General features: G+C 51.1%; 1 protein-coding gene across 5 annotated transcripts; it reads right to left on the bottom strand.

Annotated features, from left to right (window-relative positions):
• Positions 1-16562: 16562 nt before the first annotated feature.
• UNC13A (unc-13 homolog A) lies at positions 16563-103250 on the bottom strand. Of its 5 annotated transcripts, XM_055372107.2 has the most exons (43): positions 102895-103107; positions 90737-90766; positions 89377-89476; positions 87102-87219; positions 84296-84419; positions 82861-82934; positions 81416-81470; positions 78167-78202; positions 72832-73039; positions 70658-71170; positions 70049-70157; positions 67886-67932; positions 64772-64850; positions 64176-64247; positions 63695-63914; positions 62529-62756; positions 61233-61374; positions 60937-61106; positions 58110-58225; positions 56523-56686; positions 55628-55778; positions 54959-55027; positions 54555-54644; positions 54202-54336; positions 51405-51538; positions 48403-48488; positions 48077-48203; positions 45922-46018; positions 45412-45555; positions 44459-44542; positions 43087-43164; positions 42733-42821; positions 41850-42002; positions 40052-40175; positions 37048-37086; positions 35904-35933; positions 34114-34170; positions 33629-33709; positions 32910-33057; positions 31613-31669; positions 27016-27108; positions 25199-25358; positions 16563-21594 (listed from the first exon to the last, which is right to left on the bottom strand). In XM_055372107.2, exons 1-43 carry the CDS (start codon positions 102914-102916, stop codon positions 21294-21296), a joined length of 5154 nt encoding a protein of 1717 aa, XP_055228082.1. In that variant the 5' UTR covers positions 102917-103107; the 3' UTR covers positions 16563-21293. The 5 variants fall into 5 exon arrangements, with proteins under 5 accessions (XP_055228082.1, XP_055228084.1, XP_055228083.1 ...); XM_055372109.2 differs by lacking the exon at positions 31613-31669 and having other exon boundaries at positions 44462-44542; positions 102895-103105; XM_055372108.2 differs by lacking the exon at positions 31613-31669 and having other exon boundaries at positions 102895-103104.
• Positions 103251-116196: the final 12946 nt, after the last annotated feature.

Below are 116196 nucleotides of genomic sequence, written 5' to 3' on the forward strand. Positions count from 1 at the left end.
TGGAGGCTGAGGCAGAAGAATCACTTGAACCTGGGAGGCGGAGGTTGTAGTGAGCCGAGATCACGCCACTGCACTCCAGCCTGGGCGACAGAGCAACACTTTGTCTCAAAAAACAAAAAACAAACAACAACAACAAAAAACCCTAACACTGATGGTGTTCAATCAGTGTGGAAAAAATCAGAACTTACACCTAAGCAAATTGACAAAGCAAAAATTAAATCACACCTTTTCAGACACAACATTTTCAAAAACTTTCCAGCCTTCCTTATTTGCATGGTGTAAATATATATGCATTTTTAAAAAAAGGAGGACCATGTTACATAAGCTACTGCAACTTGCCTTTTTATTTTTCATGGAACGCACTTTTATTTTCTAAGCATGGGATCAAACTGTACCTATTTTTTAAAAAACAACTTTTATTTTTAAATTTAACAGCTGTTGTGGACCTCCTTTCCAAAATAGGGTTAACATCTACGAGCTCTTTTTGGATTGTTATGGAAAATATTCCCTGCTGTTTCCTGCAGTGAATAGCATTATACAATACATCTTTCCTACTGGATTTTTTGTTTTTTGTGTTTTTTTGTTTGTTTTGTTTTGCTTTTTGAGACGGAGTCACACTCTGTCACCCAGGCTGGAGACCAGTGATATGATCTTGACTCACTGCAACCTCCGCCTCCTGGGTTCAAGCAATTCTCCTGCCTCAGCCTCCTGAGTAATAGATTACAGGTGCCCACCACCACACCTGGAGAATTTTTGTATTTTTAGTAGAGACGGGGTTTCACCATGTTGGCCAGGCTGGTCTTGAACTCCTGACTACAAGTGATCCACCCGCCTTGGCTCCCAAAGTGCTGGGATTACAGGCGTGAGCCACTGCACCTGGCTTCCTACTGGATTTTAAAATTTCAGTTGGGTAAATTGAGACAGGTGGGATTGCTGGATTAACCCGGATGTGCACTTCAAGTTTCAGTAGAGGCTATCATATTCCTTTTTCTTGTTGAATCCTAACTATTCATCATCTATTGGCCAGAGTGAATTATCCATGTTTGTTAAACAGTCCCTTCTGTGAAACATTTTTTTTTCTTTGAGGCAGAGTCTCACTCTGTCGCCCAGGCTGGAGTGTAGTGGCATGATCTCGGCTCACTGCAACCTCCGCCCCCACCCTGGGTTCAAACAATTTTCCTGCCTCAGCCTCCCTAGTAGCTGGGATTACAGACGCCTGCCACAATGCCCGGCTAGTTTTTGTACTTTTAGTAGAAACAGGGTTTCACCATGTTGGCCAGGCTGGTCTCGAACTCCTGACCTCAGGTGGTCCTCCCGCTTTGGCCTCCCAAAGTGCTGGGATTACAGGCATGAGCCACCACACCCAGCCCCTTCTGTGAAACATTTTTTTCTCATGCTTTGCAGGGAAGTTTCTAAATCTTATTTAACCCAGTGAGGCTCAACCAGGAGTAATTTTGTTCTTCAGGGGACATTTGGCAATGTCCCCTAAACATCCTACAATGCTAACACCATCCTACATTGTACATCCCATGCGGTAGGATGCAGCTAAATATCCTACAATGGCCAGGACGCCCCACCATACAGAATGTTCCAGTCCAGAATGTTCATAGTGCTGAGACTAAGAATTCCTATACCCGGCCAGGTATGGTGGCTCGTGCTTGTAATCCCAGCACTTTGGGAGGTTGAGGTAGGCAGATCACTTGACCCTAGGAGTTTGAGAGCAGCCTGGGCAAAACCCTGTCTCTACGAAAAAATAGAAACACTTAGCCATGTGTGTTGTCACGTGTCTGTGCCCCCCAGCCTCGGGAGGCTGAAATGGGAGGATTGCTGGAGCCTACGAGGTTGACGCTACAGTGAGCAGTGATTTTACCACTGCACTCCAGCCTGGGCTACAGAGCGAGACCCTGTCTCGAAAAAATAAAAATAAAAAAAGAATCCCTGTACCCAATTCCTTTCAGCCTCTTGGGGACATGAGTCTTTAGAAAGATCTTCTCTGTGGTACGAAGTGAAGCTTCCTTTACTATGAAATTTATCTGAATAAAGCATAGATTCGCAGGCTCTGCTCACAGACTAAAGGATTAGAACTTGGAGGTAGCTGGGTGCAGTGGCTCACACCTGTAATCCCAGCAATTTGGGAGGCCGAGGTGGGAGGATCACCTGAGGTCAGGAGTTCGAGACCAGCCTGACCAACATGGCAAAACCCTGTCTCTACTAAAAATACAAAAAAATTAGCTGTGTGTGGTGACGCATGCCTGTAATCCCAGCTACTTAGGAGGCCGAGACGGGAGAATCGCTTGAACTAGGGAGGCAGAGGGTGCAGTGAGCGGAGATCGTGCCATTGCACTCCAGCCTGGGCAACAAAAAGCAAAATTCCATCCAAAAAAAAAAAAAAAAAAAGAACTTGGAGGTGGTGCCTGGGAATTAAATTTTATTTTGAAGGCCCCCATACAGTTATGTAACTCTGGGGTTGCCTTTGACCTCTGCACCTTCAGGAGAACCTCATCCTTCCTTCTGGAACTTTCTAAATACACACACACACAATGTATACTTTTCTTGTCTTTGTAAAAATTTTATTATTACTATTTTCTGAGACAGGGTCTCGTTCTGTTGCCTAGGCTGGAGTCCAGTGGTGCAATCATGGTTCACTGCAGCCTCAAGCTCCCAGGCTTAAGTGATCTTCCCACCTCAGCCTCCTAAGTAGCCAGGACTACAGACATGAGCCACTATGCCCAGCTAATTTTTTATTTTTTGTAGAGATGAAGGTCTTGCTATGTTGCCCATCCTTGTCTCGAGCTCCTGGGCTGCAGCAATCCTCCCCGTTCAGCTTATCAAAATGCTGGAATTACAGGCATGAGCCACTGCACCTGGCACCTTTATTTTATGAATGCTATTTTTAATTGTGAAGTGATTCTTATTCATGGGGACACCCTTCAGTTGGTCTATTGGCTATTAGTTCCCTATTGCTACTCTAACACAGTTCCACAAACTTAGTCGCTTAAAACAACATCAATGTATTCTTGTATGGTTTTGAAGGCCAGAATTCTGAAATCAGTTTCACTGGGCTAATGTCAAATCAAGCTGAGGCTGGGTGCGGTGGCTCATGCCTATAATCCCAGCACTTTGGAAGGCCGAGGTGAGTGGGTCACTTGAGGTCAGCAGTTCGAGACCAGCCTGGCCAATATGGGGAAATCCCATCTCTACTAAAAATACAAAAATTAGCTGGGCATGGTGGCACACACCTGTAGTCCCAGCTACTTGGGAGGCTGAGGCAGGAGAACTGAGGAGAACCCGGGAGGCGGAGGTTGCAGTGAGCTGAGATCGGGGCCATTGCACTCCAGCCTGGGCAACAGAGCAAGACTCTGTCTCAAAAAAAAAAAAAAAAAAAAATCAAGCTGGGTACAGTGGCACACACCTGTAATCCCAGCTACCCTGTAATCCCAGCTACTCGGGAGGCCGAGGCAGGAGAATCGTTTGAGCCCAGGAGTTCAAGATCAGCCTGGGTAACATAGTGAGACTCCCATCTCTAAAAATAAATAAATAAGTAAAAATAAATTCAAGTCAGCAGGGTTGGTTTCTTCTGGAGGATCTAGGGGGGGATCCTTCTCTTTGTCTTTTCTGGCTTCTGAAACCCACTGGCATCTTTTTTGTTTTTTTTAAATTTTTTCGAGACTAAGTCCAGCTCTGTCACCCAGGCTGGAGTGCAGTGGCACGATCTCAGCTCACAGCAACCTCTGCTTCCCAGGTGTAAGTGATTGTCATGCCTCAGCCTCCCCAGTAGCTGGGATTACAGGCGCCCACCACCATGCCCGGCTAATTTTTGTATTTTTGGTAGGGAGGGGGTTTCACCATTTTGGCCAGGCCGGTCTTGAACGCCTGACTTCAGGTGATCTTCCTGCCTTGGCCTCCCAAAGTGCTGGGATTACAGGCATGAACCACCGTGCCCCATCCCCACTGGCATCTTTTTTTTATGCTTTAAACAATTTTTTTTAGAATTCAAAAGCAAACTCTGGATCCTGAGCTTAACTGTAATGGAATAGATTACATTCCATTTATTTTTGTAAATTATTTTATTTTTTCATTGATGACTTAGAGGGACTATCTTCAAACCAGTACAAATATTTCATAGATAATACCTGGCCAATTTCTAACCAATTGAGTAATTTGTTGCATAATAAGCTACCTCAAGTCTTTCAGCAAGAAATACATTAAATTTGAATAGTGAAGACATTACACAATGAATTAGGACACAACTAAAATTTGCTTTAAATATTTCTTTGGTGGAGAGAACACCACACTTCTGCTCAATGAAGAGAAACATTTTCATACTCCAGAGGCATTTTATTTTATTTTATTTTATTTTTTTGAGACGGAGTCTCGCTGTGTCGTCCAGGCTGGAGTGCAGTGGCGTGATCTCGGCTCACTACAACCTCCGCCTCCCGGGTTCAAGCAATGCTTCTGCCTCAGCCTCCCGAGTAGCTGAGACTACAGGCACCTGCCACCATGCCCAGCTCATTTCTGTACTTTTAGTAGAGATGGGGTGTCACCATATTGGTCAGGCTGGTCTCAACCTCCTGACCTTGTGATCTGCCTGCCTCGGCCTCCCAAAGTGCTGGGCTTACAGATGTGAGCCACTCTGCCTGGCCTTTTATTTTTTTGTTAACACCTATTATGTCATGAATTCATAGGGAAGAGGTTCCAGCAGCTAAGGCTCCTTCCCAGTGGTTTTCACACAGTGTGCTTCTCTGGGTGGAGCAGGCTGGCGCTTCAGTTGAACCCAAGCACCTTTCTCTTTGGCTTCTTTCTTTTTCTGATCATTTTCCTTCATGCATTTCAGGAAGCTATCTCAGTCCTTAGAGTGCTTAATATGCTCAATACACACATCAATTCTCTTGGCAAGAATCTTGCCCTTGTTTGTTTAAAACAATGCCAACAGCATGCTGGGGAACACTGTAGATTCTTCCAGTTTTGCCATGTTAACACTTGTGGAGCATTTCTTTTTGAACAGTACCTTCTCTTGATGTCTACAATATCACCTTTCTTATAGATTCACATATACGTGGCCAAAGGAACAACTTCATGTTTTCCAAAAAAGCCTAGAGAACATATATCGGGTGCCTCTCCTCTTTTCCTTTGTGTTTGTCATCTTGGCAAATTACTGGAAGATGGCGGTTCTGGCCAAAAAGCCCCACTGGTATCCTTTGCTTGTGGTCCCTTCTTGTGTCACTCCAAGTCACTCCAATCCCTTCAATGCTATGTATTCACCTAACCTCTTGCCTCCCTCTTCGAAGGACACTTGTGATTACATTTAGAGCCCATTCAGATGATCCAGGATAATCTTGCCATAATCTCAAAATCCTTGACTTAATCATATCTGCAGGGCTGGGCATGGTGGCACGTGCCTGTAGTCCCAGCTGTGACAGAGGCTGTGGTGTGCAGTAGGATTGCTTGAGCCCAGGAGTTTGAGGCTGCAGTGAGCTAGGATTGCACCACTGCACTCCAGCCTGGGCAGCAGGGCAAGATCTTGCCAAAAAAAAAGAAAAATCACATCTGCATCTACAAAGTTCCTTTTGCCATTTAAAGTAACATCCATAGGGCCAGGTGCAGTAGCTCACGCCTGTAATCCCAGCACTTTGGGAGGCTGAGGCAGGTGGAACACCTGAGGTCAGGAGTTCAAGACCAGCCTGGCCAACATGGTAAAACACCATCTCTACTAAAAATATAAAAATTAGCTGGGTATGGTGGCAGGCGCCTATAATCCCAGCTACTTAGGAGGCCGAGGCAGGAGAATCGCTTGCACCCAGGAGGTGGAGGTTGCAGTAAGCTGAGATGGCGCCACTGCACTCCAGCCTGGGCAACAAGAGTGAAACTGCGTCTCAAATAAATAAATAAAGTAACATCCACAGGTTCTGAGCAATAGATGTGGATATCTCTGGAGGGACATTATTTAGCCTATTGCTACAGTATCCTTTGGAGGGACTGACATTGTGTCTTGCTCTATGGATGTGTCAGTCATATGAAACATAGTTATGTATCATAGTACAGTGTATCAGTCATGGATCAAGGTGGGAAAACAGAAATCACCTGAGGTCTTTTAACAGAAAGGGGTTTCATACAGGAAATTGACAATGACTCCATGCTGCCATTGCAGCCTGAAAAACAACCACAGGCAATACATAAATGAATGAGCTTGGCTGTGTGCCAATAAAACTTTATTTGCAAAAACCAGTGTGGAGTCAGATTTGGCCCGGGGGCTGAAGTTTGCCATCTCTGGGTACAAAGGATCAGGACTGAGTCTGGTCCTACAGAGATGACCTTGAAGAAGTGGCTTTCCAAAGCGCCCCGAGGTTGTCACTGAACAGGGGAATGCTAAAACCTCAACTGTTTCCACATCTGGCTGCTGGCAGAGTGAAGGGGAAGGAAAACCAAGACGACTCCAGTCCCTTTTGTTTTCCAGACTCCCAGAGGTGCATCTGGCAGGTGAACTTGGGCAGACACCCTGAGTGTGCCCAGCCACAGGGAGATCTGCCTGTGTAGCTGGGGCTTTGGAATGGGGTGGGACAGGGGCGGATGCTGATGTCAACCTGCCATGGATGGCTTATTAGCGTAGGTTACAATGATGATAGGGACGACAGTGTAACTGTAGGATGCATAATCATCGTCACCATTACATGTAATTGCAGGATTTGGAGCAGAGTAATTATCATGCAATATAATCAATTATATAATGAAATGTAATCTCAGACAGATCATCAACGACATAATTGTATTATGCCCTCCAGGAAATGGAAAATGCCTCTTTTTGAAGTTCCCGGGTGGTTCTGCCGGGATGGCTGGTGGTAGGAGAAGAAGGCAAGAGCCAAATGGGGTTAGGATGAGAGGGACAGTGATTGGGGTGGGGGTGTTTCAGGTGACAGTGGAAGGATAGTGATGGGCGTGAGAATAGTGTGAGAGTTTAGTCTGAGGTTGAGAGAAGTGAGGAGATGCAGGCGAATAAATTGAAGAACAATGAGGTCAGGTTAGGGATTAACAAACTGGATGAGGGCCAAATCTGACATCTGACTTTTTTTTTTTGAGACGGAGTTTCACTCTTGTCGCCTAGGCTGGAGTGCAATGGCGCGATCTTGGCTCACTGCAACCTCTGCCTCCCGCATTCAAGCGATTCTCCTGCCTAGCCTCTGGAGTAGCTGGGATTACAGGTGTGTGCCACCATGCCCGGCTAATTTTTGTATTTTTAGTAAAGATGGGGTTTCACCATGTTGTCCAGGCTGGTCTCGAACTCCTGACCTCAGCTGATCCACCCGCCCCGGCCTTTCAAGGTGCTGGGATTACGGGCGTGAGCCACCACCCCTGGCTCAAATCTGACTTGTTTAAAAAAAAATTTGGCAGGGCTGGGCACGGTAGCTCATGTGTGTAATCCCAGCACTTTGGGACTCACCTGAGGTCAGGAGTTCGAGACCAGCCTGACCAACATGGTGCAACCCTGCCTCTAATAAAAATACAAAAATCAGTCGGGCGTGGTGGCACACACCTGTAATCGCAGGTACTCAGGAGGGTGAGGCAGGATAATCACTTGAACCCAGGAGGCAGAGGTTGTGGTGAGCGGAGATCATGCCACTGTGCTCCAGCCTGGGCGATAGAGCAAGTCTCCCTCTTAAAACAAGCAAACAAATAAAACAAACAAACAAAACCCCAAAAATTATTTGGCTCAACACAGAATCTGGAAAAAAAAAATTTTTAAATTGAGGTGAGAATCAGACAACATAAAATTAACCAGATTAAAATGTCCAATTTGGTGGAATTTAGCACATTTGCAATGTTGCACAACCGTCACCTTTATCAAGTTCCAGAACATTTTCATCCCCTTAAAAGGAGATCTCGCTTCTATCAGCAGTCACTCTCCACTCCCTCTCCCCCAGCCCCTGGCACCACCAATCTGCTTCCTGTCTCTATGTGTTCCCGGAAAGGGGTCCTGATCAAGACTCCAAGAGAGGGTTCTTGGATCTCGTGCAAGAAAGAAGTCAGGGAGGCCGGGCGCAGTGGCTCACGCCTGTAATCCCAGCACTTTGGGAGGCCGAGGTGGGTGGATCACGAGGTCAGGAGATTGAGACCATCCTGGCTAATGCAGTGAAACCCCGTCTCTGCTAAAAATACAAAAAAAATTAGCTGGGTGTAGTGGTGGGCACCTGTAGTCCCAGCTACTCGGGAGGCTGAGGCAGGAGAATGGCGTGAACCCGAGAGGCAGAGCTTGCAGTGAGCCGAGATTGCACCACTGCGCTCCAGCCTGGGCAACAGAGCCAGACTCTGTCTCAAAAAAAAAAAAAAAAAAAAAGAAAGAAGTCAGGGTGAGTCCATAGAGTAAGTGAAAGCAAGTTTATTAGGAAAGTAAAGGAATAAAGAATGGCTACTCCAGGCCAGACACAGTGGCTCACGCCTATAATCCTAGCACTTTGGGAGGCCAAGGCGGGTGGATCACGAGATCAGGAGACTGAGACCATCCTGGCTAACACGGTGAAACCCTGTCTCTACTAAAAATACAGAAAATTAGCTGGGCATGGTGGTGAGCGCCTGTAGTCCCAGCTACTCAGGAGGCTGAGGCAGGAGAATGGCATGAACCCAGTGTCAGGCCTCTGCCCAAGCTAAGCCATCATATCCCATGTGACCTGCATGTACACATCCAGATGGCCGGTTCCTGCCTTAACTGATGACATTCCACCACAAAAGAAGTGAAAATGGCCTGTTCCTGCCTTAACTGATGACACTGTCTTGTGAAATTCCTTCTCCTGGCTCATCCTGGCTCAAAAGCTCCCCTACTGAGCACCTTGTGACCCCCACTCTGCCCGCCAGAGAACAACCCCCCTTTGACTGTAATTTTCCTTTATCTACCCAAATCCTATAAAACGGCCCCACCCTTATCTCCCTTCGAGGACTCTCTTTTCAGACTCAGCCCGCCTGCACCCAGGTGATTAAAAGCTTTATTGCTCACACAAAGCCTGTTTGGTGGTCTCTTCACACAGACACACATGAAATTTGGTGCCGTGACTCAGATCGGGGGACCTTCCTTGGGAGATCAATCCCCTGTCCTCTGTTCTTTGTTCCATAAGAAAGATCCACCTACGACCTCAGGTCCTCAGACCGACCAGCCCAAGAAACATCTCACCAATTTCAAATCCAGTAAGCGGCCTCTTTTTACTGTCTTCTCCAACCTCCCTCACTATCCCTCAACCTCTTTCTCCTTTCAATCTTGGCGCCACACTTCAATCTCTCCCTTCTCTTAATTTCAATTCCTTTCATTTTCTGGTAAAGACAAAGGAGACATGTTTTATCTGTGGACCCAAAACTCCAGCACCAGTCACGGACTGGGAAGGCAGCCTTCCCTTGGTGTTTAATCATTGCAAGAATGCCTCCCTGATTATTCACCCACGTTTCAGAGGTGTCAGGCCACGCAGGGACGCCTGTCTTGGTCCTTCACCCTTAGAGGCAAGTCCTGCTTTTCTGGGGGAGTGGCAAGTACCCCAACCCCTTCTCTCCATGTCTCTACCCCTTCTCTGCTTTTCTTGGGGAGGGGCAAGAACCCCTCAACCCCTTCTCCTTCACCCTTAGCAGCAAGTCCCGCTTTTCTAAGGGGCAAGAATCCCCGATCCCTTATTTCCATGCCCCGACCTCTTATCTCTGCGCCCCATCCCTTATTTCTGTGCCCTGACCTCTTATCTCTGTGCCCCGATCCCTTATTTCCATGCCCTGACCTCTTATCTCTGTGCCCCAACCCCTTATTTCCACACACTGACCCCTTTCCGGCTTTTCTGGAAGGTAAGAACCCCCGAACCCTTTCCCTCTGTGTCTCTACTCTCTCTTTTCTCTGGGCTTGCCTCCTTCACTATAGGCAACCTTCCACCCTCCATTCCTCCATCTCCCTTAGCCTGTGCTCTCAAGAACTTAAAACCTCTTTGACTCACACCTGACCTAAAACCTAAATGCCTTGTTTTCTTCTGCAATGCTGCTTGACCCCAATACAAACTCAACAGTGGTTCCAAATAGCCAGAAAACGGCACTTTCAATTTTTCCATCCTGTAAGATCTAAATAATTCTTGTCGTAAAATAGGCAAACAGTCTGAGGTGCCTGACGTCCAGGCATTCTTTTACACATCGGTCCCTCCCTAGTCTCTGTGCCCAGTGCAACTCGTCCCAAGTCTTCCTTCTTTCCCTCTCTCCTGTCCCCTCAGTACCAACCCCAAGCATCACTGAGTCTTTCTAATCTTCCTTTTCTACAGACCCATCTGACCTCTCCCCTCCTCCCCAGGCTGCTGCTCACCAGGCCGAGCTAGTTCCCAATTCTTCCTCAGCCTCCGCTCCTCCACCCTATAATCTTTTTATCACCTCCCCTCCTCACATCCAGTCCGGTTTACAGTTTCATTCCGTGACTAGCCCTCCCCCACCTGCCCAGCAATTTCCTCTTAAAAAGGTGGCTGAAGCTAAAGGCATAGTCAAAGTTAATGCTCCTTTTTCTTTATCCGACCTCTCCCAAATCAGTTAGCATTTAGACTCTTTCATCAAATATGAAAAACCCAGCCCAGTTCATGGCTCGTTCGGCAGCAACCCTGAGATGCTTTACAGCCCCAGACCCTAAGAGGTCAAAAGGCCGTCTTACTCTCAATATACATTTTATTACCCAATCCACTCCTGACGTTAAATAAAACTCCAAAAATTAAACTCCAGCCCTCAAACCCCACAACAGGACTTAATTAACCTCACCTTCAAGGTGTACAATAATAAAGTAGAGGCAGCCAAGTAGCAATGTATTTCTGAGTTGCAATTCCTTGCCTCCACTGTGAGACAAACCCCAGCCACATCTCCAGCACAAAAGAACTCCAAACGCCTGAACCGCAGCGGCCAGGGATTCCTCCAGAACCTCCTCCACCAGGAGCTTGCTACAAGTGCCGGAAATCTGGCCACTGGGCCAAGGAATGCCCGCAGCCCAGGATTCCTCCTAAGCCGTATCCCATCTGTGTGGGACCCCACTGAAAATCGGACTGTTCAACTCACCTGGCAGCCACTCCCAGAGCCCCTGGAACTCTGGCCCAAGGCTCTCTGACTCCTTCCCAGATCTTCTCGGCTTAGCGGCTGAAGACTGACACTGCCTGATCGCCTCGGAAGCCCCCTAGACCATCACAGACGCCGAGCTTCAGGTAACTCTCACAGTGGAGGGTAAGTCCATCCCCTTCTTAATCAATATGGAGGCTACCCACTCCACATTACCTTCTTTCCAAAGGCCTGTTTCCCTTGCTTCCATAACTGTTGTGGGTATTGATGGCCAAGCTTCTAAACCCCTTAAAACTCCCCGACTCTGGTGCCAACTTAAGACAATACTCTTTTATGCACTCCTTTTTAGTTATCCCCACCTGCCCAGTTCCCTTATTAGGCCGAGACACTTTAACTAAATTATCTGCTTCCCTGACTATTCCTAGGCGACAGCCACACCACATTGCCACCTTTTCCCCCAGTTCAAAGCCTCCTTCACATCCTCCCCTTGTATCTCCCCACCTTAACCCACAAATATAAGACACCTCTACTCCCTCCTTAGTGACCAATCATGCACCCCTTACCATCCCATTAAAACCTAATCACTCTTACCCCGCTCAATGCCAATATCCCATCCCACAGCACACTTTGAAAGGATTAAAGCCTGTTATCATTTGCCTGTTACAGCATGGCCTTTTAAAGCCTATAAACTCTCCTTACCATTCCCTCATTTTACCTGTCCTAAAACCAGACGAGGCTTACAGGTTAGTTCAGGATCTGCGCCTTATCAACCAAATTGTTTTGCCTATCCACCCCATGGTGCCAAACCCATATACTCTCCTATCCTCAATACCTCCCTCTACAACCCATTATTCTGTTCTAGATCTCAAACATGATTTCTTTACTACTCCTTTGCACCCTTCATCTCAGCCTCTCTTCACTTTCTTTTAGACTGACCCTGACACCCATTAGGCTCAGCAAATTACCTGGGCTGTACTGCCGCAAGGCTTCACAGACAGCCCCCATTACTTCAATCAAGCCCAAATTTCATCCTCATCTGTTACCTATCTCGGCATAATTCTCATAAAAACACACGTGCTCTCCCTGCTGATCGTGTCTGATTAATCTCCCAAACCTCAATCCCTTGCAAAACAACAACTCCTTTCCTTCCTAGGCATGGTTAGTGCGGTCAGAATTCTTACACAAGAGCCAGGACTGCACCCTGTAGCCTTTCTGTCCAAACAACTTGACCTTACTGTTTTAGCCTAGCCCTCGTGTCTGCGTGCAGCGGCTGCCGCTGCTTTAATACTTTTAGAGGCGCTAAAAATCACTAAAAATACTTAACTCACTCTCTACATTTCTCATAACTTCCAAAATCTATTTGCTTCCTCATACCTGACGCATATGCTTTCTGCTCCCCGGCTCCTTCAGCTGTACTCACTCTTTGTTAAGTCCCACAGTTAACCATTGTTCCTGGCCCAGACTTCAATCTGGCCTCCCACATTATTCCTGATACCACACCTGACTTCCATGACTGTATCTCTCTGATCCACCTGACATTCACCCCATTTCCCGATATTTCCTTCTTTCCTTTTCCTCACCCTGGTCACACTTGATTTATTGATGGTGGTTCCACCAGGCCTAATCGCCACACACCAGCAAAGGCAGACTATGCTATAGTACAAGCCACTAGTCCGCCTCTTAGAATCTCTCATTTCCTTTCCATTGTGGAAATCTGTCCTCAAGGAAATCACTTCTCAGTGTTCCATCTGCTATTCTACTACTCCTCAGGGATTATTCAGGCCCCCTCCCTTCCCTACACATCAAGCTCGAGGATTTGCCCCACTCAGGACTGGCAAATTAGCTTTACTCAACATGCCCCGAGTCAAATAACTAAAATACCTCTTAGTCTAGGTAGACACTTTCACTGGATAGGTAGAGGCCTTTCCTAAAGGGTCTGAGAAGGCCAGCGCAGTCATTTCTTCCCTTCTGTCAGACATAATTCCTCAGTTTAGCCTTCCCACCTCTATACAGTCTGATAACAGACCAGCCTTTATTAGTCAAATCAGCCAAGCAGTTTTTCAGGCTCTTGGTATTCAGTGAAACCATTATATCCCTTACAGTCCTCCGTCTTCAGGAAAAGTAGAACGGACTAAAGGTCTTTTAAAAACACACCTCACCAAGCTCAGCCACCAACTTAAAAAGGACGGACAATACTTTTACCACTTTCCCTTCTCAGAAGTCAGACCTGTCCTCAGAATGCTACAGGGTACAGCCCATTTGAGCTCCTGTATAGATGCTCCTTTTTCTTCACATGGACGCCCATGAAACCCGGGAGGTGGAGCTTTCAGTGAACCGAAACCGCACCACTGCACTCCAGCCTGGGTGACAGAGCAAGACTCCATCTCAAAAAAAAAAAAAAAAAAAAAAGAATGGCTACTCCGTAGACAGAGCAGCTCCAAGGGCTGCTGGTTGCCCATTGTTATGGTTATTTCTTGATGATACGCTAAACGAAGGGTAGATTATTCATGCCTTGCGTTTTTAGACCAAATAGGGTAACTTCCTGACGTTGCCATGGTATTTGTAAACTGTCATGGTGATGGGGGGAGTGTAGCAGTGAGGATGACCAGAGGTCACTCTTGTCGCCATCTTGGTTTTGGTGGGTTTGGGCCAGCTTCTTTTTTTGTTGTTGTTGTTGAGACGGAGTCTTGCTCTGTCGCCCAGGCTGCAGTGCAGTGGCGCGATCTCGGCTCACTGCAAGCTCTGCCTCCTGGGTTCACGCCATTCTTCTGCCTCAGCCTCCCGAGTAGCTGGGACTACAGGCGCCCACCACCATGCCCGGCTAATTTTTTGTATTTTTAGTAGAGACGGGGTTTCCTTCGTTTTCTTTTTTTTTTTTTTGAGATGGAGTTTCACTCTTCTCACCCAGGCTGGAGTGCAATGGCAGGAATTTGGCTCACTGTAACCTCTGCCTCCCAGGTTCAAATGATTCTCCAGCCTCAGCCTCCTGAGTAGCCGGGATTACAAGCACCTGCCACCATGCCCGGCTAATTTTGTATTTTTAGTACAGACAGGGTTTCACCATGTTGGCCAGGCTGGTCTTGAACTCCTGACCTCAAGTGATGCGTCTGCCTCAGCCTCCCAAAGTGCTAGGATTACAGGCGTGAGCCACCGCGCCCGGCCGCTTCCTTCCTTTTTATGGCTGAATCATATTCATTGTATGAATAGACAACATGTTGTGTTTATCCATTCATTTGTTGGTGGACACTTGAGTTGTTTCCACGTTTTGGCTATTGTGAATAGCGCTATTCTGAACATGTCCAACGGTTTGTTTGAATGTATCCGCTTGATTTTCTAAATAAAGTTTTACTGGCATGCAGTCACGCCCATCATTTGCATGTTGTCATGGTTACAATGGCCGAGTTGGTTGTAACAGAGACAGCATAGTACACACAGCAAATGTATTTACTAGCTCGCCCTTTACCGAAAATTTTGTTGACCCCTGTATTGATCATGACCAAAATGAGTCTGGGAATTGGGTTGGGTTGCAGAAACTTTACATTAGGCCTGGATGACCATTCTCCTCTCCTTCTACCTGTCCAGAACAAAGGGGTCACATTTCCCAGCAAGCAGTCTTGAGCCTCAGTCCCCAAGCCCCATTGGTAACACGATGGGTCCCACACACTGAAAGACAAGATCAAAGACTTGAGACCCTTTTGTAGCGAGGGGCAAATAGATCCACATCAGTCACAGTGCGTAGCCTATGCACTTGGGTACAGAAACAGCTAATGAGCAGGGGCACTTAAGGACCTGCAGGCTGCCTCTGCAGACATCATGCAGACAGCTGCGGTTTGTCCCCTTTTCCCAGCTATATGCTATTCTTTGAGAAGATACCACACTTCCACGTGCAAGTTTCTCAAAGGAGAAAAGTCCCCCAGGAGCGGGATTGCTGCGTGCTGGATAACTCCTGGTGTAAGCCACTTTCTGGCCCCATTTTTAGTCCTGTTGGCTGTTACTTGCAACCAAAAGCACTCACTGAACCCACTCCTGGTGGTGGATCCTGCAGCTCCCGTCCTGTCCGCTCAAATGTAGAAATAACCCCAGACATAAGGAGGGGAATTTGGGAATTTCGGAATTTACCGAGGAAACTGGGCTGAATGAGATTCCATTTCTGCTTCCTCGTGGGATGGAGACTCAACACAGAAATTAAATTCAGCTGTTGGAAAATGGAGTTTCATTCCTCACACATCTGAGTTTATGAAATGAGATTCCCAGCTGCTACTTTTTTTTTTTTTTTGAGATGGAGTCTCGCTCCGTCACCCAGGCTGGAGTGCAGTGGCGTGATCTTGGCTCACTGCAAGCTCCGCCTCCCCGGTTCACACCATTCTCCTGCCTCAGCCTCCCGAGTAGCTGGAACTACAGGTGCCTGCCACCGTGCCCGGCTAATTTTTGGTACTTTTAGTAGAGACGGGGTTTCACCGTGTTAGCCAGGATGGTCTCAATCTCCTGACCTCGTGATCTGCCCGCCTCGGACTCCCAAAGTGCTGGGATTACAGGCGTGAGCCACTGCACCTGGCCCCAGCTGCTACATTTAAAACAGACATGGCCAGGCGCAGTGGCTCACGCCTGTAATCCCAGCACTTTGGAGGGCTGAGGCGAGAGGATCGCCCAAAGTGAGGAGTTCGAGACCACTCTGGGCAACATGGCGACATCCTATCACTACAAAAAATACACAAATTAGCCAGGTGTGGTGGTGCACACTACTCAGGAGGCTGAGGTGGGAGGATCACCTGAGCCTGGGAGGTTGAGGATGCAGTGAGTTGAGATTGTGACACTGAACTCCATCCTGGGTGACAGAGCAAGACCCTGTCTCAAAAACAAACAAGAAGATCCCAAAAAACCCAACAAAACCAAACAAGCATGGGGGTGGGGGTCGAATTAAGGGCATGTATTCCTAGTGTTTGTATCTTAACTTCCTTGAGTTAAGGGCAACAGATGGCCGGGTGCGGTGGCTCACGCCTGTAATCCCAGCACTTTGGGAGGCCGAGGGAGTGGATCACCTGAGGTCAGGGGTTCGCGACCAGCCTGGCCAACATGGTGAAATCCTATCTCTACTAGAAATACAAAAATTAGCCAGGCAAGGTGGCAGGCGCCTGTAATCCCAGCTACTCAGGAGGCTAAGGCAGGAGAATCGCTTGAATCTGGGAGGTGGAGATTGCAGTGAGCTGAGATTGCACCACTGCATTCCAGCCTGGGCAACAGAGAGTTCATCTCTAAAAAAAAAAAGCAATGGTTGCAAATGTTCTGAGTTCAAGTCCCAGCTCCATCTCTTCCTGGCTATGTGATCTGAGCAAGATCTTGTCTCTCTGTACTTCAGTTTCCTTCTCTGTAAAATGGGGATGACTCCAGTTGCGGATGAGCAGTGTTCATGGGCAAGCAGTGTGTTCTACTGAGTCTGCGCCTACATAGTAGGTGCTAATCGTACGTGAGGTTTTTGTTTTTGTTTTTTTGCTGATAAAGGAATGCAAGGAGGAGGCAACCACGTGTCCAAGGCTGTGTGTGGTTTTTCTTTTTTTAATGTCTGCTGTTAATAAAATATTTTTACAGAGACCAAAAAGTCAGAATAGTGCAAAACATCTCAACACCATGCATTCATGACCACTTCTCGTTTGTGTTAAACATTTGTTCCAAGTCACATATTTACAGAGAAATGAAGGTGTCTGTGCAGACACTGGACCGACGGGGTAGAATCAAAACAAAACAAAAAACAAACAACGTTTTGATTTCACATCTGCAATCACATGCTAAGGGAAGTTGTGTGGAGGGGAAGCCTCCCTGGACTGCTTGGCCGGTTTGTGGGGGTCTGAGGGAGCACGAGACAGGGGTGGACAGGGGTCAAGTCCCCCTGGCTGTGTGGTTGGGGATGATCAGGGGACCCTCCGCCTGTGACCTGTGTCTCCAGAGAGCCACTATGGCTGGACGGGGGTAAGGGGTGGGGTGTTACTTGACACAGTCAACTTGATTTTTCTCTGAAACAATAAAAGGCAAAGAGAAAAGCAACACGTGTCAGCAAAGACAACTTTGGTCCTCAACGATTCTTAGGAAAGGATTCTGGGGAGCAGACGGGGTTGTGATCCGGGACTAAGGCCCTCCCCCAACTTCCCCAGGGTGGCAGAGTTCCGGGAGGCCCCAGGTTGTCCCCATCTGCAAAATTGACAGCACATGGGGTAGGGGTAGGGGACAGAAAGGCTCTGAGATCCCAGCCGAGAGAGGTCCCAAGGATTTCTAGTTGGGTGTTTAGTTTTTTGCATCTCTGATGGGGGCATGGTGAGGTCTCAGGCTCTGGGGCCTGAGAGAGGAATTGGGGGTGTGGACAGGCACCTCCTCATTTTATGCAAATCATTCGAGGACAGACTGATAAGAGTGAACAGATCCTTCTTTCTTCGGGACACCCTCTTTACTTCCCCTGACACCCCCTGCCTTGGTCTCTGCATTTATCTTTCTCTGTATATTCCACCTCTATGTCTCTCTCCATCTCTGTCTCTCTCCGTCCTCATCGGGGCGTGATCTCACCCTCTGTCTCTGTGTTTTCTACTCTATTCCTCTTGGTCAGGGGACTTTGACTCTGAGGCATCCCTCAATGTCACCCCTTTAACCCTTGCCCTGCCACAGGCCAACCCTCTTGTGCTGTTTCACCGATTCATGGAAATGTGGGGCCAGCTCCTTGCATAAAGCGAGGTCCAGGGTTCAGAACCCTGGAGGTGTCATCCAAGGCTGGGCTCTGTGTCCACTTGCTGGGTGGCGTTGGGGAAAGCCCTGCTCCTCTCTGGGCTTTGTTCTGCCAACACAGGAACTTCCTGATTTCAAAAGGCTTTCAGCACCCTGGACTCCTTGTCTTTTCTCTGTCCGTGTCTCAGCCATGTCCACTCTCTGTCCCATGTGTCAGGCTCAGACACCTCCTATGTGCCCAGGTCCGTGTGGAAGGGGAAGGTTGGTACGGACAGACATGGACAGACATGCATGCGGATGTGTATTCTCACACTGACCCTGCCCCAATACATAATTCCACTAGGCGTAGACTCCCTGTCACCCACTTGTGCCCAGACTGTGCTAGGTAAAGTTGGGGGTCCTGAGAGGCCTCAGACCCCAGTCTGGGAGAAACAGAGCTGGACAGAGAAACCCCCAGTCCCATGGCATCAGGCTGGACTGGTGGAGAGACGGTGGCTGGGAAAGTCCTGAGGGGAAGGAAGGAGGGTTTTTTCCAAGAGGGGTTTCCGTGATGGGTTTTGAAGGACGAATATGAGTTCTCTGGGGGAAAGAAAAGAGGGTGGAAATTGCAAAAACAGTTCTAGCCTGGGAGTCAGGAAAACTCATTCAACAAATATTCCCTGAAGAAGCTTGTTTCCTTCACATGCCTGGGCCATTGTTGGGGAACCCTAAACACACACACACACACGGAGGTCTTGACCAGAAAGACTCCTAAGGAATCTTTTGGGAAATATCTTGGCTCTCTCAGGCAGCTCGACTTCCCCATTTCTTTCCAGCCATCCAAAAATCTTACAGATCACCCTCACCCCAGGTCACAGATCACTTCCCCTTTGGGCTCTACGGGTTACAACCCTGAATCATCCATCCACCCGACCCCCACCCTCAGCCATGTCATGGTCCGAAATTCACATCTGCTCCTCAGTCCATATAACAGTCACATAAGCTTATCCCTGGCTACAACTTCCCAACCCTGTATGAGAATTTGCATTTTAACCTTTGGTTCAGAACCTCCAGTTACCTGCACCTGTCTGAACTTAAGGGACATGCAACATCTTCAAGCAAATTAGAAAGTGGCGCCACTTCTTCCAGACACTTGGACCATTCACGTGTCGGGAAACCAACGTCACAAACATACAACACTCAACATCTAGGATTTGCATGTGGCCTTCTTAGCAATGCCAAACCCTTGGGCACTGTGCAACTGGGACAACTGTACTCAGCAGCCCTGGAGCTCATCTAAGGGCAGGATTTTTTTTTGGGGGGGGGGTAGAGGGGAGGGAATGGAGTATTGTTCTGTTGCCCAGGCTGGAGTGCAGTTGTGTGATCACGACTCACTAAAACCTCTGCCTCCAGGGTTCAAGCGATTCTCCCGCCTCAGTCTCCTGAGCAGCTGGGACTACAGGCGCGCACCACCACACCCAGCTAATTTTTGTATTTTTAGCAGAGATGGGGTTTCGCCATGTTGGCCAGGCTGGTCTCAAACTCCTGACCTTAAGTGATCTGCCAGCCTCGGTCTCCCAAAATGCTGGGATTATAGTCATGTCCCCACAGCTATAGGTGTCTTTTCAACACAGCCTTCAGAATCTTTCCAAGAATCCATTTCAGTGTCCCCAAAGCACCTCCACCTCTCCTCACTGGTTTTAGTCTTCACAAAACAGCTTTTGCAGGCTGGAATCCAGTCTCTCCCCAACTTAAAACAGCTCCTGGAGCTCCCCAGCTGTCTTAGAATAAAAGTAAAACTCCTCAGGACTGCGTACGAGGCCCTGCCTGGTCTGATGCTTCTGCAGATCTCCCCAACCCCAAGGCTCCTCACGATCCCCCTTGCTGGCTCAGCTCCAGCCGTGCCACCCTTCTCGTTGTTTCAACAGTTCTTCTCTCCTGGCCTTCGCACGTGCTGTTCCCCAGGCCTGGAGCTCTTTTCTCTCTAGTAAGTTGTTCCCTCTCATTCTTCACCTCGGAAAGCCTCCCCGTCTGATGTTCTATCCTCCAGAAACCCAGCTACTCATCTCACCCCGTTTTCATTTCTCCCTAGCACAGCAAAATCTTGACCTTCCCAATCCAGCAGAAAAAGGCGTGCCATACACACATGTGGAAAAGCAGATCCCAGAGCAAATACAGTCCACGCTGAACTTTCCCCTAAGGTCCTATGTGCACGAGGTAACTCCAGCCAGGTCACTGTAACTTTGCTCATTGAAGAAAGAGCTTCCAGCTGGCAAGAGGGCCATCTGAGGTATCCTGTGGCTTGGGTGTTTGAATCAATGAATAGGATCTTGGAGACTAAGCTCTCACTGTGTCACTGTGTTTGTGTTTCTCTCTCTCTCATTCTCTCTTTCTCTCATTCTCTTTCTCCCCCCTAGAGTTTCTGGTCTCCTTCTGTTCTTTCCTATTTGGAAAATTCTGGAAAAGGAAGAAGGGATGGAGAAACCTGGGAACAGGGGATCCCAAATTCTCTTTAGTGGTGGGAGGCCCTCATGGCATTCCCCCATGGAGATCCCAGGAGAAAGGGCTGAGGGCAGAGGTCCTGCTTGGCAGCCGGAGAAGGAAAGGCGAAGTAGGGGTCTTGGCCTGGAATTCCCACCCCTTGGAGGAGGCCCCCGAGGGGGAATTAGCAGCAATAGGGAGCTGTGTCAGGTCATCCCGATCTCAGCCCACCCTTCCATGGGGCACACAGGCCTAAGGCAGGGGCACAGAGGGTATGGCACCTGGAACCTTGGCCAAGTCTCAAGCAACTCTTTAAGCCTCAGTTTTGCCATCTGTCAAATGGGTGTGTTGAACTCTATGATACGAGGACTGGGTTTGTTGGGGGAGAGGGAGAGGCAAACTCCCAAAGGGAAGTAGGGGCAGCGTGGGGAACCAGAGCCGTCCCCTCGGCCCCCAGGGTTTGGGCGCCCAAGGGCGCATGTGCTTTTGAAATCCCATCCTCCCCCCTCCCCCCATTTATTTTTTGCACAAACATCTAAAGGGACTCCGGTATTCCGGGGCCCTCCAACCAGCATCCTGGTCCCTCCAGTCCCCAGGCCACCTAGAGGGGCGCTCCAGAGAGCCCTACCCCTTGCCCAGGGCCCCCCCTCGAGGGAGCTGAGATTTCCATACTTGGCAATTGGTCTGGGGTCCCAGGGGTCTGGGTCCCATCTTATGGCTTTTCCAGGGGACATGAGGTGGTGCCTCCCGGTACCAGAGCCCCGGGATGTGGCCTCCTCCATAGGGATGAGGTTTCCCCCACCCCAGCTCAAAATGCCCCCTAGGTGCTGGGGGCGTGGCCTCAAGTTGGGGATGTGGCTTCTTCCTTCGTCGCGCCCTTGGGCTTGGCCTCCCGAGAGGGCGGGGCATCCTCCATTCCTAATCCCCAAAGGGGAAGGCTGAGTCAAGGGCGTAGGCGCAGCCCACCCTCGGCGTGGAGCCCCCCTCGAGCCCCGCCCTCGGGGAGGTCCTACCAAGGCCCAAGCCCCGTCCCTCCCCGCCCAGCGCCCTCCGCGCAGGCCCAGTGCCGCTCGGCCGACCGCCCCGCGCTAAGGCGCAGGCGCGGCACCGCCCTCCTCGGCGGAGCGCGTGTCCGACTTCAGCTTCACGAACTCCTTGGCCACCTCGTCGTTGCTGCGCTGCGAGAGGATTCGCAGCACCGTGAGGCCCGTGTCGTCCATGTGGATGCGGCGGCCGAGCGGCAGCCAGCAGGCGGCGCTCCCGCGCTGGACCAGCTCACGCAGCTGCAGCACGGCCAGCCCCACTGTGCGGTCCTCGCGCGCGAAGCAATAGTCCTTGACGCACACCTGCAGCTCATAGCACTCGGGACCCGCGTCGGCGCTCAGCGTGCTGCGTGCGGAGGGGCGGAACGTGAGACAGGCCACACCTACTGTGATGCCCCGCCCACGGCCCCGCCCCCACCGGGGTACCCACACCTGTCACCTCCCACGCTACGCTAGCCCCGCCCCTGCCCCGTTACTTGACCTACAACCCTGTGCTTGGCCGCGCCCACAACAGCTGACCCCGAGCTGAGCCACGCCCACGCCTGTTCGTCCCATTTTTCCACCCACCGAAAAATGACCACATAGTTTCACATCCAGCTCCCGCCCCTCAGACACCGCCCCGCAAGGCCATGCTCCCACCCTGAGATACCCGCGCCTGTGCCCTCTGCCGGCTGAACTGGTGCCCGCACGGCCCTGCCCCTAATGTCCCACCCAGAAGCTCTTTAACCAGGCTCTCCTCTAGACCCACGACGTGGCCCTTTCCCCAGCCCCCCACACCCCCAGCCCACCCCTCTTACTTCCAAGATGCCCTCCAGACATGAGCCTGCCCTGGTGCCTCACCATGGGTGACACCGCCTCCCGCATGCCCCTCACCTGTGCTCCTGCCCCTAAGCAGTCCCAGTGACCCGCCCTGACGCCAGCTGGATAAGAGCCCCTCTTACAGGGCCACGCCCAGCTGCTCCCTCTTGTCCACCTCCCAGGTTGTACCTCTATCCCTGAAGTACTCCGGCCCACCCTGGCTGACATCTGACCTCCCACTAGACCATGCTTCTCCTCCTGAGTATCCCCTGAAGGGGCCAATCGCCCCAAAACCTTCTGACCAAGAGCCCTGTGCTGACACGACATGGAACTGGCTTCAATCTTGTCCCATAAGAGCTCCCAGGCCCCCTAGATAATACCAGCTAACCAGCTCTGATTTACCCTTACCCCTGTGCATTTTTATTTATTTTTATTTATTTTTATTTTTTGAGTGGGCATCTCCCTCTGTCACCCAGGCTGGAATGCAGTGGCACAATCGCGGCTCACTGCAACCTCTGCCTCCTGGGTTCAAATGATTCTTCTGCCTCAGCCTCCCTAGTAGCTGGGATTACAGGCATGCACCACCACACCTGGCTGATTTTTTGTATTTTTAGTAGAGATTGGGGGGGGGGGGGAGGGTCTCACCATGTTGGCCAGGCTGGTCTCGAACTCCTAACCTCAGGTGATCCACTGCCTTGGCCTCCCAAAGTGTTGGGATTACAAGCGTCAGCCACCGCGCCTGGCCCATAGTTTTTTGTATTTTTAAAGACAGGGTCTCGCTATGTCAGTCACCCAGGCTGGAGTGCAGTGTCACAATCATAGCTCATTGCAGCCTTAAACTCCTGAGCTCAAGCGATCTTCCTGCCCCAGCCTCCCAGGTAGCTGGGACTACTTTCTTCTGCACTTCTGTCCCCTAAGAACATCCAACAACATTGCCCTGCCCCAGTGCTCTGTGAGGCTGACACTCGACCCAAGGATCTACCCTGGATGACCCCAACTCTACCCCTGCTAACCACCACCATCCATCTACCCCCGTGAACAGACTTTTTTTTTTTTTTTTTTTTTTGAGACAGAGTCTTGCTCTGTCGCCCAGGCTGCAGTGCCGTGGTACAATCATGGCTCACTGCAACCTGTGCCTCCTGGGTTCAAGCGATTCTCGTACCCCTCACCCTCTGGAGTAGCTGGGATTACAAGCGCCTGCCACCACACCCGGCTAATTTCTGTATTTTTTATTTTTTTGAGTCTCACTCTGTAGCCCAGGCTGGACTGCAGTAGCGCCATCTTGGGTCATTGCAGCCTCTGCCTCCTGGGTTCAAGCAATTCTCCTGTCTCAGCCTCCCTCGTAGCTGGGATTACAGGCGCCCACCACAACACCCAGCTAATATTTTTTATATATACTATATTATATACAATATATAATATATGAAATATATAATATATTATATATACTTTATATAATATATACTATATATAATTTTATTTATAATATATAATATATACTATATATAATTTTATATATAATATAAATATTATATATTATATGTATATAAAAATATATAAAAATATATTTATATATGATATATATATTATATATTATATATTATGTAATATATAATTATATAATTTAATATAAATACATATTTTATATATAATTATATAATATAATATAAATACATATTTTATATATAATTATATAATATAAATACATATTTTATATATAATTATATAATATATATTTCTTTTAGACGGAGTCTTGCTCTGTTGCCCAGGCTGGAGTGCAGTGGCACGATCTCGGCTCACTGCAAGCTCTGCCTCCCGGGTTCACGCCATTCTCCTGCCTCAGCCTCCCGAGTAGCTGGGACTACAGGCGCCTGCCACCACGCCTGGCTAGGTTTTGTATTTTTAGTAGAGACAGGGTTTCACCGTGTTAGCCAGGATGGTCTCCATCTCCTGACCTCGTGATCTGCCCGCCTTGGCCTCCCAAAGTGCTGGGATTACAGGTGTGAGCCACCGCACCCGGCCATATTTTATATTTTTAATAGAGATGAAGTTTCACCATGTTGGCCAGGCTGGTCTCGAACTCCTGGCCTCAAGTTATCTGCCCACCTTGGCCTCCCAAAGTGTTGAGCTTACAGGCGTGAGCCACCATACTCAGCCAGAGCACTTTTTTTTTTTTTTTTTTTTTTGAGGTGGAGTTTCGCTTTTGTTGCCCAGGCTGGAATGCAATGGCTTGATCTTGGCTCACTGCACCCTCCGCCTCCCGGACTCAAGTGATTCTTCTGCCTTAGCATCCAGAGTAGCTGGGATCACAGGTGTGCGCCACCACACCCGGCTAATTTTTTTTTTTTTTTTTTTTTTTTTGTATTTTTAGTAGAGACGGGGTTTCACCATGTTGGCCAGGCTGGTCTTGAACTCCTGACCTCAGGTGATCTGTCTGCCTCGGCGTCCCAGAGTGCTGGGATGACAAGTGTGAGCCAGCACACCCGGCCAGAGCAGACTTTTTTATGCTGTCCACATCATCAGCATCCTCTAGACCCTATCCTGATACCCGCAGCCTAGGCCCACTCCCAACTCCAAGAACCTCCATCCAATGTGACCCCACCTCCACCCCACGTGACACCCACCCCCAAGCCTGGGATCCATCTACACTCCACTCTTGTCCCCAGAGCCGACTCCTCCAGATGGGCTGCCCCAACGGTCCTGACAAGGCTCAGTGTCGACTCCAGTAGTCCCCACCCCCATGCGACCTCAGTCCTGTCCCCAGGTCCCTCAGCCCCCCACTCATAAGCGTCATCACTGCCACCCTCATTCCTTCACCAGACAGTCTCCAGCCCCAGCAATGGCCCTGCCCACCATGCACTTCCTGCCCAGACTTTCCCTCCCCTCTGCAAGTCTTCATCATGAAGTTACCCCACTCTACTCATTGCCTCCCCTTGGATCTGCCAGCCCCCAAAGGTGACCTCCATCCTCGTGTCCCCTCCCTGATGTCAGCACTACTAAGGGGTCTCCCTTTCCAGCACCCCCACCTAGAATGTGGCCCCTCCCATTCCCGGGCCCAGATTCCAGATCCCTCCTGCCTAGCTAGCTTTGGGGTTCACCTGGCGGATGCCCCCTCCCTTGCCCCCATGCTCTTCAAAGCATCCCAAACTCACAACTGGAAGCTCTCATTGTACTTGGGAGCCCAGCTATTGTTCTTGGATTTGGTCGCAAACTTGCGTTTCTTGTCGCTGAGCTGGGGCCCAATGATGTTGACCTCGATGAACGGCCGGAAGATGCCAGAAGTCTGCCACTTGAGGTCATTGGCAGCCACGACTGTTGGGGGAAGTAGAGGGTAAGACAGGTCAGGTTCTCCCAGTTGGAAAAAGTAGATGTTTGTGGCTCTCAAAACCTGCCCAAGGCTGGGCGCAGTGGCTCACGCTTGTAATCCCACCACTTCGGGAGGCCAAGGCGGGTGGATCACTTGAGTCCAGGAGTTTGAGACCAGCCTGGGCAACATGGTGAAACCCTGTCTCTACGAAAAATACAAAAATCAGCTGGGCGTGGTGGCACGTGCCTATAGTCCCACATACTTGTGGGGCTAAAGCAGGAGGATTGCTTGAGCCTGGGAGGCGGCAGTTGCAGTGAGCTGAGATTGTGCCACTGCACTCCAGCCTGTGTGACAAAGCAAGATCCTGTCTAAAAAAATAAAAAATAAAAACACCCCCCCTCGCCTGCCGCCAAAAACCCTGTCTGAAATAAAGACTACATTTCCCAGCATTCCCATGAAGCTAAGTGTGGTCATATGATATGTTTTGGCCAATGAGGGGAGAGAAAAAAATCACGTGTACTACTTCTCCACTGTGGCTTAAAAGGCAGGGAGTGAACCCTAAACTTTCTCCTTCCTCTAGCCGCAGTCTGCAATGCTTGTGGGGGCTGAGCTCTTTGTGACCCTATAGTGGAGGAAAAACACATTTGGGTCCAGGTATGGTGGCTCACGTCTGGAATCCCAGCACTTTGGGAGGCCCAGGTGGGAGGACTGCTTGAGGCCAGGAGTTTGAGACCAGCCTGGATACCATAGTGAGACCCCATCTCTACAAAAATATAATTTAAAAAGTGGCCAGGTGTGATGCTGCATGCCTGCAATCCCAGCGACTCCGGAAGCTGAGGCAGGAGGATCGCTAGAGCCCGGGAGTTTGAGGCTGCAGTGTGCTGTGATTGCACCACAGCGCTCCAACCTGGGCAACAGAGTGAGACTCTGGCCTCTAAAACAAACAAACAACAACAACACATTAGGGATGAAAATGCAACAAAAGATGGCAGCAGCACAGATCACCAACACTGCGAAGCCTCCATATCAGCTCGAGGCTGGTTGCTACTTAAACTGTTACCCCAGAGAAAAACCAATTCTATCATTTTTGTTTGTTTGTTTACATGGAGTCTCACTCTGTCACCCAGGCTGGAGTGCAGTGGCGCAATCTCAGCTCACTGCAAACTCCACCTCCCGGGTTCAAGCGATCCTCCCACCTCAGCCTCCTGAGTAGCTGGGATTACAAGCACACGCCACCACACCCAGCTACTTTTTGAATTTTTAGTAGAAACAGGGTTTCACCATGTTGGCCAGGCTGGTCTTGAACTCCTGGCCTGATCTGCCAGCTTCGGCCTCCCAAAGTGCTGGGATTACAGGCATGAGCCACCGTGCCTGGCCTAATTCTGTCTTATTTAAGCCATGTCAAAAACAGCCCAATCTGTGTTCTAGTCAACAAAAGCCAAGAAAAGGAAAGCAGGGCTGAGAGATGGAGAAAGTGGGATTCAGTCTTATAAAACTGTTTACACTGCTGGATCCAGCCATGCCTGAAGGTGGCGACCTTTGGACGTTTCCGTTTCATGGACCATTAAACAACAACAACAAAAAAAGGGTGTTGCTTAAGCCAGTTTGAGTTTGGTTTCTGTTTTAGAACCTAGCAAGTCCCTCCCACCTCAGACCACTCACCTTTCACTGTGACCTTGTGTTCCCCAGTTCCTGGATGAGTGAACAGCTCAACATGGACAGAGACTTCACCCACAGGGTCTTCTACACCCAAGCCTGGGCAGAGCAGGGGAGGATGGTCAGCGTGAGCTCTGTTCTTTCCCACCCACCAGGAGGGACCTTGACGGCCTCCCACCCACCTGTGCTGGCGGCACCAGGTCATCAGCCCTGATAGGGAGGCACTGATGGGGGGCCAGGATGGGAGGTGCTCTTGGGAAGCCAAGAATCTTGGGTTCTGGCCTTTTACTGCCTTGCTGTGTGATCTTGGGTAGATTGCTTAACCTCTCTGAGCCTAATGCAATTCTTTTCTTTTTTCTTATTCCATTGACTGCCATGTTGTCAAAATTCAGTCTTCATGTTACATTACGTCTTGGCAGCGTCTGGCACCCTGGCCTCCTGTGGCTGTTTGTCCTCTTGGCTGCAACAACGTCACCAACTCAATTCTCATCCTACATAGTTGTCACTCCTTCCAACCCCCTTTTGTCATTTTCTCCTCCGTGGGTCCTCAAACTGACCTTGCACCTCAATATTTGACACTCTTCTTTGTCTTCACTTCCTCCCTAGGTGCCCATAAACTGGAAAATCCTGCCAGCTCTACCTTCAAAATACATCCAGAAGCAGAGCCATGTCTTTTACCTGTATCCTACACCTGCCCCCAGCATCCCATGCCTGGACTATTGCAGTAGCCTCCTTGCTGGTCTTCCTTCCACTCTTTCATCTACTCTCAGTATACCAGCCAGAAAAATCCTATTAAGTCAGATCATGTCGGCAGGGCGCGGTGGCTCACAGCTGTAATCCCAGCATTTTGGGAGGGTGAGGCAAACTCACTTGAGCTCAGGAGTTTGAGACTAGCCTGGACAACATGGCAAAACCCCATCTCTACAATAAATACAAAAATTAGTGGCCATGGTGGGGCGTGCTTGTAGCCCCAGCTACTCTGGTGGCTGAGGTGGGAGGAACACTTGAGCTTAGAAGGGTCCAGGCTGCAGTGAGACGAGATCGCACCACTGCACTTCAACCTGGGTGACAGAGCAAGACCCTGTCTCAGAAAATTAAAAAAAAATAAATAAAATTTAAAAGTCAGATCATGTCCCTCCTCTGCTCAAAACTCTTCCATGGGTCGGGCAGTGGTGGCTCATGCCTGTAACCCCAGTACTTTGGGAGGCTCATGCTTGTAATCCCAGCATTTTGGGAGGCTGAGGTGGGCAGATAACTTGAGGTCAAGAGTTCGAGCCCATCCTGGCCAACATGGCGAAACCCTGTCTCTACTAAAAATACAAAAATTAGCCGGGTGTGGTAGTGCACACCTGTAATCCCAGCTACTTGGGAAGCTGAGACAGGAGAATCACTTGAACCTGGGAGGCAGAGGTTGCAGTGAGCCGAGACTGCACCACTGCACTCCAGCCTGGGTGACAGAGAGAGACCCTGTCTCAAAAAAAAAAAAAAAAAAGAGAGAAAAGAAAATTAGCCAGGTGTGGTGATGCATGCACCTGTAGTCCCAGCTATCTGGGAGGCTGAGGCAGGGGGATTGCTTAATCCCAGCTGGTTGAGGCTGCAGTGAGCTATGATCCCGCCACTGCACTTCAGTCTGGGTGACAGAGCAAGACTGTCTCAAAAAACAAAACAAAGCAAAACCAAACTCTTCCATGGCTCCCACCTCACTCTGAAATAATCAAAGTGGTTTTTGTGACCTGCAACACCCCTTCCAATAGTGGCCCTTTCCAATAGGTTACTATTACCTCTCCCCACTCACCCCATTCTTGCCCTTGTTAACTCTGACCCAGCCCCACAGGTCACTTCATTGCATCACCTGGCCCAGAATCCTCATCCCTCCTGATGCGACAGCTCATAGGGGCATCTTTTATTTTCCTTACCCCTATTTCCCTTCTAGTGCACAATCTTAAGTTTCTTTTCTTTTTTTTTTTTCTTTTTTTGCTCTGTCGCCCAGGCTGGAGTGCAATGGCGAAATCTCGGCTCACTGCAACCTCCGCCTCCCAGGTTCAAGCGATTCTCCTGCCTCAGCCTCCTGAGTAGCTGGGACTACAGGCGCACGCCACCACACCCAGCTAATTTTTGTAGTTTTGAGACGGGGTTTCACCATGTTGGCCAGGATGGTCTTGATCTCTTGACCTGGTGATCTGCTACAGTCATGAGCCACCGCACCTGGCCTTCTTTTTTGTTTTTGAGATAGAGTCTTGCTGTGTCACCAGGCTGGAGTGTAATGGCACAATCTCGGCTCACTGCCTCCCAGGTTAAAGCGATTCTCCTGCCTCAGCCTCCTGAGTAGCTGGGATTACAGGCATCCACCAACACGCCTGGCTAATTTTTGTTATTTTTAGTAGAGATGGGGTTTCACCATGTTGGTCAGGCTGGTCTCAAACTCCTGACTTCAAGTGATCTGCCCAACTTGGCCTCCCAAAGTGCTGGGATTACAGGCATGCACCACCGTGCCAGGCCTCAACCCCTAATTTTTCCATTATGGAGTCAAAAATTTCCCTTGTCTGCTTGAATCATGGGGTGGTGTGCTTCTGTTTGGGGCCACCACACGTGTCCTCCATGGTGCCAATGGGGATCATTGATGGGGCAGCTTAAAAGAATCTCTCCCGGTCCCGCCTTCTGTGACTCGAAAGGGCATCCTGTAGGGCCTGTGGACCTGTGACCGCCAGCACCTCCACCAGCCCCTCCCCACCCCCCACCAGGCAGCTCCCCACTCCTGGACCACCCCATGCACGGGGAGAAGAAGGGGAAAGTCAGAGGTGAGGGTGGGAGGTTGGGTCAGTCAAACGCTGATTGGGTTACCTCACGCTGGACAGGAAGTGACTGAGGGTTGGGGAGCACAGGGGCCTGGAGACCCCCATCACCCCAGTACTGGGGTATGTGGCCCCAGTCTTTGCTGCACGCCCCAGGCCGTCTTCCTTGTTGCCTCAGGCTCCCATTCCACCCCTGCCTCCCGCCACCAGTCACATGCTCAGCCGCCCCGCCCTCCCCCAGGCCGATGCTTCATAGCAAGCTCAATCCGGGCCAGACTGGGGTGCCGGGGGTGCCAGGGGGAATTGGACAGTGGTGGGTCAGGTGAGGGGTCAGACCAAGGCCAAAGCTAGTAAGAAGGGGGGAGGGAGGCAGTGCTGGGTGCCCCCATCCCGTGCTTTGCTGGCTCCGCGGGGAAAGGTCTTTCCTGGGCCTCTCAGTGCTTCTTCTAACCCCACTCCCCACTCCCCAAGTCCCGGGACCCCTGCAGGGGAAGGTTCCTCAGACAAGTGGTTGAATCTCCTTTGGCTCTCAGTATCTCATCTGTGGAATGATGTACCCCTCGTGGGGCAGTTAAAGAAATCTGTTTCAGTTTCCCCAAGAAGGCTAGGCACAGAGGCTCATGCCTGTAATCCCAGCACTTTGGGAGGCCAAGGTGGGAGGATCATTTGAGGCCAGGAGTTCGAGACCAGCCTGGGCAACATAGCCCAGGAGGTGGCGGCTGCAGTGAGCTGAGATTTCGCCATTGCACTCCAGCCTGGGTGACAGCGTCTGCCTCAAATTAAAAACAAAATAGCCAGGCGCTGGGATTACACCTGTCATCCTAGCACTTTGGAAGGCCGAGGCCAAGATGGGTGGACCACTTGAGGCCAAGAGTTCAAGACCAGCCTGGCCAACATGGCAAAACCCTGTCTCTACTAAAAATACAAAAATTAGCCAGGCGTGGTGGTGCGGGCCTGTAATCCCAGCTACTCAGGAGGCTGAGGCACAAGAATCGCTTGAAACCAGGAGGTGGACGGAGGTTGCAGTAAGCTGAGATTTCCCCACTGCATTCCAGCCTGGGCGACAGAGTGAGACTCTGTCTCAAACAACAACAACAAAACCAAACACAGATTCTTCAAGAAATGCCTGGCACAAGGTCCTGCTCAGCCTTAGAGCCCGATAAGTGTTCACTGAGATCAGCCTGGGCAACAAAGTGAGGCCCCCTCTCTACAAAAAAAATTAAAAATTAGCTAGCCATGTGACGTGTGCCTGTAGTCCCAGCTCCTCGGGAGGCTGGGGCAGGAGGATCACTTGAGCACAGGAGGGAGGCTGCAGTGAGCAGTGATTGCACCACTGCATTCCAGCCTAGGTGACAGAAGGAGACCTTGTCTCTAAATAATAATAATATCAATAACAATAATCCTATGAAGTAAGGTCCTTGACTGTCCCCATTTTACAGATGAGAAAACTGAGGCTCAGGGAGACAGATTCTTGCCCAAGGTGCCTACCCGTGGAGTGGCTGGGCTGGAATCAGAGCCCAGCTCTTAACCTGACAGGTGCCTGTCCCGGGGTCCCAGGATCTGGCTTAAAAAATATGTCATATCAGGAGAAATGGATTCTGGGATTCCCACTGGAATCGCTTCTTCCCCATGTAGAACCAGCAAATCGTCCTTCCCCCTCACCCGCCTGGGCCCTCCAAGCCGCTCAGGCCTGGGCGGCGGCCCTGCAGGCCCTTGAGGCAGAAGGACGATCCTTTTACTAGCCGGGGCCAGGAGGGGCGCAGGCACCGGGCACCAGGCGCGGGCGGCGGGCGGGCGGCGGAGGCACGTACCCTTCTCAGGATAAATGTCTTCACTAAGGGTAAACCTAGTACCTTTTCCACCATGGACTAATTGGGGGGGGTGGTGGAAGGGGGAGAGAGGTGGGAAGCATGGGGAGCGGGGAGAGACGAGCCAGTGAGAGGTGAGGATGGAGGAGTGTGTGTGGAGGGGGCAGGGGAGGCGCGGAGAGGGGACAGCGAGTGAGAGGGAGGAAAAACAAGAGAGAGAGAAACGTCAGCTGCAGACAGACGGAGAGACAGACAGACAGCCTCCTGCTCCAGGGACACCAGGGACACTAAAAGCAGCCAGGACTGGAAGGGAAGCTGAGCTTAGAGACCCAGCGCCCACGGAGGGCCCTGGGCTGGCTGGATCGGGGGAGAAGGGGGCCGTTGGAGGCCACAGGGCTTTGCTCCCCTCGCCCCAGGCTGGGTGTCGATGGCGATTCTCCCTCCCCCTCCTGAGGTCAAGCCGCCAAACTTCTTCCCCTTGTCGGGACCAATTTTGAAAAGGGGGGGTCCCCAGGGAATCCTGCCCTCCATCCAGCCCCAGCTGCCGTGTGTGTGCGCTCAGAGAGGGACAGGAGACCGAAGCAAAAGACAGAGAGAAAGAGAGAGTTTGAGAAATGGGAACTCCCTCTCCGTCCACCCTCCCCCACCAAGTCGAGGTCCCTCCCGCCCTCGGAGCTGTCAATCATTCCTTAGCCCCATGACATCACAGAGGTCCCTCCTCAGGGGAGTTCAACCACTCTCTGGGACCATGACGTCAAAGTTCCCACCCATGGACCTGCCAATCATTCCTTGACCCCTTGACATCAGAGGTCCTGCCCATCCTGAGCTGTCAATCACTCCTGAAGTCTCCCAGAGCTGTCAACCATTCCCTGGACCCATGACTGTCCAGGTCCCTCAGGAGCTGACAATCATTCATTGGCCCTGGGACACCACTGATTTTCCCAGGAGATGACAATCACCTTGTGGCCCTACAACGTCACAGGTTCCACACCTAAGAGTCATCAATCCTACCCTGGTCCTTGATGTCAACGACATTCCATCCCAGAGCTGTTAATCATTGTCTGGCCCCAGGACATCACAGATTTTCCCGGGGGTTGACGATCACCTCCCGGCCTGTGACGTCAGAGGCCCCGCCCCCATGAACCTTTGATCACTCATTGGTCCATGGACTTGGTGCAGAGATGTCAATTCCGCCCCATCCATGACGTCACAGGGGAGTGAGCCAATGGCAGCCGCTCAGGCTTGGGGCGGGGCTGTCTCCGCGGAGCGGGGAAGGGTGATCCGGTCTGGGCACCCTTACCCTGGGCCGATTGCGTCTGTACAAAGGTCTTGATTAGCAGGTCGGTGGCCTGCGTGTAGAGCGACAGGGCATAGCGCAAGGATTGCAGGTCTGGGCTCTTCTCCAGGAAGGTCTTCTTGAGGCCCACGCCACCCGCGTGGAAATATTGCTGGGGAGGACAGGGTGGGGAGAGGTGAGGATGGTGGGAACCTCTACCCACTCATAGGGCTGGGTAGCCCTGCTGTCCCCACTCCCAATTCTTCCCGCTACTACTTTCTCACCTCTTCCTTTGCTTTGCCTAGTGAACTCCTATGCATTCCTCAGAACCCACCTCTCACATGCCCTCTTCCAGGAAGCCCTGGCTTCTCCCACCTTGGGCTCGCCCAGCCCCCATCCTTCCCTCTACCCTTCTACACCTCAAGAAATGCCTGGCACGAGGTCCTCTACATTCTTCCCTCTACACCTTCTCACTCTTTGGGATCCCCCAGCCCACATCCTTCCCTCTACCCCAAGCCTAATCCTACAAGGCTGAGAATGTCTGTATCCAGCAGTCTTCCCCGACCTGGGGCTCCTTAAGGCTCCAGCATTAGCCAGCCCAGCTCTGGCACAGACAGGGGAACGAAGGAGTGTTCATAAACTGAACGAATTAATGTGGGTCTGAGGCGAGCCTAAGTCCATGACCACAGCAGCCACACCCTCTACATCCCCCACCCGGGATGGGGAGGGGTAGGGCCTCTCACCTTGATGGTGTCCAGGGCCAACTCAACAACCGCGCACTGCTTTGGGGTCAAGCTCTTGGCTTCTTCTCGTACCATGTGATCCTGGATGGATGGGGAGAGGGGCCATGTGGGTGGAGTGGGCTCCGCCTTTGGAATCTGTGTCTATGGGTCTCATCCCTGTTAAACTTGGAGGAGCTGGGCTGAGGGTCTATGTTTTCATCATCCCAGCACCCAATATGTGACTGGTACACAGCAGGTGCTCAAAAAATATTGGCTGAATAAATGACTTGCCCTCTTGATCAAGCTGTACCTGAAGCTGAACCATTCACATCTTTCCGACACACTGGGGAGCAAATATCTTGTGCTTCAGTGAGTAGAGTTTCTGTCCTTTGAGCCTGTAATGCATGTCATCATCCTGGGACCCCTCCCCCAGGATGGTGGCAACCTGGAAGCCACATGAGTTTGGGGGGCAGTCCCTCACCCCATAATCTATCCCCACTCCTCACCTTGAGTTTGGACAGCTGACCCAGCTCCTTGGCTGCATTGAAGATCATCTGGGTTCCCTGCGGGTAACAACAGACAGCTGGGTGAGGGCAGGGGCGCTACAGCTGACACTCCAGCCCCAGAGACCATCTTGGTTCTTGCCCAAAGGCTGTGGGCAGGGCAATAATTGTGTCCCAGGGACAGAGGTCTGGAATTCCCCAGGAAGAACTGAGGAGGATGTGGTGACCTTGTCCCTGAAAATCCCGGTCCTGTGAGGATAGTCCCCACCCTCTCAGCCCCACCCAGGCTTGTGTAACAGGAGAAACAGACAGGGACCAGACTGTGAGGGGCAGTGGGTTGGGGGAGCCTCAGACGGTGGTGTTTGTGGGTGTGGGCAGGGCTTTCCAGGGAAAGGGAGCTTTGGGAACACAATAGGCCAGGCTGGGGTTTCAGAAAATGGCTCTGGTCAAACACCTCCTCCTCCTCAAGGGAGCATCCCCTCTGCAGGGAAATTTCCCCTGTAATCTGGGAGGAATTTCAGTCTGATTTTTCTTTCTTTTTTTTTTTTTTTTTTGAGACAGAATCTCCCTCTGTTGCCCAGGCTGGAGTGCAGTGGCATGATCATAGCTCACTGCAGCCTCAAACTCCTGGGCTCAAGCAATCCTCCCGCCTCCCCAGTAGCTGGGACTACACGTGTGAGCCACCATATCCAGCTAGTTTTTGAAATTTTTTTCATAGAGATGGGGTCTTGCTGTGTTGTCCAGGCTGGTCTTGAATTCCTGGGCTCAATCGATCCTCCTACCTCAGCCTCCCAAAGTGCTGGGATTACAGGCGTGAGCCATGTTGCCAGCCAGTCTGACCTTTTAAAGGAAAAATCCTCCCTCTATACAAACACCTCCATATCCATCCTCCACCCCACCCCCAAACAGACACTAGCAAGATGGTGATGTGGTGATGGCTCTGACAAGCCAGATGGGCCTGGGTTCAAATTGCAGTCCTGCTGTGTGGCCCTGGGCAAGTCACTTAACCTCTCTGAGCCTCAGTTTTCCCATCTAGATGAGGAAAATTATATCCACTTTGTGGCTTAGTCTGGACTAAACAAGTCTTTGCTCAGTGTTCGCTAATTATCACTTGGTCTCAAAGTCACGGGCAATGCTAAGGGAGACGGGGTCCCAGCCTGGAAGGCATGTGTCTAGCCTCCTCTGTCACTGCTGGATGGCCCCAGGCTTGTCCCTGAACGCTCTGAGCCTCAATTCCTACCGTGGCTAACAGGGATACCCATGGTAACTTGGGGGACAGGGTGGGGCTGAGTATTGAGGTAACAAGTCTTGTATTACTGGGTCCTGGGGTGGTTTGGGGGTCCTGGGTGAGGCTAGGTGGGGAGGGGGCCCATTTACAGTGGAGATATTTGGAATTATGTTCATAGTCTACCAGCTGGCCACCTGGTCATTCCCACTGGTATTATTATTATCATCTTGGCTGTTACTATTCTTATTTCTTGTCTGTGATCCTGAGGTTCTTACAAGGCACAGTTACTCAGGGGTCCAGCGGACTGGGCCTCAGTTTCCCCTGCTGCACCCACCTGTAGTCTGGCAGGGCTCAGGGGCCTTCCTGGGTACCCTCTGCCCTACCCACCAACCCCCCACCCACCACCCCCCACGAGCAAGCCAGACAGACAAAGGAAGAAGAGACCAACAGACAGGTTCACAGTACGCCCTCGGACGGCACGAACCACAGAGGTGGAAGGGGGCACAGGGGTAGGGTGGGGGGGAGTGGGATGGGAGCCAGACAGACAGTGAGAGGCCGGTCTTACGTCTGAGTGGCTTGGCAATTTCACCCTGCCCTGTGGAGAGAATCAGGTGGAGGTCAGAGTTCTGGTGACTGCTGGGAGGATACTCAGTGGGACTTCCCTGCCCCCTCAAAGCACAGTCTCACTTCCCAGCCCAGGAGCTCCTCCCCAGGTCCTGGGTCTAATGGTGGGCCCCCTCCCCAGCTAGCACCTCCTCTTGTCCCCTAGCAGGGGTTTAGAGGTCAGACTCCTTGACTGCCAGCACACTCTCGGGGTGCCCAGGAGGCTGGAAGCAGCCTCATCCCACAGTCAGCCTGCCCCAGGATGGGGCACCTGGGGAGGTGGGGAGATGAGACAGGGCTAGGAATCTCTCTCCTCCTCCATTCCCTAAGGGGCTGCCCCTATATCCCAGCACCCGAGTCTACAAAAAACATACTAACATGTACTGTAAGTTCACTCAGTGCTGAAGAACCCATACACTAAACTACATACGTGCACCCCTAAACACTCGCAGGCATATACACAATTATATCACACACAAAAACCCACACACACTTGACCCCACACGGATTCACATCCACATATAGGGTGCCTGGGACACTGAATGTGTCCCGCAAAGGGCTGGCAGAGAGAGTACGGAACCCCTGTGACCCACATTCACAAAGCTAAGACTCCATTTGTAGGTAGGCACAAATGTACAACAATATCTTCTGCACAAGTGCACAGCAAGACAGCTGCTGGCGTGTTGCTGTAGCTCCCATCTCCTTAACAAGAAACACCCATTAGCACAGCAACAAATAGAAATCTACATAAAAAACAACACGTCTCAATCCAGGGTGGTGATCTAGTGTGTAGGCTCCTCAAGAAGCCACAGAATTTCAGCTGAGCCCAGGGCTCGGATGAGCCCTGTGGGTATTGCTGTGGGAGGATGGGAGCTGTTTGTGCACACACATTAGTTCACATGTGGACACACACACTGCACGTTCTGTCCCTGGAGAATCACTTCATCTCTGACTTCTGGTTTTGCAGGACTTGGTTAGGACAGCTATCTCCTACCCACGACCCCCAGCTGCCCTTCCTGCCCAGGTGCACAGACAGACGCACACACATGCACACGCATGCCCAGACACTGGAGCTCAGGGCCTCAGTGAGACAAGGCCCTCATTACCTTTTCTAATCCCTTGCCATGTTTTCTCAAGAGGTTCCCCTGCAGAGATAATGTCACAGGGTGATCAACCTGGCAAGTCGTGCAGGGTGGGAACCTGGGATGCTCACAGGAATATTCATGGGGATGGGGGAATCCACACTGCACAGGGTACTGGTGACTGGGTTGCATGGGGATAGTGTGTTTGTGTGTGTGTCTGTGTGTGTGCGCACACGTGCGTGCGCTTTAATGACTCACTCTTAAATGGTGTGAGAGGCAGAGACAGGAAAGAGAGAGAGAAAGATACAGATACAGAGCTAAAGAAAGTCAGAAAGAAGGGAAAAAAGCCACTGCCAAAATATAATCCATTTACATTTACTGTACACATGAGACTCTTGATTCTTGGGTTAACAGGAAAGCAAATGGGCTGCATATTCAGACAGATCTGAATTTGAATCCTGATTCTGGCATATATTTACTATATGACCTTGAACAAGTGACTCCTCTCTGAGCCTCAGCTTTCCTCATCTGCAAAATGGGGATAATAATATCCACCTCACTCAATGGGTTATCATGAAGGTGAGCTGAAACAGGAGCTATGAGAAGGCCTGGCATATGGGGAGTCATTAAATGCGAATTCCTTTATTCCCCCTGCCTACAAATGCATTGCCTGTGGCTGGGTATGCTGCCACCAAGTGGTTATAGCCAAAGACCCAGGCTGCAGCTACCAGGAAGTAAGAAGAGCACTTGTAAACTTTTAACAAAGTGAAATCTTGTAACAGCCTTGTCTTGCCCACAAAGGGAAAATCTGAAGTTGTTTTGTCTCTGCTCTTATACATGTCTGCATATCACCACCACCACCACCACCACCACCATTAGCTCTGCCTCTGGGCCGGTCACTGAGAGTGCAGTGGCGCGATCTCGGCTCACTGCAACCTCTGCTTCCTGGGTTCAGGCAATACTGAGATGAGTATTTTAATGCATCATGCCATTTGGTTCTTAGAACTACCCTCAGGGAGGTGATGCAATGAGCCCCATTTTCCAGACAAGGAAACAGAGGCTGGGAGGTCAAGTGACTTCCCAAGGTCACAGAGAGAGACAGTGGCTGGGCTAGGATTTGACCCCAAGTCTACCTGACATCAAAGCCATGACAAAAGTCTCCCACTTGGGCACCTGGGTGTATGTCTGGGATTGGTGTGTCGGTGTGGATGGCGGGAGTTGGGTAGACAGGGTGGTGGGGTACCGAGGAATGGTCTGGAGCATGGAATTTCAGAGGAATCAGAAGTAGAGACCCTCATGGTGAGGACCTGCATTCTGGGAAGCTGCTGACAGTTCAGAGCCCAAAGAGGAGGTCAGAGGAATCCTGGGGTTGATCCTCTTTCTAACTTCAGGGCGTCTGGTGACATCTGGGCATGGGAGCAAGGTTGGATTCTACCCTTAGACGGCAGGTCCGCTGCGAAGGAGGAGCTGGGCTTGGGGTTTGGGAGTGGGTAGTGGGGCTCCTCCAGACTTCAATGGGATAGGGAGGGTGGGCGTGGTCTCCCTCCCTCCCAGCCCCGCCCCCTCCCCATGCCCCGCCCCAGACAGACACAGGCACATCTAGGCGGGAGGGAGGATGGTGGGTGAGGAGGGGGCGCTGGGTGGGTGGGGAGAGGGGTGCAGTGACGCGGTGGGCCGAGTCCAGACACAGAGAGGACGGACAGACAGACGGACAGACGGGCCTCTACTTACGATCATCTGTCATCCGTGATGGGGGCGGGGCGGTGGGGGAGGGGGGAATAAGGTACCATGAGTCTCCCGGGAAGGCCAGGGAGGGGGCAGAGATGGCAGCACGGAGGGGCAAGACCCCTGCCCCAGCCCAGCCCAGAGGAGGTGGAAGGATGGGAAGTCCGAGCCTCCCCCACCATCGTCACCCATCTATGGCCCCCACGCACCCTCCCCAAGCCTCCGTGGTCCACCAGGGAAAGACCTCCCCACTCCCTGATGTGCCCACAGCCCACATGCCATTGCTGTCCTCAGGTTCTTGATGCCTCCCGGAGGGACCCGCGCCCAGCTACATCCCTCTACAGATGTTTGGGTCCCCTTGGTCCCTAGAGATTATGGCCTCTGGTCTATCGGTCCTGGTCTCTGGATGGCCAATGACCTCTGCTTGACCTCTCTGACCTTGGATGCCCTCCATGACCTCTGGGTGACTTCCAGGAGCCCATTGGTCTATTGATCTCTGATCTTTGAAGTCCATGGTGTCTCGCCTCTTTGGCTTTTGAATGAGCCCCAAAGCCCTTAGAAAAACCCATTGATGTCTATGCCTTCTTTTTTTTTTTTTTTTTTTTTTTTGAGACAGGGTCTCGTTCTGTTGCCCAGGCTGGAGTGTGCAGTGGCGCCATCTGAGCTCACTGCAGCCTCTACCTCTTAGGTTCAAACAGTTTTTGTGCCTCAGTTTCCCAAGAAGCCAGGATCACAGGCATGTGCCACCACACCCAGCTAATTTTTGTATTTTTAGTAGAGACAAGATTTCACCATGTTGCCCATGCTGGTCTCGAACTCCTGACCTCAAGCAATCTGCCCGCCTCGAGCCTCCCAAAGTGCTGGGATTGCAGGCGTGAGCCACGGTGCCTGGCCAATGTCTATGCCTTCCGTGGCTCAAGGATAACCTTGATCCCGAAACTGACCTGTTTTCTAGATGACCTCTGACCTTTGAAAGCTATTTTGACCTACATGTGACCTCTATGGCTTTAGTGGTCTCTTGACTCTACCTGATGTCTTTGACCCCAGAGAAAATACAATGGACTCTGAATGACCTCTTTAACTCTTCGATGATCTTTAACCCCCGTGTGACCTCTCTGACCTCTGAATGGCCCCCCACTGACCTCTGGTGGCTTCCATGACCCTTGAATGGCCCTTGAGCCTGGATGACCTCTCTGAGACCGGATGCCTTTGTTCTCACCCCCCAGCCTCTAGGCACCAAGTTTTCTGGGCTCTCGCCAGGGAGGTGGCCTAAATGTCCCCTCGGGCGCCCTGCAGGTCTCACCGTCTGGTCAGTGAGGGGCGGCAGGACGATGGTTTTCTCCATGGTGTTCATAACCAGCTTCCACAGCTCCTTCAGCACTCGCTTCAGCACAGTCTTCTCACAGATTTTGGCAAAGAGGGTCAGGCTGGGGACGAGGGGCAGGTCTGAGAGAGGGCCCAGCTCGCCCCAACCCACAGCCACCTTCCATTAACAGGTGGGCAAGGCATTCCACAGATAGGAAAGAGGGCCCACAGCCTGTACAGGGACCCCTGGGTGGTTTAATGGGGCTATGATATCTGATGCACGAAGAGAAGAGTGAGTGGTGGTTGGACTAGTCAGCAGGGACCAGACGGGAAGGGGCCCCAATGTCTGGGAGGAAGTCTTGGGCCTTATCAGGATGGGGGTAGTGGGGAGCCATGGAGTGTTCAAGAGGGAGACACGGCCAGACTTTCATGTTTGAAAGAACAGTGTGGGGGATGAACCGAAACAGGAAGGATGGAGATCAGGGACTATGAGGGAGAAGGCCATGCCCAAGAGGAACAGGAGGGGAATGGTCAGAGGAGGGCAGACTTGAAAGGGAAAACAGCAAAGAGATTGTGGTTGGATGGATAGGGGTTGAAGGAGACAGGCAGTCCACCAAGATCCATCCACCAACTGATCCAGTCACCCACCAATCCATCCCTCCCCCAGTGGTCCTTAATTCTCTATTTCTTTTTCTATCCATCCATCCGTCCATCTGTTCATCCATCCATCCTTCCATGCATCCTTCTACCCATCCATCCACTTATCCATTTATTTATCCATCCACCCGTCCATTCATCCATCTGTCCATCCATCTATGCATCAAAACATTTATTCATCCATCCAAATATTTCTCACCTATTCATCCATCCATCCACCCACTCATCCACCCACCCCCCATCTGTCCATCCATTTATGCATCAAAACATTTACTTATCCATCCAAATATTTATCCACCTATATCTATCCAGCATCCATCCATCTACCCACCCACCCATCCAACCATCCATTTATTCATCCATCCACCCATCTGTCCATCCATTTATGCATCAAAACATTTATTCAATGATCTAAATATCTATTGACCTATCCATCCATCCATCCAGCCAGCCAGCCAGCCAGCCAGCCAGCCATCTATGCATCAATCCATCTATACATCAAAACATTTATTCATTTATCCAAATATTTATCCACCTATCTATCCATCCATCTACCCACCCATCCATTTATTCATCCATCCACCCATCTGTCCATCCATTTATGCATCAAAACATTTATTCATCCATCCAAATATTTATCTGCATATCCAACCATTTATCCATCCATCCATCCATCCATCCATCCATCCATCCATCCATCGTCCATCCAACCATCCATCAAGCCAGCCTGCCAGACATCCATCCATCTAAGCATCAATCCATCTATGCATCAAAACATTTATTAATCCATCCAAATACTTACCCAACTATCCACCCATCCATCTTTTTAAAACATCTATCCTCCATCTATCCTTCTAAACATTTATCTTTTAATCCATGCGTCCACCCACCTACCCATCCCTCATGTCACCTATTCATCCACCATTCATTCATCCACACAAATATTTACTCACCAATCCTTCCAATTATTTACCCACCCAACTTTCCATCCCCTTCATGCCACCATCTACTCAGCCATCCAACTATCCAGTGACCACCCAGCAAACATTCCCTGCACACCCTCTCCAGCCAGTCCCTGGGTCTCTATGGCCCTGCCCCAGCCCCTCCCTGGCCAGCCCAGTCCACCTGGCCCGGCTCACTTGCTGTCCAGCAGGTCCATGATGGGCTGCAACACATTGTCAGCGTCCTGGGCCACGCTGCTGCAGGCACTGGCTGGCACATTGCCTGTGCCCTTAACCTGGCTAAGGATGTCACCCATCTGTTTGACACACTCTTCAATGTGTGGCTGGAAGCTGGGGACACAGAAGGGAAGGGCTCAGACCACAGGAAGGGCTGGATGAGGACACAGATGCTGATCTGTGGTCCTTGAGGTCATATCATTTGCATCACAGCACATAACTGAGCAAGAATGGAGAACAGGCCAGATGCGGTGGCTCACGCCTTTAATCCAAACACTTTGGGAGGCCAAGGCGGGCGGATCACGAGGTCAAGAGATCGAGACCACCCTGGCCAACATGGTGAAACCCTGTCTCTACTAAAAATACAAAAATTAGCTGGGTGTGGTGGCATGCACCTATAGTCCCAGCTACTTGAACCCAGGAAGTGGAGGGTGCAGTGAGCCGAGATCGCGCCACTGCACTCCAGCCTGGTGACAGAACGAGACTTCGTCTCAAAAAAAAAAAAAAAAAAAAAGAGTGGAAAATAGTAACAGCAGAACCAGGCAAAGGGATAAGACATTTGCCCGCATTGTTCATTTCATTCTCAAAATCCTACCCAGGTACTATTATTGTCATCACCCCAACTTTACAGAGGAATAAAAAAAAAATAAGGCTCAGAGAAGTTAAGTGACTCACCCAAGGCCACACAGCTAGTAAGCAGTAAAGCCAAGATTTGAACTCAGCCTTGTCTAACTCTGAGCCTGCAATCTTCACCTCTACATCTGCTGAGCCTCCAGATGCCCCAGGCTTAGAGGGCTGAAGGCTGTTCCCTCCCCACTGCCCCCAGCCCTGGAGATGCTCCCACCTGGTAGCAAACACCCGGCTGAGCTCGTCCAAGACGTTATTGAGTTTCACCTGAAGCTCCTTCAGGATGTCACTGGCTTCAGCATCCAGCTAAGGAGGGAGAAGGGACACCAGGCCAGGTTCAGTAAGTATCCACATGTACTGGGCATTTTCTCATCTGACCCAGGGAAAGGGATCCCAAGGGGCTGCAGGGGAAACTGAGGCACAGACAGTTATGCTGCAAGCCTGGGTTTAAGAGCATGGTTGAGCTGGAATTCATCCCCAGGCCTGGTGGCATATGAGCTCGGGGGCCTGCAGGGACACAGTGGTGGGGGTGCCCCATCCCTTCTCCAGCCCTGCCTCGGCCCTGCCTCACCTCCTTTCCTCCCATGGCTTCGAACATCTTCTCCAGCTGAACTCGTAGCTGTTGAGTGTTATTCATGAGGATGCAGGGCTGCGGGTGGGAACAGAGAGGGGAGTCAAGCCTCAGGACCTCTCCCCAGAGCCTCCCCTACCCACCGCCAGGGACCTCGGGATGGTTTCAGGGTCTGGGTTTGGAGGAAGCTGGGGTCCCACGGGGTCACCTGCAAATGGAAGGGAGCTTTTGTGCTCAGGTTCCTGGGCGTGTTGTTGGGGCAGGCATCTCTGGGGATTGGTGGGGGCAAGGAGGACTCAAGTAATCCCACAACCCCAGGCCTGGTGGGTCCATGAGAGGGGCTGGGAACTCTGGGAGTAGCAGTTTCCTGCAAGAGCCCAAAGCTTTGCAGCTCACACCCTGAAGGCTTCATTTGCAACAGCCAGACAGTGACACACTGAAGGCGTGTGCCCTCACCCCGAGATATACACATGAGACCCCCCCCACAGATACACACATTCAGACATGCACAGCCAGACACAGCCATAGACACACACTCACACCATGCACATTCAACACCGCCATACCAAACCTGGTGAGACACACCCACCCAGATGTGCACAAACACACACACACACACTCACACTATATGCAGTTAACTCGGCCAGACAAAACATGGTCACACACACCCAGACATGCACAGCTGGACACACACACAAGCATACACACACTCACACTATAACCAGTCAACACAGCTAGATAAAATATGAGACACATACCTAGATGTGTTGTATAGTTGAACACACATACTCACACATAGATACACTCACACTATACCCAGTTAACACAGATGAAACATGGCTAGACACCCACACTCAGATATGTACAGACACACACAGACAGATACACACACTCATGTTATACCCAGTTAACACAGCCAGACGAAACACAATCACACAGATACACACACTCACGTTATACCCAGTTAACACAGCCAGACGAAACACAATCACACACGCACACTCAGACGTGCACAGTTGGACTCACACACACATTCATGCCATACCCTGTTAACAAAGCCAGATAAAACATGATCAGACACGCACACTCAGATGTGCACAGACTCACACACACACGCAGAGTATACCAGTCAACACAGACAATACACAATCAGACACATGCACTTACTTCCCATACACTCAGACACACACAACTAGATACACTCTGATCACACACATTCAAACAAGCACCTCTAAACACACAGACAATCCAGTCAGATCACACACAGGTGGACATACATAGCCCCAGGTGTCAGGGCCCTGGGGAGAAGGGAGTCCTGGGGATGCTGAATGGGGCTGAGGAGGGAGATAGGTCAGGGGCCCCCTCAGGTCACCACTTTCTCCTTCTCCTTGGAGCAGTAGGAGGCAAAGTCCTTGGAGATGATGTCTGCATACTGGAGGAGCACATTACTGATGGTCTGGGGAAGACACAGAGTGTGGGTGAGAGGAGAGGTTGGGACCAAGGCAGGCGCCAGTCGTCCCATCAAGGCCACTAGTGAGATCAGTGATGAACCCAAACCCTGTTAGGACCTAAGATGGGCCCTTAGGCTAGGCAAATTCTCCACTCAAGATGACCATCAAGACCTAGAGGAGATACCGCTCGATGAAGATGATCATTTTATGTAGACCCAGCTCTTTTTCAGAGCAACCAAGCATCATATTAACCCAGCCTCAACCACAAGATGACCTGATCTCAAATCAAAAGCCAATTCCCACTTGTAATTCCCAAGGTCAACACAGCCTAATGCCAATGAATCAAATCTCAACCCCAATGATCCCAACCCTCAAACTCACCCCAAGACTCACTCAAATTGTGCATCAATCTCAGCACTCACTCCAATCTCAATTCCAAATCAAGACCCAACACAGCCTCAAACTCCAACCAAACAGCATTGCCAACTCGCACTAATGACCTCAATTCCAACCCTGATCTCAACCCACACCTCAACTCCAACCTTACCCTACACCTCAACTCCAACCCCAATCTCAACTCCAATCTCAATTTAAACCCTACCCCCAACTCCAACCTCCATTCAAACCTCAACTCCAACCTCATCTCAACCTCAACCCAAACTTCAACTCCAACCTCAACCCAAACTCCAACTTCAATCCCAACCTCAACCCAAACTTCAACTCCAACCTCAACCCAAACTCCAACTTCAATCCCAACCTCAATGACATCACCAACTCCAACCTCAACCTCAACCTTAGCCCATCTCCAACTCGGACTTCAATTCCCTAACCCTGACCCTGTCCCCTAGCCCCAACCCTACCCACTCTCCCACACCTTGGCAAAGCGCCTCATGTAGTGCCCCACGATCTGAGGGTCGGGACACTCGAGTTTCTTGATGATTTCAAAGCTCTGGTTGAGTTGGGAGAAGACGTCCACCACAGAGCAGGAGAATAGGGCATGCTCCGAGGTCTGCTGGAACTGCAGGGGGAAGGAGGCCAAGAGGAAGGAGGAGATCAGCACCAGAGAATCCCTAGAGCCCAACTCTCCCACTCTCCATGGGGAGAGCCAGAGACCAATTTCCCCAGGGTAACAGGGACAGAGGGCGAGGTAGACTTAGAGTCAACTCTAGAGGTGGACGCAGAAGCCATGGGGTGCCTGGAGGTGTCTGGCTTGATGGAACTCACATTTCGTAGTTGATGAATGAACAAAAGATTTTAAAAACCATGAGCAAGACAAAGATAGCGGACACCTACCAGAGACTGGCCTCATCTCAAGGGCAAATTTCCACCTAAATTGAACCCCAATGGGAAGATTAGGAACTTGGTTGTGGGTTGGCCTTCTTACCCCATCCTTCTTGTCTCGCTCCAGGGCACCGTGCAGGAAATCCCGGGACACCTCCTCATTCTCATCCAGCCACTGGATGACGAAGGGTTCAAACCATCTGGAATGAAGAGCCGGGCTGGGGCTCTGCCACCTCTTGTCCTCCTCAACCTCTGCGCTGCCTGGTTCTGACCCACTAACGAGTGGAGCTATGGCTGCTCCTACTCTGCCTGGAGCTCTCCCTGCAGCCTTGAGTGGCTGCTCCTCTGCTCACCTCCTGCACTGAACCTCAGTTACTTTGCTCATGAAATAGATTGAGTGGCCCCTTTTACAACAGGGCCCAGGCCTGTGGGAATCCTAGTTCAGATAAGCTGCCCATGGCAAGTGGGTTTATTCTCTGAGTCCTCTCTGAGTCCTCCATCCATCCTTCCCTCCCTCCCTTCTTCCTTCCTTCCTTCCTTCTTCAGATAAACTGCCCATGGCAAGTGGGTTTATTCTCTGAGCTCGTTTCCTCCCTCCCTCCCTCCCTCCCTCCTTTCCTTCCTTCCTTCCTCCCTCCTTCCTTCCCTCCCTCCCTCCTTTCCTTCCTTCCTTCCTCCCTCCTTCCTTCCCTCCCTCCCTCCCTCCCTTCCTTCCTTCCTTCCTGGGTCTTGTTCTGTTGCCCAGGCTAAAGTGCAGTGGTGCGATCATAGCTCACTGCAGCCTTGACCTCCTGGGTTCAAGCAATCCTCCCACCTCAGCTTCCCAAATAGCTGGCACTACAGGCACATGCCACCATGCCCGGCTAATTTCTTTTTTGTCTTCTTTGTAGAGATAGGATTTCCCTATGTTGCCCAGGCAGGCCTTGAACTCCTGGCCTCAAGTGATCCTCCCACCTTGGCCTCCCAAAATGTTGGGATTACAGGAATGAGCCTCCGCATCCAGCCAGAGCTTTCATTTCTTGTACAACGGAAGACTATCCATCCTCCTGTGCTGCTGGGAGCAGAGAACGACGCCACAATTCTCAGGAGCCGGTGGCACCACACTATCCTCCCAACACAGCCCAGGAGTCAGATGTCCCGAGTTCAAATCTCGGGTCTGTCATGTACTGGGAGTCACCGTGGGCAAGGAATGTGGCATTTATTCACTCATTCATCTTATTCTTATATTTATTTATTTTTTGAAATGGAGTCTCACTCTGTTGCCCAGGCTGGAGTGCAGTGACACGATTTCCGCTTACTGCAACCTCTGCCTCCTGAGTTCAAGCGATCCTCCTGCTTCGGCCTCCCGAGTAGCTGGGACTACAGGTGTGTGCCATCACACCCGGATAATTTTTTTCTTTGTTTTTGAGACGGAGTCTCACTTTGTTGCCCCAGCTGGAATCCAGTGGTGCAATCTCGGCTCACTGCAACCTCCGCCTCCCGGGTTCAAGCAATTCTCATGCCTCAGCCTCCCAAGTAGCTGGGATTACAGGCACCTGCCACCATACCTGGCTAATTTTTGTATTTTTAGTAGAGACAGGGTCTCACCATGTTGGCCAGGCTGGTCTCAAACTCCTGACCTCTGGTGATCCACCCACCTTGGCCTCCCAAAGTGCTGAGATTACAGGCATGAGCCACTGCGCCCGGCCAATTTTTGTATTTTTGTAGAGCTGGGGTTTCGCCCTATGGGCTATGCTGGTCTCGAACTCCTGACCTCAGGTGATCTGCCCACTTCGGCCTCCCAAAGTCCTGGGATTACAGGCACAAGCCACTGTGCCTGATCCATTCATTAATTTCAGAGATGGGATCTGACTATCTTGTCCAGGCTGGTCTCGAACTCCTGGGCTCAAGCAAGTCCTGCCTCAGTCTCCCAGATTGCCGGGGCTACAGGCATGTGCCACCATGCCTGGCCATTTGGCATCTTTAACTCTCCAATTTCTCCTCTGCAAAATAGGAATTAAAATGATCCCACCTTAACTCATAGAATTGTCAAAAGGATAAAATGAGAAAGTCACATGGTTCCTGTTGCTGTTGACTGTGAATTTTCTGGGCTGTAGGAGTCAACTGCTCAATGGCTGAGAGTGGAGAACACTGGATTCAAGCCCCACCCATGTCCCTGATGCCCAGGTAACCCTAAGTAGGTCAGTCTTCCTCTCTGGCTTTCCTTCTAGCTGTCAGTGTCTAGCTGGCTTGGGTTGGGCCTGGGGCAGGGGACTTACGCAGGGTACTCAGGCACGCGGTCCTTGAAGGCGGGAAGTTCCGTCACATACTCATTGTAGAGCCATTTCACCTTGAAGTGGAGGTTCATGTAGTCGGCACTCTTGCATAGACGATGCTTGTCGTGCTCTGGCCAGGGACAAAGAGGATGGCACAGCTGGAAGGGTCTGCCACCCTCTGTCTCGGCAGAGAGGCTGCCTACTCTGGCCATCACTGATTTCCAGCTCAGGCATGAGGGTGTTACAGGGCGCTCACAGCCTTGGAGGGGACACAGAGGTACAGCCACCTGGTGTGGCCAGGCTGGGGAACACTGGGGTGGGAAACTCACCCTCCATGGCGTACTTCATGTCTTGGGCAAACAGATTCCACATCACTTCGGCGCTGATTTTACCCACATTCAGCTCCTGGGGAAACCTGGCAAAGTCATGGAAGTATAAAACTTTGGCAGGCAGAAGGCAGATGGGATGGGCTGCTTTGTCCTTCCCTGCCCCACAGAGGAGTGTAGGGTAGGGTAGAGGGATTTGGGTTCAGGTTCCCTCATAGCCACTGCTGACTGACTCCGCACTAAGGCTTTGCTTCCTTTTGAGGCTCCACCCACTCATCCATTTGTCCCTCCATTCATTCATTCACCCACTCATGCAACTATCCACCCATCCATTCAACAACTCATTTATCTATTCCTCCATCCATTCATCCATCCTTCCACCCATTCATTCACCCACTCATGCAACTGTCCACCCATCCATTCAACAACTCATTTATCTATTCCTCCATCCATTCATCCATCCTTCCACCCATTCATTCACCCACTCATGCAACTGTCCACCCATCCATGTACCCATCTATCTATTCATCCATCCACCCATTATCCACCCATCCAACCATCCCTTCATCAATTCATTCACCCACTCACGCAACTATCTATCCCTCCACCTACCCATCTATCTATTCATCCATCCACCCATCCATCCATCCCTCTATCCATTCATTCACCTACTTACGCAACTATCCACCCATTCATTCACCTATCCATCTATCTATTTATCCATCCATCCCTCCATCCACTCATTCACTCATTCATCCAACTACTCATCCATCCACTCAACCACCCATCTATCTGTTCATCCATCTATCCCTCTACCCATTCATCCAACTATCCATCCATCCACCTACCTATCTATCTATTCATCTATCCACCCATCCATCCATCCATCCCTCTTTCCATTCATTCACCTAATTATGCAACTATCCACCCATCCGTTCACCTATCCATCTATTCATCCATCCATCCATCCCTCCATCCATTCATTCGCTCATTCATCCAACTATTCATTCATCCACTCAACCACTCATCTACCTGTTCATCCATCTATTCCTCCACCCATTCATCCAACTGTCCATCCAGCCACCTACCCATCTATCTGTTCATCCATCCATCCGTCCATCCTTCCATCATCCACCTATTTATCTGTCCTTCCATCCATTCATTCACCCACTCATACAACTATCCACCCATCCATTAAATGACCCATCTATCTATTCATCCATCCACCTATCCATCCATCCCTCTATCCATTTATTTACTCACTTATGCAGCTATCCACCCATCCATTTACCCATCCATCTGTCCACCCATCCATCCATTCCTTTTTTTTTTTTATTTAGAGATGGAGTCTCACTCTGTCACCCAGGCTGGAGTGCAGTGGTGCGATTTCAGCTCACTGCAACCTCCACCACCCGGGCTCAAATGATTCTCGTGTCTCAGCCTCCCAAGTAGCTGGGATTACAGGTGCAAGCCACTATGCCCGGCTAATTTTTTATATTTTTAGTAGAGATGGGGTTTTGCCATGTTGGCCAGGCTGGTCTCAAACTCCTGACCTCGGGTGATCCTCCCGCCTCGGCCTCCCAAAGTGCTGGGATTACAAGCGTGAGCTGCCACACCTGGCCCATCCGTTCCTTTATCCACACAGTCATCCTTCTACCAATCTATCTGTCCATCTGTTATTTACTTATTTATTTAGAGACGGAGTCTCGCTCTGTCACCCCAGGCTGGAGTGCAGTGGCGCAATCTCAACTCACTGCAACCTCTGCCTCCTGGGTTCAAGCAATTTTCCTGCCTCAGTCTCCCACTAGCTGGGATTACAGATGTGTACCACCACGCCCGGTTAATTTTTGTTTTTGTTTTTTGTTTTTTTTGAGACGGAGTCTCACTCTGTTGCCCAGGCTGGAGTGCAGTGGCCAATCTCGGCTCACTGCAAGCTCCACCTCCCGGGTTCACACCATTCTCCTGCCTCAGCCTCCCGAGTAGCTGGGACTACAGGCGCCCACCACCACTCCCGGCTAATTTTTGTATTTTTAGTAGAGACAAGGTTTCACCATGTTAGCCAGGATGGTCTCCATCTGACCTCGTGATCCGCCTGCCTTGGCCTCCCAAAGTGCTGGGATTACAGGGGTGAGCCACCGCGCGTGGCCAATTTTTGTATTTTTAGTAAAGACAGGGTTTCACCATGTTGGCCAGGCTGGTCTCAAACTCCTCACCTCAAATGATCCACCCACCTTGGCATCCCAAAGTGCTGGGATTACAGGCGTGAGCCACCATGCCTGACCCCATCTGGTTATTAATCCATCCATTCATCCACCCACCCTTCAATCCATCCAAATCCCTGATCTTAATTCCCTAACCAGGATATGTTAACGCCCCAAAGCTAGAGTCCTCTCTAGCACTCATCTGGCAGAGAAATAGAACACAGTAGCTCATTCAGCTAACACAGATGAAAATTCTACAGACATATAAATCCACAAATGAAAACTGTGCCCATATTCATACACAACACACAATATTGTATATTGTACAGTATTGTACATTGAATTGCATTCAACGATGTTACACGTATACAAATTAAACCCAAAACCCACTGACCACAACAATATACAAAATTACTTACATCCATACATATAAGATATAATGCAATTTAAATGTATGATATGTATTAGGGTAGCACATAGTAATACTTGAGCAACACTATTATTAATTAACCTACATACACATAAAAAATTATACACATATGTACACACAGTTATGCATGCAAATGAATACATACAAAATACATGTCTGATTATACCAGTGATTGTGAACATACACACAATTTTATGTTTATGTTTGCAAATTGTACCCATATTTGAATTTTGCCCAGGTATAATCAGACCCACAATTACCCCCAGGTGCACATTTGTGTAATTAGACAAAATCATCTTGACACACAAGACACAAAGTTGTATACATACACACGATGACACCCAGATAATTAACTACACAGATACACAACTCACTGGTTGAGGCAGGGAGTGTAGGAATTCTTGTCTTCCTCAATGATGGACACTATGAGGGTAATCAGCTTGGACCAGAAGTCGAGGTTCTTGATGCTGGGCCCCTGTTCCTCTGGAGGAACTTCCCCCTTCTTGGCCTGAAATGGACAGTGGAGACCTCGGTTATAGGGGGTCCAGAGGTTGGTGCCTCGGTCAGTTTATTACTGAAGAACAAGAGGTTTTAGAGGAATGCATCCCATCATCATGTGTATGGTTCAGGTAAGAAATCTATATAGAGAGGAATTGAACTCATAAACTGGCCCAAACAGAGCTCATGTCAATGCAGCTTGATAAAGCTTAAGATTTTTAGACTCCACTCTAAAACTGAATGGAAATAAATGAAACCAAATTTAGTTGAACAAACCCAGCTCCACTAAACCAAATGGAAATGAAATGAATGCAAATTAAGCCCATTTAGCTTAACGGAAGTAAGTTCTTCCTCAGAGTTAAATCAATGGAACTGAACTTGGGCCAATTACACTGAATGGAGTGCAATTCAACCTAACTGGATTGAATTAAACTCAAATGAATTCCATTGGATTGAACCTAATCAACTTGTCCAAGATCAACATCAACCCAAATCAAAATAATGGAAATAAATCGACTCGAACTCAACTCTACCCAAGTCAACCCAATCCGATTCTACCTATCTAAACCCAACTGAAAATACGCAGGGCAATTCAACCCACCTTTGTTAATCGATGGAAATGAATATAATCAGCTGAAATTAGCCCAATTCAACCCAATTCAACTGAGATCAATTGCATCTAATCCAACAACCCAGTTCATCCTAACTCAAGACAATTTAACCCAGTTGAGAACAACTGGACTTGAATGTAAATGAACTAAATGGAAATGAATGAATTTGTACTCAGTAAAACTCAATGCAATCAACCAACTTGTTCTTCTCTCTATTTTTTTTTTTGTCTTTCAAGAGACAGAGTCTCATTCTGTCACCCAGGCTGGAGTGCAGTGGTGCAATCATGGCTCACCATAGACTCGAACTCCTGGGCTCAAGTGATTCTCCCACCTCAGCCTCCAAAGTAGCCAGGACTACAGGTGCGCCACCACACCTGGCTAATTTTTGTATATTTTGCAAAGATAGGGTCTCGCTATGTTGCCCAAACTGGTCTTGAGCTCCTGGCCTCAAGGGATCCTCCTGCCTCAGCCTCCTAAAGTGCTGACATTACAGGTGTGAGCCACTGAGCCCAGCCTGGCTCACTAATTTGTCAAGAACAATTTTTTTTTTTTTTTTGAGATGGAGTCTTGCTCTGTCACCCAGGCTGGAGTGCAGTGATGCGATCTCGGCTCACTGCAAGCTCTGCCTCCCAGGTTCACACCATTCTCCTGCCTCAGCCTCCCAAGTAGCTGGGACTACAGGCGCCCGCCACCGCGCCCAGCTAATTTTTTTGTATTTTTAGTAGAGACGGGGTTTCACTGTGTTAGCCAGGATGGTCTCGATCTCCTGACCTCATGATCTGCCCACCTCGGCCTCTCAAAGTGCTGGGATTACAGGCGTGAGCTGCCACCGTGCCCAGCCGTCAAGAACAATTTTAACTTAAGTCAACCAAATAGAAATAAATATAACTAAACTGATTATGGTTGAACTAAACAATCTAATTTAATCCAGTTCACCTCAACTCAATTCAAATGAGAGTGAGACTGATTCCAACTCTAGTCAACTGAATGTAAAGGAACAGAATGAAATCAAATTGAACTGAACACAGCTTATGTGTTATATCCTATCAGACCCTGGGTAGGGGCTGCCTCCAGCTCCCACAGCCTCCTGAGATCCCACTATCTCAATACTAACCATCCCTGTTTGTAAATTTCCAGTTTGTACATCTTTCCCTCATAATAGGCTATAAGCTCCTTACAGGTGGTGGCTCATGCCTATAATCCCAGCACTTTCGGAGGCTGAGGCAGGAGGATCGCTTGAGCCGAGGAGATCAGCCTGGGCAACATAGTGAGATGCCATCTCTACAAAAATACAAAAACTAGCCTGCCATGGTGGTGCGTGCCTATAGTCCCAGCTACTTGGGAGGCTGAGGTGGGAGGATCACTTGAGCCTGGGAGGTCAAGGCTGCAGTGAGCCATGATTGCATCACTGCACTCCAGCCTGGGCAACAGAGCAAGACCCCATCTCAAAATAAATAAATAAATTCAATTCAACTCAACATTTACTGAACAGTGACTGTATGCCAGACATAAATTTTTATGCCAGGCTGGGAGTGGTGGCTTACGCCTATAATCTCAGTACTTTGGGAGGCCGAAGCAGGTGGATCACCTGAGGTCAAGGAGTTCGAGACCAGCCTGGCCAACATGGTGAAACCCCGTTTTTACTAAAAATACAAAAATTTAACTAGGTGTGGTGGTGGGCACCTGTAATCCCAGCTACTTGGGAGTCTGAGGTAGGAGAATCATTTAAACCTGGGAGGCAGAGGTTGCAGTGAGCTGAGATCACACCACTGCACTCCAGCCTGGGTAGCAAGAGTGAAACTTCATCTCAAAAAAAAAAAAAAATTTTTTATGCCAAACTCAACTACGCAACCAAATGTACTGAATGCCGACTATATTTTATCTAAACTTACAGCTCATGAACTCTTCTCCCTAACCCTGAGATGTGGGCTAATGACCCCATTTTATAGAAGAAGATACTGAGGTTCAGAAGAGTTAAATCCCTCGGGAAGGGGCAGTGCTGGGACTTAAGCCTGTGTCTAGTTGGCATCACTGTTCCCTTCTGACCCATCTGGAGTCTCACCGGGTCTGTCTGGTACTCCCGGCTGTAGAGTTCATGGCAGTTGTTGAAGATGTACTCGTAGGTAGAATTAAGGCAGGCTTTCACACAGTCCTTTACCACCTGGCTGGCTCGGGGTGGGCTCTGGAGTTCTTGTACCTGAAGGGAGGGAGAGAGGCATAGGCGGCCACAGCTGTGACAGGAGGTCCCCAGGAAGTGACTGCGAGTCATTTTGGGTTTAAGGAAATGAAGTGGTATGAAGGGAAAAGGTTACTGAGAAAGGCTGCCACTCTCCAGGAGGAATGTCCCTTGTCCTGGGAGCTGGGGATCCTAGAGAACCCTCCTTGGAGAGCAAAGGCAACTGGATCCTTTCCTACCTTCATCCGAAAGAAGGTGATGCTGGTGAGAAGGTCCACAGTGGATTTGAGGTCCTGGAGTCTCTCCGGGCTGCTGGCTGGGAAGTTATTCTGTTGGGAGCAGGAAGAGAAGTAGGGTTATGGAAGAAGGCTCGGGGAGGATGGGAGACTGCTTTTCAGGGGGATACAAAGGCTCCCCGGTTTCAGGCTGGGGGTTGATTAGAGCACCTCGAAGCAACTGGGGATCTGCTTGGATGCACCAAGCACATTACGGCAGGTAGTGCCCATGCAGGTGCACACATGCTGGAGGAACACATCGTACATGTGAAGATGGGTTCTCCCATGCACACACCTGCTGGCAGCTTTCCCCTCCAGGCACACACATGTGCGTGGGGTGAGCAAATTCTCATGCACACACTTCCTACCCGGTACATGGAGAGGTCAATCCGCAGGGAGTTATGCAGCTGGTCCAGGAGTTTCACGAAGCGCTCTTTCTGAGGAGGAAGGGGAGGAGGGAGGATGGATGGAGGCAGGACATGGCCGTCATACTGGCTGAGCGCCTACTGTACAGTAAGTATACCTCATCCACCACCCTCATAATGTCCATTTCCATTCTATGGCATTTTTTTTTGTTTTGAGACAGAGTCTTGCTCTGTTGCCCAGGCTGGAGTGTAGTGGTGCAGTCTCAGCTCACTGCAACCTCCGACTCCCAGGCTCAAGCAATTCTCCTGTCTCAGCCTCCCAAGTGGCTGGGACTACAGGCACAGGCCAACACACCCGGCTAATTTTCTTTTGGATTTTTGGAAGAGACGGGTTTTCACTGTGTTGGCCAGGCTGGTCTCGAACTCCTGGCCTCAAGTGATTCTCCAGCCTCGGCCTCCCAATGTGCTGGGATTACAGGCATGAGCCACTGCGCCCGGCCTCCATTCTATAGCATTCTACAGAGGAATAAATGGAGGCTCAGAGACGGGAAGTGACTGGTGGAAAGTCACACAGCAATCAGGTCTAGACTGGGGACCCAGAAGTCACATCAGATCTGACCGGCATAAAGTTGGGCTCTCCCTCATTCTCCAATCCCAGTCCCCAGGACTGACCCCAAAGTTGGAGGCGGCGAAGCGGTCGGAGGCAGACACGTTGGTGGAGGCGGTGGTGTGTGCGTAGTAGGCATTGATGTTGGCGAGCAGGGTGCTCATGACGGCAGGCACCCCTGGGCACATATACTTGGAGGAGAGGCAGGCAAAGTGGCTGGAGAGAGGGAGCAGGAGGCACTAGGCCAGGGGTCCAGCCAGGATGGACCAAGATCCCCCCTGGAATGCCTCCAAGATAGCATCTGTGAGTGGGTCTCTGTCACCACCTAAACCATCCCCTGCCTGATTCTGTCCTTTGGGTCTCTGCATCTCCTCTCCCCTCCATCTTTATATCCATTTGAGTTGCTCTAATTCTGCTTCTTTTTTTCTTTCTTTCTTTTTTTTTTTTTTTTTTGAGATGGAGTCTCACTCTGTCACCCAGGCTGGAGTTTAGTGGTGCAATCTCGGCTCACTGCAACCTCTGCCCCCCAGGTTCAAGCAATTCTCCCACTCTAACTTCCCGAGTAGCTGGGATTACAGGCCCACGCCACCACACCTGGATAACTTTTGTATTTTTAGTAGAGACGGGGTTTCACCATGTTGGCCAGGCTGGTCTTGAACTCCTGGACCTGGAGTGATCCGCCCACCTCAGCTGGGCGGATCCCAGCTAAAGTGCTGGGATTACAGGCTTGAGCCACCATGCCCAGCCTCTATCTCTGCTTCTAAGTCTTCCCTCTCTTCCATGTCACTCCAGGTGTCAATCACAGCACTCTCCTGATCTCCAGGGGAATTACGGAACCCACCACCACCACGCCCACTTCCTCTCCGGGTCTTCCCCCTGAGAATCCCTCCCACCCCAGACCTGCCAGTGCCCAGTTGGTGACCTCCCTCTTGTTTCCTGCACCCCAGCCTGCAGTCTCACGTCATGGCTTGGTAGATGGACTCGACGCCGTAGCGCATGGCAAACTCGTCCACAATCTCCTGGGCTGTCTCATCGTAGTAAACCTTCCAGGCATCGTCACCCTTGGCATCTGGGATCTTCACGACCCCATTGTTCTGCACGTCGGTCACGAAGTGGAACAGGTTCTGCCACCATGGGAGAGAAAGTGTCATGGAGAGTGCAAGGGGTCGCTGGGGGTCAGAGGTCCCAGGGTCTGGGGCAGCTTACATCATCCATCTGCCTGTTTATTCATTAATTCATTCATCTACTCTCTTATCCATCCACACACCCACCCATCTAACTACCCCAAATTTCACCCATCCACTCTTCCAACCTTTCAGTAATTCAACCACACATCCATCCATCCATCCATCCATCCATCCATCCATCCATCCCATACATTGATCCGCAACTTAATCCACCTACCCAATCATTCATTCTTTCATACAACCAACCATCTATCCACCCATCAATTTATCCAACCATCCATCTATTTTTCATCTGTCCACCAGCCACTCACAACCATCCATCTAAATATTCAGAAATTATGAACCCACTTATCAATACTTGCAATAGTTCAACCACACATCCTTCCATTCATCCACCCACCCATACATCCATTTGTCCCTCTGCCTATCCATCCATCCATCCATCCATCCATCCATCCATCCATCCATCCATCTACCTATCTGCCTATCCATCCATCCATCCATCCATCCATCCATCTACCTATCTGCCTATCCATCCATCCATCCATCCATCCATCCATCCATCCATACATCTACCTATCTACCCATCTGACTATCAACAAATTCACCTATCTACTCAATCTTCCTTCTAATAACTCAACCGCACTTCCATCCATCCCATCCAATACAACTTAATCTGCTCATCCAACATTTCATCTATCCACCCAGTCAATCATCTATCCAGCAATCTATCTATCCACTCATCAAGTTATCCATCCATCATTCATCTATACTCATCCATCATCTAACAATTACCCCCAAATTCACCCATCCATACATCTATACTTTCAATAGTTCAATCATATATCCATCCATCTGTCCATCCATCCATCATCCATCTAGCCACGAATCTACCCACCAACTCATCCATCTATCCATCCATGTACTCACCCATCTCTCCATCCATCCTTTTATCTACTCATCACTCATTCATCTGTTCAATCATTCATTCATTCACCAGCATTCATTCAACAAACTAGTTCCTGGGGATAAGAGTTCTTTCCAGGAAACCCAGGCAGCTGGAAGAGACATACCCAGACACAAACGGCCCAATCCTGAGTGTTAGGGCTGGAATAGAAGGAAGAACCTGATGATGAGTAGTGAGAGTCAACCTGGAGGCCAAGGTGGGCTTCCCAGAGGAGGTGACCCTGAATCTGGACTTTGATGGATAGGGAGGAGTTTTCCAGGTAAAGGGAATGGCATGGCGGGCAGTCTCAGAGGGCCAGGAGAGTGTGGATGGTGTGGTCAGAAAGAGGAAGAGCTGGGCAGGCAGGAATGGTGAGTGGAAGTGGCATGGGAGGGGCCGAGCAATGACCCTCACCTCATGCAGACAGGTGTACTGGACATGGTACGGGGCCACCTTCTCCTCGCCTTTGATCTCCACACTGATGTGGAGCCGGATGGCACCCGACACGGCAGATTTGTCAGTTCGCTTGTCTGCAGGGCAGAAAAAGATGACAGTGTCAGAACTTCCCACTATAGCAGTGGGCAATTTTTTTTTTTTTTAAGAGGGAGTCTTGCTCTTGTCACCCAGGCTGGAGTGCAGTGGCACGATCTCGGCTCACTGCAACCTCCACCTCCTGGGTTCAAGCGATTCTCCTGTCTCAGCCTCCCATCTAGCTGGAATTACAGGTGCCTGCCACCGTGCCCAGCTAATTTTTATACTTTTAGTAGAGATGGGGTTTCACCATGTTGGCCAGGCTGGTCTCGAACTCCTTACCTCAGGTGATCCACCTGCCTTAGCCTCCCAAAGTGCTAGAATTACAGGCGTGAGTCACCGCGCCCAGCCAGCCATGGGCAAATTTATTTTATTTTATTTTATTTTGAGATCTGTGGTCCAGGTTAGAGTGCAGTGGCGCAATCTTGGCTCACTGCAATCTCCACCTCCTGAGTTCAAGCAATTGTCTTGCCTCAGCCTCCCGAGTAGCTGGGACTACAGGCATGTGCCATCACACCCACCTAATTTTGTATTTTTAGAGGAGACGGGGTTTCACCATGTTGGCTAGGCTGGTCTCAAACTCCTGACCTCAGGTGATCTGCCCGCCTCGGCCTCCCAAGGCAATTTTTAATAGATACACGATTCTGTAGTCCTCCCAGACTTCCGGAAACTAAGGCTTTGGTGTCTGTCTTCTGATTGGCTCCCTAGGCTTGAGTCTCCCTGCTTAGGCTAGAATTCCTTAAGCCCTGTCTCTTCCTTCAAACAAGGATCCCAGACCTTGCTTCTTCACTCAGATTAAGTTCCTGGCTATGTGCCTCCCTCCTTAGACTAGCAGCCCTAGGCCCCACTTCTTTCCCAGTCTGAGCTCCCAGGCCCTGCCTCCCCCATCAGATCATGCTCCCCGGAGACTACACATCTTAGACACTGTTCCTGGGTCTGTGCCTCTCTCCTCAGACTAGGACCCCCTGGTCTTGACTCCCACCTCCCCCATCAGAATGGGATATCTAGATGTCCTCCAATCTAAGAGGTTTCCGGGCTCTGCTCACCTCTCTCAGGCTGGGTCCTTTCTACCCCCTCAGATTAGGCTCATACACCCTGCTTCCTCCATTAGATTGGACTCCCCAGAGTCTACTCAACTTCCTTACACAGGGTTCTTTGATCTGTAGCAGCCATCTCAGATTAGGATTCCCAAACAATACCTCCCTCTTTAGACTGGATTCTTTTCTTGTGGTGGGGGGTCGGGGGGACACAGAGCCTCACTCTATCGCCCAGGCTGGAGTGCAGTGGCATGATCATAGCTCACTGCAGCTTCAACCTCCCAGGTACAAATGATGCTTCCACCTCAGCCTCCCAAGTGGCTGGGACTACGGCACGCATCACCACACCCAGCTATTTTTTTTTTTTTTTTTTTAATGGAGACAAAGGCCTTGTTATGTTGCCCAGGCTGGTCTCGAACTCCTGGGCTCAAGTGACCCTCCCAGCTCAGCCACCCAACCAATATGTTGGGATAACAGGTGGGAGCCACCATGCCCAGCCTGGATTCCATTTTTTTTTTCTTTTTCTTTTCTTTTTTTTTTTGAGACGGAGTCTTCCTTTGTTGCCCAGGCTGGAGTGCAGTGGCTTGATCTCGCCATGTTGGACAATCTGGTCTCAAACTCCTGACCTCAAGTGATCTGCCTGCCTCAGCCGTCCCAAACTGTTGGGATTATAGGCGTGAGACACTGCACCCGGCCATATTTGTTTTTTGAGAAAGGGTCTCACTCTGTTCCCTGGGCTGGAGTGCAGCAGTGTGATCATAGCTCACTGCAGCCTTTACCTCTCAGGCTCAGGTGATCCTCCCACCTTAGCCTCCAGAGTAGGTGGGACCACAGGTGAGTGTCACCCCACCTAGCTAATTTTTGTATCTTTTATAGAGATGGGGTTTCACTATGTTGCCCAGGCTGGTCTTGAACTCCTGGACTCAAGTGATTGGCCTGCCTCAGCCTCCCATAGTGATAGGATTACAGGTGTGAGCCACTGCCCGGCGCCCCCAGCCTGGATTCTTTTTTTTTTTTTTTTTTTTGAGTGGGAGTTTTGCTCTTGTTGCCTAGGCTGGAGTGCAGTGGCGCAGTCTCAGCTCACTGCAACCTCCGCTTCCTGGGTTCAAGCGATTCTCCTGCCTCAGCCTCCCAAGTAGCTGGGACTACAGGCACCCACCACCACACCTGGCTAATTTTTGTATTTTTAGTGGAGACGGGGTTTCACCATGTTAGCCAGGCTGGTCTCGAACTCCTGACCTCATGTGATCTGCCTGCCTCAGCTTCCCAAAGTGCTGAGATTACAGGCGTGAGCCACCATACCTGGCCCCAGCCTGGATTCTTAAAGCTCAATCTTCTTTCTTAGATTTAGTTCCTAGGTCTCTGTCTCTCCCCTCAGACTAGGATTCCCAGTTCTTGCTTCTTGCCTCCCCCATTAGACTAGAACATGGAGATTCTGTCCCCACCCTCCCTCCTAAGCTGAACTAAGAGGTTCCTGGGCTCTGCTCACCCTCCTGGCCTGGGTGCTTCCTGATCCCATCAAACTGGGCTCCTAGACCCTGCCTCCCCCATCAGATTATGCTCCTCCACCAAACTCCTCCTGAGAACACATCTCTCTGCTCTTCATGGGCTCCATGCTCTGGCTGGATCCCTGGGACCCGTCCCCACCCGCTTTAGAACCCAGCTTCTCTCACCCAGGTTGTACCACACGTCCATCTCGCCGCTGAGCGTCCGCACCTCAATGATCGTCTGCCCCAGGAAATCGTCAGATTCCCTCTTGAACCTCTGTTTCACGCGGGATTTGATGTCGTCATCCTCGTCCCAGACGCGCACCTTGATGCGGTCGGAGGAATTGTGACATTCACTGTGGCGGGAGGAGGAGGCAGAGGCAGGGGTCAGGCAGCCAGTGTGAGTCCTGTCCTTGGAGCCCTCTTTTGGCTGCCCCAGCAGGGTGCCCCACATGGGGCCAGGGACCCAGCCAGGCACTTACAAGTGGAAATTCTCCTCCCACACCGGGTTGAGGTTCCCATAGATGGTTTTTGTCCGTTTCTTGGTCTTCCCGACCTGGACGGTGACATAGGGGTCACTGGATCCTGTCTTGTCCTTTGCCTGCAAGCCCTGGGCGCAGACCACTGGAAGACACAGAGGGCATACACAGGTGTGCACTCAAGAAGCGAGGCATGCTGGGGACAGTCACTGCCACACGCTGCAGGCTGATAATTGGGACACCTGCAGCATGGCTGGAGAGCAATGGCAGGGCACGCTGGGCTTGCCAGAGAGGTTTTTTGTGTGTTTGTTTGTTTGTTTGTTTGTTTTTGAGACAGAGTTTTGCTCGTCACCCAGGCTGGAGTGCAACCTCCGCCTCCCGGGTTCAAGCAATTCTCCTGCCTCAGCCTCGCAAGTAGCTGGGATTACCCGCACGTGCCACCCCATCCGGCCAATCGTTTGGCATTTTTAGTAGAGATGGGGTTTCACCATGTTGGCCAGGTCGGTCTCGAATTCCTGACCTCAGGTGATCCGCCTGCCTCAGCCTCAGCCTCCCAAAGTGCTGGGAAGGAGTCCCCAAACCATGAAGGATGGGAAGGTGCCCCAGCTGCCTTGCGCATGGGTAGAACCTCTCTCAGGTGTGAACTCCCTGAGGTCAGACACTTACAAGAACCCATTGCCCCCCGAGATCTCCTGCTCGTTGGTGCCCCCTGCAGGGTTCCTTCCCTCCCTGACTTACCACCCCAGCTCCGTCCTGGGGTCACTTCCTGAATAACCCACATAACCTGAAATTCTCATCCCCAGGTCTGTTTATGGGGAAACCCACGAGGCTGGGTGTGGAGAAATGCCAGTATCCTCGCCCCTAAGTGGGGCCACACTGAGCTGCATGCTCGACGTTGTCCCCAGTGGCCCCAGGATGGGCTGAGCCCCTTGCCCACAGCATTGTCTGCTCAACGGCATCTCCTTCAGGACTCCTTCCATCCCTGTCTCAAGTCCTTGCCCCTCAGCAGGACTTTCTGGGGTCACTTTCCAGATAAACCATGCACCCTCAATTCCTCTTCTTGAAGTCTCATTCTGGAGGGCACCATCCAAGACGCACCCAGATACAGTGCCATGAACAGGCGTTTGGAGGCACGCATGTCCCCCCATATGCGTGCACACACGGAGATGAGATGGAATGCACCCGACCGAAGAGTGAGTGCGCGCTGCAAAGGAGAGGGACCAGGCCATGGGACAGGGCATGAGACAGGTCTCAGAGGGTGGAGAAGGAGGGGCCCTATGGCGGCCCACGCCCCCTCACCGGTGATGCTAATCTTGGCGGACCACTTGGACGTGCCGTCCAGCACGCTCTGCTTGACCGCCTTCATCTGCTGCGTGTGCGCCGTCTTGGTCACCGCGAAGATCTCCTGGATGAGCTCGAAGATCTCGGGCTTGTTGCGCTCCCGGATCTTCATGCGGTCCTTGAGCACCATGATGATGTTCTGTGTCCGGTCCTCCGCCCCGTGCTTGGAGCTCTTCTCCGCAGCCCCTGAGGACGCCCGAGGCCGGCGCTGACCCCAGCGCGTCCTGCATAGTGGCCCCTCACCAAGGCGAGAGCGCCGCCCCTACTCATCAACCGGGGGGACTCAGGTGTCACCCCCTGAAGCCGGTTTCCTACCTGCTTTCTGTACCCTCCACCCAGACCCTTCACCCTTCCACCTCCTCTCGGAGCCATGCTCCTCTGAGTCGCCATGTCCCTGCGTCCTGCCCTTCTCTGCCCCGCACCCCTTGGAGTCCCCACAGGTTTTTGGAGCCCCACCCCTCTAAGGCCTCTTCCCTAAGCCCCACCCCTCTGAGTCCCCGCCCCCCTCTGCGTCCCACCCCTCTGAATCTCCGCCCCCTCTCTGAGTCCCACCCCTCTGAGTCCCGCTGCCTCTCTGAGCACCACTCCTCTGAATCCCCTCCCCGTCTCTGATCTCCACCTCTGCGAGTCCCCTCCACATTCCTGAGCCCCGTCCTTCTCTCAGACCCCTCCCTTTCTCTTGGTCCCACCTCCTCTGAGTCCCCTCGCCCTTTCAATCCCCCCCCCACAGTCCTCTCGCAGTCTGAACCCCTTCCCTCTCTGAGCCCCTCTTCCTCTCAGAGCTGCCCCTAGCTAACCCATTTTATCCAGGGGAGCTGCCTCTTCTCACTAAGCCTGTCCTTTGCACAACCTAGCTAGTCCCTGAGCCCTGCCCCACCCCTCTCTGACACCCTCACAGCTTCTTTCCCCATCCCTCGACCCCCTAGCCCTTCCACCAGGGAGTCCTGCGCCTTTAACCCCACCCCTCCCTTTCAGCGAGTCCCTCCCCTGCCTCACGACGCCCCGCCCCTTGCCCCGCCCCATGGTGCCCCACCCATCTCCTTGCCCTTCAGCCTTTCCCCGCCATGCAAGCCCCGGGGCTCCCCACGCCAACCCGTGGCCCTGCGCTCAGGCCCTGCGCTCACGCTGCAGGCAGTCGGCGTTGAGCAGGTCCTGGCACTTCTCGTGGCACTTGACACCGCACTCGGTGCAGCGCATGCCCTGCCTCGCGATGCCCCACAGCAGCCCCTCGCACTCGTAGCAGTAGGTGGGCGTGGTGGCCGTCCACACTTCGAAGTTGTGTGGCGTCGTGCACGAGATGGGGTAGATTAAGGCTTGCAGGGTCTTCTTGTAAACGTGGTTTTTCTGCAGGGAGGGATGGGGTGCGGTTTGGGGGGGCCTAACCTGGCGCTGTCCCTGTCCTGCCCCATTCCGCCCCATCACTGAGCGCGGTAAAGTCCCAGGCCCTCCCCTGCCTCCACGCTGTCGGAATCCGCGCTGCCTTCTGCCAGTCTGTGTCACACACACACCCTTCCTCTTCCCGGGGACCCACAGAGGCTTGGACAATTCCAGAAGCTCCTAGCCCAGTCCATCCCTGACCCGGGGAAAAAGAGGTGCCCCACGCACCAGCTCCTCGTTGTTCAACGTGCTGGAGGCCAAGGCCGAGGTGATGCCCGCTTTCCTGGACTGGACCAGGGACTGGGGAGGTCACAGAAGAGGGAGTCGGGGGGTTGACATCCATGAGATCACCACCAGGAGAGTTCACAGCCACGGATGGGGCCAGCAGCCACATTTTGGAGCCACAACCGCAAGTTGGAAACAGGTCACCGACAGCATCCGGGCCAGACCCAACAAAGAATTAGGAGGTGACAGAGGCTTTGAGTTAGAAGGGACCCTGGAAAGTGAGCAGCCCCGCACCCCTGACTCACAGTATCCAACGCAGTGGGACATGGCAAGGTTCCCCCATAATCCATGAATTGGGGGCCTGTTAGAAGATCCCAGTGGGGGAGTTTGGGGAGAAGATCCCAAGAGGCCCATGTCGCCATCACTCACCATGGCCTGAAGTGTCCACGCAGCACATGGGGGTAGAAATCAGACTACATTAGTCTCAGAGAATGCCTAGCCGGCCCCCAACCCCAGGTTGACCACGGGCAGTTCCACAGGTTGTGCACTGCTTATAGCAGGCCTGATCTGCTCAGGGAGTAAAGGGCGAGGGTGCTTACCAAGTCGCTCACGAGTGGGATAGGTTTCCTCTTGCGGATGTCTGGCATGCTGTCGATGATGATGAGACCGCCCCCTGGGCTGAAAGACACAGAGGGACACTGAGGGCCCAGATGTCCCTATTCCTCACATAGAGCCCTGGGGAGAACATTCAACCTCCCCCAGGTGTTAAGGGGTTGAATTGCGTCCCTCAAAAAAAAGATACGCTGATGCCCTAACCCCCACTACCTCAGAAGGTGACCTTATTTGGAAACGGGGTTGTCACAGATGTAATTAGTTAAGATAAGGTCATACTGGAGTAGGGTAGACACTTAATCTAATATGACCGGTGTCCTTAGAAGAAGAGACACATGGGGAGAAGGTGGCTCTGTGACAGCAGAGGCAGAGAGTGACGTATCTACAAACCAATACTCGGGGGCCAAGGAATTCAAGCAAACTAGAAGCTAGAAGAGGCAGGGGAGGAATTCTCTTCTACAGATTTCAGAGGGAGCGTGGCTCTACCAATGCCTTGATTTCAGACTTCTGGCCTCCACAACTGTGAGAGAATACATTGCTGTGGTTTTTAAGCCACCCGTGTGTGGTACTTTGTGATAGCAGTCCTAAGAAATGGAGACACCAGGCCTCAACCTCCTCATCTGAAAAATGGGGAGATGATGTAATTGCCCACCTTGAATGAAAACATGAATTAAGGCAAATCTAAATAATATACTAAAATATAAATGAGGCCAGGAGTGGTGGCTTATGCCTGTAATAATCCCAACACTTTGGGAGGCCGAGGCGGGCAGATCACCTGAGGTTAGGAGTTCGAGACCAGCCTGACCAACATGGTGAAACCCCGTCTCTACTAAAAATACAAAAATTAGCCAGGCATGGTGGTGCATGCCTGTAGTCCCAGCTACTCAGGAGGTTGAAGCAGGATAATTGCTTGAACCAGGAGGCAGAGGTTGCAGTGAGTCGAGATCACGCCACTGCAATCCAGCCTGGGTGACACAGCGAGACTCTGTATCAAAAATAAAATAAAATAAAATATAAATGAAACCTTTCTTGGCTCACTGCAACCTCTGCCTCCCAGGTTTAAGCAATTCTCCTGCCTCAGCTCCCCAAGTAGCTGGGATTACAGGTGCCCACCACAACGCCTGGCTAATTTTTGTATTTTTAGTAGAAACAAGCTTTTACCATGTTGGCCAGGCTGGTCTCAAACTCCTGACCTCAGGCGATCCACCCACCTTGGCCTCCCAAAGTGCTGAGATTACAGGCGTGAGCCACCATGCCCAGCCATCTTTCAAAACAAGATCTCACTCTGTCACCCAGGCTGGAGTGCAGTGGCACAATCACGGCTCACTGTAGCCTCCACCTCCTGGGCTACAGCAGTCCTCCCACCTCAGCCTCCTGAGTAGCTGGGACCATAGGTGTACGCTGCCACACCCAGCTAATTTTTTTTTTTTTTGAGATGGAGTCTCGCTCTGTCGCCCAGGCTGGAATGCAATGGTATGATCTTGGCTCACTGCAACCTCTGCCTCCTGGGTTCAAGCAATTCTCCTATCTCAGCCTCCCAAGTAGCTGGGATTACAGGTGCCCACCATGACACCTGGCTAATTTTCTGTATTTTTCGTAGATACGGGGTTTCACCATGTTGGCCAGGCTGGTCTCAAACTCCTGACTTCAGGTGATCAACCGCCTCGGCCTCCCAAAGTGCTGGGATTACAGGCATGAGCCACTGTACCCGGCCCACACATAGCTAATTAAAAAAAATTTTTTTTGTAGAGATGGGGGTCTCGCTATGTCGCCCAGGCTGGTCTTGAACTCCTAGCCTCAAGTAATGCTCCTGCCTCAGCCTCCCAAATAGCTGGGATTACAAGTATGCACCACCACACCTGGCTAATTTTTGTATTTTTTAGTAGAGACGGGATTTTGCCATGTTGGCCAGGCTGGTCTTGAACTCCTGACGTCAGGCGATCCACCTGCTTCAGCCTCCCAAAGTGTTGGGATTACAGGCGTGAGCCACCACGCCTGGCCCCGAAAAGGTTTTCACTGGCCAGTGAGATAGGTGCCTGCAGCCAATGACTCCAGACAAGCCCTGCAGGGCTATTCAACCTACAAAGCTTTCTGCAGGAGCCAACTGAGGCTTAGAGACTCCTAAACCACATCCTTTCTCGGCAGCCTCCCCTTGTCTGACAGGTTTCTCCCGAGAGCACATCCTTCATAAATCACGTGCACAGGAATCCCCATTTCAGGCCCCGCATCCAAGGCTCTCTAGCTAGGGCACCTGCTCATTTATTTAGGAGTCCCAGCTGCTGTCTCCCTGCCTGTTTGCCAAGGACGTACAAGGAAGGTCACCATCGTGCTGCTATTTTAAAACCTGAGCATATTTTTAAAATATCTTGTGCATCCTCTAACCTGAAAATCCATAACATAAGAGGTTAGACATGACCACATGCTCCACTGAAGTCTAAACAACTATCTTTAATTAAAGAGCCCACAACTGTAGCAATAATCAAAGAAATTTAAAAATAGAATCAACGCAAACATTTTGCTCCAGGATTGCAAATAGTGTACATTTCCCAATAATGTCTAGTTCCTAATAGTGTCTGCTTTATCTTACATGTATTTATTTATTTGTTTGTTTATTTTTGAGACAGTGTCCCGCTCTGTCTCCCAGGCTGGAGTGCAGTGGTGCAATCTCAGCTCACTACAACCTCTGCCTCTCGGGTTCAAGTAATTATCTTGCCTCAGCATCCCAAGTAGCTGGGATTACAGGCGCCTGCCACCATGCCCAGCTAATTTTTGTATTTTTAGTAGAGACAGGGTTTCACCATGTTGGCCAGGCTGGTTTCGAACTCCTGACCTCCTCAAATGATCCTCCCGCCTCGGCCTCCCAAAGTGCTAGGATTCCAGGCATGAGCCACCGCACCCCGCCCTATCGTCAAAGATTACTGTCTCTTGTGTCTGCGTATGGTTGTGTGCCTTATGAAAGTGACGTATTTTGCCCAAGCTCAATCTGTCCCCTGTCTAAATGGAACCCCTCCTCCTCCTCTCTGGGCTGAGGCTCAGGCGCAAACCAGCCTTGGGCTTGGGGTTCAAATCTTCCTCCCACCGCTCACAGTTTCATTACTTACCCGCCTTTGAACCATAGGGATTTAGACATCTCTCCTTCTCCCCGGGCCTGCAGGACAGACAGACAGATATGGTCAGTGTGGCTGTCCCTCCCCTCCCCAGAGCAGGCTCCACACCCACTTCCGACTCCCCTCTGGGCTGGGAGTCAGATGGCCTGGGTCCTAGTCCTGGCTGAGTGATTTTAGGAAGCTCCGTGGCTATCTCTGGGCCTTAGTTTGTCCATCTGTAAGATGGGCTGGGGGAGAAAGAAGCTCTTCTCTTTCAACCACCTCAGTGGACCTCAGTCTCTTCACTGATTATTCCCTAAAACCCCTATAGTCTCACTTGTTCATCTGCTCTCTTGCCTCGGGCTCTTTCCAGGAGTTGTGACTTCAGCTCGTACCTCTTCCCACCTTCTGCAGCCAACCAGCCTCTATTTATCATTCAGGTCTCAGCATAGACGCGGGGTCCACAGCCCCTACCTTCCCTCCATCTTGTAACTAAAGGGTTAACATGGGGGGAGGGGTGGTCCTATGAGGAACACAGGCAGCACTCTTCTGTTCTGAAATATTGAGGGGGTGTTTGGTTTTTTTAAAGACAGGGTCTTGCTATATTGCCCAGACTGGTCTTGAACTCCTGGCCTCATGTGATCTTCCTGCTTCAGCCTCCTGAGTAGCTGGGACTACACACACAAGCCACCACACTCAGCTCCTGAAATAAATATATATATATATTTTGTTTGTTTGTTTGTTTGTTTGAGACAGAGTTTCCCTTTTGTTGCCCAGGCTGGAGTGCAGTGGCGCAATCTCAGCTCACTGCAACCTCCACCTCCTGGGTTCAAGCGATTCTCCTGCCTCAGCCTTCCTAGTAGCTGGGATTACAGGTGCCCACCACCACACCCAATTAATTTTTTGTATTTTTAGTAGAGGTGGGGTTTCACTATGTTGGCCAGGCTGGTCTCGAACTCCTGACCTCGTGATCCACCCGCCTCGGCCTCCCAAAGTGCTGGGATTACAGGCTTGAGCAACCACACCCGGCCATCACTTCTCCTTAAGTGTCATCTCCTCCAGGGAGTTTTCCTGATTGCCTTGGATTAGTTTTATGCTTTTCCTATGAAACCCAGAGAGCCTTCCATGTGTCTTTTTCTTGTCATATTACTAGTTCCATAGTTTGTTTTTCTTGTATATCACATAGTTCCAATAGTAGCTGCTATTTTTTCAATTTAATTTCTTGACCTAGTGGAAGTTACCCAACAGCCTTTTCACTGTGTCCTCTTCCGCCTGTCTCATTTGGAACCATATGTATGTACTGCTGAGTCAAAAAATAGATTTCTATTTTAAAACTGTTAAGAAATTTCATTTGGTAATTTTGTGGCTCTGATATTTGATGGTCTAAACCTTTGGGAGTCTGTTTAGAATCTCCTCCTGCCAATCCCACTGCAGTTTGGAGGGTAACCCTGAAGAGCAACACAGCTGTCCCCAGCCCAGGGTGAGCTGAATGAAGGAATAGATGAATGGCCTCAACCCTGCTGCCCATCCAAACAGTCACCTTGACCCCGATGCTGATTCCTTCCCTTGATTCCTACTCCCCTAGTGATCCGGCCCCAGAGCTTTCCCTAACCCTGACAATGACCTCCAATTTGGCCCTAAGCACTGACCCCTTTGCCTAACACCAATTCTAACCCTGACCTCTGATCTTTGATGGCTGAACTAACCCTTACCTTGATCCCTAACCATGACTTCAGCCCAATTTCAGCCCTAGTTTTCTCTCCTCCCTCTTGACCTAGAAACCCCAGGCTGACATTGGGAAGGAGGCTGGGCTGGGGATGTGTGGGGCCAGACTTGGTGCATGGTTTGGGAGTTAGCATAGCTAGGCTGGTGTGGACGGGCCATGGGGATATCCTGGGCTGTGTGTGTATGTGGCTAAGGAAGGGTCAGAGTGGGTGGGGCATCGGTGACATTGGGTGAGGCCAGGCTGAATGAGGGTGGGGCCAGGGAAGGGCTCGAGTGACTGGGGCATGGGCACAGTGTGGGCACTGCACTGGGCATGCCCAGGCTAGGCTTGGGTACGGGTGGGGTGTTGGGCGTGGCCAATATAGGTGTGGGTGTGGCCAAACCATGTGTGGGCGTGCCATTGGGCGTGGCCTGGCTAAGTGTGGCAGGGGCATGGCTGGGCGTGTCACTCACCTCCTGCAGCTGCATCCGCACCTTGTTGAAGGCACGCAGCCAGTTGGCCTTGGCCCTGGACATGGAGTCCTGCCCCTCCTGGCCTTCCTCATCCTCTCTCGGCCTGAAACTGAGGCAGGGAAGGCTATGAGGCTCTGGGCTGGCTCTCTGTGACCCCTGAACTTCCCTTGACCCTCCAGCTGTGCAAGTGATGCATAGCTCCCCATGGTATCTCTGACCCCTCAGAGACATTAGGACCCACGTGTGTCCCCTGGCCCACCTCGGTGCCCCTCACCCCTTCCCACACACCCAATGCTTCTCTGACACTTCACTGTTCTCCAGCTTCCTTTTCACCAGCCCAGCCCCTCTGGCCCCCCATTTGCCCAGGATCTTGACCTCTCCGACCCCAGCAACCACTAAGATCACAAACTCTAAGTCTCCTTCATGGCCCCCTGAACCCTCTTTGACCTCCCTACTCTGCCCTGTCACCTCTGATCCCTTTAAGAAACCCAAGAGCCTGTGACAACTTCAGCCCCAGCAACTTCCCAGGTCCACGCTGACCCCATCATAGCCCTGCTGACCCTGTGACCTTGTGGCAGCCCCTCTGGCCCCTTGGCCCCGTCCTGTTACCTCTCCTCGTCCTTGGGTGGCTCAGCCTCAGGGATCTGCTCAGCTGCAGGCACCTCGTCGGGCGTGGCTGGCTTGGGGGCCACCTTGGCCATGTCAGGGGCCTCGGTGGGTGCCACTGGGGCCTTGTCCTCCTTCCCTGGGGCAGCTGGCGGGAGGCTGATGCGTTTGAAGTCTTTGGGCTCAGCCACAGCTACGTCTTCACGCTGGGCATAGCTGCCCAAATCGTCAGGCACCTCCTCCTCCTCCTCCAGCTCCTCCTCATCTTCAGGCAGCTCCTCCTCCTCCAGGAAGTCCTCCAGGTCCTCCTCCAGCTCCTCCTCGTCCTGGTCCCAGCGAGGCGAGTCTTTGTGGTAGCTGACCGAGCTGTGGCAGGAGTGGTAGGAGTCCCGGTCCCGCTCATCCTCCATGTCGGAGCCCTGCAGGCTGTGCTCGTCAGGGTCGAAGTCCTCACTCAGCTGAGAGCTTCCCTGGCTCAGCTCCCCGGAAGAGGCATAGCGGCTGCTACCCGTGGGGCTGTGGGGATGGAACAGGGTTCAGGGACTGGGGTACCGAGTCACTGCCCACCTGAGCCCCAGTCACACAGGCATTGTCTCATCACCGACTGAGCACCTACTATGTGCCAGGTCCTGCTCTAGGGGCTGGAAAACACAGCCATGATCAGAAAAGACAAAAATCCCCGCTTTTGGCCAGGTGCGGTGGCTCACGCCTGTAATCCCAGCACTTTGGGAGGCTGAGGTGGGCAGATCACCTGAGGTCAGGAGTTCAAGACCAGCCTGGCCAACATGGTGAAACCCTGTCTCTACCAAAAATACAAAAATTAGCTGGGCGTGGTGGCGTATGCATGTAATCCCAGCTACTCGGGAGGCTGAGGTAGAAGAATCACTTGAACCCGGGAGGTGGAGGTTGCAGTGAGCTGGGATCATGCCATTGCACTCCAGCCTGGGCAACAAGAGCGAAATTCCGTCTCAAAAAAAAAAAAAAAAAAAAAAAAATTCCCGCTTTTGTGGCATTTGCGGTCTGTGGGGGACAGGCAATTGACTGTGCTGGGAACTCAGGGTCAGCGCCATCACCACAGCCCCGCAGCAGGTCTCCTGGCCTCCACCTCGAAAAAGTATGGGAAATGCATCCACTTCCTCGTACCCTGGGCCCCAACCCAGGCCAGCCTCTGCTGTCTCTACCAGATGCTGTCTCCACAGTTCCTGCTTCCCTTGGAAGCCACAGGGAATTGTAAATCCAATCACCTCCCTCCCCTGCTCTAAATCCTACCATGGCTCCCTAGTGCCTTGGAATAAAATCTGTGCTAGCCCTGTGTGGCCCATACGCTCCAAACTCCCCCTGCATACCTCCCTCCACTTCTCCCCGCCTCCTCCATTCCGGCCACACTGGCCACCTCGTTGTCTCTCCAACACCATAAACCTGTGCACTTGCCGTGGTCTCTTCGTTGTCTGCTTTATCTAGCAAACTCCTACCCACCCTCTGGTACCCACTGAAACATCACTTACTTGTGCAAATGCCCCCCACTGTCTGGCCAGGTCAGGCCCTCTGTTATATGCTGCTTATGTGAACCCAGGATCGTGCTCAATGTCAACAGCAATATCTGTCTCTGTCTAAATACAGGCAGGGGGACATAGGGGCCACCACTCAGCCCTCTTCTAACCATTCACTTAGTCATTCAACGAACCTTATCATTTCCCGATTAGATACCTCCTCCAATCTTAGCGCCTGAGACCCTCTTCCCTGGCCAGCCTCGGGGATGCTATAGGAATAAAAAGGGGTTCAAGACTAGCCCGGGCAATGGAGCAAGACCCCCATCTCCACAAAAAATAAAAATAAATTAGCTTGGTGTGGCGGCCTGTGCCTGTAGTCCCAGCTACTGGGGAGGCTGAGGCAGGAGAATCGCTTGAGTCTGGGTGGTGGAGGTTGCAGTGAGCCGAAATGGTGCCACTGCACTCCAGCCTGGGTGACAGAGCAAGACTCTGTCTAAAAAAAAGAAAAGAAAAAAAAACAAAGAAAAAAATGGCTAATTCCCACAAGAAAATGTGAATTCTGCCCTCCTGGATGGGTGAATTCTGCCCTTCTGGAACTCCACCTCCAGCTCTGTCCAGCCCCCTACCCCTCTCCACTCCAGGAGACACAGCAGGACCCACATGCATGCTGCACTCCGCAGCACCTACCTGAGGGCTTGTGGCTCAGAGAACTCCTCGTAACTGTGCATGGAGTCACTGTAGGACTCCCGGGAGCCCAGGGGTGGTGGGCGAACAGAATATTGGTGGACTGAGGCGTTGGGTTGTGACGTAGTATAATAGGGCGGCGGGATGCTGTTGCTCGTTTCACTGCGGTAGTCACTGTCACGATCATCCACTGCACTGTCGGGGTCATCGTCTGGAAGAGAGAGGCGGTATGGGAAGAGGGTGAGGGAGAGAGTGCACATGATGGGAGCCAATACAATTTCCCAGACTTATGGTGCTGCTACCGAAGAAGAGAATTTTTTACTAGTATGGATAAAGAACTGTGGGTCATGTTAATAGAGATATAGGCTTCAGAACAAGGGAGGTGAAAACCCTGTTTTGCTTTATGTGGGTCAAATTGGACCTAAAGTCTAGGGGCTGGGGTAGGACCTACAATGTGAAGAAAACAGGGACAGAGTAGAGGGCATCCTTCAGCTCAAATGTGAAGAACAACTTTGCTGAAGGTCAGGATCTCTGAAAATAAGATGGGATTTTTTTCCACTGAGCAGTTAGTTTCCCATAACAGGAGTCACACAGACAGTCAGGGGGAAGTTGGAAGGAGATCAGGAGTTCAAAGTGGACGGAACGCTCTTTAACCCTTAGAGATTTCCTGATATCTGAGGGTGACGACCCCAGACCTGAACTTAACAAATATGCAAGAACCAAGAAGATGCTGAGACATGGTTCTGTCTTTTTCAAAAAGGATTAGATTCTTAGCTTGGCAAAGCCACCACACACTCGGAATCTATTGCTAAAATGGAATGTGGTAGAGTTGCCAAACTTCATGTTTAACAAGAACTAAAAGATATTTTGGTTTAGTTTGGTTTCCTTAGAAAAAAGAACAGTTTGTTTTCTAAATCCTAAAAAAAAAAATTCCAATTCTAAAAGCAACATGTCTGGGTGGTGGCATAATTGGGGATTGTACATTTTCTTCTTTATTCTTTTCTGTACCTTCTGAAAAAAAAGATTTCAATAACGCAATCTTTTTAATTTTTTAACTAAAAAGAATGATAAAGTTATCTTTATTTTAAAAGTAAAGCAAAGGCTGGGCACAGTGGCTCACACCTGTAATCCCAGCACTTTGGGAGGCCGAGGCGGGCAGATTACTTGAGGCCAGGAGTTCAAGACCAGCCTGGGCAACATACCAAGACCCTGTCTCTACTAAAAATACAAAAATTAGCCAGGTGTGGTGGCATGTGCCTGTAATCCCAGCTCCTTGGGAGGCTGAGGCAGGAGAATCTCTTGAACCCAGGAGGTGGAGATTGCTGTGAGCCAAGATCACACCTCTGCACTCCAGGGGCTGGGTGACACAAGACCCTGTCTCCAAAAAATAAAATAAAATAAAAGTAAAGTAAAACCTACTCCATGGGCCAGGCAAAGTGGCTCATGCCTGTAATCCCAGCACTTTGGGAGGCCAAGGCAGGAGGATCACTTGAGCCCAGGAGTTCAAGATCAGCCTGGGCAACATAGTAAGGCCCCATCTCTTTAAAAAATTTAAAAATTAGCTGGGCGTGGTGGTGGGCGCCTGTACTCCCAGCTATTTGGGAGGGTATGGCAGGAGCATTGCTGGAGCCCAGGAGGTCAAGGTAGCAGTGAGCTATGATTACGCCTCTGCACTGCAGTCTGGGTGTCAGAATGAGACCCTGTATCCAGAAAAAAAGAAAAAGTAGTCCATGAAGAAAACATGAGAAGTACGGGTAAGGGGAAGAGGATGTAAAAAAATGAAAAAACCCCCAGACCCCAAAATCTCAGAGCAATGAGTGAAACCTTCAGACTTTTGCTGTATTCATCCATTCATTCAGACAGGGTCTCTCTCACTTGGGCTGGAGTGCAGTGGCGCGATCAAAACTCACTGAAACCTCGACCTCCTGGGCTCAAGAGATCCTCGCATCTCAGCCTCCACGGTAGCTGGGACCACAGGCACACACCACCACGCCCAGCTAATTTTATTTATTTATTATTTTGTAGAGATGGGATCTCCCTATATTGCCCAGGCTGATCTTGAACTCCTGGGCTCAAGCGATCCTCCCGCCTCAGCTTCCCAAAGTGCTGGGATTAGCCGTGAGCCACCTCGGCCGGCCAGCATTCTTTCTACCCAATTGTCCTTGACCGGGCTGAGATGTTTCCAGCCAAATTGCATGAGGCTGTGCACATGTTTACCCAGTTTTTTTTTTTTCCTGACAAATTATCTGCTTATGAAGGGTAAATTACTTTGAGTTGGATTCTTTTTGCTTTTGCCCAGGCTCTGCTTTCTACTAAGTAGCTCTTGACTAAATTGCCTGCTTCTGGCTATTTTCAACCACTTTTGTTTTAACCGAACTGTCTGTTTTCGGCTCAATTGTCTTTCCTTTTTGACCCAATTATCTATCAGCTTTAGCTGCATTGGTGTTTTGTTTTGTTTGTTTTTTGGTTTTTGGGTTGTTTTTTTTTTTTTGAGACAGAGTCTTGCTCTGTCACCCAGGCTGGAGTGCAATGGTACGATCTCGGCTCACTGCAGCCTCCACCTCCCAGGTTCAAATGATTCTCCTGCCTCAGCCTCCCGAGTAGCTGGGATTAAAGGCATGCACCACCATGCCTGGATAATTTTTGTATTTTTAGTAGAGATGGGGTTTCGTCACGTTGGCCAGGCTGGTCTCGAACTCCTGACCTCAAGTGATCTGCCTACCTCGGCCTCCCAAAGTGCTGGGATTATGGTGTGAGCTGCCATGCCTGGTCTATCTTTGCTTGTGACCGTACTGTTCGTTTGTGGCAAGTTGGTTGTTATCGAGCTTGCCCTGTCTGCCAAGCATTCATTTTGGCAAAATTGATTTTATTTATTTATTTTAATCTATTTATTTTTTAGAGACAGGGTCTCACACTGTTGCCTAGGCTGAAGTCTAGTAGCACAATCATGGCTCACTGCAGTCCCAACCTCCTAGGCTCAAGCAATCCTCCCGCCTCAGCCTCCCAAAGTGTTGGAATTACAGGTGTGAGCCAGTGTGGCTGGCCTAAGTTGATTTTTAACCAACTTGTTTTTGATAAATTGTGGTGGACCAAAGTGTTTGTCAACAGTTTCACTGGTCCTGGAGTTAGGTTTGTCCACCAGGATATGAGGAAGGAGTGAAGGACTCCCCAGTTGAAGGAGAGAGAAGGAGGCAGATTTATCCTCAAAATAGAGGACTGGCCAGGCATGGTAGCTCACACCTATAATCCCAGCACTTTGGGAGGCCAAGGCGGGAGGATTGCTTGAGGTCAGGAGTTCAAGACCAGCCTGGCCAACATGGTGAAACCCCATCTCTACTAAAAATACAAAAATTAACCAGGCATAGTGGCGTGCACCTGTAATCCCAACTACTTGGGAGGCTGAGGCAAGAGAATCGCTTGAACCCGGGAGGTGGAGGTTGCAGTGAGCAGTGATCGCACCACTGTACTCCAGTCTGGGTGACAGAGCAAGACTCCATCTCAAAAAAAAAAAAGAAAAAAGAAAGAAGGAAAGAAAGAAAAGAGGACTGGATTTCTCTAGAAGAGGCGGGGTATGGGAGAAAGGGAGCAACTCTTTAGGGCATGGATCTGGTCTGTGGCCTGTTAGGAGCTGGGGGGCACAGCAGGAGGTGGGCAGCGGTTGGGTGAGTGAGTGAAGTTTCATCTGTATTTACAGTTGCTCCCCATTACTCACATTACCGCCTGAGTTCCACCTCCTGTCAGATCAGCGGCGGCATTAGATTCTCATAGAAGGCCGGGCGCAGTGGCTCAAACTTGTAATCCCAGCCCTTTGGGAGGCCAAGGCAGGTGGATCACCTGAAGTCAGGAGTTCACAACCAGCCTGGCCAACATGGTGAAACCCCGTCTCTACTAAAAATACAAAAAATTAGCTGGGCATGGTGGCACGCACCTGTAATCCCAGCTACTTGGGGGAGGCTGAGGTACGAGAATCACTTGAACCCGGAGGCAGAGGTTGCAGTGAGGCGAGATTGCGCCACTGCACTCCATCCAGCCTGGGCAACAGAGCAAGACTCTGTTTCAAAAAAAAAAGATTCTCACGGGAGCGTGAACCCTACTGTGAACTGTGCATATGCGGGATCTAGGTTGTGCGCTCCTTATGAGAATCTAATGCCTGATGATCTGTCACTGTCCCCCATCACCCTAAGATGGGACTGTCTAGTTGCAGGAAAACAAGTTCAGGGCTCCCACTGCTTCTATATGATGATGAGTTGTATCATTATTTCATTACATACTATAATGTAATAATAATAAAAATAAAGTGCACAACAAATGCAGTGAACTTGAATCATCCAGAAACCATCCCCCAACCCCAGTCCATAAAAAAATTGTCTTCCATGAAACTGGTCCCTCGTGTCAAAAAGGTTGGGAACCGCTGTTAGGTAGAAAAACGGACATTTAATTAGGGCCAGGTGCCGTGGCTCATGCCTGTAATCCCAGCACTTTGGGAGGCCAAGGCAGGTGGATCACGAGGTCAGGAGATCGAGACCCTCCTGGCTAACATGGTGAAACCCCGTCTCTACTAAAAATACAAAAAATTAGCCGGGCATGTTGGCGGACGCCTTTAGTCCCAGCTACTCGGGAGGCTGAGGCAGGAGAATGGCGTGAACCCTGGAGGCAGAGCTTGCAGTGAGCTGAGATCGTGCCACTGCCCTCCAGCCTGGGCGATAGAGTGAGACTGCATCTCAAAAAAAAAAAAAAAAAAAAGGAAAAGGAAAATGGACATTTAATTTAGGGAGGGGGTGGCTTGCCTTATTCCCTGGGAGAGCAAATGAAGGTGGAAGGTGAGGTGTGAGTGTGGGTGGACCTGGGGGGTGCTGAGGTCCCTGTATGCATCTCCCTGAGGTCCCTGGCCCACCGTTCTGTTAGAGACCCCGCCCACCCACTACCCTCTGAGTGACACTGGACGCATTTCCAAGTGGAGAAGGAAGATAGGAAGACCAAAAGGCAGGGGCTACAGGAGAGGAGGTGAGGTTATACGGCGGAGTGCGGTGCGGGGGTCACAGTGCCCAGCTGGAGACAAGCAGGTTGTTGGTCTAGATGTCCACTCCTCCAGGCTAAACCCCCCCACCCCACCCCAATGACGGTGCCCACTCCCCAGCAGATGGCAGGCCTCCCAAGACAGGCACTAATGAACAGGGTACAGGAAAGCTTGAAAGGGGTCTTGCCGAGCCCTCTGGCCCCCACGTGCTCGTCACAGGCTCCTTGCTTCCCTGTGTGGTAGTGGGGAGGGGCCTTGGGATCACCAAGGTGCCCACCTTCCCATGTAACTCCCAGAACATCAATCAGGCTGAGTACTTACTGTGCTGCTCACCCCAGCCAAAATAATTCCAGTTGCCTACAAAGAGAAGGGGCAGAAATAATAAAAGGGAGCAGACAGAGGGGTGGGTGTAGGAAGGGGGCTCCCCTGCTGTCCTCACTCTCCCCAACTGCTCCCCCCACCCCAAGAGTCCCTCTTGTCCTGAGTACCTTCCCTGAGTATCACTTTCATTGTTGACACTTGCTGTGTCTCTGCTCTCCACCTTGGGAGGAAGGTGGGATATCCCTGTTTGTTTATTTTTTTCTTTTCTTTAATTTTTTTTTTGAAACACGGTCTCACTCTGTCATCCAGCCTGGAGTAGAGTGGTGCAATCACGGCTTACTGCAGCCTCCAATTTCCAAGCTCAAGTGATCCTCCCACCTCAGCCTCCCGAGTAACTGAGATTACAGGCACACACCACCATGTTCAGCTAATGTTTTGGTTCTTGGTGGTTTTTCTTTTTGTTTTTTTGTGTGGAGATGGATCTTGCTATGTTGGTCAGGCTGGTTTCAAACACGTGGTCTCAAGTGAGGCCGAGTAGCTGGGATTTACAGGCATGAGCCACTGTGCCTGGCTCAGTTTTCAATGAGAGGAAAGGCTCAGTCAGGAAGTAACAAAGTGGGTATTTGGGCCCAGGGTTTTCTGACTATGATGTCTAGGGTTAGCAGTCTCCCAGTCTCCACCCTTTTCCTCTCCCAGCTCTTGGATAAGGAAACCACACTAAATTGGAAACCCTAAGGTTTGAAACACCCCTATTGGGTGGATTTTATCATTCTACTCATTTTACGGGTGAAACTATGGGGCTCAGAGAGATGGAGTGAGCAGCCCAAAGTCACAGAGCCTCTGCGCATCAGGGCCAGGGCGAGAACCACCTTTGCCTATCACATGCAGTACCTGGCACTTCAGAAAAATGTCCTGGACCAGAATCCTGGCTCCTCTGACCATTGGCTGCTTTCTCTGGGAAACAGGGTGACAAAATACTCCAAGGGAGGACTTGTGGGTAAATACTGAGTGGTGGTCTCCACTTCCCAAAATGAACCTGCCCCTGGCTCTAGTCCATCTGCCCAGGGGCTCTCTGCCATTGCCTTCCTGCCTCCACTCTGCCTGGTCCCGCTCCCATTGCAACCTCTCAATGACCCCATTCACCAAGCAGGGGTTTGTAATTCCTTCCAGGCAGTGATGACCCCTCCCTGGCCAGGGAAGCCAAGGAACTTTCTCAATATCACTCCCCAAGTTAGTGTGGAAACAGGGTACCCCAGCTGGAGTATCCCAAGCCCTCCTCAACCCCGGCTCCATTACCACCCTCCTGGACACATGGTGAGGGAGACACAGATACAGGGAAAGCTGTGAGAGGGGAGAAAAGGAAGATGGAAAAGCAAATGGAAAAGGTGCCAGGCACGGTGGCTCACACCTGTAATCCCAGCACTTTGGGAAGCTGAGGTGGGCAGATCACATGAGGTAAAAAATTTGAGACCAGCCTGGCCAACGTGGCAAAACCCCATCTCTACTAAAAATACAAAAATTAGCTGGGCGTGGTGGCATATGCCTGTAATCCCCACTGCTCAAGAGGCTGAGGCACAAGAATCGCTCAAATCCGGGAGGCAGAGGCTGCAGTGAGCCAAGATAGTACTATTGCAGTCCAGTCTGGGTGACAGAACGAGACTCTATCTCCAAAAAAAAAAAAAAAAAAAAAAAGAGAGAAGAAGAAAAGAAAGTAAATGGGAAAGGAGAAGGAGGCTAAAGAGTGCAGTGGGGTTTTGGTGTCAGCAGGTGGGAGCTCTGCCCTGAGGCTATATTTGCTACTTCCCCTCCACCACAGAGCAATGGGAAGTCATTTTAAGGAGGGAGACAGCTCCTCCATCCATGAAAAGACCTGGTCTGGATGCATCTGAGTGTCCACAGGGCCCAGGAAGATAAAAAATCTTGACAACTGCAGTCTTGATGGAAATAGGGAGAGGAAAGTGATCATCATCATCATTAACAGACAAGGTGCAGTGGAAAGGGAAGCAAAGTTGGAGTCCCTCAGACCTGGGTTCAAATCCTGGCTCTGCCAGTTGCCAGGTGTGTGGCCTTGGGTAAATCACATCTCCTCTTGGGCCTCAGTTTCTCCATCTAAGAAAACGGGTTAGTGAAACAGCCTTCGTCTGTTGTACGTGCGCCCGTTGTACATGTGCTGGCAGGATCTTCTGCCTGTGTCTGTCTGCACCATCTGACGTGGGCTGCTCGGGGTTTGTGCTGGCCCCGTGAATAGTTTGTGGAATGAGTTATACGCCCTCATCCAGGATCTGATGAATGGAAGTGAAGCATCTACGAAGTGTTTTTCATGTCTCTAGATGTCCCGGATCCTTCCAACAGCCCTCAGAGTGAGGGGGCTGTCAGATGCGCTATTTCAAAGAGAGGGCCCCTAAATATCGAAGAGGGACACTGGCCTGCCCATGACCACATAGCAAGGTGGGAATCAAGCCCAAGTCTCAGAACTCTCCTTTCTTCCTTCCTTTCTTCCTTCGTGTCTTTCATCAAGCCCAAGTCTCAGAACTCTTCTCTTTCCTTTCCTTCCTTCCCTTCCTTTCTTTCCTCTTTCTTTCTTTCTTTCCTTTCCTCTCCTCTCCTCTCCTTCCTTCCTTCCTTCCTTTCTTTCTTTCTTTCCTTTCCTCTCCTTCCTTCCTTTCTTTCTTTCTTTCTTTCTTTCTTTCTTTCTTTCCTCTCCTCTCCTTCCTTCCTTTCTTTCTTTTTCTTTCTTTCTTTCTTTCCTCTCCTCTCCTCTCCTTCCTTCCTTCCTTTCTTTCTCTCTCTCTCTTTCTTTCTTTCTCTTTCTTTCCTTCCTTCTTTTTTTGAGTCAGAGTCTCGCTCTGTCACCCAGGCTGGAGTACAGTGGCATGATCTTGGCCCACTGCAGACTCTGCCTTCTGGGTTCAAGCAATTCTCCTGCCTCAGCCTCCTGAGTAGCTGGGATTACAGGCACCCACCACCATGCCTGTTCAATTTTTTTGTATTTGTAGTAGAGATGGGGTTTTGCTCTGTTGGCCAGGCTGGTCTCGAACTCCTGACCTCGGCTTCCCAAAGTGCTGGGATTACAGGGGTGAGCCGCCATGCCCAGCCTCAGAACACTGATTTCTAATACACTGTAAGTGGACACTGCACTCTCAGGACTTGTATCTCCGGACTGGAGGAGCCTTTAGACAGGACAGTCATGGGGTAGGGGAGGGATGAGGATTTCAGCTGATGCCCAAGGAAGAATCAAGAGGTACTTACAGCACTGGTTGCTGGGGACAGGCAGAGGCTTGTCTTGCTCATCTTGGAATGAATACTGAAGGGGTGGAGGAAGGAGAAAGGGCTTCTCTCAGAGGGGCCAAAGGCCAGGGGACCAGGATAGTCCTCTGTTCTGTCCCATCCCGACTTCCCTCTACCTCCCAAATTCTCTCCCTCTCTATGAGAAGGATACAGGGAGTAAGAGAGAAAAGGAGAGAAAGACACACACACACACACGAGAGAGAGAGAGAGAGAAAGACAGAGACAGTGACAGAAAAAGTAAGAAACAGAGATAGAAAAAAGACTAGGGGCCAGGTACAGTGACTCATACCTGTAATCCCAGCACTTTGGGAGGCCGAGGCGGGCAGATCACGAGGTCAAGAGATCGAGACCATCCTAGCTAAACGGTGAAACCCCGTCTCTACTAAAAATACAAAAATTAGCCAGGTATGGTGGCGCATGCCTGTAGTCCCAGCTACCCGGGAGGCCGAGGCAGGAGAATCACTTGAACCCGGGAGGTGGAGGTTGCAGTGAGCCAAGATCTTGCCACTGCACTCCAGCCTGGTGACACAGCGAGACTCCGTCTCAAAAAAGAAAAAAAAAAAAAAAAAGATGGGAACAGTAGACATTGGGGACTCCAGAAGGGAGGAAGGAGGGAGCAGGACAAGGGTGAAAAAACTACCCATTAGGTACTGTGCTTACAATTTGAGTAATGCCATGGAATTCCAGACCTTAGCATCATGCAATATATTCATGTAACAAACCTGCACATGTATCCGCCAAATGAAAAATAAAATTTTTTATTTTATTATTATTATCAATATTATTATTTTGAGACAGAGCCTTGCTCTGTTGCCCAGGCTGGAGTGCAGCAGCGTGATGTCGGCTCACTGCAACCTCTGCCTCCCAGATTCAAGTGATTCTCCCACCTCAGCCTCCCAAGGAGCTGGAATGACAGGTGCCCGCCACCATGCCTAGCTAATTTTTTGTATTTTTAGTAGAGATGGGGTTTCACCATGTTGGCCAGGCTGGTCTCGAACTCCTGGCCTCAAATAATCTGCCCGCCACAGCCTCCCAAATTGCTGGGATTACAGGTGTGAGCCACTAAGGCTGGCTAATTTTTTTTTTTTTTAGTAGAGACAGGGTTTCACTGTGTTGACCAGGCTGGTCTTGAACTCCTGACCTCAGGTGATCTGCCCACCTTCGCCTCTCAAAGTGCTGGGATTCCAGGTGTGAGCTGCTGCGCCTGGCCTCTGTGTGTTTCTTGACCCCATCATTGTCCAGAGACTGGACCACATGGGTCATGGATGCAGTCAGGTTACAAAGAGTTAGAAACAGAGATGCAGGGAAAGACAAGCTCAGAGAGAAACAGCATATGTAAGTGAAAATCATGGGGAGACAGAGACAGAAACAAGGAAGAAACAGGCCCCTCCCACCCCCACACTCACTTCATCCTGGTCCCGCATAGCATTGAGCTGCTCCAGCTTCTTGGCCCAGTAGCGAGCCTCCTCTTCAGGAATGTCTGCAAGCAGAGCCCTGTCTGTGAGCCTGGAAGACCCTCCCTGCCCCTCAGCCTCCATCCTCCAGGCCTACTGAGCTCCAGCCGGGCCCTGGCTTCTGGGGTCTTTGGCAAAGCCTCAGAAGTAGGGGTGGGCTGGTCTGCGGTCTCAGGAGGGTGGATGGAGATGAAGGGGAGGTACCGTGGTGCCTCTGACGCCCCTCTTCCCAGAGCTGAATGGAGAATAGTTGGAGGATGAGAGGAGATGGTTCCTAGCCTTTACGAGGATGGGGAAGCCATTGTTTTTATTTAATTTTTTAATTTTTAAATTGTTTTTTGAGACGGAGTCTCACTCTGTTGCCCAGGCTGGAGTGAAGTGGTATGATCTCAGTTCACTGCAACCTCCACCTCCTGGGTTCAAGCGATTCTCCTGCCTCAGCCTCCCGAGTAGCTGGGATTACAGGTGTGCACCACCATGCCCAGTTAATTTTTTTGTATTTTGAGTAGAGACAGGGTTTCTCCATGTTGGCCAAGCTGGTCTCAAACTCCTGACATCAGGTGATCCATCTGCCTCGGCCTCTCAAAGTGCTGGGATTATAGGCATGAGCCACCACGCCCAGCCCTTTGTTTTTATTTTTATTTTTTTAGAGACAGGGTCTCGCTCTGTCACCCAGGCTGGAGTGCAGTGGCACAATCACAACTCACTGAAGCCTCAAACTCCTGGGCTTGAGCCATCCTCTTGCCTCAGCCTCCCAAATAGCTGGGACTACAGAAACCCAGCACCATGCCTGGTGAATTTTTAACTTTTTCATAGAGATGGGATCTCACTAGATGGCCCAGGCTGGTCTCAAACTCCTGGCTTCAAATGATCCTCCCCCCTTGGCCTCCCAAAGTGCTGGGATTACAGACATGAGAGCTATGCCTGGCCAGCCATGGGTTCTTAGAAGAATGAGGTGGAGAGACTCAAGGTGCTTCCAGGAAAGGAAGAGGGGACTATCTGTTCTCAGCCTCTGTCTACATGTCTCTCTCTGTCTCTCTTTGTCTCTCTGTCTCTGTCTGTCTCTCCTCCTATCCCCAGCTCACTGTTGCAGTCTCAGGCATCACCAAGGAACAGCCAGGATAGCTCAACCCTGAACGCCCTCGGTCGTGAAGCACTTGCAGCTCACTGGGAAGCTACAGGGCCCAGGTCATGGCCCGCACCCAGCAGGTTCACATCCCTGTTCTCTGCAACCCAAGAAACTCTCTCTCCTCCGGGGCGAAGGACCCTCATTCTCAGCCTGAAGGGTCAGCTAGACCTACCCAGGCCTGTTCACTCTCCTGGAATAGCTGAGTGAGTCCACAAGTGGGGCTGGGGCTGGGTGAAGGTCCCGGGCCCCTGTACTCACCTAAGGGTAGCTCAAAGCGCGTGTCCAGGAGGATGCGGTGGAAGGTGGGGTCCTTGGTGCCACAGATCTCACTGTCCGCCATGATGACCTGGGAGTCCAGCGTCAGCCACTCTCCAGGGCCCTCCTGGGGGTTGGGGGAGGAGGTGTGTGGGTCAGGAATCTGCTGGTCACTAGTCCCCAGGGCCCCTACTCTGGCATGAGACATCCCCCTCACCCCTACCCCAAAACAAAAGTCACGTCTCCTCTCTATCTTTCCTTCCGTCCTTCCTTCCTTCCCTCCTTCCTTCCTTCCCTCCCTCCCTCCCTGCTTCCTTCCTTCCTTTCTTTCTTTCCCTTCCTCCCTTCCTTCCTTTATTCCTTTCTTTTCCTTCCTTCCTTTCTCTCTCTTTTTTCTTTTCCTTTTTTTTTTTTTTTTTTTTTTTTTTGAGACGGAGTCTCGCTCTGTCGCCCAGGCTGGAGTGCAGTGGTGCGATCTCGGCTCACTGCAAGCTCTGCCTCCCGGGTTCACGCCATTCTCCTGCCTCAGCTTCCCGAGTAGCTGGGACTACAGGCACCCGCCACCACGCCTGGCTGATTTTTTGTATTTTTAGTAGAGACGGGGTTTCACCGTGTTAGCCAGGATGGTCTCGATCTCCTGACCTCATAATCCACCCATCTCGGCCTCCCAAAGTGCTGGGATTACAGGCATGAGCCACCATGCCCGGCCTGATTTAATTTTTTTGAGACAGGGTCTCACTCTATCACCCAGGCTGGAGTGCAGTGGCGTGATCTCAGCTCACTGCAACCTCTGCTTCCCAGGCTCAAGTGATTCTCCTAACTCAGCCTCCTGAGCTGCTGGGATTACAGGTACGTGCCAGCACGCCTGGCTAATTTTTTGTATTTTTGAGTAGAGACGGGGTTTCACCATGTTGCCCAGGCTGTTCTGCTAAGCTTAGGCAATCCACCTGCCTCAGCCTCCCAAAGTGCTGGGATTACAGGTGTGAGCCACCATGCCCGGCCAAGGCTTCCTTTTAGACTCACTTACCTAGATTGTTGCAACCATTTCGTCCCTCTGCATTCATTCATTCAAAAACACACACTCACTGGCCAGGTGCGGTGACTCACACCTGTAATCCCAGCACTTTGCGAGGCCAAGGTGGGCGGATCACTTGAGGTCAGGAGTTCAAGACCAGCCTGGCCAACATGGCGAAACCCCATCTCTACTAAAAATGCAAAAATTAGTTGGGTGTGGTGGCAGGTGCCTGTAATCCCAGCTACTCAGGAGGTTGAGGCAGGAGAATCGCTTAAGCCAGGGAGGCAGAGGTTGCAGTGAGCCAAGATTGTGCCATTGCACTCCAGCCTGGGTGACAGAGTGAGACTCCATCTCACAGTAAAATAAAATAAAATAAAATAAAATAACAAAAACGAACAAACAAAAAACAGTCCCCAGTCCCTCCTCTATGCCTGGTTCATACTGGGTGATGCCAGGGTCCCCAAGAGGCCCAGCCATCATCACCCTGGCTCCTGAGAGCCCATAGCCCTGGGAAACAGGGCTGGACACAGGCACCCCCAGCCCCATGAGGTCATAGCCCAGAGGGAGGAAGGAGGGCTAAAGGATCCAGAGAGAAGTCAGAGAGGGCTTCCTGGAGGTGGGCACATGGGAATTTAGAAGGTGATGGAAAGGAGGACACTTGAAGCTCAGGAAACACACTATGCAAAGGTTCAGAGGGTGGAATCTGGGAGGGGTAGAGGTTAGAGTGTGGGGGGAGATGAGGCTAGTGGGCAGGTGCCATCTGAAGGGCCTCCCAAGGCAGATGGACAGGGGAGGACAGATCAGAGCTCCACCTAATAAGGCCTTCCTGGGGTCAGCATGGAGAGGTTGAGACTTGAGGTTAGGAGGCCAGGGATTGGGCTGTGGGGACCGATGAATAGACATGACCACGGCCTGGCGTGGTGGCTCGCACCTATAATACCAGCACTTTGGGAGGCTGAGGTGGGCGGATTGCTTGAACCCAGGAGTTCGAAACCAGCCTGGGCAACATGGCAAACCCTGTCTCTATTAAAAATACAAAAAAAAATAAGGGGGGCCTGGTGGCATGCACCTGCAGTCCCAGCTACTCAGGAGGCTGAGGTGGGAGGATCACTTGAGCCTGGGAAGTTGAGGCTGCAGTGGGCCATGATCATGCCAATGCACTCCAGCCTGGGCAACAGAGTGAGACCCTGTCTCAAAAATAAATAATTAAATAAAAAATAGACATCACTACTACCTGCTGACAATGATGCACGGGCTGAGGGGCCAGGGTCGTTACCTAGCACCTTCTTATGAGCTGGTGTAAGCTTCCTGCTGCTGCCCATCTGGGACACAAAATGCTAATTGCCTATATTATCCCTTTTCTCCTTCCAAGGTAATACATTTTTAGCTGTGCCTAGGGTAGCACAGCCCAGGACTACATTTTCCAGCCTAGGACTACACTTCCCAGAATCCCTTGCAGCAAGGTGTTGGCCACATGTCTAAGTTCTGGCCAATGAGATGTGCATGAACCACCCCCCTCCCCCACCACCAGCACCTTTCCGTGGTTGGAATGAAGATGCAATGGTGAGCCTAAAGCAGCCATTTGGGGCCACAAGGTGGAAGCCGCATGGAGAGGCAGAGCAGGATGGAAGGTGTATGGGCCCTAGTGACTTTGGAAGGTTCGTGGCAATCCCAAGTGTCTACATTGATGTTGTCAGGGGATAGGAGATAAATGCCCATCTTGTTTAGTCCACTGGTCTCTGGGCTTCTGCAAGGCACTCCTCCTTCCTCACCCTCAGGCCACCCGCCACTCACCTCATTGGACTGGCGGATGGTCCTCAGTGGGATCCACACAGTGCCCACCATTGTGTCCCAGATGAGACCCTTATTCCACACCTCCACCGTCAGTCCCAAATCCAGACGGTTAATCTCACTGCAGAAAAAGGAGAGGGGGCGTCGAGGGAGCAGGAGGGAGGAAACGGGGGCCCAGAGAGTTTAGTTGATTCGCCTGAGAACACACAGCATACTGCAATTCAAACCTAGGCCTGGGAGTGTCCTAGGTGGTAGGGTAACATGGTGGTTCTCATTTTATAGAGGGGAAACTGAGGCCAGTGGGGTAAGTTAAGAGCTCAGGGTATCACAAAAGAACCAGGATTCAAAGCCGGGAAGGATGGCGTGGGGACAGATATTACACATCGCCTGCACCTTCATCTTTCTGAGCCCTTCCTTGGGCCCTCCAACCCTGCCATGCTGGGTAAGTGAGGAAGAGGCTCAAATACCCTCCATAGCTCCCTTTACCTACAGGATAAGGACATTCGGGTCACCTCTGTCCTTCCCAGTGTCATCTCCATCTAATGATGTGAGGACACGATCCCACCTCAAAGCACTTTCCCTGCAGGCCTCGCCCTAGACATATGTGAATTCGGGGGAGCAGGAAACTTGGTGAAATGTGAGATTCACTGAATTTACAGTTTACCAAAGATTTATCTTAAGGAATATATTTTTAAAATATGGCCAACCACGGTGGCTCACGCCTGTAATCCCAGCACTTTGGGAGGCCGAGACGGGAGGATCACCTGAGGTTGGGAATTTAAGACCAGCCTGACCAACATGGAGAAACCCCATCTCCACTAAAAATACAAAATTAGCCGGGCGTGGTGGTGCATGTCTGTAATCCCAGCTACTCGGGAGGCTGAGGCAGGAGAATTGCTTGAACCCAGGAGGCTGAGGTTGCGGTGAGCCGAGATCACGCCATTGCACTCCAGCCTGGGCAACAAAAGCAAAACTCAGTCTCAAAAAAAAAAAAAAAGTATATATATATCTGATATATATATCTGTTGGCTGGGAGTGGTGGCTCCCGGCTCATGCCTATAATCCCAGCACTTTGGGAGGCCGAGGCGGGTGGATCACCTGAGGTTAAAAGTTCAAGACCAGCCTGGCCAACATGGTGAAACCCGGTCTTTATTAAATACACAAAAATTAGCCAGGCATGGTGGCACGCACATGTAGTCCCAGCTACTTGGGAGGCTAAGGCAGGAGAAAAGCTTGAACCCAGGAGGCAGAGGTTGCAGTGAGCCGAGATTGCACCACTACACTCCAGCCTGGGCCACAGAGTGAGGCTCTTTCTCAAAACAAACAAAAAAAAGAAAGGAAAAAAAATCCATTGGCCAGGCACGGTGGCTCACATCTATAATCCCAGCACCTTGGGAGGCTGAGGTGGGTGGATCACCTGAGTCCAGGAGTTTGAGACTAGCCTGGCCACCATAGTGAAACACCGTCTCTACTTAAAACACAAAAATTAGCCGGGTGTGGTGGCACATGCTTGTAATCCCAGCTAGTTGGGAGGCTGAGGCAGGAGGATCACTTGAACCTGCGAGGTGGAGGTTGAAGTGAGCCGAGATTACGCCACTGTACTCCAGCCTGGGCAACAGAGTGAGGCTCTGCCTCAAAACAAGCAAACAAACAAACAAAATTGGTGGCAAGGCCTGGGAAGGCATGATGCCCTGAAATTGTAGCTTGGAGGTAGTGGTCAGGGAGGGCTTCACTGAGGAGGTGACACAAGCTGAGACCTGAAGAAGAGCCAGCTGGGGACAGGAGAGCAAGTGCAAGGGCCCTGGGGCAAGAACAAGCTGGGAAGTGTTGGAGAAAGGGGCCGAGGTGGGTGTGGCTGGGGCAGGTGAGGGAGATAGAGCGAGAACCTGGTGGGAACCACGGGGAAGGCTGTGGGTTTTACGGTGAGGTCGATGAGCCATGGACAAGTTTGGAACATGGGAGCGACAGGATGTGATTTTCAGTTTTAAAAATATCCCCCTGGCTGCCTGGAGGAGAACAGATTGTAGGAGGTGGATGGCACAGGAGGCCAGGGCGGAGGCTGGCGGGCAGCAGGGACTTGGCTGGTGGCCGCGGAGACCAAGGGAAGTGATTGGATTGGGGATGTGTTTTGGAGGTGAAGGTGATAAGGTGGACAGGGGAAGAGGGAGGACAGAGGGGAGTCACCCGGGATTCCCCAGTGTCCAGCTCTGCCCTGAGGGGCCAGCGAGGTGCTGGGCTATGCCAGGGAGTGAGGTCATGCCAGACGCTGCAGACTCACAACATGAAATCCTGCTCCCAGCTGGGCTGGCTGCCCCGCACCGCGATGGTCGTGCTCTTGACATTCTGCACTTTCAGGGTCACGTACGTGTTGAATTTCTCTGTGGCAGTGAGAGTAGGGGTCAGCGCTGGGGCTCAGGGACTCTCCGATGCCCCTTCCCAAGCTCTAGACCATCTGCTGTGATCCCCTCAGGAATTTCTGGGCCACTCACCCCCTAACCCACAACCCCACCCTCAGGGCACGAGGGAGGGGCCTCAGTGTGGGGAGACGTGGAATTTTGGGATACTTCATCCAGCTGCTTCGAAATGACCATGCCATTGGTTTTCAGCTAAACAGACTGAGGTCCCAGAAAAGGGGAACAAAATTGACTGTAAGAAACCCCCTTTGCAGGCTGGGTGCAGTGGCTGGCGCCTATAATGCCAGCACTTTGGGAGGTCAAGGTGGGAGGATTGCTTGAGCCCAGCAGTTCAAGACCAGCCTGGGCAACTTGGCAAAATCCTATCTCTACTAAAAAATACAAAAAAATAATTAGCTGGGTGCAGTGGTGCATGCCTGTGGTCCCGGCTACTTGGAAGGCTGAGGTGGGAGGATTGCTTGAGCCTGGGAGGTTGAGGCTGTAGTAAGACATGATTGCACCACGGCACTCCAGCCTCAAAAAATAAAAAATTTAAATAAAAATTAAAAAAAAAAAAAAGGCAGGGCACGGTAGCTCACGCCTGTAATCCTAGCACTTTGGGAGGCCGAGGCGGGCGGATCATTTAAGGTCAGAAGTTTGAGACCAGCCTGGCCAACATGGCGAAACCCCATCTCTACTAAAAATAAAAAAATTAGCCGGGCGTGGTAGAGGGCGCCTGTAATCCCAACTACTTGGGAGGCTGAGGCAGGAGAATCGCTTGAACCCAGAGGCAGAGGTTGCAGTGAGCCGAGATCACGCCACTGCACTCCAGCCTGGGCAACAGAAGGAGACTCTGTCTCAAAAAAAAAAAAAAAAAAAAGAAGAAGAAGAAAAGAAAGAAACTCCTTTCACCTGTCTGAGCCTCATTTTTCCCACCTGTAGCCCCATCTAAGAGTCCCCATTCTACCTCTTAGGACCCTGGGAAGAGCCACTGGCTCAGGGCAAGCCCCACCCCTTACAGACTCTCCAAGGGTGGCTGGGGAGACCCGGGGACCCCCATACAAACTGCAGGGACCCCAGGCCAACGGCTGCCCCTCCCCCTATTTAATCTTCTGACCCCTCTCCTGATGCTCAGAAGACATAAAGCCCAACTCTAAGTCTGGGCTGGGACCCCCTCCCAGTCTCTCCAAGAGACAGACAGACAGACAGACAACACGGGACAGGACAGCAAGAGAAGCCACTTACCTTGGGCACCATCAAACTTGGCTTTTTTGACTGTGGAGAGAGACAGAGATAGGGAAGGGAGATGGGGAGAGATGTGGGGAGGAGGAGGCAGAGATACAGAGAGATTCAGAGACACACCAAGATGGAGACATAAGGAGAGAGACACAGAGGAGAGACAGGCAAAGATAAAAAGCAAAAGAGACAGATGTTAAAAAAGATAAAGATAGAAGCAATGTCAGAGACAGAGACAAGGGGAGGAGGAGAGGTAGGAAAGAGGAGGCAGGGATGAGAGGGAGAGACAGAAGCCATCAGACAGATGAGCACAGGCAACCCTAGAATGGAAAGAAATTTGGACCCTGAGAGCATTCCCTGCCCCTCCCTCTCCCTCCATCCCCTGTCCCCATCAAACTCCCCAAGCTCCCAACTAGCTGTGCCTTTACCCACAATTGAACAAGATTAGAAAGAAAGAGCTGGGCAGATGGTGGGAGAGGCCTCCTACAGGAAGCCCTCCAGGATTGCCCCAGAAGAAGAGGGGAAGTTGAGGAGGTGGAGAAGAAGAAGGCGAGGATAAAGACAATCTCTGATGACTCCACCAGCCCCGACAGGTCAGCAAGACCTCTCCCTTGATTGTCCAGCTCAGTCTGCAATGTCAAATGCTCCCAGGGTTTGGGGAAGCCTCGAAGGCTGGGTGAGGTGGGACAAAGCAACCCAGAGAGCTGGCTCTCAAAATGCATGTGGAGGGCGAGGCACGGTGGCTCACACCTATAACCGCAGCACTTTAGGTGGCTGAAGCAGGTGGATCACCTGAGGTCAGGAGTTCGAGACCAGCCTGGCCAACATGGTGAATCCTTGTCTCTACTAAAAACACAAAAATTTGCCAGGTGTGGTGGCAGGCACCTATAGTCTCAGCTACTTGGGAGGCTGAGGTAGGAGAATCACTTGAACCCAGGAGGCAGAGGTTGCAGTGAGCCAAGATCATGCCACTGCACTCCAGCCTGGGCAGCAGAGTGAGATTCTTGTCTCAACAACAACCAAAAGTAATGTACAAGGAGACACTTGGGTCCTGGCTGGAGGGTTGACAGAGATTGTCCAGCCCCACTTGCTTGTGGGAGGTGTAACCTGAATATATGTCAGGCACCCCACTGAGGTCCAGTCTTCTCACATTTCACATAATCTCACAGCCCCAAGAAATTCAAAGCCATGTCGCCCCCTCCTGGCTCTTCTCAACAGGTATTCAGTTTCCATTGCCAACACCTCTCACACCTTGCTTTTGTCCCCCACATCTTTTTCCTCCATTAATTCTCTACTCCCACCCCCAATCTTCTCCCACACCGAGCTCTTCCCTCCTTTTCCTTTCTTTCTTTCTTTTCTTTTCTTTTTTTTTTTTTTAGGGACGGAGTCTTGCTCTATTGCCCAGGCTGGAGTGCAGTGGTGCCATCTCAGCTCACTGCAACTTCTACCTCCCAGGTTCAAGCAATTCTTCTGCCTCAGCTTCCTAAGTAGCTGGGACTACAGGCGTGCACCACCATGCCCAGCTAATTTTTGTATTTTTTAGTAGAGACAGGGTTTCACTATATGTCGGCCAGGCTGGTCTCAAACTCCTGATCTCAGGTGATCCGTCCACCTTGGCCTCCCAAGGTGCTGGGATGACAGGCGTGAGCTGCCGCACCGGCCCCTTTTCTTTCCTCCCTCTTTTCTTCTCCCCTTTTCCTTTTCAAATTAGTGTCTTTGTTTGTGTAGGCAATGCATGCACATGTTGTAAAATCCAAAACAACCAAAAGATGAGGCACTGAGAATAAAGCTCTTTCCATCCCAGCCCTTCATCTCCCTCCCAAATGCAATCAACGTTGGCAGTTCCTTGTTCCACTGGAGATGGTCCATGCGTCGGCAACCATACCCACGTTCGTTTTGCTTGATTTCCAAGACAAATGGTAGCATTCGACACCCACTGTTCTAATCCTTCATGTTTTTTCAGTATGTCTTGAAGAGCGTGTACTAGCGAGTTGAAGGATAAATTCCTAGAAACAGAATTGTGTTTCTATGGGCAGATGTCACAGCCTCCCATCCCGGGTTTGTGTCTCTGTCTTCATCGCTTGAATTTCTGTCTCACAAAAGGCACCGGAGTGGAGCCAGTGAAGAAAATTCCCGTGAAGAGCGGGGGAAGTGCGGTGGCCCTAAACACATGTCAGTAAAGACTGTCTGTTCCTGGCCAGGCGCGGTGGCTCATGCCTGTAATCCCAGCACTTTGGGAGGCCGAGGCAGGTGGATCACGATGTCAGGAGTTCGAGACCAGCCTGAACAACATGGGGAAACCTCGTCTCTCCTAAAATAACAAAAATTAGCCGGGTGTGGTGGCACGCACCTGTAATCCCAGCTACTCGGGAGGCTGAGGCAGGAGAATCCCTTTAACCTGGAAGGCAGAGGTTGCAGTGAGCTGAGATTGTGCCACTGCACTGCAGCCCTTGGGTGGGCCTTGAGAGAGGTGAGTGCTGGTTTGAGCCAGGTTCAAATTCCAGAGCTGTGTGACCCTGGGCAAGTGAACCCCTCTCTCTGGACCTTCATCTCTGCTTCCATCTCTGTCTTTTTTTTTTCTAGGTCTGGTTTTTTCTCTCACATCCTCAGCTCCACCCAGCCCCCAGGGAGTGCACCCACCCAGCACCTCACCTCTGGGGCTGAAAGAGGCTCAGGAACACTCAGGAATGTGCCCAGCAGGAGCTTTGGGCCTGGCTCCTGGAGGAGGTCCAGGCTGCAGGCGTGGGGACTCTCTGTGAAGGGGGTGGGCAGGGGAAGGGGCAAGAGGTAGAATTTGACGGGATCGGGGGTGGAGGGGATGCTGACAGAGGCTGAGAAAAGCACCCACAGCTGGAGGGACTCATACAGGGAGAGGAAGGGAGAGGAGAGAGGAAGAAATGATGGGCATGAAAGCAAGAGAGGAGAGTCTGGACAGATGGAGAGAAATAGAGAGACACAAGGAGACAGCGAGAGTACCAGGCATAGAGGCACATGCCTGTAATCCCAGCTACTAGGAAGGCTAAGGCAGGAGGATCCCTTGAGCCCAGGAGTTCAAGACCAGCCTGGGCAATGTAGTAAGATCCCATGTCTAAAAATAATAATTTAAAAGGGAGAGAGGCCGGGCGTGGTAGCCCACATCTGTAATCCCAGCACTTTGAGGCCGAGGCAGGTGGATCACATGAGGTCAGGAGTTCGAGACCAGCCTGGGCAACATGGTAAAACCCCATCTCTATTAAAAATACAAAAATTAGCCAGGCATGATGGTGCACACCTGTAGTCCCAGCTACTCGGGAGGCTGAGGCAGGAGAATCGCTTGAACCCAGGAGGCGGAGGTTGCAGTGAGCCAAGATCGCGCCATTGCACTCCAGCCTGGGCGACAGAGCAAGACTCTGTCTCAAAAAATATATAATAATAATAATAATAATAATAATAAAAGAGAGAGGGGGAAAGATTTCCACTAGGGAGGGCAGGCAGGTGGAGGAGACACTGGGGAGAGGCAGTTGGGGGAGAAAAGTAGGGATGCATATGAGGGTGGGAAAGTGACAGGCTCTGGGGGTGATACAAGGGGCTCACTGGGGTCTAGCCTGGGCTGGGCTCACTTGAAGCTCCTCCAACTGTACCCCGTTTTATAAATCATGGATTTAGGCTCAGCAGGGAGCCCAGTAGCTCGTTGATCTGTTCTCTCTCTCTCTCTTTCCCAATCCCTGTCTCTCATCTCCCTCCTCCCTGTTCTATTTCTCTCCACTCTGGTAGTCTTCTTTTGGTCTCTGTTCTCTCCTTCTCTCTCTCACTGTCTCTGCCCTTCTTGTGCCCCTCCCTTGGTCAGTCCGGCTCCTCTTCCCTAAGCCTCAGCTCCTTCCCGCAGCCTCTCTTGGCTAGAGGGGAATGGTCTCCGTTGGGGTCCTCAGGCAGGGGCGGACCGGCTGGAGGGCTGTACCCTCTGATAGCTGAAGCCAGGCTCCTGCCCTTAGCCCCCTGCCGAGGTCCAGGTAGAGGAGATCCACGATTTTTCATCACTGGGGCTCCCAGTGGGAGAGGGGTCTCAGAGGGAAAAGGGGACAGGAAAGGGGGCCGAGAGTGGCGAGGGGGTTCTCAGGAGGGAAGGGGGTTCGCGGTGAGGGAGGGGATTCGGGAAGGGGAATGGGCGCAGAGGGGAGGGTGGTCTCGGGGGAGAGGCTTGGAGGAGGAAGGGGGCTCAGAGAAGGAACCCAGTCTCTCTCCCTGTCTTCCCCGGTCAGTAAATGGTCCCTGAGTCACCGTCTTTGTCATCACATCCCGCCACCTCCCCGCCTGCGCCGGGTTGCTGTATCAGGGTCAGCGGGGCGGAAGCGCCACCCTTCCCCAGCGGGCTTCGGGTCACACGCATGAGGCTATTTATAGCGTGGGCGCGCGGAGGGCGTGGGAGGCGCGCCGGCGGGCAGGGGGGCGGGGATGAGGGGGGTGCCCACTGCTGTCCCCAGCGACGAGCGGGTGAAGACACCGCGTCATGCGGCCTCAAAGGTCTTTGGGGCCCCCCAGCAGCGCTGACTGATGAATGTAGTGGCCGTACCCGGGGAGGCTGAGGCAGGAGTTCAGGCTGCGGGACACCCCTGCAGCCTGGCTTCGCGCCTCCGTTTCTGCATCTGGAAAATGGGGAGACGGAGTGGCTGATCTCCCTCCCCTCTTCTTTCTCCTCCTCTTCTTCCCTCCTCTTCCTCCCTCACCCCTTCTGCAGAATGATTATAGTGTCATTTATACTATTATTATTATTACTGATATCTTTACTGTTTTTATTATTTGGTTGTGTTCTAAAGGTGTCCCTGGCCTGGATTCTAGGATTTGAATACCCTGGATTCTTTTCTTTTTCTTTCTTTTCTCTTCTTCTTCTTCTTTTTTTTTTTTTTTTTTTTTTTTTTTTTTTTTTTGACAGGGTCTCTCTCTGTTGCCCAGGCTCCAGGCTGGAGGGCAGTGGTGTGATCATGGTTCACTGCAGCCTCGACCTCCCAGGTTCAAGCGATCCTCCCCACTCAGCCTCTCGAGTAGCTGAGACTGCAGGTGCGCATCACCATGCTTGACTATTCTTTTTTTTTTTTTTTTGTAGAGATGGGGTCTTGCTATGTTGCTGTGGCTGGCTTCAAGGCTCAAGCGATCCCCTCGGCCTCCCAAAGTGTTGGAATTACAGGCATGAGCCACATGGCTGACTGACCCTGGATTCTAATTAGGGGGGACTGCAGTCTTGGGGCACTCGCTCCCTGACCTGCCACGTGGGATGGGGTGGGGAGACAGGAGGTGGAGATCTAGCCGTCTAGGGCTTCTGAAAGCCCACCCGCCCCAGGATTAGCTTGGGGGAAGGGAGGAAGCATAGAGAATCCGGAAATAGATTATAGGAGATTTGATCGTTTTGTGTGTGATGTTGGTGGAGGGCATTTCAGAGGGAGATAGATGGGCTTTAGGATAAAAGACCTCAGCTCTGCTGGTTTCGCATCTGGGAGACACTAAATGAGGACCCTTATCCTCCGTTGACACAAATAGACCAGAGCCAGACTGAGCCTTCAGTGTAAAAAAACACCAAGAACCTGGAGTTCCAGAGAGCTTCGGGAATAAGGGATTTCTGTGTGTGTTGTTTACCATGAACCACTTAGAAGTAGGCCTAGCCTATAGTAGGTGCTCATTAAATAGTAATTCACGGAAGGAATGACGTCACCTCCTCCATTAATCCTGGAGGTTGAGCTAAGAGCTGTCTCCCAGCGGCGCGGGCAGGCGCTGTCCACGGTGCTGAATGCTCGGTCCCACCCGTGTACCCTCAACGAACTCGGCTCCCTCCTGCGAGTGGCCCTGGGGGACTCCTCTTGGAGCGCTCCTCGGGCCCCAGAATGCAGTGGACTCTCAGAAATGTCCTGCACTCAGAACCGCCTTCCAGAAAGCTTTTAGTGTCCATTAATAAAAACATCATCATTGATTTTTTTTTTTTTTTTTTTTTTACGGAGTCCCACTCTGTAGCCCAAGCTGGAGTGCAGTGGCGCAACCTCGGCTCACTGCAACCTCTACCTTCGGGGCTTAAGCGATTCTCGTGCCTCAGCCCCCTGAGTAGCTGGGACTACAGGCGCGCGCCACCATACCCAGCTAATTTTTTTGTATTTTAGTAAAGACAGGGTTTCACCATGTTGCCCAGGGTGGTCTTGAACTCCTGAGCTCAGGAGATCTGCCCGCCTAGGCCTCCCAAAGTGCTGGGATTACAGGCGTGAGCCACCGCGGCCGGCCCATCATTGATTTTTCATGTCTTTTGCTCACGATTATTGGGCCTTCCCGTAGGCCAGGAGTCATGCCAAGGGCTCTGCAAGCCTCATTAGAGAGTTCTGGCAAACGTAGATGGTGAATGCTACTCCTGTGCCCATTCCACAGATGAGCACACCAAGGAATGCAGAGGATGTGGGACTTGCCAGGAAGTGGTGGACTTAGGAATTCACACTCAGGCCTGCTGGACCCAGGATGCCCTTATTGGCACCTTGCAGAAGAGGTCCATTGTATGTGGAAGAAAAGTGAGGCCAGGTTAGGGAAAGGGTTAGGCTGCAGCCCTGAAGATGCAACTCTGGAGGGCATACCATGAGGACGGTAGGAGCTAAGACCTAGATGCAGCTCCTAGCTGGAGGGTATCAGGGACTGAGTAGCCAGGAACGGAGGGATGTGTGAAGGCTTCTTAGGCAAGCAGCAGGGGAATAGCCCCGATGAATGGAGAGATTGTGACATGTCTGTTTACTAGATGCATGAAAGAAGAAAGCAATCCTGGCTGGGCACGGTGGCTCATGCCTGTAATCCCAGCACTTTGGGAGGCCAAAGCAGGTAGATCACTTGGCGGTCAGGAGTTCAAGGCCAGCCTGGCTAGCATGGTGAAACCCCATCTCCACTAAAAATACAAAAAATTAGCTGGACATGATGGTGTGCATCTGTAATCTCATCTACTCAGGAGGCTGAGGCAGGAGAATTGCTTGAACCCGGGAGGAGGAGGTTACAGTGAACTGAAATTGTGCCACTGCACTCCAGCTTGGGCAACAGAGCCAGACTCTGTCTCAAATAAATATATAAATAGAAAGAAGAAGGCAATCCCAGGGCAGATCGTCACTCCACAGAAGGGACTTGGCTGTCTCCGAGGTCCTGGGGTCTGAGAGAAGGCTCAAACTTCTCCTGCCAACCCCAGTAGGCTCTGGAGTCAGTCAGCTCCATCTCTGGCTCTGTTACACCAGGCAAGTTGTTAAAGCTCCCTGAGTCTCAGTTTTCCTCATCTGTACAATGGGGCTACTGTAAGAGTTGAAGAGGGCATGGGCATAAAAATCCTTAACATCATGCCTATGAAATGCTGGGCTGGGAACAGTGGCTCGAGCCTGTAATCTCAGCACATTGGGAGGCCGAGGCAAGAGGATCACTTGAAGTCAGGAGTTCGAGACCAGCCTGGCCACTAGGGATGTATTTGTATTTTTAGTAGAGATGAGAAACCCCATCTCTACTAAAAATACAAAAACTAGCTAGGTGTGGTAGCACGTGCCTGTAATCCCAGCTACTCGGGAGGCTGAGGCAGGAGAATCGCTTGAACTTGGAAGGTGGAGGTTTCAGTGAACCGATATCACACCACTACACTCCAGTCTGAGTGACAGAGTGAGACCGTGTCTCAAAAAAACAAAACAAACAAACAAAAAAGCTGGATAAATGGGGTTTGTTGTTGATATTATTGTAAGTTGTGAAGCAAACCCACCCTCACCTAAATTCACTGATTTGTTCATGTCATTTATTCATAAAATGTTTATAGAGCCTTTAAAACATCAGTTGGGCGTGGTGGCTCACACCTGTAATCCTAGCACTTTGGGAGGCTGAGGAGGGTGAATCACTTGAGCCCAGGAGTTCAAGACCAATCTGGGCAGCAGGGCAAAACCCTGCTTCTGCAAAAAATTAAAAAAAAAAAAGTCAGCTGGGTGTGGTGGTGCATGCCTATAGTCCCAGCTACTTGGGAGGCTGAGGCAGGAGGATCACTTGAGCCCTGGAGGTCAAGGCTGCAGCAAGCTGAGATCATGCCACTGCACTGCAGCCTGAGTAACAGGCTTTGAGTGAGACTCTGTCTCAAAACAAAACAAAACATCAAGTGGCCTGTGCAAAATGCTGTGAGGCACATAGGAAGATCTGGAACTGACCCTTCACACCACCATGCTTTTGCTCATGCTATTCCCTCCACCCAGAGCACCATCTCCCTCCTGCTCATCTCCCCCTCATCACATCTTCTGAGACTCAAGTAAATGGTGGTGCTGGAATCCGGGTAGGCTTCCCAGAGGAACAGAGCCCTGGATACCCCACTCCTCAGCTCCCTTAGCCCTCCCTCATCTCTTTCATTCTAACCCCATGGGAGGTGCAGGAGTGGTGGCTAGGAATAGGGCTGGGTCCCCAGAGCCAGGGACAGTGCCTGGTATACAGTAGGTGCTCAATTAATGCTTGTTGCGTAAATAAAATGAGTGACTTCATGAAGGAACCAGGTGGCATTTACCATTCACAGCCTCAGGATCCTGCCAAGACCTAGTGAGTGGATTAAGATGTTGGGAAGCAGCGGGGCACCACATGAATAAATAAATGAAGGGGGCAGAGATAAGGCCCATACACCATACAGGGTGGTCTGCTATGTGTTGGTGCTGGGTGTATACAAGAGCTTGCATTTGCCTGTACTTGCTTAGGTATTTGCAGCAGTAGTTGGCTCATCTTACCAGGGCAGGCAGGTGCCTGCCTCTACATGGATATGAGTGTGCATGTGTGCAGAGTATGTGCACCATTTAAGTGCAGGTGGGAGTCTGCACATGTGTGTCTAGGAGTGGGGTGTCACTACATCAGAGACACACTGGTGTGTGTGAGCTTGTGGGTGATATGTTAGGTGGAAAACACACATATTGATGTTTGCATGTGTACATGGATGCAGTTCTGTGGCAGCTGTATTTGTTTATCTGCATACATGTATGCACTTGTGTGCAATGAAATACTCAAATGTGCATTTACTTGTATGCATCATCATCCACTTGTTGAAAGGGGCTGCTTTGAATGTCCAGGCAAGTGTTGTCATGTGCATACACACATGGCTTTGACATGTGCTTATATGAATATATGTGTGCTTCATGGGGTTGGGGACCTTAACAGATATGTATGGGTACATGTCTGAGTGTTAGGACATGAGTGAATCTTTTTTTTTTGAGACAGAGTCTCACTCTGTTGCCCAGGCTGGAGTACAGTGGCAGGATCTCAGCTCACTGCAACCTCCACCTCTCCTATTCAAGTGATTCTCCTTCCTCAGCCTCCCGAGTAGCTGAGACTACAGGTGCGTGCCACCACACCTGGCTAATTTTTTGTATTTTTTAGCAGTGACAGAGTTTCACCATGTTGGCCAGGCTGGTCTTGAACTCCTGACCTCAAGTGATCTGCCCACCTTGGCCTCCCAAAGTCAAAGTGATGAGATTACAGGCCTGAGCCACCGCGCTCGGCTGGACATGGGTGGATCTTTAAGTGACATGTATATTGTGAACATTCATCAGACACGTGGATACATCTATATGCGTGCTGGCAGACACACACACTCACACGTGTGCTGCTGGGACTATATCTGTAGCGGCAGACTGTGTCCTATATACACGTGTATGCTTGTGTTCACACAGGCATTTGAGTACACACGTGTGCCTATGGAATGTGCCTTCCCAGGCACATGGTCTGCGTAGAGCCTTCATGCATCCTAAGCATTTGTGTCCACACAGGAACAAGTCTGGGTATGAATGTGTGTAGGGATTGGCAAACGCCTGTGGGTCCCTGGTGGAGGGGGGTGGGGGCAGGTATTTCCTCAGCTGAGCTCAGGCAACACGGCAACCCATCTCAGCCTAGCTTCACTCCTGCCAAGCCCACCCCAACATCTCTCGTGCTCAGCCATCCCAGCCCCTCCCCTCTCTGGGCACCATCCCACCTCTCCCTGGGAGACTGGCCTCACCCAGCACTTTTCCCTCTCCCCACCCCTCCCTGCCTCCTACTCCTCCTCACTCCAACCTCACACCTCCTTGTACACCTGAGGGCCTTACCTCCCACCCCTGTCAACCTCTTCCCCAGACTTGCCCCTCCCAGCGATTCCTCTCCACTCAGCCGGGCCCCTCCCTATAAAGTCCACAGAATCCAGCACAGTCCTCCCCCAACGTCTCTGTTTCTGGAAGCCTCATCCCTCTTGCCTCCTGCTGCCCCCCCTTAATGCCACCCCCGCAGCCGAGCCTCCTGTTTGCGTCAGAGTTAAGGGTGAGATCCCCGCCGCACCCCCCCCCGCCCCACTCCACTAGGCAAACCTTCCAGAGAAGCCCAACTTGGAGGATGTGAGGCGGGGTGGGGCGGGATGCTGGGGGGAGAAGAGAGAGGATAGAGGAGTCAGCCAAGAACACCCACGTCGGAACCTCCTCCAGTGCCACCTTTAAGAGCCCGGCTACTTAGAGCAGGGGGAGAGGTCAGTAGGAGGTCTGGACATTCAAATTCTCCTCCCATTCCGTCCTCAGGCCTAGGCGGTGGGGGTCGCCTGGGGGTCTCCTTCACTTCCCTACTCCCCTAACTCCATAGGCCTGGAGGCTAGGGGATGGAGGAGTTGACCTTTGACTCTAGGGACCCTTCTTCCACCACCCCCAGCCCCGTCCAGCAGAAACGAGCTTAGAGAAAGTAGGCCCCTGTCCCTTTAAGAACACCCGCGTCCACGCCGGCCCAGCCCGGCCTGATTTGCACTCGGAAGCTGCCGCGGCGGGGAGCGGGCGGGCGGGGCAGGGTTTGTGAATGAAGCGGCCGAGGGGGAGGGGAGGGAGGAGGAGGGGCGGCGGGGGCGGTTCCCGGCTCCCCGGCCTGCCCACCCTGTGTCCAGGCAGCAGGAGTTCAGCACACGCACGCTTCCTGTCGCCCGAGGTCTCCCGAAGCCTGCCGTCTCAGGCTTGGCAGACACACCCCTTCCCCCACCCCAGCCTTCTTGAAATGGGTGGGAGTGACGGGGGGACCCCAGTCCTTAAGAACCAGGGGTTCAGAGCTCTGTAGGCGTGGAACGGCGGTCCACCTCCACCCCTGCCGCCCAAGGTCTCCCAGAGTTTGATTTCGCAAACGGGAGTGCTCAGAACGCCTGGGTTCGGTTGGGCTGGCTTCCCCACGACCCCAGAGCCATAAAGGTGTGGGGTGGGGGGTCATGCCCCTCCTACGTCTCCCTCCCTCCTCCAACCCCAACGCAGAGCGTGGGCCTGGGCGTGGGCCTCTGTGCAGATGGCGTTCTGGCCCCAAAATAGCTCCCTCCCCCACCTCACGTCTCCCTCCCTCCCTTTCTCCAGTGCAAAGTGGGTGAGGTGAGGATGGGCCAGGAGGGGGACCAGGAGACATTGCTCTTCCAAGAAGTAGGCTCCCTGCCGAGAAGGCCCTGAAACGTGTTTGGGAGAACCGGAGGGGGCAGGGAGCGGGAAGACCTTCTGGACATTCCTCCAACCCCCTCACTCGGGAGGCCAAAGAGTTAACTGGAAAAGCGCCCCCAGACCTCCAGTCACAGCCCTCTCTGGACGCTGGGAGGGGTCTCCTGTCTCCACACTCCCCCCACTCCAGTCCTCTTTACACCCAGGGCTGGGAGAGTCCTAGAACTCGTGGATGCCCTGATGGCCAAGCCCCTCTACCTATATCTTACATCCCCACGGCTTGGAGAACCCTCCCACCGCACTCTCCTTCGAATTTCCAGCCGGGTCCGCGTCCATGAGGACCCGTAACCCAGCCCACACCACCAGACCCCTTCCAAGTACCCCTGCAGGCTTCAATCAAACTACCCAGCCCAGACTCTTCCTCACTGACCCTCTAAAAACCCGGTCTACACAGACGCCCCAGTCTAGATCGTTTCTGGGTAGAACCCCGGATACCCGTCCACGTCCACACGGGCCTCCGCGTTCAGCCACGTCCACACGACCCCTCCAGCAGCGGCCACCAGGACCCCCGAGAGCCCTGCCGCGTCTACACGGATCACCCCCTCCGGGGCCCAGCTGCGTCGACAAGGGCTACCCCTCTCAAAAGTCCAACCGCCTGGACTCGGGTCACCCCCCAGGAACCCCCTGGGAGCCGCATCCACGCGGACCCCGACCCCAGCCCGCGTCCACACGGGTCCCCCGACCCCCAGCCTCGCCTCCTACCTCCAACGCAAAGCAGAGACATGTCTCCGGGCTCGCAGGCGGGCCGGAGGCGGCCGGGCCGGCTCTGTCGGGTCGGGCTCAGCGGCCGCTGGGCTGGGGCATCTCCCGGCTGCAGCCCGCGCTTGGCTCACGCCGGGGCCCGGCCGCCACCGGCCATCTTGGTTCAGTACCGGGGGCGCGGACAGCGCCTGACGTGGCGCTGATGCGGGGCGGGCAGGCGGAGCCCAGGGACGCCTGATGGGGCGGGGGCGCTGCGGGCTGGGGGGGCGTTAAAGGGCCTGGCTCCGGGAAGGGGCGCCCCGCCCCACACCTCCTCGTTGCAGGGGGACAAGGGGCGACGGCGGCCCCCAAGCAGGTTTCTTCCTGTGCAGACCCTCACCTGCACTGAAATGGTGCACGTGCCCCCGCCACCCATGCATGGACATTCCTGCCCTGGTAACCTGGGCAAACGCCTCCCTGCAATACTCAAGCAAGTACAGGCAAATGCAAGCTCTTGTGTGTACGCCCGGCACCAGCACCGGGCAGATGGTCCTGTTTCCTGAGTATCTCTCTTCCTCTGTCTCTACGTCTCTGTCTCTCTAACTCTACTGCCTGGTCTCTTTCTCTCCCTGGGTCTCTGTTCCTCTGACTCTGTCCACTGCTCTCTCAGTCATGTGTCTCTTAGCCTCTCTCTGTAAAGTCTTTTTGCAGCTCTACTGCATCCTGTCTAGGTCTCTCTCTATTTCTCTAAGCCATCCAGCCCATGGGTCCTTGCCCACCCTCTGAACTCCTTTTCATCCATCAATGTCTTGTCTGAATATCCTCTCCTCCAGGAAGGCTTCACTGACTGCCCCAAGCTGAGCCTTTGTTTCTCCTCTCTGGACTCCCCCAGCCTCTATCCCTTCCTCTGATTGGGCCCTGACCCGAACGAAACTCTGCCACTCCTCCCCACTTTTCTTTTTTTTAGATGGAGTCTCCCTCTGCAGCCCAGGCTGGAATGCAGTGACGCAATCTTGGCTCACTGCAACCTCTGCCTCCTGGGATCAAGAGATTCTCCTGTCTCAGCCTCCCCGAGTAGCTGGGGCTACAGGCGCATGCCACCATGCCCAGCTTTTTCTTTTTTTTTTTTTTTTTTTTGTATTTTTAGTAGAGACGAGGTTTCACCATGTTGGCCAGCCTGGTCTTGAACACTTGACCTCAGGGGATCCGCCCATCTCGGCCTCCCAAAGTGCTGGGATTCAGACCTGAGCCACTGTGCCTGGCCCCCTCCCCACATATCAAACTGGGCAGCTCCATGTGGGCCCCTTGCCCTGCAACCTGCTCGCTGTATCACTGGCACCTAAACTAGCATGAAAGGCTGAGCCCCACAGGGTCTCCTGCCCCCAGCCCACATGAAAGAGCTTCATAAATGCAGAATATGCATGGAGTTGAGTGAGGCCATTGTTCAAAACCCAACTCTGTCTCTCATCGCAAGCATGGCCTTGGGCAGGTCTTGTGACCTCCTCGTGCCTCAGTTTCCACACCTATAGAATGAATATGATAACAAGTCCTGCCTCACAAGGTTGCTGGAGGTATTACATGAGTTAACATGTGAAACCAGTAGTAATTTTTTTTTTTTTGGAGGTGGAGTCTCAATCTGTGGCCCAGGCTGGAGTGCAGTGGCACCATCTCAGCTCACTGCAACCTCAACCTCCAAGTGATCCTCCTGCCTCAGCCTCCTGAGTAGCTGGGATTACAGGCGCTCGCCACCACATCTGGCTAATTTTTTTGTATTTTTTGTAGAGATGGGGTTTCACCATGTTGGCCAGGCTGGTCTCAAACTCCTGACCTCAAGTGATCCACCCACCGTGGCCTCCCAAAATGCTGGGATTACACGAATGAGCCACCGCGCCTGGCCCCAGTTGTAATCTTAATGCCTAATAGTAACCATGTTTGTATCTGTCACTGCTTTAAATTTTTAAAAAAATCAGCACAGCTAATTTTTGTATTTTTTGTAGAGACAGAGTTTCACCATGTCGCACAGGGTGTCTCAAACTCCTGGGCTCAAGTGATCCTCCCGTCTCAGCCTCCCAAAATGTTGGGATTACAGGCTCATGAGCCACCATGCCTGGTCTTAAATTTTTATTAAACATCAGTGAGTAGATGTTTTATTAAGCATTGATAATCAATAAAACATTGATGTTTTATTAAACATCAATGAGTAGATAAACTATAAGGAGCAGGCTTAGATAAAAAAAATTACCATCAGCCGGGCTCGGTGGCTCACACCTATAATACCAGCACTTTGGGAGGCTGAGGTGGAGTGATCACGAGGTCAGGAGATCGAGACCATCCTGGCTAACACAGTAAAACCCATCTCTACTAAAAATACAAAAAATTAGCCGGGCGTGGTGGCGGGCGCCTGTATTCCCAGCTGCTCAGGAGGCTGAGGCAGGAGAATGGTGTGAACCCGGGAGGCGGAGCTTGCAGTGAGCTGAGATCGCGCCACTGTACTCCAGCCTGGGTGACAGAGTGAGACTCCGTCTCAAAAAAAAAAAAAAAAAAAACCATCATAATAAAAGACACCCATGTGCCTCTCCCCAGTCTCATAATCCTTCCCTGCAGATGGAAGAACTATCACAAATTTTGTTTTTCATTTTCTTCCTTTTCCTTATAGTTTACCACATGCTCCTCAGCAAACAATACATGGTTACCTCTTGAATGTTTCTATTTTTTTGAGACAAGGTCTCATTGTGTCACCCAGGCTGTAGTACAGTGGTGTGAGCTCCTGAGCTCAGACAATCATCCTGTCTCAGCCTCCCAAGTACCTGGAACAACAGGCATGCACCACCATGCCTGGCTAATTAGAGATGAGGGTCTCACTATGTTGCCCAGGCTTGTCTTGAACTCTGGAGTTCAAACAATCTGCCTGCCTTGGACTCCCAAAGTGCTGAAATTACAGGCATGAGCCACCTCATTTGACCTTGTTCACATTCTTTACTAATCTGTTTGTTTGTTTGTTTTTTGAAACAGAGCTGCACTCTGTCACCCAGGCTGCTGTGCGGTGGCACAATCTCCGCTCACTGCAACCTCTGCCTCCCAGGTTCAAGCGATTCTCCTACCTCAGCCTCCCGAGTAGCTGGGATTACAGGCGCCCATCACCTTGCCTGGCTTTTTTTTTTTTTTTTTTTTTGAGACAGAGTTTCGCTCTTGTTGCCCAAGCTGGAGTGCAATGGCACAATCTCAGCTCACCACAACCTCCGCCTCCCAGGTTCAAGCAATTCTTCTGCCTCAGCCTCCTGAGTAGCTGGGATTACAGGCATGTGCCACCATGCCCAGCTAATTTTTTTGTAATTTTTAGTAGAGACGGGGTTTCTCCATGTTGGTCAGGCTGGTCTCGAACTCCTGACCTCAGGTGATCTGCCCATCTCGGCCTCCCAAAATGCTGGGATTACAGGCATGAGCCACCATGCCTGGCCATGGAGGTTGCAGTGATAATTTTTGTATTTTTAGTAGAGACAGGGTTTCACCATGTTGGCCAGGCTGGTCTCAAACTCCTGACCTCAGGTGATCCATCCACCTCAGCCTCCGAAAGTGCTGGGATTACAGATGTGAGCCACAGCACCTGGACTGCTAATCTGTTTTGTTTGCTCAATGTGATTCTGCTGATATTCATCCATATGGCTGCACGTGGCTGTAAGGCTTGCATTTTTCACTGCTGCACAGTATTCATTTGTATGAATCTTCTATTGGCTATTCATCTGTTCTCCAGATCATGGACTTTTGGGTTGTTTCAAGCTCAGGTTTATTACAAAAAAAAGTTTTTATGACCATCCTCAGACTTCAGACTTGTGTGCTGGCACACACGAGTAAGGATGACTGTGTCAGAAAATACATATATGTGGCCAGACACGGTGGTTCATGCCTGTAATCCCAGCATTTTGGGAGGCTGAGATGGGCAGATCATGAGGTCAAGAGATCGAGACCATCCTGGCCAACATGGTGAAACCCTGTCTCTACTAAAAACACACACAAAAATAGCCAGGCATTATGGTGCACCCCTGTAGTCCCAGCTACTCAGGAGGCTGAGGCAGGAGAATTGCTTGAATCCAGGAGGCGGAAGTTGCAGTGAGCCGATATCACGCCACTGCACTCTAGCCTGGAAACAGAGCAAGACTCTGTCTCAAAAAAAAAAAAAAAAAAAAAAAGGAAGGAAAGAAAGAAAAGAAAATACATATATGCTCAGCTTCACCTGATAACATCATGTTTTTTATTGGGACTCTGGCGATTTACATCATACCAACACAGTATAATCATCGGTTCCTCTATGTTTTGTTTTTGTTTTGTTATTGGTTTTTGTTTTTTCTTGGGGTAGTCTCACTCTGAGGCCCAGGCTGGAGTGCAATGGTGCAATCACAGCTCACTGCAGTCTCCACCTCCTGGGCTCAAGCGATCCTCCTGTCTCAACTTCCCGAGGAGCTAGGACTACAAGCCTGTGCTACCATGCCTGGCTCATTTTATTTTTTTTAGATGGGGTCTCCCTATGTTGCCCAAGCTGTTCTCAAACTCCTGAGCTCCAGCGATCCTCCTGCCTCGGCCTGCCAAAGTGCTGGAATTCCAGGCATGAGGTACCGTGCCTGGCTGTAAGTTCTTGCCAACACTTTGAATTGTCCAAGTTTTTTCACTGGGCCAATGTGGAGGAAGGGAAGGAGTGCCTCATTTGGGTTTTGGTTTGCTTTCTGATTGCTCTTGACGTTGAACTTTTTATGTGATTACTGGTTTCTTTTTATGGTGAAATGCCTGTTCAAGTCTTTTATCCATTTCTTTCTCTTTTTTTTTTTTTTTTTTTTTGAGACTGAATCTCTATCATCTAGGCTTGAGTGCTTCTACTAATGTTGACATCTTATATATTGTTACAGGGTACATTTTGAGATGGCGTCTTGCTCTGTCGCCCAGGCTGGAGTGCAGTGTGGAGATCTCAGCTCACTGTAACCTCTGTCTCGCAGGTTCAAGGGATTGTCCTGCCTCAGCCTCCCGAGTAGCTGGGATTACAGGTACACTCTCTATCATGCCCGGCTAATTTTTGTATTTTTTGTAGAGACAGGGTTTCACCATGTTGGCCAAGCTGGTCTCCAACTCCTGACCTCAAGTGATCTACCCACCTCGGCCTCCTAAAGTGCTGGGATTACAGGTGTGAGCCACTGCACTCGGCCTTTTGTCCATTTCTTAAAATTTCACTGTCTTTTTCTATTGATTTATAGTTCCTATGCATATTAGGAACAAATCCTTTGTTAGTTTCATTTGTTGTAAAAATCTCCAATTTTGTAGCTTGTCTTCACTGTATTTACTGTGTCATTTTCTGAACAGAAGCTCTTACTTTTTCTTTTCTTTTTTTTTTTTGTTTGTTTGTTTTAGGCAGGGTCTCACTCTGTCACCCAGGCTGGATGCAGTGGCGTGATCACAGCTCACTGCAGCCTCCACCTCCTGGGCTCAAGCCATCCTCCCACCTCAACCTCCCTGGTAGCTGGGATTACAGTCACATGCCACCACACCCAGCTAATTTTTTTTTAAAATCTTTTGTAGAGATGGAGTTTCGCCATGTTGCCCAGGCTGATCTGGGACTACAGGGCTCAAGCAATCCTCCTGCCTCAGCCTCCCAAAGTGCTGGGATTATAGGCATGAGCCACTTCACTCGACCTAAACTTTTTATTTGGGAAACAAAAATTTTAGACATACAGAACAGTTGCTGAGGTATAGAGTTGCATTTTACAGACCATCCTATATACGCTTCACCCAGCTTCTACTAATGTTGACATCTTATATGTGGTTACAGGGTACATTTTGAGATGGAATCTTGCTCTGTTACCCAGGCTGGAGTGCAGTGGCATGATCTTGGCTCACTGTAACTTCTGCCTTCCAGGTTCAAGGGATTGTCCTGCCTCAGCCTCCTGAGTAGCTGGGATTACAGGTATGCTCTCTACGATGCCCGGCTAATTTTTGTATTTTTAGTAGAGACAGCATTTCACCATGTTGGCCAGGCTGGCCTCGAACTCCCGACCTCAGGTGATCTGCCTGCCTTGGCCTCCCAAAGTGCTGGGATTACAGGTGTGAGCCACCACATCCAGCCTATTTATATATTTTTAATGCATTTAGTGGTGGGGGTCTTGCTATGTTGCCCAGGCTGGTCTCAAACTCCTAGTCTCAAGCGATCCTCCCACCACAGCCTCTAGCAAAATTTACCATTTCGAACTGGATAATTCAGTGGCATTTCCCACATTGACTGTGTTGCTATGTTGTTGTGCACTCATCACCTCTGTCCAGTTCCAGAACATTTTCATTACCCTGAAAGAAAACCCCATCCCGATTAGCAATCACTCCCTTTCCCCCACGCCCTGCCCCAGGCTACCATTAACCTGCTTCCCATCTCTGTGGATTTAAGTTATTCAACTTGCTCAGTCTTTGGCAGTGTAGGACACCATGTCTAACTCATAGCATACTTGCTTGTTTAAGAAATCCTTTCCCAGCTGGATGCATTGGCTTACACCTATAATCCCAGCACTTTGGGAGGCCAAGGCGGGAGGATCACTTGAACCCAGAAGTTCGAGACCAGCCCAGGCGACATAGGGAGACCCCGACTCTACAAAACATACAAAAATTCGCCAGGAGAGGTGGTGCACACCTGTAGTCCCAGCTACCTGAGAGGCTGAGGTGGGAGGATCACTGGAGCCTGGGAGGTCGAGACTGCAGTCTGCAATGAGCTGTGATTGTGCCACTGCACTCAAGCCTGGGTGATAGAGTGAGACCCCGTTAAAAAAAAAAAAGAAAAAAAAGGAAAGAAAGAAAGAAAAAGAGGCCGGGCGCGGTGGCTCACGCCTGTAATCCCAGCACTTTGGGAGGCCGAGGCGGGTGGCTCACGAGGTCAGGAGATCAAGACAATCCTGGCTAACACGGTGAAACCCGTCTCTACTAAAAATGCAAAAAATTAGCCGGGCGTGGTGGCGGGCGCCTGTAGTCCAAGCTACTTGGGAGGCTGAGGCAGGAGAATGGCATGAACACGGGAGGCAGAGCTTGCAGTGAGTGGAGATCATGCTACTGCACTCCAGCCTGGGTGACAGAGCGAGACTCCATCTCAAATTAAAAAAAAAAAAGAGAGAGAGAGAAAGAAAGAGAAAAAGAAAAGAATAGAAAAGAAGGAAGGGAAGGAGGGAGGGAGGAAGGAAGGAAGGGAAAGAAAGAGAGAGAGGGAGAGAGGGAAAGAGGGAGAGAGGGAAAGAGAGAGAGAGGGAAAGAGAGAAAGAAAGAGAGACAGAGAGACAGAAAGAGAAAAAAGAGAAAGAAAGAAAAGAAAGAGAGAGAGAAAGGAAAGGAAAGGAAAGAAACAAAGAAAAAGGAGGAAGGGAGGGAAGGGAGGGAGGGAGGAAGGAAGGAAGGAAGGGGAAAGAAAGGAAAGAAATCATTTTCTGCCCCAGCGTCATAAAGATCTTCCTATACGTATTCTACATTTTTTGAGTCTTGTCATTTGCAGTCATGTCTTGACTTCTCTTGGAACTGATTTCTGAGTGTGGAGTAAGATAAAGTCCAATCACATATTTTGTCCATGGGGATGATCTATTGTCCCAATACCCTGTAATGAAACTCACAAAGCAAGTTTTCATACATGTGTGGATTTAACAGCAAGCATAGAGCAACCAGAAGTCAAGCAGTGCTGCTGGATGTCTGCCCACCTGGAAGTCTGGTCTAGGATCTCTCTTCTGTCCCAGAGGCTGATCTATTCCTGGTAGAAGCTTTGTGCTAATCGTTTACATCTGCCAACACCAGTCACTCATCTTGCTCTGCTTCACAAGCATCTGACTTATTCTTTGCTTTCTTCTCAGCTTTTTGGGTTGCGTGGAGAAACTCAGTTGGGACTTAGATTGGAATTGCATTGAATCTATAAACCAAATCAGGAGAATGAGCATCTTTTGTGATTGAATTTTTCAAAGTGAACATACAATGAATAATTCCATTTATCTATCTTTCAGCAAAGCTTATAACTTTGGGATTTTTTTCTAGATGCTTTGAGTATTTGGTGCTGTGGATAAGTGGCCTATTTATTTATTTGGGGGACAGGGTGGGACTCTGTCACCCTTTCTGGAGTGCAGTGGTGCAATCATAGCTCATTATAGCCCCAACCTCCCTGGCTCAAGTGATCCTCTTGCCTCAGCCACCCCAGTAGCTGGGACTACAGGTGTGTGTCACCATTCTTGACTAATTTTTTATTTTTTGTAGATATGGGGTCTCCCTATGTTGCCCAGGCTGGTCTTGAACCCCTGGGCTCAAGCGATCCTCTTGCCTCATCTCCCAAAGTGCTGGGATTACAGTCGTAAGCCACTGTGACCAGCATCTATCAAGCTTTCTCAACTTTTTGTAAACCCAATAATTAGATGTGCACATTCTTTGGGGGTTTATTGCATATGAGGATGTTATCTGCAAATAAAGACACTCTTTTTTTTTTCTTTTTCCTTTTTTTTTTTTTTTTTGAGGCAGGGTCTCGCTCTGTCACCCAGGCTGGAGTACAGTGGTGCGATCTTGACTCACTGCAACCTCTGCCTCCTGGGTTCAAGCAATTCTTGTGTCTCAGCCTCCCACATAGCTGAGATTACCCTCCCCAGGCTCAGGTGATCCTCCCACCTTAGCCTCCTGAGTAGCCAGGACTACAGGTACACACCACCATGCCCAGCTAATTTTTTTTTTTTTGAGATGGAGTCTCACTCTGTCCCCCAGGCTGGAGTGCAATGGCGCAATCTCGGCTTATTGCAACCTCCACCTCTCTGGTTCAAGCAATTCCCCTGCCTCAGCCTCCCGAGTAGCTGGGATTAGAGAAGGGACAAGAGTGAGTCCAGGTCAGGCAAGCCACCACGCCTGGCTATTTTTTGTATTTTTAGTACAGATGGGGTTTCGTCACATTGGCCAGGCTGGTCTCGAACTCTGGCCTCAAGGTCTCGAACGCCTTGGCCTCCCAAAGTGTTGAGATTACAGGCATGAGCCACCGTGCCAGGCCTAAAGACACTCTTAATTCCTCCTTTCCACTCCTCAGAACTTTCATTTCTTGTTTTCTTTAGTAAAATGCCCAGCACCATGTTAACAGGCATTCCTGCCTTGTTCCAATTCTGAAAGAGAACGTTTCAACGTTCATCATCGATCATTTGGATCTAATTAATTTTTAAGCCCTGGTGCCTCATTTCATTCCCACCAACAGCATAGCTCAGCTGATTCGAAAGGTATTGATTTGAGCTGTCTCCTCCCTCCAATTAATTATGCCATGCTGCTTCCGTCTTCTCTTGCCCTCTCTTCTCTGTGGCCCCCTCTTTTTTTTTTAGACACAGTTTTGCTCTTGTCATCCAGGCTGGAGTGCAGTGGCATCATCTCAGCCTGCAACCTCTGCCTCCCAGGTTCAAGCGATTTTCCTGCCTTAGCCTCCCAAGTAGCTGGGATTACAGGCATGAGCCACCATACCTGGCTAATTTTGTATTTTTAGTAGAGATGGGGTTTCACCATCTTGGCCAGGCTGGTCTCGAACTCCTGACCTTACGTGATCCACCTGCCTCGGCCTCCCAAAGTGCTGAGATTACAGGCGTGAGCCTCCACACCCGGCCGGCCCCCTCTTTTATTTATTTATTTATTTACTTATTTTTGAGACAGTCTTTGTCACCCAGACTGAAGTGCAGTGACAAGATCTCGGCTCACTGCAACCTCCATGCAGCCCCCTCTTAACTTCATTCCCCTCCAGGTACATCTGCATTTGGAGCCTTTGCAAACCCTATCTGACTCTCTGTGTCTTTCCATCTCTCTTCTCTTGGCTTCCAATTTCATGCTTTCTCTCCACCACCCTAGGAAACCCACAAAGAAAAATAATTGAAAGAGAAGTGATGGGAGATAATGTACAGGCTGGTGAAAAGTACAACCCCCCCACCTGCAGAGCGAGGCTCCCACTGCCAGCAAATGCAGACACATCATTCCCGCCTTGCTGAGCTCCAGGGCTTCCCCAGGGACCCTGCTCTTATCAAAACCTGCCCACCCCCGGTGCCAAAAGCAGCGATGAAAACATCTGGGCTTTAGATGAGAAGAGTTTCAGTGCACAGCATCTGTCCAGCTCAGCTTTTGAATGGAGAATGAATGGTAAGAGCTTTTTTTTTTTCTTTTTGTGAGATGGTGTCTCACTCTGTCGCCCAGGCTGGAGTGCAGCGGCACAATCACGGCTCACTGCAGCCTCGACCTCCCCAGGCTCAGGTGATCCTCCCACCTTAGCCTCCTGAGTAGCCAGGACTGCAGGTACACACCACCATGCCCAGCTAAGTTTTTTTTTTTTGAAATGGAGTCTCTCTCTGTCGCCCAGGCTGGAATGCAATGGCGCAATCTTGGCTCATTGCAACCTCCACTTCTCTGGTTCAAGCAATTCCCCTGCCTCAGCCTCCCGAGTAGCTGGGATTACAGGTGCACGCCACCACACCCAGCTAATTTTTTTGCATTTTTAGTAGAGAAGGGGTTTCACCATGTTGGCCAGGCTGGTCTCAAAGTCCTGACCTCAGGCAATCTGCCCCCTTCGGCCTCCCAAAGTGCTGGGATTACAGGCATGAGCCACCACGCCCGGCCCCAGCTAATTTTTTGTACTTTTGTAGAGATGAGGTTTCACCGGGTTTCCCAGTCTGCTCTTGAACTCCTGGGCTCCAGCAATCCTCCCACCTTGGCCTCCCAAAGTGCTGGGATTACAGGCATAAGGTACCCGCACCTGGCTGGGCAGAGCTTTTTCTAGCAGCCCCAATCCAAGGCAAACTTGCTTGGTCTTCAGATAAATTCCCAGTCCTTACGGGGTGCATTTGATGTTCCTGGCACTGCGCAAAGCTCCATGGAGTAGATAGATACTGATGAGACGTCAATTTGTTCAGCCAGCGTTTGCTGGTGCCATCTGGATGCTGGGAACTAAGTTTGTCACCAGGTTCTGCCAGGCGACATTGTCCCTAGCATGGGAAGTGGGAATGAATAAGCAGGCAGAGGAAGTCAAGGATGATTATGAGGCGATGAGAAGGGTCTGGTGATAGAGAGGGATGGAAGGGGTGGGGGAATCTGCTTCCTGGAGGAGGCAACACGAGAGCCAAGATGTAAAAGAGGTGGAGCCAGGCAGGGAGAGAGATGAGGGACAGGCATTCACAGGACAGGTGCAAAGGCCCTGAGGTGAGGCTGTGCCTGGTGTGTTGGAGAAGCCGAGAAGGTTTGTGTGAATGAGTGAGGGGGAGAGAGGAAAAGAGAGAAAGGGGACCGGACATAGTGACTCACCCCTGTAATCCCAGCACTTTGGGAGGCCAAGGCGGGCAGATAACATGAGGTCAGGAGTTCGAGAGCAGCCTGCCCAACATGGTGAAACCTCGTCTCCACTAAAAAATTACAAAAATTAGACAGGGGTGGTGGTGCACGCCTGTAGTCCCAGGTACTCCAGAAGCTGAGGCAGGAGAATCACTTGAGCCTGGGAGGCAGAAGTTGCAGTGAACAGAGATTGTGCCACTGCACTCCAGCCTGGGCAAAACAGCGAGACTCTTTCAAAAAAAGAAAAAAAGAAGAAGAAGAAGAAGAAGAGAGAGAAAGGGAACTGCGGGGGAAGGTCGTTCAGGGCCTCAGGGCGGGGGATGGAGAAGGCTCTGGAATTTACTCTGAGATGGACAGACAGAGAGATGGAGAGAGAGTGACTGAGAAGGAAGAAGAGATGGGGGTTCAGCTCTGCAAGACAAGGCTGAGACTCCAGCCCAAGCCTAAGTGGCCACTGAGGTCTTGTTCTAACCCGTGTCTCCCCACCCCTAGACCTCTCTCTGATGCCCCCAACTGCACTGGCAGGGAGTGACCACCTTGAACGGAAAACGGAATCAGAACACTGTGGGCACTCCATAAACATGAGTGAGTCAGTATGTGGTGGAGGGAGTGAGGGAGGGTTGTAGTCGGGGGCGGGGAGGGGGCAGGTCAGCAGGGATACAGACTATGCCAGGCCTCCTGATCACAGGAAAGAGTGTGGGCTATACTATGAGGGTAATAGGGAGCCACGGGAGGGCTTTGAGCAGAGGAAGGGCGTGATCTGCTTTATGATTTTTTTTTTTTTGAGATGGAGTCTCGCTCTGTCGCCCAGGCTGGAGTGCAGTGGCGCGATCTCGGCTCACTGCAAGCTCTGCCTCCCGGGTTCACGCCATTCTCCTGCCTTAGCCTCCCGAGTAGCTGGGACTATAGGTGCCCACCACCATGCCCAGCTAAATTTTTTTGTATTTTTAGTAGAGACGGGGTTTCATATGTTAGCCAGGATGGTCTCGATCTCCTGACCTCGTGATCCGCCCATCTTGGCCTCTCAAAGTGCTGGGATTACAGGCATGAGCCACCGCTCCCGGCCTGCTTTATGATTTTAAGAATCCATCTGGGGCTCCCTAGGGGAGCAGGGATGGCTGGGGGCAGGAGTGTAAGTGGCAGGGAGCCAGGGCAGCATCCACACAGGATACAGCAGGCCCCTTAGGAGCTCAGGGAGGCTCAGTTTCATTCTGGAGCCTGAGACTGCAGGACCTGCTGATGCACTGGACATGCAGGGTAAGGAAAGAGAAGGGACAAGAATGAGTCCAGGTCAGGCGCAGTGGCTTATGTCTGTAATCCCAGCACTTTGGGAGGCCGAGGCGGGAGGATTCCTTGAGGGAGACCAGGAGTTTGAGATCAGCCTGGGCAACAGAGTGAGACCCCATCTCTACAAAAATTTTTAAATGAGCTGGGCATGGTGGTGTGTGCTTGTAGTCCCAGCTACTCAGGAGGCTGCAGTGGGAGGACTGCCTGAGCCAAGGAGATGGAGGCTGCAGTGAGCTATGACTGCACTACTGCACTCCAGCCTGGGTCTAGGTGACAGAGTGAGACTCTGTCTCTTTTTTAGTTTGTTTGTTTTGTTTTGTTTGTTTGAGACAGAGTCTCCCTCTGTTGCCCAGGCTGGAGTGCAGTGGCACAATCTCGGCTCACTGCAACCTCCGCCTCCTGGGTTCAAGCGATTCTTGTGCATCAGCCTCCTGAGTAGCTGGGATTACAGGCACCCGCCACCACACCCCACTAGTTTTTTGTATTTTTAGTAGAGACAGGGTTTCACCATGTTGGCCAGGCTGGTTTTGAACTCCTGACCTCAAGTGATCTGCCTGCTTCAGCCTCCCAAGGTGCTAAGATTACAGGCATGAGCTACCACGCTCGGCTGACCCTGTCTCTTAAAAAAATAAAATAAAGAGGGCCAGGCGCGGTGGCTCACGCTTGTAATCCCAGCACTTTGGGAGGCCGAGGCGGGCGGATCATGAGGTCAGGAGA

The sequence above is a fragment of the Gorilla gorilla genome, chromosome 20 (assembly GCF_029281585.2).
Source record: "Gorilla gorilla gorilla isolate KB3781 chromosome 20, NHGRI_mGorGor1-v2.1_pri, whole genome shotgun sequence".
Classification (NCBI taxonomy): Eukaryota; Metazoa; Chordata; class Mammalia; order Primates; family Hominidae; genus Gorilla; species Gorilla gorilla.

Bases quoted from the DNA above. Each gene is read 5' to 3' on its own strand.
- UNC13A (XM_055372107.2), bottom strand. From the start codon at position 102,916: ATGTCTCTGCTTTGCGTTGGAG. The intron at 61,107-61,232 runs GTAAGTGCCTGG...CTCCCGCCACAG, and splicing joins TGGGAGGAGAATTTCCACTT to TGAATGTCACAATTCCTCCG. The intron at 35,934-37,047 runs GTAATGAGGGCC...TTCTCTCCACAG, and splicing joins ATGGCAAGGGATTAGAAAAG to GGCAGGGTGAAATTGCCAAG.